Consider the following 144,179-nt stretch of genomic DNA (forward strand, 5'->3'; position numbering starts at 1 on the left):
GACTTAGTTACATGTCCTCCTATAACTGAGACACAAAGTAACACGATCAATCACTTACGTCTACAATATTCCTCGGAATATTTACAAACCCTTCGTCCCTCTCGAAATTCTGCTTGCCGGATAATAGACCCTTATTTAAAGAAAACTACATGCCAATACTGTCACCTATCCACTAACCATGTACAAATTAAAGCCCTACAGGTTAGAAACCCTATAAACAATAATAAAATATCCTCAGAACAGTTTCTATTTCTTAGTATTAATTGTCGCTCACTACCTAAGCATAGAACTGAAGTCTTTAATTTACTCTTGGATGAGGATCCCGATGCTGTTTTTTTAACTGAAACGTGGCTTCAAGACAGCTCTGGACCTGATGTAGCTATGGCACTCCCTGAAACTTATGCAATTGTCAGACTTGATCGAGAAAAACCACCAGGAGGAGGAATAGCAATTATTTTTAAAAAGCGATATAACTGCGAATTCAACAAACTCCCATGTGAGGGTTGTGAAGGCGCAATTTTTAAACTTTCACTTACACCGAACTTTACTCTCTCGGGAGTACTCATTTATAGGCCACCGGGAACTGCCTCTAAATGGATATCTCACTTTGTAGAACTTCTTGGACCCCTAATTATGAAAATGGCCAGTTTCACTATTCTAGGAGACATGAATCTCCATTTGGAGAAAGATGATTGCCCAATAGTGAACGACTTTAAAACAGATCTTGCATCCCTTAACCTGACCTTAAAGAACTCTGACCCTACACATAGAGCCGGTCATTTGTTGGATCCAATTCTCTCCAACCTTAATGACATATCTAGACCCACGGCTACTCCAGTGCCTTGGTCTGACCACTTCCTGATTAAATTTTCCCTTCTTGTAAAAAATTCAAATGGGGTGAGAACATCAACTCCTACCCAATTAATCAGGAAATGGAAAAAGCTTGATCTAGAAAAACTTAACTCCCTTCTCGAGGGTCATCTTCCTTGTACTAAATCTAGAGTACAAGAGTTTTCTACTTCAGTCCAAACTTGGCTCTTAGACGCCATTGACTCCATTTTGCCCAAAACTAAATTAAAACAAAACTCCCATCGTCCCCCTGCGCCATGGTTCACTAAGACTTTGAAACAAGAAAAAAGTATATGCAAAACTGCAGAACGTCATTGGCGGAAATCCTACTGTCCTGAGTCCAAATTGGCCTATAAAAATAAACTCTCAAACTATCAGAGGCTCTGTGCCAAAACTAAAGCTGAATATGCCTGCACGACAATTACTGAAGCCTTATGCCAGTCCAAAACACTTTTTAAAACTGTAAGAGAACTAGCTGGTTCTCTCACATTACAATCTCCCCCAGATCTAAACAAATTACAATGTGACACTCTTGCAACTTTTTTTGTAGAAAAAGTCGACAAGATCTATCAGGGTATAGAACAAACCACAAAGGAAATTGACAAGTCCAGAGTAAACCCACTTTCTATTAATATTGGCCTTGAAATTAATACTTCAATCCCCATCACTCCCATGGAAACAGAACTGTCCTCCTTTATATCCCCACAGGATGTAACACCTCCAGCCATTCTAGATAAATGGCCGTTGCTTGACTTAGACCTGGTTCGAAAACTTTTGAATTCCATCAAATCAGGCTCGCCAAATGATCCACTACCGTGTTCCATCCTGAAAAAATTAAATGATAAAGCCCTAGTGATAATTACCAACCTTCTTAACAAATCACTACAGGAAGAAATCGTACCTAAAGAGTGGAAACATGCAATGATCCACCCTTTACTGAAAAAAGCTGGAACTGATCCCAACTTGCCATCCAACTTTAGGCCTATCTCCCTGCTGCCTACCTTTGCAAAGATACTGGAAAAGCATGTGCACAGAGTCCTCACTGATTTCATTACCACCCATGATCTATTACCTCTTCATCAGTCAGGATTCCGCACAGGATTCTCTACGGAAACGACTCTGTTGGGCGTAACTGAGAATATCCGTCGACTGTTAGACCGCGGAGAAACGGTTGCTTTGCTGCTACTGGATCTCAGTGCAGCATTTGATACTGTGTCACATGCTGTACTTGAGCAAACCCTTCACGCCACCGGTATCAGGGGCGCCGCTTGCAACTGGATTAAATCTCTGCTAGAACAACGCACCTTCCAAGTTTTTTCCCAATCAGCATGCTCTGATACTATGACCCTTAAACATGGAGTTCCGCAGGGCTCTATATTGAGCCCACTGCTTTTCAATGTTTACATGAGTCCACTGGCCAAAATGATAGAAAAGTCTGGTCTACTCATGTTCTCGTATGCCGACGATTCCCAGCTTATTTTCTCTTTATCATCTTCGGATCCCAACAACACCTCGTCACTAAAAACTGGCCTCACTAACATCGCTGAGTGGATGAGAAAAAATGTTCTCAAACTTAATGGCGAGAAAACAGAGTTACTTGTTTTGGGCAAAAACAAGGAACTCTGGGGACCCCAGCACTGGCCTGATGTGATGGGTACACCCCCGATCCCAGTCAAATCAGCCCGTAATCTCGGAGTCATCATCGATGAATCACTAAGTCTTAAACAACAAGCTACGAAGACATCATCCACTTGCTTTGCAATTCTAAAGTGGTTGAAGAAAATCTGTTGGATGTTGCCTAAACATACCCAAAAATCAGTCATCAATGCATTGATAACCTCCAGGCTCGATTACGCCAATGTGCTGTATCTCGGGGCCAACAAGGCCATTACCCGACGATTACAGACGGTGCAAAATGCCGCCGCAAGATTGCTGTGGAAAATCCCCATCTCCACACCTACCACCAAGTATATCCGCGAATTGCACTGGCTAAAAATCGAGAATCGGGTAAAATTTAAATCCTTATGCCTTATGCACAGGATTTCAACCAACAAGGCACCCAAATACCTACAAAACCTTGTTCAGCCCTACCGTCCATCCCGTACCCTTCGTTCAGCTACAGCCAACCAATTTGTGATCCCTAAAATCAGGCTGGCGAGAATGGGCGGCAGATCTTTTTCATACCTTGGACCCTCCCTCTGGAACACTCTTCCATTGACTCTTAGGCATGAAACTAATCACCTGAAATTCAGGAAGGCCTTAAAAACTTGGCTGTTTAACATCTAGAAACCTGACTGTCTTAATGCACTGAATCATCAGCGCCGGGAAACCCTTTGTTGGGTAGCTGTAGCGCTTTAGAAATGAAATAAATAAATAAATAAATAAATAGTTCAGTGGCCTTGACCCTGTTGGAATAACTTGCGATGGTCATCTTTTAACAGTCACGCATCCGTGGTGATGGCTCCGAGTCGTTGCTCCATCACCTGATTCCCATATTTCCTGCAGGATTAGGTTAAGTTTGTCCAGTGGGGTGTTTCCCCAGAAGAGCACATTGGTGTCCATGGTCTTAGCTGGAGAGCTGTCCAATGGAGGCAAAAGGGAGCGAGCCAGCAAAACTGCCTTGTCTGTTTTGGTCCTAGTGTGCCCCATGATTGTCAACTACTAACCATCAGCAAGTGATAAAGTTCTATTAGGCCTACAATCTCACTGTAGCACTCTGAGCCCCCCAAACGAATCGCCATCTCATGCCCCAGCATTGTAATCTGAAGGCTTCTCGGGGGACCCGACCCACTATGTGCTTACAGTTCCACTTGGGGTCTCAAATAGAAGGCGGCCTGCCCAGTCTGATCAGGCTCCTACTCTATGGGCGCTAGAGCTACTGTGCCAGACAATCACACTCAGATAGTGACTCTAGGCCTACTTGCGTCCAGATCTGGCCCCTTTTTCATTTGTGCTTTGCCAATCGCTCTAGCGTCGCCCCTCTTCTGGGCTCGCCACCACTGTGTCCAATGGCCCCCAGTGGTGGCTGGTGAAGTTTGTAAGTGGTGAGGCATAAAACCTGGGGATGAATTTTATGTAGCATGCAAGTCCGGCCGACATAAGGGCGTTCAGCCCATGCATCATTTACCCAATCATCCCCCCCATGAATTTATTCTTGTTTCCATCATACACTGACTGCATTCATCTGTTCATGCATACATACATACATTCTTTTAGAGACTCTCCCATTCACTCACCCACCCACCCATCCATCCATGTATCCATTCATTAGAAAATCATCCATTCACTTGTCCATCATATGGGGCATTCATCCATTCATTCATGTATATATCCACTCATCCTTCTGGACACACTCTCCTGTAACTCTTCTGCCCTCCCATCCATCTATGTGTCCTTTCACCACTGGTGAATCACAAGAGCTTCTAGCCACCCCAGCAGATCTCTCATTATCCATCCATGTATTCGTACGTCTATTCATGCATCTTTCCACGCACCAATCTAGGTAGCCTCAACTCATCTACACATGCTCCCCATCAAACCATCTACTCAGCCTACTATATCGAAATGATAGATGCTTCAAATAGTCTTGCCATACATCTTCTTTTTTTTTTACGAGGTCACAAGAACTTTGCAGTTTGAAGAGCACTAATTGAAAATAACCCCTTTTATGAAGTGCAGACTGATAATGAGACCATTCATTATTGGTTCACAAATCCCCCTGCATGCACGTTATTCATATAGAATAATTCTAAAAGAGTACTTAAAATACTGCATTGGCTGTTGTAAATTAAGGGAGCGTTAAAAAAACGAAATTGTAAATAAGTGCAGCCAAATTAGACATTATGTTCCCATACCAGTTGTACATTACAAAAGCAGGCCCGTAACATACTCAGCACATTGGTTAACAAGGGGCATAATAAACTGGTTTCTCTTCTTATACCCAGAATATGTTAAACTTTTTCTGCAAAAGAAAGATCGACAGCAATTGAAGGGGGACTGCAAGACCTCGACATTTTTCTGAATATCAAGTTGAAGGGGGTTGTGGGGGGCTCAACTGCTCAACGGACCTGGAAAGAGATTTCACAGAGTCATACAGAGGGGTCTGTTTAGTTGACTGCTGTGAAATGCTGCAGCGCGGAGCGAGATATGTGGCCTTGCCCTTTGCCACACAAATGTACCAGCGCTGTTTTTTCTGCACATGCGTGGCACCACTATAATTATTTGATAGGACTAGGAGGTTGTTTTGGGGGTGGGTCAGACCCGCAACATTACTATAACAAGGACAGTAGCTGTAGTCTTCAGGGTCGGACTCAGAACTTCAAATCACACAGGAAAAGGTTCCCAAGCTGCAAAGCCATTGTAGAACCTCTTCACCCGTTATGTCTTCTTCCCTCCAGTGTATCAACTGCCAAATACACTGCGGGCCCCTCCTCCTTCAGCACGGCCTCTGAAACACAGGCATACCAATGTATGGGGTTGGGGAAGGGCTCGCATGTTTGCTGACACCTAATCAGCCCGGTCTCCTTTGTCTCAGGTGTTACGTAGATCCCGCCCATGGTCGCAGGCATTGACAACAGAATCAAGCAAATGCAATGGCATTGAAAATGCCACGTCCACCACCCTGATGACACAACACTGCTTTGTGCCTCCAGGGCGAGTATTCTCTCGCCCGGTAGCTGGTACATGCGCAGCTGTGTTCACTTATCCAGCTGGTAAAAAAAAACGATTTCAAGCTCCTTACTGCCTGAAACAAAGCACTATGAAGCCTTTCATTAGCAACTCCATGTTTTTTTGTTTATTGTTAGGGGGGCAACACTCACCTCGCCCTTAAGTCCAGCCGCCCCTGAGTCGGGCCCTTTAATGCTCTCCCCATTCAGCCACCTCAACGGTACCTGGACTGGGGAGGATTGCTAATGATAAGCCAGGGGAGGTAAAACTTTCGGGAAGAAAAACAGTGGCATGTGCACTGATTACATCCAGATTAGACTATTGTAATATTGTATATGCAGAGACCACTAAACAAACTCTTCACAAACTGCAAGTAGTACAACGCACAGCGGATACGCTAGTGTAAAAACTGCCACCTTGTTCATGAGCCTCAACAGCCCTAAAATCTCTCCATTGGCTGCCAATCCACAAGAGTCCTCTTTAACCCCTTCGCCGTGCAGAAAATTGTGCCGCGGTGCGAGGGAGGGGGGGTGGGGCTTGGTGTGGCACTCAGGTACCCAGGATGGCTCCGGGCCATCTCGAGTCACAGTAGGCGTGTACTCTTGACATCCGGGAGCCATCAGAACTCTGCCCACTGATTAATTCTCCCGCACAGGCGGGGAATATATCGTATGTGGGCGGAGCGGCAATGTTCGACGGCTCCCGGCCGTCATGAGCACACGACTACCGTGACTCATGACAGCCTAGAGCCATCCTGAGTATGGATGTGGTTAAAATCATTCTGCTTACTTTTAGAGCCTACAGAGCAGTAGGGCAAAAGTATTTCACTGCAAGATTAACTCATTATACTATCCCTCGGTCCCTGAGATCCTCCCTCATCTGAAAATCTTATTAAACCTCCTGCTTTTAGGCTCAAGACTAAAGGAGACAGATCTATTGCATTTTTAGGGAGTAATGCCTGGAGCCAGCTTGCTATGAAATTGAGACACATTGAATCAAAACTCCTCTTCCGGAAATGACTGAAGAAGTGGCTTTTACGGCTTCGGACTCCACATGTCATTCATTAATTAGCTATAACTTCTGGTTATTTTGCACCGCCTAGCACCAGGATGCTACCTTGACAGTGACAGTAACGCTTTACAAATGCCAAATTCAATTAAATTCAGAGGAGCTGACAAGCAGTAAGGGACCATCAAGGCACAGTATGAGCCACCTCCTCTGCCTGCTATTCACTCTCAAGGGCTCCCCCTCACCTCACAGGCCGCTGCAGGGACCAGGCACTGTGATTCTATGCCACTGGCATAGTATGGCCAGATGGGTGCTTATCGCCTGTACCAGGCAGCATGCCTTGTCGGGCGATATGTCAAGAGCCCTCTCCCATGTTGCGCCGACTGTCGGGCTCACCTCACCAGGGGATCAGGAGCTTACCCTGTGGGGTTCTCCCTGGGGCTGGCCACCCTTCAGGGAACTCTACCTGCAATCTTCTTTTCTCTGCGCAGCCCTCTACAGTACCTAGACCAGGGAGGAGCTCCAAGGGTTAGCCTGGTTAAGGAATGCAGGAGAGGCAGCAATCAAAAGGGGATCACCTGGGCAACGTACGAGTTACCTCCTCCACCTGTTGTCCACTTGCATGGGCTCCGCCTCACCTCTCAGGGCACCACAGGGACTGGGCACAGTGCTTCTATGCTGCCGGGGTAAGTAGCATTATGGGTGCTTACTGCCTCTAGGCACAGGCAGCGCGCCTTGTCGAGTCGTTCTGCCAGGAGTCCTCTTCCATGTCATGCTGCCATTTGAGCTCGGCTCCCCAGGGGGTCAGCAACTTGTCGTGTGTGGTTCTCCCTGGGGCTGACTGCCCGCCAGGGAACTCCGCCTGCCGTCTTGATTTTTCCACATGGTGGCCGGAACCTCAAAAACAAACCTCCTCAGTGTTCAGGCCGTCAGTCGCCCAGTCCGGCTCACCTTGTCACTCGGCTGTGGCCATACTCAGGTGATGGCCACTATGGCCTTAATGTTATTCTCCATAGTGGTTTGGCAAGAGTTTTGATGATGTTATGCACACCTGTCTCAATAAAGCAGCTCTTTACACACACTTTAATGTGCAGAGGATTTCTAGAGGGCTCTTTCTCACCTCTAGCCCCATCCATGGAAGTCCCTTGTCACTTCTTAACACTCTTTCTGTTTCCTCTGACCATCACCAATGCAGTTCATCCCACTTTATAACTTATGTGGCACACCTCTACTGCCTTGTAGCACCTCTGGCTTGCCTCTCTCATATCCTCAGCTGTTTCATGTAATCTCTGGCAGCCCTTCCTCCATTGTCCCTTCACCTCTTGCCTCTTCCCTCTGCTGTCTAATTTCACCTGTCCTGTGCCCCCTGACCATCCTTTTCCCACCGTTCAATCTTACATCCACCCAAATCCCCCTCCATACCTTTACCCTTTGGATGGCTTTCACGTTATACCTATGTCTTATTTTATTCTTTACCCAAGTAGCCCCATCTCACCTCTAGCCTCTGTTAGTTATCTTGACTCATCTCTCATCTCCCTCCCCCTGTTCCCTCTCACCCCTGGTCCCCCATTCAAAAACTGTACCTCACCTCTGGTCTTGCTCCCCACATAGCCCTGCATCTCCTCTGTCCAACGTCTATCACCCTCTACTCATTCATGGACCCGCTCAGGCCCCCCTCCCTGTTTGCCCCCTGTGTCCAGCTTCTATATGCAGCCCTGTGTCAACTCTGGTCAACCTTCCTCTGATGCTGCATTGTGTCTCTTTTAGAGTGCTCCTGCGCTGTTGTGTGTCACCTCTGGCCCCCCTGCACATACGTCTCTTCTCACCTCTGACTCCTCCACCTGCTGGCTTGCTTTCATTATTGCTACACTATCCTATTTTTGAACTGTCTTACCTCTGGCCCTCCTCTCTCCCATTTTCATCGCTTCCATTCCACCCACATCCATGTCTCACATCAGATCCCTCGCTCCCCATGAGGTCCCATTTCACCTCCAGCCTCTCCCCCCGCTGTTCCATCTCTCCTCCAGCCTCCTTTGCTGGTCCCCGGTCCCTGTAGCATTCTCAACTCTGTGCCCCTCATCCACTGACATGTATTTCCTCTGAACCCTCTCCCTATACCATCTTTTTCACCTATAGATCCTGTCCCCCACTCATTATCCTCAAATGAGTCCTTGGCTGCCCAAGTCACCTTTTGAACACTTGCCTATATCTCTCTTGCCCCTGTCTCCACCACTTTTAAACCTCTGGTGGCTGGTACTGCACCTCTATCCCCATCTCACATTGAGGCAGTCCCTGTTGACCTGCCTCACCTTGGACCCACTCTCTAGATGTCCAGTCTCACCTCTAGCCCATTGCTCGGTGTCAATTTTGGCCTTGCCTCCAACAATAGTCCTGTACTCTTCTTATCCCAATTTCTTATATTGCCAATGTCCCATCTGGACCACTTCATTCCATTACCCCGTTTACTCCTCTGCCCAACTGAGATCTTTGGTCCCTTCTCACCTATGACCCAGTAACCCCGCTGCCCTTTCACACCTTTAGCCCACAATTGTCCAATCTCACTCCTTGTCCCCTTTACCTGTTGTCCCTTCTCACAGCTGTCAGCTCACATTTGACACATACCCATCTGCTGTCCTTTCTCACTTCTGGCCTCTTCCTTCTCCCTCCTCCAGCTGCCCCAACTCAACTCGGGCTCACCTCTTCCGATTTGCCCTGGGTCTCCTCTGGCCCCTTACTCCCCATAGAACTGTCTCACCTCTAGCCTCCTACTCCTGCTGTATGTCTCATCTCTGACACCCTGCGGTGCAATGCCATTTCTTTCAGCCCTCCTCTCATTGGTCCATGACACCTTCTGCCCATACCTCTCTCTGTCATATCTCAAATCTGGCCCAGGTCAGACTCCCTCCAGATGCCCCTTTTCACCACTGACCTCCCCTGCTGTCCCATATCACCTCTGTCCAACACTTCCAGCAGCCCATATAACATCAGCCAAAAACAATAACTACAGAGGCGCAATCAACAAGAGAGAGCTCACAGTTTCAAAGAGGCCACCCAGAATATTATTTAGCCATCAATTTATTCAATCCTTATTTCAATTCATAGAATGAACAATATATATAAAGGCATATCAAGCAACATACACTATTATTTTTTTGTCAAAAATATTTTTATCGAGGTATACAATAATACACAGTGCGTTGACAATCATAGCCAGAACCAAAGGTCTCTTGAGGGGAGGAGAGCATGCGTAATGACGACAGGACAATTATGGAAGGCAACTATAGAAAGCAACCACAAGACATCACAAATGGAGGGCTCCCCATTGCAGGTCGTCAGACATCGAAGGATCTCGGCTGCTGAAACAGCGGGGGAGCCCCACCATATGGTGCATGGTTTCAGACACCAGCGGAACAGCTTCCTGGTTCGAGCATTAGTTAGAATAAATCCCCCGAATGACTGCTAATAGAGGCGCAGCAGACTGGCTTTGACTGAGTTGCCTCAACAGGAGGCAAACCTTGCACTTTAAGAGGCAAACAAATCCCCATCCCTGCCCTCCCACCCACCCCCTCCCTTCATGGTGGCAGCAGCGGCTAAAACAAATGACAGCAAATAAGGAAAAAGAGGAAATAGAACAAAACTTAGATGGATTAGCGTAGCAGCGTTGTGCACCACTCATATTTGGAAAATGTAGAGCTCTAATGGTGGGGGGACAAACCGCAGACGGGAGTCCCCGGGAAAGGAAAGCTACTAGCGAACCCCATCTGAACTCAAAGTTTTTAAAATCATCTCTGAAGAAGTCCGCCATCCGCTCTAGGCTCAGGAGTTGCCAGAGGGAGATAACTGGGGCCTCTTTCCTCTTCCAAGCTGACGCTAGGGAGACCTTGGCTGCTCCGATGCAGAGCCACACAATTATTTTGTCCGCCCGGGTCTGGTGCAGTAGAGACGGGTCGCGCAGCCCCAGCAAAATCCCCGCTATGTCAGTAGGAATATGGTATCCTAGCATTTCCTTTATGTGCGCCAGGATTTCCTCCCAATAAGGTCTAATAGAGGGGCAGTCCCACCATATATGTCAAAAATCACCCAGTTGGGCACACCCCCTCCAGCATCTATCCGAGGTGTTGGGGAACATTCGCCGGAGTTTGGAAGGGTGGAGATACCAGTCCATCATAGTTTTGAGGTGGTCCTCTCTAAGTGCAACAGAGTGATTGAAGCGGTTGGTATCCACCAACAGGTGGGTCCACTCTTTTTCGGATATGGAGCGTTGCAGGAGGTCTTCCCACATTCCCATATATCTGGGTCTTGGCGAGGTAGTGGTTTTGAGCAGCAATGCGTATATAAAGGAGATCACTCCCCTCATTGAAGAAGATTTGGCGAGAAACGTTTCAAATTTGGTCGGAGGACGTGTAGCTGCGTCCCTGAAGTGGGGGTGTAGGGCCCAGTGTATGAGCTGAGTATAATGGTAAGCTTCTGAATCTGGTAAGTAAAATTTGTCCTGGCATTCTTTGAAAGTGAGAGGTTCGCCGTCCCGGAACAGGTGGATTAGCTCTAAACAGCCGCCCTGTTTCCAGGAGTCGAAGGGCCCCTCATGGAGAGCAGGAGGGAAGGAGGACGTGTGGTGAATCGGGGTGTAGGGGGAGGGGAAGGTGGTCCACCTATCATCGCCATAGACGGTGTCCCATACCTTTAGCGTTGTGTGTGTCGGAGTGCTTAGGTAAGTGTTCGGAGGTCTATCTCTGCGGGGACGCCAGGTCAGGTCCCAAATAGTCCTGCCCGTGATGCTTCGGTCCATGTGGAGCCAAATTTTTTCAGAATCTTTCTGGGTCCACTCGACCAGCACTCGTAATTTGGCCGCTTTATAATACATCTGGATGTCCGGTAGACCTACCCCACCCACCAAAGCGGGGGCGACAAAGATGGGAAAAGGAAAAGCGCGCTTGGCCATCTTGCCAAATAAAGCGTGAAATCATGGTTTTGAGTCTCTGGAAAAAGTCAGAGTCCAAGCCGATGGGAAGAGCTTGGAAAAGGTAGAGGAGTTTGGGCACAAGTGTCATCTTGATTGCCTGGATACGGCCCAGCCAGGAAAGGAAGAGTGGTTTCCACTTCGCCAGATCTGCCTGAATGTGGGCGAGGAGGGGGGAAAAGTTGGTTCTGAAGAGCCCCTGGAGCGTCGGGGTCAAAGACACCCCTAGGTACTGGAGCGACTTAGCAGCCCAAGCGAGCGGGGTCGATGAGCAAAGTTGAGCAGCTCGTTCCAAGGGGAGGGAGAGGTTGAGAATGAAGGATTTCCCAGAGTTTACCTTGAAGCCCGCCAGTGCCTCAAAACGAGTTAACTCCGTATGAAGGCCTGGTAGGGAGCTCTCTGACTCTGTAAGGAACAAGAGGATGTCATTGGCGAATGGAGAGATTTTATGAGAGTCTCCAGCGAAAGGAATGCCTTTGATGTCTGGGTTCTGCCATACCACAATCGCCAAGGGTTCGATGCTAAGGGAGAGGAGGAGTGGAGAGAGGGGGCAACCCTGTTGGGTCACCCGGGAATGCTTGAAGGGGTCCGAGTGGGCCCCATTGACCACCACTCTCGAGACAGGGGCACGATAGTTCACCTGCACCATGGCGAGAAATGTGGGCGGAAATCCAAAGGCAGACAGCGCCCTGAAAAGGAAAGACCAGTTGACCCGGTCAAAGGCCTTTTCCGCGTCGAGGCCCACCAGGATTGCCGGGATATGGAGTTTGTTGGCTTTTTCTATGAGGTGCACAATCCGGTGAGTGTTGTCGTGCGTCTGTCTCCCTTTGATAAAACCTGACTGATCCGGGTGGATGAGAAGTGGCATGAGGTCGTTCAGTCTCTTGACGATGATTGAAGAGTAAAGTTTGGCATATAAGTTGAGCAGTGCGATCAGCCTGTAAGAGGCGCGGCACTGCGGGTCCTTTCCTGGTTTGGGTATGACTGAGATCATAGCCTCTGCCATGGTGCTGGCCGTCCTACTTTCGTCTGCCATTGCGTTGAAAAGAGAGACCAGGTGGGGAAAAAGTTCAGGGGCAAATGTTTTATAAAAGAGTGCTGTATAGCCGTCGGGACCTGGGGCTTTATTAGTTTTCAGTAAGGAGATCGCCGAAGTGACTTCAGCAAATGTTATGGGAGCTGTAAGCCGGGCATTCCATTCTGCGGAGACCTGCGGAAACGCTAAAGAGTCAAGGAACGCCTGTTGGGCGTCGCTATTCTGGGATTCCCCTGCATAGAGGTCCTCATAGAAGGAACCGAATGCAGCAGCCTTTTCTTCATCCCCGTGGGCGATCTGGCCAGACGGGTCAAGGATCCCTCCAATGTATTCTATTTCCCTTTTATCCCTTAGTTGGCGCGCTAAGTGTTTGCCTATTTTGTTGCCCTGAGTGTACGAAAGCTGCCGAAGCTTAAGGAGGTTGAGTTCCGTCCTATTGGAGTAGATAGCTTGGAGTTTGCCTCTGAGGGCAGTAAGTTGTTGTTGCTTTTGTCGTGTGGGGTCTGTCCTGTGGGAGAGCTCTACAGCTGTAAGTTCAGCCTCAAGTGTTTCGCGCTCCCGAGCGTGTTGTTTATTTAGGGCGGAATTGAGGGCGATGCATTCGCCCCGAAGCACCGCTTTCAGGGCATCCCAATTAGTAAATTCAGATGCGTATTCTGGAGGGTTGGTTTCAAAGAAACTGTAAATGGCCATGTGGAGCTTAACGCATGACTCCTTATCACGTACAGGGGAAGGTGGGAAATACCATTTAGGGGTGGTCAGTACCGGTCCTTGCTATTGCAGGCAAATCGAGCACAGGCTGTGGTCCAAAACCGAGGGGGAACATTTTTGCTTCCTGGAGGGAGCCCCGCAGAGATTGGCTGATAAAAATGTAGTCCAGGCGAGAGTACGTTCTATGGATGTGGGAAAAGAATGTAAAGCCTCGTGTTTGTGGGTAAAGTGCCCACCAAGTGTCCAGAAGTCCCAGTTCCTGAATGTGTTGTTGTGTCTTCCCTGTGAATGTCCCCGCATCTGATCTCTGTGTGTGTGTGCTGTCCAGTTCTTTTTGCCATATAAGATTGAAGTCGCCCAGGAGAAGGAGGGGGCTTTCTACAAAGTCAGTTATTTTCCCTAATAAGCCGGAAAGAAAGAGAGTTTGGCCAGTGTTGGGAGCATAAAGCGCTAAAAAAGTGCAGACCCTTTCCCCCCAGAACACCTTTTACCATAATCCATCGGCCTTCCCTTTCCTGCTGGACCCCGAGCAATTGAAACTGAAGCGCAGCGCGGAAAAGCAAGGCCACCCCTCGGTGTTTTGTGGTAGCGGAGGATCTATAAATAAGGGGGAATAATTTGTGCTTAAGGCGCAATTCGTCTGCCCTGACTAAGTGGGTTTCCAGTAGGGCTATCATATCTAGGTGATGGTCTACAATGTACTTCCATACTTTGATTCGCTTCTGCGATGAGTTTAGGCCCTTGACGTTCCAGTTGGCTATTGAAATAGGTGCCATACCCTTAATAGTGAAACGTCAGATTTATCAAGGCTGGAGGAGGCCCAACGAACCAGAGCCCGGTCAATATCCTTAAGCGAACATCGATTCAAGCAGCCATCTTCAGTGCATAAAGAAATAAAAATCCCCAAAAAGAAAAGCCGCCAACATGACTTCCCACCCACCCTCCCCCCAAGCCTCAAACAACCTGCATAACAACTCCCCCGAGACTTCCCCCTCAACCCCCTCCCTCAACCCCCCCAACAAACCAATAGAAGGAAAGTCAGTATGTGACAGAACATACATTTCCGCACCCATCCCTGATGCATGGCACCGTCCAACCTTGGGAGCGAGAAGAATGAATACTACAGTCCCACCTCCCACCAGCCCCTCCCGGCACCACCCTACAATTTTAACCTGGCCACTCATATGTATTTCATGTTACTGGCTCGCTGTAAGTCACCAGTGCCACGGAGGAGACAGCCGCTTCTCTTTCCATTAGGCCTCCCATCGGTGGTGATCTTCCCACCGTCTGCCATTCGCTGGAGCACCTGCACCACCAGCGAGGAGAACCGGCCACACTTGTTGTAGGTTCCGATTTCTCCAGACCCAACGCCTCGAATGCCGCATCTAATGAGCGTAGCCGCAGGAGCTTCCCCTTGTGCTTGAAAAGGATGCGGAATGGGTGACCCCAAGAGTAAGGGATGCCATGCTCCCTCAAATATGAGGTGATTGGCTTGAAGCAGCAGCGCTTGATGAGAGTGGAGGCCGCTAGATCTTGGAAGAGGGCGGGTTGGTGCCCACGAAATTGGATGGTGGCGAGGTCTCGTGCTTTGCACAGGATCTGTTCTTTTATCTGGAAATTGTGGACACAGACCAGGATGTCTGGTGGTGGAACCTGTGCCCCTCTCGGCAGACCAACTCTAAGAACCCTGTCCAGCTGGAGCTCAAAGTCGTCCCCTTCACTAAGAATCTGTCTGAACAGCTCTGTCACGTATTTACGGAGACTCTCACCCTCACCTTTCCAAGGCACTGCCCGGATTCGGATGTTGTTCCTCCTTGAGCGGTTTACTAGGTCCTCTATGCTGCGCCTGCAGGTCCAGATTCTGCTCCGTCAGATGGATAACATCCTGCTGGAGGTGGTGCAGCTCGTCGGCAGTGCCCACATCGTGATCCTCCAGAGTCACCACTCGCTCCCCCAATGGAGTCGACATCTCGCCTCATTTCGCGCAAGTCTGAGGAGAGCTGAGAGCGTACCTCTAGGATGTCCGCTTTGATGGCCGCAAAGAGCTCCAGCATGAAGGCCTTTGTGGCCGGTGCCTCCACATCATCCAGCTGTGTTGCCTGTGCCGCTGCCGGGCCCGGGCTCCCATTCCCAGGTTTTGGCAGCGTGTCTTTGGGGACCTTGTCTTTCTTGCCCCTATTGGAGGCCATTAAGGGGGCACCCCAAGCCATCAGCCCGACCACTGGCCGTCCCAGGGAGGGATCTCTGTCGAAGGGCAAGTGTCCAGAAATCCCTCTCTTTGCTTCTGCTCTCTCAACTCACTCCTGGCCACCCCGCGAGCCTCGCCTCTGGAGCCCTGCCACACCGCTGAGAGGCGTAACCCTCACCGCTTCACCACCAGCCACGAGGTAGTCCACTAAGATCTCGCAGTCAAGGCATTAGGCACTGCCCGCAGGATCACGAGACCACAGGCGAGACCTCTGAGGGGGTCAGCTAGGCCCTCGCAGCACCCTTGCGGTCTTCCTAACGCTTTGCCCGCCGACCCCCAGGCCGATATGGAGTGCTCCACACTCGATGCTCACACCTCCTGCGGGGGGCGTCCCTATCGCTGTCTAAGGCAAGACCTCCTCCAGGCAACGTCTGCCGGGGCCCCTGAGTCACCAGAGCCCTCGGGCCTGTTCTTGATCTGTCGCCGCCACCGGAGGGGGAGCTGGCCCGGTCTCACCAGTGGACCGCTCCTCCACGTCTCACGCCCCTCAGCTACGGCCACCTCTCAGGTCGCTAGTACGGCCTCCTCTCTGCTGGGTATGTGCGTAGTCCGAGGGTTCCTAGGCCCGACTCCCCACCCCCAGGAGACCGCTGTAGGCGTCCCTGCACTGGTATATGTGGGTCCCCCTCAGGCCGTGGGGATTCTCGGGTCCGACGTGGGCAACTCTTTGCTCTGGGCCTCAGTTGCTGGCCCCTGGTGTCTGGCCCCGGGAAGGGGGTGTCACTATGACCGTCTCGCTACCTTTTCTCCCCACCCACTGTCTCAGGAGCCTCTACGCTAGGCCCGCTTAGGGAGTCGTGGTCTGCAGGCAGTCCAGGCGCCGCAAATGCGGTTGCTAGGGGGGACCTGTGTGTCAGCAGTCAGCCCCACAGGGGGTGCGGGCCTTTCCCAGTCCACCAAACCGCGGACCGGTCCCCAGCCGTCAGGCGAGCGCCCCAAACCCCCTCACCTCCGGTCTCCGCCGTCTTCGCCCGGGCCACTCTACCGCATTTTGCAAGCGGGAGCACCGCGGCAGTTTCAGGCACCCAGCGGGAGGCCGCGGTCCGGCATGGGGGCTTGGCTCTTCCCAGGTTGCGCCGACCGCTCTGGTACAGCTCCACGGCTCCAGGCCACGTGACACCCACGGCTTCAGTGTCGCCGCTCACGCGGCCGACCCAACTTTAGGCCTCGCTGCCGGTGGAGGCGGGTTGCCGTCTCGAACCTCCAAAATGAAGGTTCCGCTGGAAGCAGGATAACACGTGCATCTCAGCGGGCACTGCAGACCGCGTGGATGGGCACAGGTAAGGGCGATTTACAAAGCTTTGTTCTAGGCGGCGCCGGAGGGACTGGGAGTCACGTCCTACTCCGCCGCCATCTTGGCCACGCCCCTACACTATTATTTTTATGGGCTTTTTCTTGGCCACAGAAAGAAGTGAAATTAAGTGCTCATGTGTAAGATGAAAAATGAAAGCAAAGATCATCAAAAATGCATTAAGAAAAATGATTCAAAACATTAAGACTAATGGGATCCGACGTAAATTCACAACAAGGCTGGTATCCCTACAGTATGGGGCCTACCCCTGTTCTCAGTGGCTATATAATATTCTGGGTCGCCTCTTTGAAACTGTGAGCTCTCGCTTGTTGAATGCGCCTTTGTAGTAATTGTTTTCGGCTGTATGAATTAACTTCATAGACACATTTCAGAGTAGTACTGAGTATGGCTAGTATGGTCTAGGACCACTGTTTCACTTACCGATCCATATCCAGGTCCTTTGACATTGTACTGCGTTACCCCATTTATAATGATGCCCCTCCTCCCTATAACATTGTTATTCCTTTAAAGAAAAAGTGTAACCATATTTCAATTATTGACCATCTCCTTTGTCCTCTTTCTTTCACCTAGCAACTCTTCCCCTGCTGCCTCCACCCTCCTCTTGCCCCTTCCCTCCGCTACCCCATCTCACTTCTGGATCCCCACCCCCAAGGTTCTATCTCACATCTCTCTAATTCTCCTCTCTAACATTTAATCTCCTATGGTCTCACTGACCTCTGCAACTTCAATTTTGCCCCAGCAGACGCCACATCTCCCTGTCTTGATTTGGCCCCACTGTCAGATCTCATGTCTAGCCACCTTCTCCCATGTGTTCTGTCTCACATCTATCCCACCCCCTGATTTCTCACCTCATCTCTGATCTCCCTCCACCACTCTTCTCTTTCACCTCTGACAACTTACCCATGATGCTCTTATCACTACCGGTCCCTGCTGCCCTGGGTCATCACACACCACCCTCACCCTGCTGTCCCATGTCTCTTCTAGCCCTCTCCTCGCTGCCATGTCTCTCTTCTAAGGTCCTCACCCATCAACCCTTCTTTTGTGGCTTCACTCCAACCACTGCACTGTCTCATCTCTGCCCCACACTCCCTTCTGTAGCACCAAGTCTCCTCTTGTCCCTATTCCCACATACCCTTCCCATAATGTACTCCCTACCTCACTATCCCATCTTACCTTTGTATTCACCTCTACCCACTGTCTCGTCTCACCTTTCCCCACCTGTACCCCTACACCACTACCCCCCTCCCTTCTTGCCCTCTACCCCTGCTATTCCGCCTCATCTTTGGTCCTCTTCTACTCACTAGCTCCTCTCCTCTAATGTGCCCTTCCCTCATAGCCTTCCCTTACCCCTGTCTCCCCTCCACCTTCCTGGTCTGTCTCTCCTTTTGCTTCTCCCTCCACTGTGGCCAAATACCACTCACTGCAATATCTCACCTCTGACCCACCATGCCTCCCACAGCCTAGGCTCACATTTGGTTCCTCCCCTTCTATTCCCTCTCACCTCAGCCATCCTTCCCCGACATTCTTGTCTCACATTTAACTATCCTGATACATCTTTCGCCTCTCCCCATGTTCCTTCTCAACTCTGGCCCACCAATCCAAGAGCCATACCTCATCTCTGGCTGTGCTGCACACATAGCCCTGTATCTCCTCTGCCCCACCTCTGTCATCCCATCTCACCTCTGGGCCTCTCAGGGTCACCCTCCCTCTTAGTCCCCTGTGGCCTACCTTTATATACAGCCCCTTCCCAACTCTGGCCTACCTCTTTTTCTTTTGCACTACGTCCCCTCTGGACTCCTCCCCCACTTTTGTGGGTTACCTCTGGCTGCTATGCACATATATCTCATCTCACCTCTGACCCCTCCTCCTGCTGCCTTCACTTCATTTTTCCTACACTATGCCGCCCCCTCTCAGCCTCATCTCACCTTTGACTTCCTTAGTCATAGCCCCATGTCTCCTTTGCTCTCAAACTTATAGACCCCATTGCACCTCTGATCCTCATACAATACAGTACTGTCTGCTCCAGCCCCCCTTCTGCATCCATGCATCCTCTCCCCATTGAGCCCCTCATGTCTACCTCACCTCTCTTCTGGCATCTCCATGTACTGTCTCAGCTCACTTGTGAACTACACTGCCCGTTGTTCCATCTCACCTCCAGCCTCCACCATCCATTGAAAGTCTGACTCAGGCCCACCTCACTACAATGTTCCTTCTCAAATCTAGACTTCCAAACCAGCCAGTCTCACTTCTGGCCCTCTTCATATTTTCATCTCTTGCCTCCCTTCCCTGTAACACCATCTCACTTCTTGGTCCCTTCCACAATAGTCCTGTGCCTCCTCTGACCATCCCTGTAACTCTGTCTCATCTTTACCTGCTCTTTCCATTGTGCTGTCACCTCTGTCCCCACTTACCAAACTTCATATATATATCATCTGGTCCTCACCGCCCACAGATGTCTCACCTTCGCCCGCCTCTCTCCCATTTTCATTAGTCCACGAGGCCCCTTCCACCCAGAGCCATTTCAAGTACAGCTTCTCTCTTCACTGTTCCATCTCTCCTCCAGCCTCCTTCACCATGTTGTCACTGGTCCCCACTTCCTGTAACCTTCTTAACTTTGTGCCCTTCTCCCCTTGAAATGTACCTACTCTGGACCATCTTCCTGTAGCAGCAGTCTCACCTCTTGTCCCCATTCCAGGTGAACATTCTCACCTTAGTCCTCAGCTATCCTAAGTCACCTTTTGCTGCACTGGCCTATGTCACCTTTTGCCCCATCCCCTAATATTCTGTTTCACCTCGCAACCTCCGGTGCCACCACTGGTGGCTGGTACTGCACTTCTAGCTGCATCTCACCTTTAGCTCGTCTCTGTTGTCCTGTCTCATCTCTGTCACCCTCACCCATTGTTCAGGGTCATCTCTGGAATCACCTCTTCCTCCTCCCATTCTCCTTTTTCGCCACTGTAACCCTTGCCCCAAATGCACATCTAATGGCTAGCCCCTTTTCCCGCTTTTCCTTCTCATGTCTGAGTTAAGCTGACACATGCCACCTCTTGCAGATCTCCTCCTGCTGTCCCATACCACCTTGTGGACTTCTTACTCTGGTGTTGCTTATCATTGTTGGCTGTCTTCTTCCTCTATCTTTGAGTCAACTCTGGCTATCTTCTTTATAGCTGTGCTTCTACTCTTTTTTCCCCTCCTCACCACTCACCTCTTCTTCTGTTGCCCTGTGCCTCATCTGGTCATCTTCCTCAATCGCCCTGTCTGACCTCTAAATCCACAATGCCCTGTCTTATCACTTGCATACTCATTCTGATGACCTGTCTCCATTGCCACCTTTTCACCTACAATCCCATCTCAACTCTAATCCCCTTTGGCCACCGCAATCTCATCTCACCTTGGGACTCCTTTCCAGCTGTCCAGTCTCACTTCAAGCCCCTTGCCCTGATCCAACTCTGTTATAAATTTGGTTCCTGGATGAATGGGATATAAGCACTGATCAAGCAGTAACCACAATCCTAGCCAGGGTAAGGAGCAAGCACAGCCTACATTAACCTGTGCTTACCCTCTGGTAGCTTGGCACAGACCAGTGAGGTTTAACTGTAGGGTCAATGGGTAAAGTAATACAACAAATGTGGTAACCAGTTAAGCGAAAACAGGGGCACAGCAATTCAGGGAAAGTAACAAACGGAATGTACATAAATGGTGCTCCAGGAAGATCCGGGGCTGGTTACCACAACCCCATATTTAGCTCCACAAGTGGAGTAACAGAAATAGAACAGAAACGTCCTTCCGAGCACTCAACAGTCAGTAATATAATATCAATGAAAAAAGTTTCTTTCTTCAGTTGTAGGTCCAGTCGGCACAGTTTCCTGGATTTATTCGTTCCAATAATCAAAGACAATTCAGTTTCAATTCAAAGAGAATTCAGTACATCAAGTTCCAATTCATAAAATATACACACAGCCAACACGTGTTTTGTCTTGCCTGTATAAGGCAAATGACTTCTTCAGGGCTGCAACCCAAATAACAACATATAATATAATAGCATCATCTAACACTATTTACACAACATTATCAATACTGTTCCAGGCTAAAGAATCATTAATTGAAAATCAGAAGTAAGTATACACCCACAAGCCAACCAATGTAAACAGAATAGAGGGAAAGAGCCAAGTTCCCCAACAAGATGTCACCTACATAGTGTGCCAAAGAATAAACTCCATTACTATACATCACTAATTCAAGAAGACACTACCACCCTTATTCCAATCTTGAAATACAAAGTTTCCTCACGTTGGTAATTCAATTAAAATCATAAAAATAATGGTATTCTTCAAATCAAAACAATGGTCACTGCAAAAACATAAGTAAAGGTACGTCTCATCATGTTATCAACATGTCTGCTTGTAAGAAAGGATTGTAAAGGTTAACAGTAATTACTGATGATCACATAGCTTATGTGCCTGCTATAGACCCAACCTACATAGTCTCAAATTCATAAACCACCGTAATAGAAATGTACAATAAGCAATATTTAAATGAAAGACTTCAGGCCTCACCAACCCCACAAAGCCACCAGCCATCTGTGTTGTTAGGCGCTGTGATCAATAACGTAAAATCACAGCTATATGTGCCAATGCTCACCTATAAACAGTCTTCGGCAGTATTCCAATAAGTAAAGTAATTCTTCCGTAATCCACAGTCGAACTTGACAAAAAAATCACCTGCAAATTACCAAAGTGATGTCACATTATAATTCCCGTTTTAATCTTTGTAACAATCAATAATCATCTGAATACCCACATCACACTCACCTCCAGTAATCCCAGCTATACCATAATTTCAAGTTTATCTTCCTCTCGATCTGCACCCAGTAATCAACCCGCAACTTCATGTGTAAGTGATCTGTATTCATCAAAAAATTCAGATAAGAACTGCAACGTATCGAAAACCAACATTTCACAAACCCCCCGTGCTGAGCGCTTACCTCAACTCCGTAGCGACATCCCGCTAATAACTCCGGCATCCCCCATAAGCACCATCTTTAAATGGCTATTTATATGCGTCCTACGAGGGCGCCATCTTGGACTAGTTCTAAAGTAAGGTGAGATGCGTAACAATACCCCAAGTGCTAAAAATTAACTCAGTCACCCCTAGTGATGCCACTGTAATGTAAAAATTCTCTAAACTCCCAAGCAATATGTAAAGGTCAGTGAATACACGTACAGTGTCTCAAACACTAAATCACGAGAAGACCCTTTTCACACAGAACCAAGTCTCGTTCTGTGGTTACCACCATATCTAGTTTAGCGTTATACAGTAACCAATAATATACACCAGACCTCTCAATAGTATCCATTCTCACAATAATATCAAGCATCAGTATATCGATGCTAATGTCAAACCAAGACCTAATTAATCAATCTATTCCATAGTACCTAGCAAGCTACCATCTGAGTCCATATGGTATATTACTAAATATATGTCAAGACATTACTTAGTCCTACACTGAAAGACTATCAATAAACACTCAGAAATATCGTCAGTCACAGATGCACTAGTACAATACCGCTACTGTCGGGACCCAAATCTTGCCCTCCCATGTTCTATACCATGAATGTGTATCATACAAGTTGAGTAAGTCATCAAGGAGGTAACTTAATTAAACTCTGCCACGACGCACAGATACCCGCTCAGTCAATAAGGCTGCGCAAATTCCAATTATGTAACTGCGTGTTAAATGTCAGTCACCGTAAGGTAGGCCTCCTAAGCCCAGGAGGCAGGGTGGAGTATATTAAAGGTGTGGACATATAAAGGCAAGGTCATATGCCCCTATAGTAGTCCTTTCCATTAAGGACTACTATCAATGATCAGCGGTCCATAGGATAACTTGGGCTGGCACAAGGGCACACTAGAGGTTGCCAGGAACATTATGATACTGATGAAGAAGGTCATCTTTGATATCAAACAATGTACCTCCTCACCCCCTGACATGATTCCAATGCTGGAGCTGATGTGGCATGCACCCAGGTGGCTACCTTGGAGGTTGCCCACCTGGCTGCCTTAACTTTTCCTGTGCGCTGGCTGGCAGCCTGCACCAACCACCACCCATACAGGAATCTGAACTCAAGCCAGTCAGTATGAACACTCTCAGGAGTCAGAAACAAAGACTTGGCCAGGAAGGAGGTGACACCTACCTCCCGACAGGATGGCTAGTGAAGTGCCACATCAAGGTGGCAAGCCTCAAGGGATGCACCACCTCTGATATGTACACAGGATGACTCCCAAAGGTGGGGGCCACCCTACCCCCGCCCCCAGGCACTTTGCAGGTGGGAAAACTAGCTAGCCAGAGAGCATACAACCCCAGAAGTCTAGACACACCACTAGGGTAGGCTACCCGGTCCGTACAGCCAAAGAAGGTGTCTGCCATTTTTAGAAGTGGCATAATAAATCATTCTGGGTAGTAAAGGAGACACACGCCGCCGGATGTGGTCACATCAGGGACAGATTAGCCTCTGGGGGTAGTCCATTGGCCACTTGCACCCACACGCATAATGCCCCTAAATCTTGGATTTATGGGATACCCTTGACACCAGAACCTCAGATCTGTGAAAACTGCAATGAAGAATAAAGAAAAGACCACCAGATTCTCTGACAATGGGAGCTGCACAAACCACAGGTGAGATAATCTGCACCCGTGACAGTGCTCCTGGAACTGCACAACTGCGACTCATCCTGGATTACAGACTGGCTCCTCCAGACAGAGGAACCCCTTTGAGAGCTAAAGGTGGCTCCTAACTCCCCTGGTCTAGTGGCACTACTCCCATGAAACCACAGGTAAAGTCAACATCCTTCAACCAAAGAATCGCTAGCCATGGAGCCCTCCGAGGGGTCACCCAAAAGTAGACTGTCCAGTGCATTGTGGGAAACGCATGCTTGACCTCCAGCAAGTTTCAGGTAACTACTGTTTTCCCTCGGACCTCTGGACGCCGAAGTATAATCTTGCTGATTTTATCGCTACCAAGGCTTGTTGGTGTGCAGTCCAGTTACCATGCCCTTTACTCAAAACTGCAACAAGAGGAAACCATGCAACACCTTCAACTGACCACAGCAGTGGCCTCGTTCTCCACCTTTTGCATCTGTTTGCTGTAATTCTGTTTTCTCCCCAGCACGGTCTAAGTGGTAAACCCAGCTCTCTCATGGTACCCACTTCAGCACTAGGGACAGCCAGAACAACTCTGCACCCAGGCCTCTCTGGCCAGGTAAAATTGAACTGACTGTTGTGGCTTGGTCCTGGGACCTGCAGCACCGTAACCCTCAATGGGTTCCACGCAACTCGACCTGCAAGTGACTGACTGTCAAAAGTACAGTCTCCCCATTGACCTCAATGGTGCAGTTTTACTGCAGTGGAGCTCCTAAAATACTTAATTTATAATTTGGTGTCAGAATTTTCTTTGAGTCATGTCAATAACTTATCGTCCATGTTAGTACTCTGGAATGCTTAATGAAAATTCCTCTAGTGACGCCCGACTGCTCTTTGACACACAACCAGGATTTAACGAAGGATGTATTATTGGGAACACAAGGACCATCTTTGTGGTATCATGGTAGCAGCACATGGTGAGGCCTAACCAGCATCACCAAATAATAATCCACTTTCCTTCACCTACATCACCTCTGCAACACACTACTCGTAGTCTAGAATTCTCCCTCCGTGCTTTAAAAATGAGAGAACATTGTCACCCCCAAAGACAGAGACAGAAGGAGTTGTTGATCATCTATTGAAATACAGAAATGTTTTTCTTTATTTAGATAAACTATAAACTTCAGTAAAGAATTACTCTCTTTAAACCTTACTTCTGAGAAATAAACATATAGTAATTGGTGATACATTCCTTTTGGTAGAGGAAATGTAATTATTTTAGTGTTATTCATTTGAATACAGACTAGTCATGTTTATTCAATAGAAGATCTCAATGTTAAAGTACAGTTCATTTATGCCCAAGAATATTCATTGTGCTTTATTAATAATTACTGCCAAAACACTTCTTCCCACAGCCTGTATCAACCCTGTCAATCTTGCTCCCTCTGCCCGTCTCCCCTCTATGCTTCCTCTCTTCTGTCACCTCTGGCCTCTCGCCCAGTAGCTCCGTCTCATCTGTACTGTACACCCCCAACGCGGTATGTCTCCTCTGGCCCCTCGGTAGCCTTTTAGCAAGACTCGCCCTCCCTCCTTACCTGCCCTGTTTTACCTCGTGCACCCTCCTAGTAAAATCTCATCTCAAATCAACCCTCCTTCCTACCTGCTATCCCCTCTCAAATATGGTTCCTTTTCCAACCCTTGGACCGTCTCGTGACTGCCCCCATGCCTCTGTGTCTACTTTGGCCCCTTCGTAGACCTGTAGCAAATCTTCTCTCCTCTTCCTCGCTGCCATGTCTCACTTCTGACACCCACCCTATACTATCTCACCTCAAATGTAAACTCCCTCTGCCTTCCACCCCAACTACCCCCTTTAACCACAGTGCTTTGTTCCATTTCATGCTCTCTGTACCTCCATTTCAATGCTGTCTCTGTCCACCCGGAGGACATATGTGATCTCTTCCCTCACTGCTTTGTCTCAACTCTGCCCCTTCTTCCCACACTGCATTATCTCACCTCTTGCCTCCCTACTTTAGTTGTCTGGTCTCACCACTGGTACCAAGATCCCTCTGTCTAATCTAACTCTTGACTCTATCCCTCATGAAGCCATGTCTCTCTACTGCTCCCAGCCTATTTAACTCGGCCCCCATCCCCATAGCTGTCTCGTCTCCAGACGACCTCCCCCACTGTCTAATGTTGTCTCAATTCCCCCTCGCCCTACTGAGTGGCCTCACCTCTGTCCTCCCTCCCCTGTGGCCATGTGTCACCTCTCTCACCTCCTGCCCCCTCTTCAATCTCACACCAGGCATACTACAATAGGACCTATTTTGCTTCTGAACACTCACACCCATTATTTTGTGATCTCTGCCATCCCTCACCCACTGTTGTATTATCTCACTTCTGGCTCCACTCTCCCATTTCACATATGGTCCTTCCTGCTTGTCACCTCTTACATCCCTACACATGCATCCACCTCACCAATCTGGCTCCCACACCCTGGCCACCTCTAACCACCTTCTGCCTACTATTGCATTTCATTCCTGCCTTATACACTTGCAGCCCTGTATCACATCTGGTCCCCTCCCCCTTGTTGCCCAGTCTTACATTGGGTCCAATTCTTCATATCAGGACACCTCTCCATTTTGTCTTCTCTTACTTTTAACTTCACTCCCTTGGACACTGCCTCCTACTGGACAACTCACACGGTGCCACCGTGTGTCAGACAATATTGGTTCCCTTCACATGTTCAGCCAGAGGGCAGCAGACATTGCACGCTGCAGGGAAGATGAGTTGGGAACCACTGCACAGAGAGGGCCTTGCAACAGTTTTGGGCTTCCGTTGCGTCACTTTTTGTGACGCAGCTCCAGCGTAAAACATGCATCCTGCTGCACCCTATTTACAAAGTGATGCATCTAAGCAGATGCTTCACTTTGTGAACCCCTTCGCTACATTATGCCTACGTCAGGTATAATGCATGCAGGGTGGACGTTCCCACGTAAGTAAGCCTCGTAGAAGTGACGCAGTGAAATCTACAAGATTTCACTGCACCACTTTTGGGGTGCAAATGCGTCAATATCTTACGCCTAAGCCCTTTCACATGGGGCTTGCCCCATATAAAAGGATACATTCCTGGAGTTGCGTCACTTTTGTGGGACTCCATCAATGCATCACTTTTGCGCCTACAGATGTGTCAGAAATACTGACGTATCTGTAACTCCTTGCCACATGATGTGTCATACAGTAAATGTGATGCATTCATCATGTCTTACCTCAAACCAGTCAGCACATCAAAAGGCGACTTACTAGGTACATTTTTAACATGTTGACGCACACCATTTGGAGCTAATGCACATTGTTTTGCATAAAAGATCTCCTCACACTACTTTTTAATAGTACCAGCCCGGGCCAGGTATTTTTTAACATCACACTTTATAAACCCCACGTTTCACTCACATAGTAAATATAAAAAACTCACTTACACCACACATAGTCTGTATTAGTGCTCCCGCGTAGGCGCTGGTACCAGCACGCCGTACCCCATAGAGGGGTACGAGGACCCCAATGATGAAGCATGACACCAAGGGGCCTGTTGGTGTGTGAGGGGTACCAAAAAACACCAGGGTGTCCCCACCATTGTAGGAAACACCTTTTTTGAAGGAGTGGATTCCTTTTGGAATGCAAGAGCAGGCATGAGGTCCAGTAGGACGTGGCAATATGGGGGAAGGTCTAGAGAATCAGCGAGACTACCCATAAAGAGCAGAGGTATAGACTAAGGAATGGAAATTGTAAATATACGAGAGATATATAGTCAAATCTTATTCCAGAATTTAGAAACTGTAGTACAGAAAAAAAAGAGGTGGATAAGATCACAATTAGAAGAGCTGCAAGTACAGCAATTACATTCAGAAGAAACAGAGAAACGTGACAAGGAAATCAGGGAAAGATAAAGTCTGTGATATTGAAAAAATAAAGATTGGGTAAGAGAAGCAGAACGTGAGATTTTTAAGGATCTGGCCTATAGTTTATTCCAAAGAGCGACAGACCAAACACATCCCAAATCCGTTTCCCTGGAGAGTTCCACTTTAGATTTAACATGATCTGGATTGGTAGATAAAAAGAATTTATAGATGAGAGAAGCTTTAGGAAGGGTGAGGAGTATTTTGAGAAGAGAATTTTGGGCATTAGATGAAGACGAGGAAGGAAGGGAGTAATAGATATTGAGAATTATTGCCATTAGAGTGGTAAATGTACGTAAAAAACATCGAGGACAATGAAATAAGAGTTGAATTTGGGGGAAGGACGTTCCATCAAAGAAATAATTGACCCACATGACTCCTCTTAACCTCCAAGTGTTCCAAAAAATGGGTCTATTGTTTAGGAGAATAAGCGAGTTATGCCAGATAGGAGCATCTAAGAAAGATTTATGAGTAATAATAGCAGGGTGAATCAAGGGTGACAAGAGGGAGGAGGTATATCTGAATAAGGGAAGTAAAGTATAGAGAGTTTTGGAGGAGAAACGTATAACTTCTTTGAAGGAGAAGGGTAACAATAATATGTGTTCGATGGAGAGCCAAAGGGGAGTGAAGGGAGAGGGTTCTGAAGTAAGCCATCTTGAAGCCTGACACAATGAGAACGATTTATGGTAGAGACGAAAATCTGGGAAATTGACTCCACCATTAGGTTTGGCCTTTCAAAGAGATGATAAAGCAATCCTAGATGTTTTTCCAAAGAAATCTTGAACGGCACAAATCAATACGTTTGAAGTGAATAGCAGGGATGTGAACAGGAAGCATGGAGAAGATATATTTTAGAATAGGGGCTATCATCATCTTGATTGAGTCCTGCCACCCCCATCCAGAAAGAAGAAGGGGGTTCCAAGTAGAGATTGTTTTTTTAATTCAAGACAGGACTGCAGGCAATTGATTTAGAGCACCATATACCTAGATATTTAATTTTCAAACTATTCCAAGCAAACCCAGTAGAGGAGAAGGAGTGAGGAAGACAGAATTTCGTAAGAGGAAGGATTTCAGTCTTATCTGAATTAATTTTGTATCCGGAAACCTGTGAAAAAGAGTTATATGTCGATAATAAAGGGAGGATAGATGTTTCTGGATCGGAAATGAATAGAAGAATATCATCTGCATATACAGAAAGCTTCAACTGATTGTCACCACAGGGGAAAACGGAAATGGAGTCATTATTACAAATAGAGGTCAAAAAGGGTTCAAGGGCCAAAACAAAAAGAAGTGGAGATAAGGGACAGCCCTGAAGAACTTCTCGTTGAAGAGGAAAGAAAGAGTAAACATGAGCATTAACTAGGACAGAAGCTTTGGGAGCAGAATACAGTAGAGAGATAAGGGATATGAAATTATGACCAAAACCATGCCAACGTAATGAAGCAAACAAAAAAGACTAATCCACTCTGTCAAAAGCTTTCTCTGCATCAACAGAGATAGCAGCCAGAGGAATAAAGAGAGCTGAAGCTTCATTCAAGACATTGAGAAAAAGACAAGAGTTATCAGAGGTAAGCCTACCTTTAACAAAACCACATTGCCTTTGCCAATAAGATGGGGCATAAGAGGATCCAGGCGTAAAGCAAGCAATTTAGCAAAAAGTTTATAATCCACATTGACTAAAGAGATTGGACAATATTTTTTACAAAATTGGAGATCACAGCCTTCTTTAGGAATGAGGCAAATGGTAGCCTCCTGAAAGGTACCATCTGCTTTAGCAGATACATAGAATGATTGGAAAAGCATTAAGAGTTTGGGAAGTAAAAGATCAGAAAAATGTAAAATTCTACTGAAAAACCATCAGGTCCAGGTGATTTTCCTTTAGTAAGGGTGTTCAATGCTTTGGACAGTTCGTCAAGTGCAAGGACTTTTTCAATATCGGAAAAATTAAGATGAAAAGTAGAGGGACCCGGAGGCCTGGCTTGGATGGCAAGGGTTGTAGCTGCCTAAGTCCGGAGCTCCGTCAGACCCCGCGACTCTAACGAAAAAACAGTGCATAGTCGACATCGTTAAGCAGACGATAAGGCGCTAAGGATATCGGAATGGAGCAGGAGTAAGAAGAAACGAGTGGAGACAACAAGGAAGGGATAAAAACACACAAAAATTCCAATCTCGCAACGGACCAAAGGAACGCACAAGAAACAAGATGGCGCCGGAAGGAGTTACCTCTGAGTAACGAACAAGGAGGCAAAAGTACAGCTGGAAAAGCCAAAAACCACACAGAAGGTCAGTGGGCATGCAGACACTTAGCAAACGCTAATGTTAACGCGCCGCCTCGCCCCTCCCAACCAAAACAAGCACGCCGAGCACCGCTGAGCAAAACCGAAAGTGGTAATACATCCTGGGCACGGCCATATTGGTAGAGGCAAAAAGGGAAGGAAAAACGTTCTAGCTGTTGTTACCAGAAGGCAGCAGTGAGGAATTTCGTTCCGAGCCCTGCATCGCAAAAAGCGATGCAGGGTGCGCTACAACATTTGTTTTATTAATTTAATTGTTTACTTACCTGCAATAATCCATATTCCGGTGTTTATCACCCCCCACCCTGCCCCTCCCTGCCCCACCAGTCTGCCCCAACAGAACTCCCTCCACGGGCCGCGGCTGGCCGCACAAACACAAGCAATAACCAGAGAGCAACATCAGCGGATACACTTAAGACCGGCAAACCAACAAGAAACAAAGCCAAAGGACAGAGAACACGAAGGCTAGCTCAAGACACCGGCTGTGACCAAACAAGACTAGAGATCACAATTGGCCACGCTAGCAAAGCAGGAAAGCAAAGCGACTTGCAAACAAGTCAACTCTACCGTGGACCAAGTCTGAACAGACAAGGGCAATGAAAAGCGAACGAGCCCACAAGCCGTAATCACATTACCAGCCCATAAACGCGAAAGGCCAAACAAAAGACCCACACAAAAAAGGACACCCACAACTCAACGACAAGAAATCTGAAACTCCGTCAGCCACTAAAGAACTAAGGAAAATGACTCGCAATGACAGCAAACAGTCGCAACTGCAAAAGAAAAACAGATCGGAGAACAGTACAGATTACCCCATCAAACAAAGAGCGGACATCAGTAGGACACTGGACAGCATCCTTAAAAAACTAGCTGAAGTCCATGATCTGGCAAAAACCACAAAGAAAACAACAGACACGATACAACTGGAACTTGCTGCCATCAGAGTGGACATCCTCGCAATCAATAACAAGCTAGAAGCAGTGGAACAAAGAGTTAGCGATATAGAGGTCAGATCACAACTTACAGGGGAGGCCATTGGGAATATTGCTAAAGCGACTACTGAACTCCGCAGACAAGTAGCAGAATTCGAAGACCGAAGCAGGAAAGGCAATATAAGAATTCTGGGAGTACCGGAAGGAGAAGAAGACAAGGCCGGCTCATGTATATCACAAATACAGAACCTCATCCCAAACATTACAAACCTCAAGTTCGAGGGGCCATTCGTGCTAGACAAGGCGTACAGAGTTCCAGCAAACAGACAAACAGGAAGAGCGGGCCCAAGACCAATAATATGCAAACCACTACGCTCACACCAGACGGACACCATATTCAGAGTAGCGAGGAAGAACCCAAACTTGATATGGAACGCTCACAAGATCATCCTTACGCAGGACTACTCAAAAGCCACAGTCGAGATCAGAAAGGGCTTCTTGGCTCAGAGGGACAGGCTGAGTAAAGAAAACTTTACATTCTCCTTTGCAGGCCCTACAAGATTCTGAATATACAACAAGGGGATCACGCTAACATTGGAAGACCCCGCTGAACTGTCACGCTAACTACAGGGTCCACCCTCACAGGAAATGGAAGCTTCCGCTCCAACAGGAAAAAGAAGTGCCTCACCGAGCTCACCAATAGACTACGGTAAAGTGTGCAGTAGTAATATACAGGCCGAACCCGTGGCCTGACAATATAAACAACTCAGCGCACGTACACAAGAGACGGCACGCAAAGAAAAAGGTACAAGACTACCCCATATAAAGACTACAATGGCGAAAGATTTTACAACAAATCTACTTCACAAAGAGGAAGGAACGAGACTACCTCATATAGAGACTACCATTGCGAAAGACTATACAACAAATCTACCCCAGAGAACGATATATCCTTTAATATGCAAGCTCTAAAAAGACGATGTGTTCCTAATAACCCGGGTTCAAGAAGGGACGGGTGGGACCTTGCTGTCGCACGCCCACAGTACGAAGTAATAGTGAGAGGGGGAGGGGGGTAGGGAAGGAGGGATGGGAGGGGAGCAAAAAAGTAAGGGTGGGGGGTCCGTTCGTCCTGTCTGTCATGTATGTCTTTTTCGTCATGTAATCTCTCTCCATGTCTTCTCCGCAGCCAACACAAATACATTAGATAGACCACCTACAACACTGAGAACACCAGATCCTAAATTCGAAGCTAGCTCACAGCACAGAACTGTCAGAGATAGGTTACCCATTGCCAAACCAGGCTTAGCCCACGGCAGTATTAAAAATGACACAGTCTAATAACAAGACACTGTCAACAGACCTTAAGATCATCTCCCTCAACGTTAAAGGTCTTAACCACTCTATCAGGAGGAAAAAGGTACTAGACTACTTAGCCAAGACTAAGGGGGACATTATCTTGCTGCAAGAAACCAAACTCTCCACGGCTGAAGCAGGCAAGCTCAGAGCCAGATGGATAGGTCAGGTCGCCTGCTCGCCGGCGGTGGGCAAAAAGAGAGGGGTCATTACCCTGACCAGTAGTAAATCAAACATAACCACGGAGAGTGTGCAGCAAGACAACAATGGCAGACTATTGATCACGCAGCTGAAAAGGGGAGAGGAGACAATACTGGTGACAAGCATCTATGCTCCAAACACCGACGACACACCATTCTGGGAGGGGGTAGCTAGGGAACTAGAGTCCAACAGTTCACACAACATGACGGTAGTGGCGGGCGACTTCAATATGGCGCTAGACCAAACCCTAGATAGGCAATCAAAAACCAAAGCACGTACCCCGACGCCCCACAAGACGCTAACAAACTTATGCAATAGATTCAACTTAGTGGACCCGTGGCGACTACAGCACCCCGATACCAGAGACTACACCTTCTATTCGAATCCACACAACTCATACAGCAGAATGGACTATATTCTCATCTCAGGAACCCACACACACCTAATAGAACACACAGACATTGCTGCCAGACAATATCGGACCGTGCCTGCATCAACCTACACCTCACAGGGAGGCACAATGAACATACAACCCGTAGATGGCGACTCAACTTCCCAACCATCGCCAAACAAGAAGATAAGAGTAGAATCCAAAAAGCCATTGCCGACTACATCAAAGACAATGACACACTGGACGTAGACCCCAAAACTCTGTGGGAGGCCCTCAAAGCAACCATCAGAGGTACAGGAGGCCAGGAGGTACAGGGAGGCAAAGGCTCAACTAACACGGCTGGAAAAAGACATCAAACTGCTAGAAACACGTCACATCGGAGACACCATAAACCAACCCATACTGACAGAACTCACAAAGAGAAAATATGATTTCAACAGAATCCTTAGCGAACAGGCAGGGTTATGGATAAAAAAATATTAAAAAATCAACCTATGCAAAGCGAACAAGGCTGGGAAAACCCTAGCTTCATGCCTCAAGCACAAGCAAAGACAACACTACATCACATCAATCACAGACACTAGCAGCAAAACACACACCCATAACAAGGACATCCTACACACCTTCATGGAATTCTACAAGGAGCTCTACAACAAAGACAATGACCTAGATACAGAGGGAACAAAAACCTACCTTGAGAACCTAAATTTACTGAAGATATCGACAGAAGAAGCCCTGGCATTAGGCCAAGACATCAAAACTCACGAAGTTAGGACAGCCATTAGGACTCTAAAAGACAACAAGGCCCCAGGAACAGACGGATACACAGCACCATTCTACAATTCCTTCCAAGACCAGCTAGCACCAGCCCTAACAAAAGTCTTCAACCACTGCGGGGCGGAAGGGGAAGTGACGGAGACGATGTCACAGGCTAACTTCATAGTCATCCCCAAGGAAGGTAAAGAATCACAATGGCTGAAAAACTACCGGCCAATATCACTCATAAACCTAGACTGCAAAATATATGCCAAAATCCTAGCAACAAGACTCAACAGTATGCTCCCACAGCTAATAGGGGAACACATCGGTAGGATACATGAAAACCTGAATGTCAAGTGACAACACAAGACTCCCTTGTCAAATCATCGAGCATTGCTCGAATTCATACAACCCGGAGGTCACAATCACGCTGGATGCAGAAAAGGCCTTCAACAGAGTCTCCTGGCACTTCCTAGAGAAATGCATGCAGGCATACAACCTGGGTGACAATTTCACTAGGAAGGTCATGGCCGTTTACAAAAATCCCAAAGCACAGACGCTATCAACAGAGCGACGTCGACCCCTTTCAACCTCCAAAGAGGTACCAGACAAGGCTGCCTACTATCCCCACTGCTGTTCCTTCTAGGACTAGAACCACTGATCAGGGACATCCTAGCAAATAAGAACATAGCAGGCATAACCATACACAAAACTACAGCTAAACTAGCTGCCTACGCGGATGGCTTGCTAATCACTACAGAAGATCCTGCCAAGTCCATACCGGCTCTCATGCACACCATTGAAACCTACGCATCCCACACAGGTTACAAACTAAACAGAGAGAGGTCAGAGTGTATGCCACTGAATATACACACAACTAAAGAGGTACTGGGAGACTCAGGGCCAGCCTGGCAAACGAGTTCGGTCAAATACCTAGGAATCAATTTCGGGACAAACTTAAGAATCACCCTCGAACAAAAAGAGAAAAATACCCTAAATAAGATAAAAGGACTGCTGGAGAATTGGTCGCCCAAGTTTATCACCTGGTGGGGAAGGAAAGAAACAGTTAAAATGAAGGTCACCCCAATAGTCAACTATCTTGTCAGCATGCTCCCCCAGCACTAACAGACGACTTCCACAAGAAAATAGACCAAACACTTAACAAATTCATCTGAAGAGACAAAAAGCCATGAATAGGCCTCCCAAAACTAAGATTGAGGAAAGAACAAGGGGGCCTCAATGTAGCAGACCTAAGAACCTTCCAGACGGCCTTTGTGGCCAGGCAGGAGATGCACTGGGTACTCCAAAATCAGCAATACACTCCGACATGGCTATCACTAGAGAGAGCCATTCTTGAAAACACTGACCCACTAACCCTCCTCACCACCAACAAGGATCACTAAACAGGCTCTTCTCAAAGTAGACCAAAAGTTAGAGATAAGCATCAAAAACTCACAGTGGGTAGCACTCTGGGCAAACCCCAAAATCAAATACAGAGGCAGACCCCTAGAAATAACAACTTGGAAACATTTAGGCATCTCACACCCAGCTCAGCTGGAAGAGGAGGGCATGCCCCTCACGTTCAACAACATGAAGGAAAAGCACGCCCTCCCAGATGTAGAACTAAACAACTTTCTGGCTATTAAATCAGCCATCACAAAAGTAAAATTACACAGGCTGACTCCCTTAATATTCCAATACATGGAAAACATAAACAAGACCGGTCACCAAGTATCTCACCTATACAAACTCCTCCGCCCTGCATCCCCAAAGCTCAACGCAAAAAGTATAAACTACTGGGAAACACAGATAGGCTCGAAACTCACAGAACAAGAATGATATACCATGTGGATGTCCCCGGCACGTAACATGATATCACCGGTACTAGCCCAAACAAAATTTTGGCTGCTGCATCAAGCCTACTGGACACCAGTTCGACTGGCGAAACTAGGTCTTAGGGAGAACAACCGCTGCTGGAACTGTGAGAGTGAAATAGGAGACCTAGCCCACCTAATCTTCTATTGCAGCAAGGTCAGCACATTTTGGGAGAAGGTGTTCGACATTACTAACAAGGTCCTAGGCTGCACCCTGAAACAAGAATTTGGCACTTTAACCACAGCACACTTCAATACAGACGTTACCTCACAACAAGACAGAAACTTTATCGACTTCCACCTAACTAGTGCAACAAAGACAGTACTAGACAAGTGGAAAGACACCACCAAGGCCACTTTCAAGTGGTGGCTGAACTGGGTAACGTACCTAAGAGGAGCAGACAGCACTGCACTAAGACACACACCCTGGAGAAAGCCCAACAGAGAGATGTGGTCATCATTAGATAGCTTCCTAGACCCGTACAAGCCACACTAGACAGCCGACGGAAAGCAAAATAGCAAAAACTATACATAGTGTTCGACAGTCAATCCACAACCAGCTACCAAATGCCTGTATGTTATATGTATAACTTATATGTTAAAACTAGGCACAGGACTGGAAGATAAGGGGTCCTTTGCAACCTAGTCATAAAGGCAGCTAGCCCACAGTGACATTCGAACAACCATTCAACAAACATCTACCAAATGCTTTTATGTAATTTATGTATGCTAAATGATACAGCGAATTGCCCTAATTGCTTGAATTGTTATATATATATCTGTATCGTGTCAAGGAAAAACAATAAAAATATATTTCAAAAAAAGAAGTAGAGGGACAAGGAAGTTTCTTAAGATCGGACTGACTGAGAGAAGAAGTGGGAGGGGATTCTGGCGTGTAAAGATTTTGGTAAAAAAGTTGAAACTGCTCAAGTATTTCCTGATCTTTATGTAGAAGAGTATTATCAGAAGAAAAGACAGAATCTATAAAAGTACTTTCTTAACGCATTTTGAGGTAATTAGCCAAAAGCTTCCCTTATTTGCTACGACCGCCATAATAACGACCACTACTGCGAAGGAGTATTGACAATGCATTATCAGTATTAGCTTTATTCAATTCAAGTTTCGCTTGTATGAGGGCCGTTGAAATGGACTTAGTTGAGGAAGTGTAAAATTCATGCTCCAAAAGTTTAATATGAGCCAAAATAGCTTTCCGTTTCTGGAGGAAGTGTTTCTTTTTCTTAGAGTTGAAATCAATAATGAACTCTCTTGCAGTTGATTTAAAGGAGTCCCAAAGAAGATAGGGGGAAGTGCCGGGATTACAATTGAGCAAAAATAATTTGTTAGCGAAGGAGCGGAAAGAGGAGGAAAAAAGAGGGTCAGTAAGAAGAGAGTTATTAAAGCGCCAACTGGAAGACTTGGGATGTGGGGGAAGTAAATCCAGGTCTGTTACAATTGGGACATGGTCCGAGATGACTATGGATTCAATAGAGGAGGAAAGTAAATTTTGAAATAAAGATTGAGAGAGAGAAATGTAGTCCAAACGAGGGAGAGATGCATGGGGAGGTGAGAAAAAGGAATAGTCAAGAGTATCCGGATGAGAAAGTCTCCAAGAGTCGATGAGATGTGATTGAGAAAAAGTATCACGGAATTGTTTGTGAGTCTTATGAGGTGTGAAGCGGACAGTTGATTTGCGATCAAGAAACAAATCTACAATCTGATTGCAATCTCTTCCTAAAATAAACATGTGATCTCGATCTTGAATACATTTTTTCGTAAGAACAATCAGGTTGTGTAGGACCATAGACATTAAAGACAGTTAAAGGCACAGAATTAATTAATACCCATCTGCCATCAGTATAAATTTCTTGTAACATCAGTTTACATTTTAATTTCTTGTGACATAAGATGGCGACACCATTTTTTTATTGGTAGACGATGAGAATAAAACTGTACCCACCCAGCTTATTTTTAACTTAAGGGATTCGGCTTCTGTAAGATGTGTCTCTTGTAAGAGAATTATGTCAGGGTTATATGAAGCTAGGTGGGAAAGGATTCTCTGTCGTTTAATTGGATTAATAAAACCTTTTACATGCAGGAAATAACTTTGAATGAAAAAACAACAAAAATTTGATAGAAACAAAGACTACAGTGAGAAACAGGGAAAAAGAAGATGTCAATAAGAAGAAGAAAGATATGATGAGAGAGAAGGGGAAGCTTAGAGAAGAAACTGAGGAAGCACGAGGAAGAAGACTTTAATACGGCACATATAGAGAAAAAGGAAATAGGTATAGACAGAGGAAATAGGAGTTTGGCCAGTAGATAAAGGTGAATGAGAAGGAATAGAGGGAAAGGAAAAGAAATACAAGAAGGGACAGTACATATCCAGAAAGGATGACTGATAGTAACATACCTGAGGGGGACATAAAAAAGGACAGTGGGGCAATGGCGACACTCAACAAGACGAGCCACCCGAAAAGGGGATTCCAAACCGCATTAGGACAAAGGGAAGTAGTAGGGAAACCATATGGGTTGAAGGGATAAACACCAACCATTCTATGTGAATAATCAAGAGAGACGGGCAACATCAGGAGAGTACATAGGGAAATGTAAAACAAGTCAACAAGCAACACAAAGAAATACAAAGTTATTGAAAACCCGTGATGTCTGAGGAAAACAGACATAAAAAGAGGAAATAAACATCAAAACGAACCATACTAAAACTATTCAAGAATCATCAAAAGGCAAAACTGCAACATAACAGATATAAATATGCATGAACAATTCAGAAATTCTGTAATGAAAAGGAAAGGTAAAAGATCAACCATTAGAAGAAGTGGAGGTATCCATGCCACTGTTAGTTTGAATATTGTTAGATCTGGGGGTCTCTAGTTGGCAATGGTTATCACCTTTGTCCAAATAGGGACCCTTACTTCTAAGTCAGGATAAGGGGATTACACTCCATAATAACCCCTGCTCACCCCCTTGGTAGCTTGGCACGAGCAGACAGGCTTATCTCAGACGCAGTGTGTTAAGCATTTGTGAATATACACAGTAATACAGTGATAACACTACAGATGGACACAATACAGGTTTTATAAAAATAAGCATTCTTTATATAGACTTAAACACAAGACCACAAATGACAAAAATCCACAATACTACACTTAAGTTTACATAAAAGATGATTAAAAGTCTCTTAGTTCAAGTTGATGGTAGATGCGACAAAGTTCTCAACAAAGTACATGGATGCGTGACGCATAGTAAACAAAAGGCTCGCAGAAGGGGAGATGCATTGGTTCCATTACCCGGGGGAATGGTTACGTCCTTTCTCAATGTTTGCGCAGAGTAGGGGACTCGTCATGAGCCTTACCGGTGCGGAGGTGATGCGTAGATTCTCGACCTGCTGCGGTGCGCAAGATGGCGCCTTGATGCGATGCGAGACGATGCGATGATCCAGTTGCGCTGCGAGAAGATGGCGCCCTTGATGCAGTGATGCGATGAGGATGCGATGACGCCCTGGAAGCCTTGCAACGACTCTGTACTTTGGAGCAGCGACAGGCCTTGCCACGCGCTTCTCCGGTGATGCGATGACGGCTCTCTCAATGCGTCACGCTTCTCCGGTGATGCGACAGCAGACAGCTTCAATGAACACACGCTTCCAGGGAGATGCAACGAAAGCTCGCTTCTTCGGCGTTGCGATGATTTCATCTGCGGCGGCGACACGCTTCTCAATGTGTCGTGCTTCCAGCTCGCCGCGGCACGCAAGTGACTGGAGTCAGAATTCCCAGCAAGGAAATTCAGGAGGGAGCTGGAGGTGAAGTCTTTTGGCTCTGAGACTTCAGCAGGAGGCAAGCACAGTTTAAGACCTTGGAGAATATTCTGTAGATGAATGAACGTCCTTAAAAGTTCCTTCTCATTTCCCTTGGTAATGAAGCAACCACTGCAGGCCAACCCAGCAAACAGAACACTGGCAGAGGGACAGTCCAAACTCCTGCAGCTTCCCTGGTTCTTCTCCTTGGCAGACGGGTTTCTTGATCCAGAAGTTATCTAAATACTGTGGGACTGGGTCCCAATATTTATACCCCAAAATCCTTTGTTCTATGAAGGCAGAGAGGCCTCTGCCTAGTTTAAACCAGTTCCTGAGCACTGTGTTTACATGACTCTTCTCTTGCTTTCACTGTGCAGGGCAGAAACATCAGATGCCCCACAGGAGGTGGAGCCAGGACAGGGGAGGGAACATGCAGCTCTGGAGCACTCTGTTTGACAGGATTCCTCTTCTCCTTTCACTGTGCAGGGCAGAGACATCAGACAAGCCACAGGGGGTGGAGCCAGCATTGTGGAGGGAAGGCCCAGCCCTATTCAGGTCCCAGGTGCACTCTCCCCCTCCCATCTGGATGTAAATCTCCCTATTCACCACTGGGCTGTCCCAGACTGTCTCCTGGAACTTCCCCAGCCCTGTCACACACAAACCCAAACAAGGAATACACAAGTCAGAAGAGGCGGGCTCAAATGGTTAGGCAAGCAAATACCTGCTTTCTAAAGGTGGTATTTGCAAACACAGAATGCTAAAATAAACTTTAGTAAAAGATGTATTTTATTATTCTGAGTTCAGCCATACTAAACTCGAATTTCTACCATGTTCCCTGAGTCAATTAGGATTGTAGGAATGTAACAAGCTTCACTGCACATTCTGGCCTATGAGAACAGGTAGCCTTCAACAGTGAAAAACGAAAATGGCTGTAGTTCACTATTAGAACATGCTACACACATCAGAGCATGCCCTACCTTATACTTACAATGCACCCTGCCCTTGGGCCTACCATAAGGGTGTCTAATATGAAGCAAAGGGAAGGTTTAGGGACTTGCAAGGGGGTGCACTTGGCCAAGTCAACATGGTAGTCACAGACTACACACAGGCCTTGCAATGACAGGCCTGAGACACACTTTACAAGCTGCTTCTGTGGGTGGCACAACCAGTGCTGCAAGCCCACCAGCAGCATTTGCTCTACAAGCCCTAGGCACACATGGTGCACTGTACTAGGGGCTGGCAGTAGCTCAAATAACCCAATCATGGAATAACCAATTAGTATCTCAATTTAATATAGGGAGCACTTGCACTGTGGCACTGATTAGCACAGGGCCCAAAACATACAACCAGCAAAAATATGTCAAAACAGAGGAGGCAATACGTCAATGATGTCAGGTCTAACAAATATGAATGACGTTCTTATGTTCTGCAGGGTCCTGAAAGGTCCATGTTTGGTTTTGGTGCGTGACTTTGAAGATACACTGATGGAACAGACCATATCTAGCACCAAGCGAACGCAAGGGGGCACGAAGATTCAGAACTTCTTTTCTTCTAGACGCAATAGCATCTTGAGAAAGAAACACCTTCTGGCCCATCCAGGAAAGTTGATGTTTAGATCTAGCTGCAGAGAGGACTGAAAGAAGATACGTGAATTTCATTAAGTGAATGATGAATCCTTGTGGTTTAGCTGAAGCAGAGGATCAAGGACAGAGCCTGTGAGCTCTCTGGATGCTGACAGAAGTAGTGGTTGGCATATCCAGTTTCGGAAGGAAGGAGGTGAAAAATGACACAGGCTCATCACCTTTTAAAGATTCCAGTAATCCGTATATGCGTAAATTGTTCCTCCTGTTTCTATTTTCTAAGTCCTTAGTATGTTGTTGAAGGGCATGAACCGATTTCTCCAAAGGAGAGATACGTTGTGAGTTAACCTGTATCTCCGACACTTGCTGCTCCACAGACGCCACTCTGTTATCCATAAAAGACCATTTCTCCTCAATAAATTACATTTTGTTATTGCTTTCCTCAACAAACGGGCGCAAGGCACGTATCTCCTCCAAGAGTAGTTCCATGGAAATAGGGGATGGTATTTTGTCTGGAGATGGAGGATCCTGTTTCAGGCACTTAGATGAGGTGGTAGGTGGAGGGGATTTGTTTGGAGTGGATAACGTCGAGGAAGAGCGATTAGAGGCAACACTCACAATTTGGCCGGAGATAGAAGATGAGTCTGATGTTGAGGAAAATGAAGACGTTGCCACAGGAGCACTTTTCAAGGGAACAAAAACAAACTTCGGCTTGCGCAATTTGCCCATAGATATTTAATCCTATATTCGTGGAGTAAGCAATGCGCCTCTATGATGAAGGTTGGCAGAGCAAATGTCCCCAGAAAATCAATCAATCAATCACAACACTTGTATAGTGCACTACTCACCCGGAAGGGTCTCAAGGAGCTTGGGGGAAGGGGTCCACTACTGTTCGAACAGCCAGGTCTTGAGTTGTCTCCTGAAGGCGAGATGGTCCTGGGTCAGCCGAAGGTGGATGGGGAGGGAGTTCCATGTCTTGGCCGCCAGGTAGGAGAAGGATCTGCCTCCGGCGGTGGCTCTTCGGATGTGTGGTACGGCGGCGAGGGCGAGGCTAGTAGACCGTAGCTGGTGGGTGGGCGTGTAGAAGGTCAGGCTGTCGTTGAGGTACTTGAGGCCCAGGTCGTGGAGCGATTTGTGTGCGTGGGTGAGGAGCCTGAACGTGATCCCCTTGTTGACGGGGAGCCAGTGCAGGTCCCTCAGGTGGCCGGAGATGTGGCTGCGTCGGGGGATGTCCAGGATGAGTCGGGCGGAGGCGTTCTGGATGCATTGGAGTCTTTTCTGCAGCTTGGCTGTGGTTCCGACGTAGAGGGTGTTTCTGTAGTCCAATCGGCTGGTGTTCGAGGGCCTGGGTGACCATCTTCCTGGTTTCAGTCGGGATCCATCGGAAGATCTTGCAAAGCATGCGTAGGGTGTGAAAGCATGATGAGGAGACGGCGTTGACTTGTCTAGTCATCGAGAGGGAGGAGTCCAGGATGAAGCCCAGGTTGCGTGCGTGGTCTGTTAGCTTGGGAGCGGTGCCCAGGGCTGGGGACCACCAGGAGTCGTCCCAGGTGGAGGGCAATGGTCCCAGGATGAGGACTTCCGTCTTGTCTGAGTTCAGTTTCAGGCGGCTGTTCTTCATCCACTCGGCGACGTCTTTCATCCCTTCGTGTAGGCTGGTTCTGGCGGTGTCGGGGTCTCTGGTGAGGGAGAGGATCAGCTGAATGTCGTCGGCGTAGGAGATGATGTTGAGGTTGTGTTGGCGTGCGATGGCGGCAAGAGGTCTCATGTAGACGTTGAAGAGGGTGGGGCTGAGTGATGATCCTTGCGGAACGCCGCAGATGACTTCGGTGGCCTCGGATCGAAACGGGGGGAGGCGGACTCTCTGTGTTCTTCCGGCAGGGAATGAGATGATCCACTCCAGTGCCTTCTCTTGGATGCCGATGTTGCTGAGGCGTTGAACTAGGGTGCGTGGCAGACAGTGTCGAACGCTGCGGAGAGGTCCAGGAGGATGAGTGCCGCTGTTTCCCCGTTGTCTAGCAGGGCTCGGATGTCGTCGGTGGCTGCGATGAGGGCGGTCTCGGTGCTGTGGTCTTAAAAATCAGATTAAATTGTTTGAAAAACAGCTCTTAATCCTGTATGAGGAGGTCGATGGGACAAGCACACCCAGAAGTAAGTGGTCTTTGGAAAAAGGCAAATTTAGAAAACTTCAGGCAGACAGATAAAGGACCTCACCACTTATAGGCTATGAAGCATGTCCAGTACAGTATATATGAATGAGAAATGCAATTGATTGTCAGGCGAGATATGGTCGAAGAATCCACAATAATAGACGAATGGTCGCACAGCAATAGTAATATTGAAGTCCATGAAGTTGTCAGAGGGACAGAAGTGTAAGAAGAAAGTGTGGCAGCACATTAGAAAACTGAGGAAACTCACATCTAAAATGGCGGTGTTCTTGAGGAGATAATTACAACAATGCAGATGTAAAGAAGCAGAAACGCCATGGAAAATTTAAAGTAGCCTCCTTATTCATATGATGTGTACTGCTAGAACAGTAGAGAGTCCAGGCATTAATACATTGTAACACTGAGGTCAGCGTGTGAAGAGTATTCTTGTAGTAGCGCTGGAGCCATGAGGAAAAGACGCACGCATCTGAAATGGTGGCGTCATGAAGGGAGAGGAGCAGCGGTGGAAAAGTCAGTGAGTGCCATTCTCTTAAATTCTTAAAAAAGGCTCACCGGAGGCTCCAGTTGTTCCGATGCATGATGGGGGCATTTATGTGTGAAATTGCTGAGGGGAAACGGACCAGCGGATCCGAAATGCGTCCCGACACTGAGGAAAATACTCCCTAGGTGGCCATCTTGTTTGGCATCTTAGCCACGCCCCCCACTGTCCCATCTCACCTTTTACTTCCACATCCCATGCCTCATCCCCCCCTCCTGCTCCCATCTCTCTGGTGTCCAGTCTCAAATTTGTTCTCCCTTCCCCAGTGTCGCTTGTCACATCTCCCCTCCATTTCTCTCTAACTCGATGTATCCCCTGGACCCCCTCAGCCCTATCCTCCCCCTCGGTGACCCATCCTGCTACTGTTACCTCTCTCCTGCAGTATTGCCTATCTTCTGTCTCTTTCTGTCTCACCTCCGGATCCCCTGCCCCAGTACCCCCTAGCCATCCTTCCCCCGTAGTATTGTGTCAGCTCTAGCTCCCCTTTCCTTGTTGTAATGTCTCATGGCTGTCGTCCCCCCACTGCTCTAGGTTAGTATTGGTTGCCATTTCTCTTCTTTTCAGTGGCCCCTCTTTCCCCCTCTCTCTAATTTATTCTCTTTTGCTCACCTCCAACATTGTCTTTTTTCACTTCTGGTCTTCACTTTCCAATGAATGAATGAATGAATGATATCATTTATTTCGCGCACAGCCCATAGGTAATCCATTTGCAGAGTACAATTTCCTTGCTGCTGCTACACAGCTTGGGGTAGAGGTGATTCAAAGCTTACACTGGCAACAAGGAAAAGTACTGATCCCCTGCCTTGACTGACCTCTACCCCACCCTCCACATTCTGCCCATCTCCCCTCTTAGCTACACTCCACTCTCCACCCACTGCCCCATCTCATGTCTAGCTCCTTGTCCCCTCAGCTCCTTAATGCCAGTGTTCAATTTCCACCTTAATCCTCTTCTCGAGTCTGTACCTCTCTATCCCCTGTCCGTGCCACCTCTGGCCCCTACACTCACTGTCCCGTGTGATCTCAGGGACCGATCCACTCAGAGAACCGTCTCACCTCTGGCCCCATCATACTTCTGTCCCATCTATTTTCTGTCTCCCTCTGTGTGTTACCTCTGGCCCCCTGCCATAGTAGCCTCACCTTGCCCCTATCTACCCCTCTGCTCACTGTCCCATGTCACCTCAGGCACCGACCCGCCCAGAGCACCGTCTCAACTCTGGCCCCATCATACTTCTGTCCCATATATCTTCTGGTCTCCCCATCCCTTGTTTTCAATAGTCCATCTCCCCCTGATCCCACCCCTATACTAGCAGCATCTCACCTCTGGCCTTCTCTCCGCCAGTGCTCTATGCCTCTTGTTCCCCTCCCCCAACTGCCCCCTAACGCCTAGACCCCTACAATGCATTGATGTCACATGTGTCTCCATCCCATCCATGGTTCAATTTCATCTGTGCCCCCACCCCTTCATGTCCTATCATAACTGTGGGATCCCTCCCCTTGTGTCACCTCTCACACACCTGCCCCAGTAGGCTCATCACACCTCTTCCCCCCGCCTCTGTAGCTCCGCCCTGCCCCTATCTACCCTCCACTCACTGTCCAATGTCTCCTCAGGCACTGAGCTACCCAGAGCTGTGTCTCACCTCAGGCCCCATCATACTTCTGTCCCATATAATGTCTAATCCCTGCATCCCTTGTTTTCTACAGCCCACTTTCCCCTGGTCCCACCCCTATACTAGCAACTTCTCACCTCTGGCCTTCTCTCTCCTGTCCCCTTCCACCACTGTCCCATCATGTCTAGAGCCATACAAATGCTTTCCTCCCACCTGAGTCTCCATCCCATCCACTGTTCAGTTTCACCTGTGGCCCCCTTCATGTCCCATCATAACTGTGGGGCCCCTCTCCTTGTGTCGCCTCTCACACACATGTCCCAGTAGGCCCATCACACCTCTGGCTCTTCTGCTCCATAGTGCCTTGTTTCCTCTGTCTTCCTTTCTTCTAGTATCTCACACTCACATCTAGAGCCCTGTTGCCCCCTCTCCCCTCTGAACCCTGCTGTCCTCTCTCACCAATGACTGCCCTCTTACCCTCTGTCCATCTCCCTTCTTGCCGGCTCCCCCACCCTCCCATCTCACCTCTGTCCCCTCCCCCACTCCCCTCTCACGCGCTGTCCGTCTCTTTTCTTGCCAGCTTCCCCCACCCTCCCATCTCACCACTGTCCCCTCCCCCACTGTCACATACCATCTCTGGTCACTTTTGCCCTATAGTCATGTCTCACCTCCGTTGCCCCCACCAAGACCTTCTGTCAGCAGCCCCACAGACCAGTCAACCCTCTAACCACCTTTACCCGGTCACCCTTCCTCACTTCCGGCTCCCCCTTTCACTATGTCCCCTTTCCTCTGTAGCCTTCATCCATCTGATGGCCCACTCATAGCTCATGTCCACCCCTGCTGCTCCTTCTCACTTCCGGACCCCTCCCTGACATCCTATGTCACGTCAGGCCCCCTCCCCTACTTTCCATCCTGTCTACCGTACACCCACTGCCCTGTCTCTCCTCCGACCCCACTATCAATGTACTCTCAGGTCTCTCTAACCCCTTCCTACTCCTGACCTTACTCCTTCAATAGCACTACATCCACTTTTGCACTCTGGCCCTAGTTGCCCAGACTCACCTCTAGCCCCTCTCCCATCACCTGACCTGTCTCACCAATTGGCCATCCCCCAACTCACCCATGTCACTTTTGGCTGCCCTGACACACTGGCTTTTATCACCTTTGATACAGTTCACCCACTGCCCCACATCACCTCTGGCCCTCCTCTGCCTCTCACCACCTTTCACTGCCCCATCACATCCAACCTCTTACTCGCCCGGAGAATGCAGTACACATGAAAAGAGCCAACAAAGAGGAGGAATTCATATTTTCTTCCTGTATTGCCATTCTAATGCCTGGTAATCCATGGTGTTAGAGTGACGCTGTTTATGGCGCTGCCTCAGGTTTGTAAGCAATTGGTGTTGCCCTGGAATGCCAACAGCAATACCCATTGCATGACCCTTTCCCACAAAGGACTGCGGCGGAAAGTGGCATATTCACAAGGTGCCATTAAGCCACGTTAAGGGGCTTAGCGTCACTTTGTAAATAAGGAAAATGGCGCTAGGCCACCGGAGCGTAAAAAAAAGTGACGCTCCGGTGACCATAGGGGCTTGTCCTGAACTAGTTTCACCTCTGCCCCCACTCACCTTGTTAGCCTTTCTCATCTTGTGCACCACTCACTCTTTGCCCCTCTGTATCCTGTAGTCTACCTCCAATACATGCCCCTTTCCAGCTCCGGTGTACCTCCCCTTGCTCACATCTTACTCCTTCCCCTCTATCCCTTGTCACCTACCCATCCCACACTTTCAGGACTCATCTCCTCCCCATATTCCCACTGCCCCATCTTAATTCTCCCCTCACAGTAGATGGTACTGGGCTATCTCCATCCTTTAATCCCACCACTGATCTGCTCTGTATATTGGATGTCGAATCACTGTACACCAAGATTCCTCAGGTACTAGCCCTTACAGTGATTAAAAAAACTCTAGACTCCAGACCCAGACCACACGCAGTCCCCACACTATTCATACTTCAATTGCTTGAGCTATGCCTCACAAGAAACTTCTTCACCTTTAATAACAAGTTCTACCAGCAAGTGAAGGGTACATCAATGGGGGCAGTTTTTGCCCCCAATCTGGCCATTCTCTTCCTGGATTCCCTAGAGACCACCATTATCCTGTCACCTCAGAACCCTTTAATTTCTGGGGTCACACTGTGGCGCCGTTATATCGATGATGTTTTCCTAATTTGCCACAACAACGTGGCTACTCTGCATCAGTTTCAGCATTGGCTTAATACCCATTGTCTTGGCTTGCAATTCACACTATCACTAGACCAAGTCTCCATTGCCTTCTTGGATTTGACTATATATCACTCATACGGAGAACTTCTCACTAGACTTTATAGAAAGCCTACTGAATGGAACACACTTTTGAGGTATGAAAGCAATCCTCCCAGGGCGCTACGAGATTCATTACCCTACTTTCAGTTCTTGCCCATCAGGTGTGACTGCTACAAAAAGGAAGATTATTTCCAAGAAGCTTCAGTTCTATCCAACAAACTCAAGTCCCGTGGATACCCGAAGCATTTGGTCTGGAATTCTCTTAAACGTGCTTGGTATTGTCCGCAAATCGATTCTTAAACATTACCCCACACTCAACGCAGGTACTTTAAACATGGAACTCCCCTCGTTTGCCTTTAAGAAAACCAGCAATCTGAAGGACCACCTGGTACGAGCAGCACTCCCCATAGTGACACCTCCCCTGGCACTGGATGGACACTGGGGGCTGACACTGTTGCTGGGGCATGCAAAGTGCAGAAACTGCAATATGTGTGCTTTCACTATGGAAGGTAAAACCTTCACATTTGACAATGTTGTAATTCACTTAAACCCTTTTTCAAACTGTAACACATGCAAAGTCATCTATTTGATCCAGTGTCCATGCTAGAAGAACTACATCAGTCAACCCACACAAAAAAATCAAGACTTGCATAGGACAACACCACAGCAGGATCCGCTGCAACACCCCCAATGCACCACTGGTTGAACACTTCAACCTTGTCGGCCACAAGAACATTGACATTAAATGTACTGTGCTTAGAACTGTGAGACTACTGGCAAGAGGCGGTGACCTGGCCCAGATCTTGAATAAAGAGGAACTGAAACTCATTATTCGCTATCAGAAAAGGTCTGAACCAAAATGAAGACTGGACTACTTTGATTTGAGACTACCCACATGTCTTTTCCAGAACACACTAATGCAAGTCATTCTGTTTGAAAAGGTTTCCCATTTTTTACAAAGACCCATTGAACTTAACGTTGTTTACTCTATGCGTCAATTATCTATGTCACAATTCACTGTGGTCACATGCCTTAAATTAATTTTCCATGTCACACAATTTTACTTTATTTAAATTCTTTTCTTTCACTCTTTCTCACTTTTATGCTGGGTTCCAACTTGTTATGCTCCCATCTTCTTTACCCTGGGCTTATTTCTACCATTGCATTGTGTGCTCCTGTACGAGCTTCACTCACCCAACATGGCCGCCGTAATCACAGAGCTTGCTATGCTACCACACCTCACGATGCGCATGATCACGTGAGCGGCCTTGCTTCATTTTTCAACCTCACGTCCACTTTCCTCGCTCACCGCCGATTCTTGGCAGCAGCACTCCCGCTCCTCACATCACGGTAAGCAAGCTCTGTGGCTCCTTTTTTATCCTTCCCAGCCGCCAGTCCCACATGCCCTTGATGCATCCTTTTCCATTTTAGGTTCTCCTTGCGGCTGCCCCGGAGCATCTAATTACGTGCCCTGTTGTTCTGCCGACACGGATGCATACTTTGCAGCGGAAGATATCTTTACTTTAAGTCCCTAATCTTTAGGTATGGGTTCCGACCGAACCCTAATTAATTAGGTACGCGTGCGCTGCCTGGTTGGTTATTTATTCTTTCCCCACATCCGTATCCACATGTTGCCTGTAACGTTCCCCTCATCTTCCTCCCCAGCACACCCGTACTACTCCCTTAACCCGGGTAGCTTCTGCCCTCGCACTTGCCAACCAAGTGAGTTTCCGTCTCTCATTCCTTTGACCGTCCGCGGCTAAATATACACACACCCACTCCTATTTTTTTAATGCATGAAACGGGTTACAACCCTGCAACCCCAATATTGGGCTTAGAACTATACTAGCAGAATGACCTCAGGAAACTGTTTTCACTTGTACCAATGCCGGTTGTTTAACATCTCATCTTGACACAATTTCCACCTAGTGTTATCGGCCGCACACAAGCACCTTGATCGTATGCGAGTGTCTCACTTCCCACCTAGGCAACAAGGTTTTTCACTCTCTTTCCTATTCTCTTGATTTCAAATAGCACCTGAAAATGGCCAGTGCACTCAATTGTGACAGTGTTTTCACTACTATGTACCATCAGATTTTGTTTTCAGCCATGAACTGTGTGCAACAAATTTGTCTTTCTCACTGCCTCATTATGATTCTATTGTGTACTCTTGACAGTTCACCCGATTAGATTGCTTCTTCTAATCAGTTAAATGTACTGCCCATCGTAATATTTTCAGCTATGGAGGTCTCAAGTATCAATATTTTCACTTCTACCCTTGAATAATTCTAATGCTTGGCATTTTGCTTCATGCCTCCCTCCCGGTTCTTCTAGTTTACAGGCAGTGTATTTTTCAGGCGTGCTTAATTTTCCCGTCTTGATGATGATCTATGTACCTCGTATAGATCGAAACGTCGTCAACTCTTTTAGACAGTCTGCATGTTAAACACATTTATTAAAACTTGTGCATCACTGTCTACTTCTCTAAAATGCTTGCCCTCATGATCCATGTATTGGCGATAAGCTCTTTTTTGTGCCTGAAAATGTTTTGTTTAACTGTTATTGTCTTTATGTTGTGAACCTTGAAGAATACAGGATTATGTCCAACTCTATGGCGTTCTGTCTTGAACTTTAGTACTTACCTTTTGTACTTATTAAATCAAACAATGTCTGGCTGGACATAATGAATCTATATAGTACTGATTCTGGTCTATATTTATTGTTTTTTGGCATAATATATCGAAGGACCCATTGTTCCCAATAATTATATCCATCCTGGGGCATCCATGTTAGAATCACAAAGGCCCAACAGCTGGATACCATCAGCCCAACTGAAGCAGTGTTCATGGACAGACAAAAGGGTGGGCTTCACCTGTAGGCTTCCCCACTTTCAAAATCTGCAGTCCCATCTCTCACCACTACATCCACAAAATGTTGGGGCTTAGGAAGACTAATCAGCAGCTCTTCACAAATAAATATGCCTTCTGGAGTTTTCATAAGCAGCTTTCTCCAGTCCTCCCACTTGAGTGTGTGGGTCTCCCTCCTCCAGGTACTGGCATGCAGGGAATATAGTTTGACTCCCTGGCAGCACAGCACTCATCCTTCATCTTGTGCCAGACCAGGCCAGGGGTTTACAAAATGGATTCTACTTGACTCCATTACTATTGCTCACACAAACACCATGTCATGTGCTACTCATGCTGAAAACTTGCACATTCTTGGAAGACACACCCAAGGTGTCAACTCAAGGGACGGAGCACACAAGTAGAAGAGAAACTTTTAACAGGTGGGCCATTAGTTTTCAACCAGAGTGACAAACATAAAATAGTCTTGTCAAATTAATGATTTCTCTTAACTTTGCCACCGCTGCATCATACAAGCAACAGTGGCAATAGTGCACTGCCAGCAAAGAAGGTGCACCAGTTCTTTTCATATTCAGGGACAGGCTTAGGCCTCTGCGTATACTTTCTCGCACTGGTGTGGTGCCAGGGCCAAAGTAAGTCAGGATTCCAGATTTACACCATGCTCGGGATATTCACATCCCAACAGTCCCCATTCCAACTTGAAACTTCAGCACCCCCTTCACCAGTACCCCTATATCAAATGGCTTCCTATCCCACTGACCCTGTTTCTTCTCTAATCCCATACCCCGTAGTCCCATCTCACCTCCTACCTCTTGTACTGTGCTGTTTATCCTCTGCCTCCTCCGCTTGCACATTCTAGCTCGGGCCCCCCTCTCCTCCACATTCCAGCTCTGGTGCCCTCTCCTTCCCTCGCACATTCTAACTCATGCCCCCTCTCCTCCACTTGGGCATTCTAGCCCAGGCCCCCCTCACCTCCTTCCACATTCTAACTCAGTCCCCCTCTTCTCCACTTGGGCATTCTAGCTTAGGCCCCCTCTCCTCCCCTCCACATTCCAGCTCAGGCCCCCCTCCTACACATTCTAGCTCTAGCCCCTTCTCCTCCCCTAGCACATTCTAACTCAGGCCCCCTCTCCTCCACTAGGACATTCTAGCTCAGGCCCCCCTCCTACACATTCTAGCTTTGGCCCCGTCTCCTCCCCTTGCACATTCTAACTCAGGCCCCCTCTCCTCCCCTTGCACATTCTAACTCAGGCCCCCTCTCCTCCACTTGGACATTCTAGCTCTGGCCACCCTCTCCTACATATTCTAGCTCAGGCCCCTCTCATCCACCTGGAAATACTATCTCAGGCCCCCCTCTCCTCCTCATTCTAGCTCAGGCTACCTCTCCTCCACTTAGACATTTTAGCTGAGGCCCCCCCTCTCTTCCACTGGCACATATGAGCTTAGGCCCCCCTCTCCTCCACTTGCACATTTTAGCTTAGGCCCCCCTCTCCTACACTTGCACATTCTATATCAGGTCCCATTCTGCATGAAGCCCAATCACCCCTTTGACTTCCCTCTAACGCTGTGCATCTTGGTTCTCTCCCTCTCTCACGTAGACATGTCTCACATATTTCAAATGTTCCAACTAGCTAGTGCCACTTTTGATCCCACTTTGCCCACTGTCATGTCTCACCTAGGGTCCTCACTCCACCTAGTTCCCCAGCTCAACTCTTTCCCTACTGTCACACCACACCTTTGTCCGTCTCGACCCACTGTCCCATCTCACCTCTGGCCCCCATCCCCACTATGTCCTGTGTCGTCTGTCCCTGCCCCCTGCAGTCCCGCCTCACCTCTGCCCACCTTTCCTCTGTAACTGCTTTGCACCACCATCCCAGCTGCCCTATCTCCCCTCATCTCCTCCCCTCAGTATTTTCTATCCCGCTCATTACCACAGCTCACAGAAAGACACCCTCTACCTTACAGGTGTGCATTGTAAGCTGCCCACTGTCCCTGACTCTCCTACGGCTGCCTTCCACCACCGTCCCCTCTCACCTCTAATCCCACTCCCCCCACCCTCTTGCTCCTGTGAACCACATCACCCCAATCCTCTCGCATCTTCTGGCAAAACCCACCTGAAGACCAGTGACACATCTGGCCCCCATTCCTTGCTGTCACAATTCATGTAAGTCTCCCTTCATCACACTGTCCTGCCTGTCCAAGGGCCCCACCCTCCAAATCACCTCTTCCCCCCTTTGCCAAAAATAGCCCCATCTCACCTCTGACCCCTTCCTCACAGAGTGTGTCTCCTCTGACTCCTTTTACAAGGTAGTTCATCTCACCTCAAGCCCACTACTCCCACTGCCCCATCCTACCTTACACTCACTACTCCCACTGCCCCATTTCACCTTTTGATCTGGTCACCTTCCCTGCAGTCCTGTTTTACCTCTGTCCCTCATGTGCCCTGTCTCACCTCTCACCCCACAGCCTCCTGTCGTCCACCTCCATCTGCTGTCCCATCTCACCTCTGGCCTCCTTCCGCCGCTTTCCTCTATCACCTCTGGCCCTTCATTCCACTGTCCTTAGTTATCTCTGCCTCCTCTCCATCACTTCGGACCCCCTTCTCCCCACTGCCCTGCCTGCACTTTTGCAACCCTACCTGTCCTCTCTCACCTATGACTCCTTGCCCATAACCTGTCCTCATCTAACCTCTGACCCTCCTCCCCACTTGTCTTTGTCTCCTCTGACCACCCTAGTAACATTGTGCCCCCTCTTTCTGGTGCCCTGTCCCACCCTGCCCTCCCCCACCTCCTGCTGTGTCCACCAGACCACCCCCACCTGCTGTCCGTCTCTTCTCTGGCATAACCTTGCTCTGTTTCATCTCTGCTCCTCTACTCCACCTGGCGCTGTGCCTCCTCTGCCACGTCACTGCTTAGCACTGTCTCACTATCTGTGCCCTACCCTAATGCCTCCTCTAACTTCAAGCCCAAGCATCCACTTCCCCATTAATATCTGGACCAACTCCTACTGCTGTCCTTAACTCACATCTGGCCCAACCCCTTCTCTCGTATCACACCTTTGTCCATCATCTCTCCTGCAGCCCCATCTCACCTTTGACCCCTTCTCATTTTAATCCTTATTAATGATCCCCTCCACAGTCTCAACTGTGGCCTCCACCCACACTATCCTCTGTCACATCTGGTCCTCATCACCCAACTGTTCGGTCTCACCTCTGGCTTCTCTCGCACCTCTGGTCACTGTCTCCCTTGCTGTCTCATCTCCGACTGTCTGCCTACTGGCCTCTGTCTCTTCTGGCACTCATCTATCTGTCCTGTCCTGCCCCTAGCCTCAGGTGCCCTGTCTGCCCTCTTTCCCCTCTCTTCCCACTGTCCCATCTCACCTCTGACCACTCCTCCTTGGCTGTCTCCTCTCACTTCTGACCCCACCCACATCTTCTTGTCCCACCTCTTGTTCTCTCTCCCCTCATAGCCCTGTGTCTCTTCTGTTCATCATACTGTAGACCCCTCTTACAATTGAATCCACCTTCCAGTGTGTGTCTCATCTCTCTGTCCCCCAGCCCCGATCCTGTGCACCACCTCACATTGCTGCCCTCTGGGATCACTGTCCCCTCCCCTGCTGTCCAGTCTCACCTCTTCCCCTCCTCTCTCTCCCGTGTCATCTCTGGTGCCCTGCCCTGGCCCGTTGTCCACCGTCCACCCACTGCCCGCTCTCCTCGTGCTGTCAATATTCATCTCAGGCAGGGCCGGAGTCTATGGCATGGGCGACGTGGGCAGCTGCCCAGGGCCTCGCACTCAGCCCACCAGCATAGGGCCCGAACCGATTGTGTGACCTGTTGTTTCACTGTCTTCTTGCAATTAGGGTCTATGGGAGGGGTCCCCTCCCTGGGCCTCTCAGGGATGGTGTCTGGAGGCCTAGGGGAGGGAGACGTTTCCCCTTGTCCCAATTGCAAGGAGACCCATTCAGAGGCACTGCGGGAGACCCATTGTACAGGGTTTTAGTGCCCCCACAGTGTTAACTCATAGCCCACAAGCAAATCTTACACCTATCAGGCTGGAGGTGTGAGAATTGCTTGTGGACTGAAAGTTAAAACTGTGGCGGGCGCTAAAATCGTGTACAATGGGCCTCCTGCAGTGTCTCTGAATAGGGTCACTTAAGTAAATTAGAGGGGCCTCGCACATTCCTTAAGTAAATTAGAGGGGCCTCGCGCATTCACTTTTGGCCCAGGGGCTCGCAAATCATAGAACCGGCCCTGATCTCAGGCCTCCCTTGCTCTTGTCGCCTCGGCCTCTCTTCCCCTATAGAGCAGTCTTATGTATGCGTCACATCCCTCGGCCCCTGGCCTAATTTTGCCCCCTCCCTCGCTGTCCCTGCTCAGACCAGCCCTCCCACTCCCACTGTCCCCACTCAACTCTGTCTCCATGTCCCTGCGGCCTCTCACACCTGCACAAAGGTGTAAGATTTACTACATTTGGGCGAGGACAGAAGGCCTTGGGTAGGGCCGAGCTAAGGCCGGACTTGGCTCCAAGAGCCGAGCGGAGACGGGGAACAACCATTACAACAAAGGTTTTACAATGCGGTACTGTTACCACTCAACTTTTACAATGCAAGTCGTTACAACGACTTGCGCTGGGGGGCGCTCCAGGATATTAAATAGTTTAATTTACTATCCAACTCCTTCCCTACTATCCACGGGGACTGGAGTTGGAATTGTAAATTAAAATATTTACTATCCAGCACCCCCCAACGCAAGTCGTTGTAACGACTTGCGTTGTAAAAGTTGCTTTGTAACGGCACGCATTGTAAAAGTACGCGTTGTAACGTCGTACATCCAGCGGAGACATCAAAAGATGTAAATCAGGCAACAAATGTCATGAAACATATGACAGGCTCTTTACATTTGAAAAAATAGATTTTCAACATTTCTCAGTTAAGTACATACAATTATATTACTTCATTGATTGACATCTATGAAAATATATACATAAATATATATATATATTTTTTAAAGATGAAACATTCAGTACCCACATGCCCTGACATGCAATGACTCACCAAAAATTTGATAGTTTACCCTGTTATCTTTTTATGTGCTCCATATTTTTATTAATTGTGAAGCAGAATTCTTTTATACTAACCATATACAAGTGAAGTATTTTTAGAGCACAAATCCTCCACTGAATTACTGCAATGTGTCCCAAACTGAGGGCCTTATTTACAAAGGACTGCTTCACATTTAAGCCTTGGTTGCGTCACTTTTTGTGATCGTGCGGCGGCGTAAATAATGCGCCATGTTGCGCCATATATATAAAGTGAAGCATCTAGAGAGATGCATCACTTCGTAACCCCCTGCGCTACATTATACCTGCGAAAGGTATAATGTATGCAGGGTGGGCGTTCCACCGCAAGAAAACCTCGTAGAAGTGGCGCATTCAAATCTATAAGATTTCACTGCACCATTTCTAGGAAGCCAATACTTCAAAACCTTACGCCTGCCTCATGACAGGCGTAAGGGCGACGCAGGCCCTTTCACATGGGGCTTGCCCCATGTGAAAGGACATATTGCTGGAGTTGCGTCTGTTTTCAGACACACCCCAACAATGTGCCAATTTTGTGCTGACAGATATGTCAGTAATACTGACGTGTCTGTCTTTCCTTGCAACATGATGCGTCATACAGTAAATATGATGCATCATCATGTCGCAAGGAGGGTGCACTGAGAAGTGTTGCATCTCTGCATTCACGCAGCGATGCAACACTTCTCATAAACGAGGCCCTGATTGTGTAAGGAACAAAAGAAGGGGGTTCCCCGATGGGTTTTTTAAAGATATAGGCAGGCCATAGGGGGGAGACAACTGTGAATAGAACAAGAGAAAGCACCCTGCCTAGGGATATAATGGCCCTAGCTAGAGGATCCACACAATATATAAGGGGTGATTAGCCTAGGGGCTGACACTGCACACAACAAACACAAGGTCAATCCAAGTAAACTCAAGAGAACATAATAGAAATATATATATTTTTATTTCTTTTAAATATATTTTTAGAGTTGAGGTAACAAAAATATACAGAGGTAAATTGTATTTTAGATTCACGTGATACTTTTAGAGCATAAAAAAGACATACACTGATGGGGGGAGAGAAAAGGAAGGGAAAATGTATACTATATTAAGACCTACCCAGTAACAACCATACTTCACACATACTCTCATACTCACTTATTTAAATTTTTACTCTACCTAATATTCTAACATTCAACTTTCATTCTTCCATTCATTCTTCTAGTCCTGGTGTGTGCAACACATAGATGGTCAGTATGTTGCATAAATCAGGATGTTATTCCAGGCAGATGACATTAATACGGGTCCTGATGTAAATAGGACAAAGTGCCGTATTCCTGGAAACACAAGCCGACGCGCGTTTCGGTGACAGGCCAATAGGGCCACACCTTCGTCAGGGCTGGGGGTAGTATACTGGGAGGGAAACAAGTGTAAAATCTGAAAATAAAAAGCAAAGTCTTAATTTTATGTTCTATATATATATACAATACCAATCAAGAATATTCAACATACACTTTCCATTGTTCTGGTTCATTTTAACATTTTAAATACACATTGTATATTGATGCGATACACATATAGTTGACCTTTTGTAACTGTGCAGTGTCAAACTACCTAGAGACACTCCCTGGAACCGATTCCCTGTTAAGTGGAATCTGTGAAAGGCATAGCGATAACCTAGGCTAAATGAACCATAGAGTACATTTCATAACAAAATTCATGTATACATGTTTTCCTACGTATATACACACACTCATTCTCGCACACATGTGACCCAGTTATTACAGTTAGGCCCAGATTCCTACAAGGCAAGTTGTCATAATTATTTTCATTAATCGGGGTAAGCCCGACCTCCAAATAGGGCAGGGCATTTTTTATTATATATAGAGGAATAGGGGACACTTATTGGCATAATTTATCAGGAGTATACAATGGTGTTTACCTATATTTTTTGGCCAAGAGGAACCAAAGACGTATAGTTGGATGTGCTATACCGGGAAGCTAGTACTTTCTACTTCCGTTGACTGGACTCCAAAGGTAGTGATCCTATGGTAGGAGTAGATTAGGAACTTATTGCATATGTTATTGATTATGGTACAGATAAAGTTAAACGTATAATAAGGCAGTTTCGGGGTATAACACGTTTTAAAATCAACATTGTGAAGTATGGTTGTTACTGGGTAGGTCTTAATATAGTATAAATTTTCCCTTCCTTTTCTCTCCCACCATCAGTGTATGTCTTTTTTATGCTCTAAAAGTATCACGTGAATCTAAAATACAATTTACCTCTGTATATTTTTGTTACCTCAACTCTAAAAATATATTTAAAAGAAATAAAAATATATATATTTCTAATATGTTCTCTTGAGTTTACTTGGATTGACCTTGTGTTTGTTGTGTGCAGTGTCAGCCCCTAGGCTAATCACCCCTTATATATTGTGTGGATCCTCTAGCTAGGGCCATTATATCCCTAGGCAGGGTGCTTTCTCTTGTTCTATTCACACCTGACTGTGTAAGGAAAATGATGCTCAGTGGAAGTGAAATAAAGGGAAGGACTGATCATCACTCAATTTGGTGCAGTGAGGGAGTTGGGATGTGATCACAGGTTTCCTGGTTACACATTGTGCAATTGAGACATTCATTGTAGGATTACATCCTTGTCTCAGAGGTCAGTGCTTTGTGTTCAGTTACTTAACTGCCACTAACCACACATACATATGTGAGTGGCCATGAGAGAACTAGGGCCTACCTTAGGGGTGATGTGTATAAAAGGGGAGTTTAAGGCTTGGCAAGTGGTTTTAAATCCCAATTCAAAATGGCAGTAGACCGCACGCACTGGCCCTGCAATGGCAGGCCTGAGACAGGTTTGAAAGGCTGCTTACTAGTGTGGGTGGCACAGTCAGTGCTGCAGGCGCACTAGTAGCACTTAGGTTACAAGCCCTGGGTATATGATATACCACTTTACCAGGGACTTACAAGTAAACTAAACATACCAATTGGGTATATACCAATGTTACCATGATTTGGGGAGAATAACATGCCCTTTAGCACCGGTCAGAAGTGGCAATGTTCTCAGAGTCCTAAGTCCAACAAAAATGATCAGCAAAAGGAGGAGGAGGAAGGCAAAACGTCTGGGGTGACCCTTCAGAGAGGGCCCTTTTCCTACACAAGGTGATGTATGGAGCAAGTGATTATGCACACAATGCATTCACTGGTGAGTGGAGTAAACCCTATCTGGGGTTCTGGGTTCAGGGGTCATCATTATGTGTGATGAAAGGCAAGTTACAAATCAGTGTAAGGTCAGGCAGAGACGTTAAAACAATACTGACTGCAGACTGAAGCACATAAAGACGCTGAGGTATATGTTTGTTATATTGTGTGTGGATCAATCTCGGTTCTTTCAGAGCCCCCCCCCCCTCCCCTCCACCCCGCCCTCCTGAGGCCTACAGCGAGTCTGGACTGGTGGAGGCTTCTCAGAGCCCTGTTCAGCTCTGACCTAGGCACACGAGCTCTCCTAGTGTGAGCACAAGAACTCCTGAGGTCAGAGTGCAGCCTTGCACGGGTGACAATAGTGCAAGCACTTTCACGAGGCTTCAGACAAGAGGAAGCAGGTCTATAAAAGGCCTTTCTCATGCATATTAAATGTCGAAACACATCCATCAATTTGTCAAATTAGTTCATATTTTAAGAACGCAAACATATTGCACGTTATAATCAGAATTAAGAAGTGTATATAAAATAATTTTTCACATTTTCCGGTTTGTCTGCACAACGTATATCTGTTTGTTTAATAAAGCCCCCCCCCCCACACACACCCCAGCACTCACCAGCTTCTAGTAAACCCTCCACTCATATGCTCTGTCTCGCCTGCTCCTCTTCTGTACTCAGCTGTGGGCCCCACTTCTGGGACACCCCTCTTCCCTCCGCCTCTCCCTTCCTCTCACTATCTGCCGATTTGTCTCACTTTTGCGCTGTTTTGACTGTTGTTTTTCAGAGATTTCGAGCCGGAAGAGATGGAGTGAAGGCGAAACAATAAGTGCGTTTATGATTCCACTCAAAACTCATTGAAAAGAAAAGCCACGAGTCCATAAAACGTACCTCAAACAGAAGTAACCAGCCCCCAGAGTCACAAGAAAAGCCAAGAAACAACAGCGGTTGCTATGGGCTTTCATAGAGTGCAGAGATTATGATGCCACCTGTGACGTCAGCTCCAGGGGATGCTTCAATGTGTGCAGGAAGCTGGTGACCTCACAACAGAATGTGTTTTGAGGGTAATGCCATGGTTTGTGACGTAGCCGTGAGCATTCCATCCAAGTGGCACATTCCACTGACACTGGGAGGGACATTGCTTTGACCTTGAAAGCAAAGAAACTCAAATATGTTCACACATTCTGTTAATGTTAAAAATCATGATTTATTTTCAGACACATTTTATTAAAGTTGACGATATAAAATAACAGACCTGCTAACCTCTAAAGACTTTCAACCACGTGAGAGTATGGGGTCCTTTTGTCGTCGGTTGTGCCCTGGTAACAGCGCAGGCTCGGTTTTGCAGGTAAGCTGGTGTTTCCTACGGGCTGTTGCCAAAAATGTGAACAACCTGCAACACGTCCAACCCTTCTCTCACTGGGCCATGCAGGTATCCTGAGTCACCAGGCTGAGGCCTCTGATGTGTTGAACGTTCCACTATTTGGCATTAACCAAGACCTTTTTATTTTTACTAAAATTATATGTATAATATACTTACTACAAGGGGCTTTCAGCCACCTCTCTTCAGCCAGCTCTCACCACAGCCTATGTAATGGGGCAGTGGGTCAACCTATTAAAGCCACTGTTAGCCTCACTTTGAGTGACTGTATTTTGTTCTCTATCCCTATGAGCACATCCACAGACAAGGTAGTTCCCTTCAGTGCCAGTATTTTTGTATTTTTACTTTATAATTATTCTAGAGCTGCCATTGTATTTACAGCCTGATGTGATATCAGGATGCTTTCTAGCAGATGAAAGAACAAGGCACATTTAAACTTTATCAGTTCTTGTTTCCTGCCAATGAATAACAAATGGCGTCCACTTGAAAATGTACCATAATAATGTATCCTCTTTTTACTAAGTATACAGTGCACAAACCAAAAGCTTCAATATTATACAATGTGAATTCATAAACATACAATTCTTCAGAATACGTTTAATCTGCACTCAATTTCACCAGAAAACTGGCCTTCATGTGTGTAATTTGCAGCACTTGTAACACTCTTTCTTTCTTTCTTTCTGTTTTCTTTCTTTCTTTCTGTTTTCATTCTTTCTTTCGTTGGTCCTTCTTTATTTCTATGGTCTTTCTTTCTTTCTTCTTGCATTCTTTCTTTCTTTCTTTTTCTTTCTTTCTCAAAGGCAAGAGGCTGGCAAAGCGATTGGCTTTTTTTGGTATGTGTTAGCCAAGACATTTTGATTTGAATAAAGTTATGTATATAACATCGTTACTTATAGGGGGTTTCAGCCACATGTGATCCATTTGTCTGTGGTTGACTCATTCACATTTTTCTTCCACCCACTCAAGGGGTCAGTGTGTCCCACTTCAGCTGCTGGCTGACTTTACTATGAATTATGGCATACCACCCACTTACAAGGAGGACATTCCCACACAAAGTGAAGTAGTGTGGCTCACTGGTTAGAGGCGGCAGACCCGAGAGCAGAGGACGGCCCGGGACCAGGGTTCGATTCCCGGCGCGGCAGGTTTCTGGACCAGGGTCAGCGGACTCGATAATTCTCTCGCCTCGGTGCCCACTCTGATCAGCGATCACACTCGGCAACTCTGGGCATTAGCTTGCCTCATCTTCACTAACGGCCCCACCAGACCGCTGGGGGTGCCTGGTCTCACCCTGGAGATACCCATTAAGGGACCATCTCTCAGGGAAGCCAGGAAGGGTTTCGCAGCGGTCGAAGCGCCTTGGGACCCTACGGGTAAGTAGTGCGCTATATAAATGCCAATACATTTACACACAAAGAAGTCCCTTCAGTGCCAGGGACTACTATCGGACTGTGTGTTTTTATTTTTTAGACCAAAAAACACTTTGTCTTTAGCCATTTTTTTTAGATTGATGAAGGCTGTGCAGCTTCAGGAACAATAAAAGTTTGCAAAAACTATTTTAAAAAATAACATAGTTGCCAAAAGGCTAGCAACCAATGCCAGACCTATTGGCTTTACCAATGCTTGTTGTTGTCTGCCTTCACTTGTGTCTGCAGGGACTGTCAATAGGCTCAGAAATAGCTTAAGAGCAGCACTTTTACATTGAATGATGACCCCAGGGCCGGCTCTAGGCTCATGGTGGCCCTGGGCAGGGAGCGTAGGTAGGGGGCCTGGATGAGGGGGTCCGGGCGGGGCGGAGCGCGCAGGCCAGTAAAGAGGGGAGGGGGTCAGGGGGTTTGGAAGTGGAACAGAGACGGAGGCTGCCAAATCCCTGCCAGGGGCCACCACGCAAATATGTATCCATCCTCAGAGGATTAATATATTAAGGATATATATTGGCGTGGTGGCCCCTGGGGTTTGGTGGCCCTGTGCAGGTGCACAGCTTGCACATGCCTAGAGCCGGCCTTGATGACCCCCTATCTTTTTGGCAGCTCCTCTAATAATGGCTATTACTAACGCATGTCGCTCCCCAGCAGCACAAGGTGCTGTAACTGGTGACTCCTGCCCCTAGGACAGAACCCGCAACAGTGGCTGATGACTTTTGAAACTAATTGCCTGTTACCCAGTGGCGGTTCTTTTATATGGGCGGAGGGGCTACGCCCTCGTCCTTTTTCTGCCCCCTAGTTGTGCTTTTTACTCTACAATTAAGTAAATATATTCCTGCAAGTAACCTGCTTCAGCGCTGTGAGCTCCACAGACGGCAAATCTAGGATTGGTGGCGCATGCTCAAAGTGCATGATTTGTGCCTGCCATAAACCTGGCAGGCACAAATCATGCACTCTGAGCATGCGCCACCAATCCTAGATTTGCCGGCTGAGGAGCTCACAGCCCTGAGACGTGTGACGTCAGCACCTCGGCAAAGACATTGAAGTCCTTGCTGAAGGTCCTCCCCCGCCGATAGAGTTAGCCCTGGGCGCTGTCTGCTTCAGCTCTGCAGAGGCCAGGGCTACATGTCAATCATAGTTCTTGAAGCCTCCCGGTAATGGTAACCCCTCCCTTCCCTGCCCTGTGACCAATGAGACAAGAATGGGTTAAAGTGGAAAGAAAGAAGCTGCGTCATGATTCCTTGCACCTCCGGTGAGTGGAAATTAAAATGTACATATTTATAAAGTGTTCGATATGAGCGAGCTTTAAAAGTTATTAGTAGTGCTGAACTGTGTTCGTGCCCTCTTGTCAGGTATTTAAGAGGCCGTAAACTGTAGCTAGCATTTACTTGCCAAATTAAAAGCACGTGTGAAATCCTTTTTGAAAGGCGCATGTTAGTAATTAATAAATTGTCATCCGAGGCCAACATTGGGTGCTGACGGCTGTGGTTCAGGGCAGAGTCAACAGATCTCATGATGATAGAGAGCTGGGAAAGGCAGGAGGCGGACTGGAGACTTTGTTGGGGTGGGTGAACTCTGTAGGCTGGGTAATTTTGGAAATGTAAAAATTCTCAGAATTTCTTTTTTGATAGTTGCAACAACAGCCTTCAACAGATTTCATTTTATAAACATTTTCCAGAAAATGTGTTAACAACTGTCACCACAAATATAATGTACTCTTTGAACTAAGGTTATAAACGGTAGAGGCGGAATAGCATGATATATGCATTTATTATTGCATGCATGTTGGTGTATGTTTGTATGTAAATTTGTATAGTACATACCTAGGGCTTACAGGATGGCAAATACATGGGCGGTAGAAGGTTTCCAGCATAAAAAGGTAGAGGTGATGTAATATGTAAACTGGCACATCCTTCAACATAGATCCTAAAGGCTTGTTAGAGTCCATAATTTATTTTTATATGGTCATAAAAATACATGAATGATGGATGGATGCAGGGTGGGTGCATTAATGATTGTTCGGTGGATGGGTGGATGGGTGCATGGATGGATGCATGCATGATGGGTGGATGGATGGATGCATGAATGAATGATGGATGCAGGATGGATGGGTGGGTGGATGGGTGGATGCATGAATGAATGATGTATGGATGCAGGATGGGTGGATGGATGGGTGGATGCATGGTGGATGGATGGGTGGATGGATGGATGCATGAATGATGTATGGATGGATGCATGGATGCATGCATGATGGGTGGATGCATGATGGATGGATGGGTAGATGGATGGATGGATGGGTGGGTGCATGAATGAATGATGTATGGATGTATGGATGCAGGATGGGTGGATGGGTGGATGGATGGATGGGTGGATGGATGGATGGGTGGGTGCATGAATGATTGATGGATGGATGGGTGGATGGATGGATGGATGCATGAATGATGTATGGATGGATGCTTGCATCATGGGTGGATGCATGATGGATGGGTGGATGGATGGGTGGGTGCATGAATGATGTATGGATGCAGGATGGGTGGGTGGATGGATGGGTGGATGCATGAATGATGTATGGATGGATGCATGCATGATGGGTGGATGCATGATGGATGGATGAGTGGATGGATGGATGGGTGGGTGCATGAATGAATGATGTATGGATGCAGGATGGTTGGGTGGATGGATGGGTGGATGCATGAATGATATATGGATGAATGCATGCATGATGGGCGGATGCATGATGGATGGATGGGTGGATGCATGAATGAATGATGTATGCAGGGTGGGTGGATGGATGGGTGGATGCATGCATGATGGGTGGATGCATGATTGGTGGATGGGTGGAATGATGGGTGCATGAATGAATGATGTATGGATGCAGGATGTGTGGGTGGATGTATGGGTGGATGTATGAATGATGTATGGATGTATGCATGCATGATGGGTAGATGCATGATGGATGGATGGGTGGATGCATGAATGAATGATGTATGGATGCAGGGTGGGTGGATAGATGGGTGGATGCATGAATGATGTATGTATGGATGCAAGGTGGTTCGGGCTCGCTCGCTGCGCTCGATCGCTGCGGTGCAATATGCAAATTAGTTTACGCCTCACCACTTTCAAATGTCACCAGCCGCCCCTGCTGTTACCCTACACAAGACTGATACTAATTGTCAACTCTTACTGCTCTGCAGGTACTGCCTAATCCTCAAGTCAATCAGGAGAACAGAGAACGCCATATTCATGCCCAGCGCTGTGCTTGTGCCCGCCACAGAAACCACCTGTCGCCATGGCGAGTTACGATGAGCGGACCATGGCGGAAGCTGAGACCATAGTAAGTACAGTGATTACAGCCCCTCAACAGTCGCTCAACAATTACTATTAAGTGATTATGCTCCAAAAATCAGTGGAGCCTTGCTGTAACGGATGCCAAACTCAGAGTTACAGACAAGGAAGGAGGTGCTGTCAAGCATATAAAGGTCACAACAGGTACACTAAGCCATTTTCTGAGGGTGCTTGGGAGGCCGGCCGCAACTCTGCTGGCCTGTTCCTGGGAGCCCGGTGTAGAAACGAAAGGAAGCATGTGGAGTAGTTGCAAAACGTACGTTTATTACAACAAGTCCTTTACACGTCTGGTATATATGCCGACTTTAAAGCAACTCATAACATTCTGCAGGTGATGGACACAATGGAATGTGGGAGTATGGGGTGACAGGGAGTATCAATGAGAAGGGAATAATGTACTTCCATCATAAAGGATGTCTTGTGCCAAAAAGTGGCTTGTGCCATCCTCCGTCATTACAACACATCTTCCTCTCACAATATAAAGAAAAGAAAATGAAACAAAGGCGGAAGAAAGATATTACTAGTCACATGTGACTTACTCATTTAACTTCTTAGGTTTGGTAATATCTCTGGCAAATGTTCCAGTGGCACCTTGGCTAACCACAATGCCTTCAGATTCAGAGGGTGATATGAGCTCACCACCGTGATCAGGCATGTGACTGCTAGAAGGCTCAGCAGAAGATGGGACATCATCAACAGCAATACTTCTATCATTGTTTGCCATCTCATTATTTAGGTTCGTACATTTAGACATGCATTCTGTATCATCACAATCAAACCACAAATCACTGTTGCAAATTCTAACGCCCTGGGTTTCATGGTAGTCCGGTCTTATAACAGATGTGCGTTTGGCCAGCCTGCTCATGTGCCAGACTTTGCCGTTGCTGAGTTTTGCAGCATTGCGGTATAACTTACAAATGCCTAGAGGAAGAGTGAACCTACTCTCACCCTTCCTGGTTTTTTTTTCCACACCTACTTCAACCATCTCTCCGCATTTAAATGGAAAACATTTCACTCCATGTTTTTAGGTTGAGCTACAGCGCGCATGCACTGTCTGCAAGACCTGTTGCATTCAATACAAATAACTTTTTTCCCGCCCCTGTCTGCCATAGGTTAACTTTAATGTCCCTCTTCTTGGCTGCCTCCTTACTGGTTTGCTCAACCAATATCTCACTTCTGTTTAAGCGGGAGGAGCACTGGCCAAGCACAGTTTTCTTAAGCTCACATTCCTGTCGCACATTCACCCCGTCTGCACTCTGCCCGTGCGCACGGCACAGCGAGCAAAGTTATTAATTAGTGAAACTGGGGAGGAGGCTCTTTAAACGTGTGCACAACACTGTTCTCATTTTATTAAATAAAAAATAAACGTCTTCATTGCATTTTTACTCTTTCGGAAACCAACTCAGGGCACCTACCAATTTATTTTATTTTTTTATGTGTTTACATTTATATGGCGCACAGCTACCCAACAAAGGGTTTCCCGGCGCAGCAGATCCCAATGTCTATGCGGTTACAGAAACTAGATGTTAAACAGCCATGTTTTTAAGGCTTTTCTGAATTTGATGTAGCTCGGCTCAGACCGCAGTGTATGTGGCATTGAATTCCAAAGTGTAGGTCCTAGGAGTGAAAAGGACTTGCCACCCATGCGTGACAACTTGATCTTTGGGATTTCAAAATGATTTGCCGTGGAAGACCGAAGAGATCTGGAGGGACGATAGGGGCGCACCAGGTTTTGCAGGTATTTTGGAGCGGTTTTGGTGGAAATCCTGTGCATGAAGCATAGGGATTTAAATTTGACTCGATTTTCAATTTTTAGCCAGTGTAACTTTCTGATGTATTTGGTAGTTGGAGTAGAGATGGGAATTTTCCAGAATAGTCTGGCTGCTGCATTTTGTATTGACTGTAACCTGCGGACAGTAGTTTTATTTGCCCCAGGTACAGAACGTTGCCATAATCTAATCTGTATGTGATTAGGGCGTTGACAACTGTTTTCTTGGTGTTTTCAGGCAACATCCAACAGATCTTTTTTAGCCATTTCAGTATGGCGAAGCAGGTGGAAGAGGTCTTTACTGCTTGCTGGTGTAGACTGAGTGAGTCGTCAATAATGACTCCCAGGTTGCGAGCATGAGTGACAGGGGTGGGGGGGGGTGCCCATTTCAGTTGGCCAGTGTTGGGGTCCCCAAAGTTCTTTATTTTTGCCCAACACGATTAACTCGGTTTTCTCGCCGTTTAGTTTTAGGAAGTTTTTTTGCATCCATTCAGCGATTTTACTAAGTCCAATATGGCAGAGATCCTATATGCCAACCCTCCTGAATCGGGTGGAAGGTTCAGGGCGTTTGCCTTTATTTCTTCCAACTTTGTCGTTTTACCCCTTCTGTACTGAAAGAGGCACCACTGCTCCGGGTGAGGTTATTTAGCAACACATGAATCATACATAAACAAGACCATCCCATGCCTCCAATACAAAACAACAAAAACGTCTCTCCTGCTGCATCGGAAGACACAACAGTGCTCTGGATAATAATGCCAATATCGGCCACACTCACCAGCCTCATGCAGCAACATACAGGTAACATAAATAAGCAGACAAGACAACTTTTTGGGGGAGAAAATTGCTGCAGGTTTATTAGCATACCAAATATGCCAACAAGTTGGGTTCTCTTACAGGCGAAACAAAGGCAAGCCGCCCCTCACGGCCAACCACTTGATGGGCCAACTTGCATAGTGGCCTTAGCCAATCGGTGCTTAGCGGTTGTCATGAGGGGATAGCCCCTCCCACTTCAGGTGAACCGTCGGTCCACCCCCTTACTCGCGCACCCCCTACGAGGGGCGGAGCGTTCAAGCGACCCCTGGTTGTACAGGTTTCCAACCGCCTGTAGGACAGACGGGGCGTTGTCCCACCTCGGGGTCCACCGCAAAGACTTCCTGGGGATATTAGGCCTTGAGGAAGGTACCCCTGAGTACCTTTCCACCTCTGGATCGCCCTGTAACTCCACCTGCAACACAAATAAAAAGATTAGAAAATCCTTCCCTCCCACTCTGATTACGCCAGCTAAGCAGTAGGGAGGGAAACAGCGTCAGGGTGAGGGACGAAAATGCCGCCAGGTGGGTGGGGGAGGAACTTATACCTCTCCCCTCCCCCCACCTTGGCCGGAAGTGACAAGCGGGACCCTAACAGGGTCTTCGGACAGTAGGCTGCTCAGTGTGCCATCCTGTGGCACTAAAGCGGCCGCCTCTTATGAGGGTCCCCTGCGGGGACGTCGTCAGTCAGCCCACATTTTTCCCAGCGGTACTGAACATAAGCTGGCTGAGCCAAGTAGGTGCCTTGCTATTAATTATCCTTATAGCAGAAGCAAAATAGGTTATTCCTGGCCTCATTACACCAGCCATCAATCAATGTGGCCCCCAAAAATGCATTTCATGCATTCAATGTGCTTTCTAAACACTACACGTTCACCCGACGGGGGTATTTTTAAAATAAACGTATTGCTGTTTTGCATTTCTTTTTTTACCACTATGAAATGAATTCCTCCTTCCTATTAGTTTATTCACAAAAATAAACTCTCATCAATTGAATGTGTTCAGTTCAAATGCAGCTTTAACAACATTAGGTATTTATGGAATCTGGAAACTGTCATCTAATAATAGATTAATGCCCCAAGAAACCATAGCACATATCATGTGTACAACAATTACCATATTAAAACTGCCAGAGTATTGTACAATAAACTACAAGTTAAACCATACAAGAGTGAGCCAACTGGGGGGTGGCGGTATGTTAAGATACGTTGGGGTACATAATGGATAATTGTCAACGTCTGTCTTAATGCAAGCTCATGCATAACTACATAAGTACATAGTTGGTAATAAAATATGAAAATCATGATTGTAGCAGGTAGACTGTAATGAAAATGCACTCCCACGTGGACTCCAGTTAAAGAGATACGGTCATACTATCAAAAGACTAATGCCTACTGTCAAATTTACGAATTGCATAACTGTTTGTATTGACTATAGTAATAAAACCAATAAAAACTGTGTTTTAAAAAAACAACATTAGGTATAAAGTGCCCGCCCTATTTCTGGCCTCCTTATACCGCTCATCACTCACAGTGAGCTCCTGCAAATGCATTCCATGCGCTTTCTAAACACAATGTGCTCACCCGATGGAAGTATTTTAACAAGTATTTGGAATTCAATAGGTTGCGCTGCAAATGCTTAAAATAGATCTGCTGTTCACACTGCTGGCTATGTCACCAGACATTTACAGTAGTGCACCAAGGAGGAGAAAACTAAAAAAAAATCTTACACAGACACACCTGTGTCTAAGATCCTACTCTACTAAACTGCAATACTTTATTACACTTGATTGACCATGTTCTTGTTTAAGTCATGCAATGTTTAATGGCTTCAACTAATGTCCCATTGCCCTCTTGTACCCCCCTCATGGCCGTCATTATCAACTTTATTTCTAGTTCTACTTCAAAATCAAGTGCATGGGAACTCACAGGGGGCTTCCAAACTGCATATGAGCCTAAGCAGATCTTCTCCTCTTTCTCCTAGCTCAACCCTAACAACTGCCGCCATGCTACTTATGACCAAGTGTGCCATTGAATAGTCTATGTTGCTGTGGGTAATTTTCCAAACTTTTTTTGCCATAGCATTCTGCAGCTCTTTTATTCCACTGATGGTGAAACAAAGACTTTTAGATGGCTTATGGGACCATCATACAGAGCCCACTCCTAGTATCACCAGGGGGGGGGGGGGGGGGGTGTAGATTGACAAGCTAACAGTGGGCATTCCAGTTCGGGAGTAGTTGCATGTAAAGCCTGGCCCAACATTGCCAACAGGGGTTCATTCAGCTGGAGATGGCTCACTGCATATCGGTGGCATCCATGGTGGTGTTGCAGTTGAGGTTCCTTCCCACCTTTACTGTCCCATTTCCTCTGAAACCAAGAGAAAATTGCATTAATGCCATTGCTATTCTAGGATGTGTTTTAGTTCCTGTCAATGTGTATCTCGGCACATTCGCATCCCATAATTGTTGACACCGTCCTATTATCTTACTAAATCTTAAAGGACTGTCTGGTGCAAAGACATGCCTTAATGATACTGCTCTACATGTGAACTTAGCTCCACTATGCCCTTTGTCATGGGCAAATACTGGTTTTACATACATTTCTAGCACTAACTGAAAGGAGGTTGAAAGCACAAAAAATAGAAAAATAGGCAATGTCCACTTAAAATGTCAAAACTGCATTCCTCAATTCCCTTGACTGTACGTTTCGGTCTCCAAGCTTCCCGTTGTATGCGATGTATTGTGTTGCTCTCGCCCCCCTCTCCAAGATCTCTCCTCCTTCATAACAGTACTCATTAATCATTTGTCTCCCCCTGTCGTATGAGACAGTCATCACATTGCATGGTAACGCCTCGACTCTTTTTTGTGTTTCGATTTTTGTTATTTATAAAATATAAAATGTGAAATCTTTTATTTATCCTCTTATTGCCACAAGTTCTCCATTATATTGTGCCTTTTCGCTGCTGGGCCCTTGGGTTGTCTGCTGATGAACTGTGTATTATTGTGCTACTGGTATTGCATACAACTGACCAGCCTCCGTGGTTGTAGGTCTGTAACTGTATTCCCTTTTTACAAAATAAAGGTTTTAAAAAAAAAAAATGTCAAAACTGTGTAGAAAATTGTGTTTTTTAACAAAAGTCTGCCTTTTCCTTAAAACTGGGAAGATGGGGATTTTATCACTGCAAATACTTTGTTGATACCATGTGTAGGTAAAAACCAGATGCTTTCCTCTTGAGCACTTGTTTCCAATTATTCACCAATACCCCAAAATGTAGCTGCATTTTGGCTAATTCCTGGGCCCCTTCCAGGGGAATCCACAAACCCTGGGTACCTTTAGCACCCTCACGATGTTGGAAGAAAGGATGCAAATTTGACATGGATACCTTATGTGGACAAAATGTTACATGGGCCTAAGCACAAACTACCCCAGATAGCCAAAAAATGGCCTCAGCACTGGGGGGATGGGGGGAGACCCAGCAGTTAAGGGGTTAAAATATTAATATTTGTGTGTATTTCTGGAAGATATTAGGGCCAACTAATTTTGTTTCCAATATCTTTGTACTACCCATTATATGCATAGGAGCACAATATAGTGGTAAACAATATTTTGACACAATAGTTTTGTCAATAATATTGTTTGCCATGATATTGTGTCAGTGATCTCCAATTTTACCATGTTTTAGGAAGCAAGCTCAAGCACTTTAACACTGTTTTGAGCCCTACAGCCAAGAAAAACAAATTCAGAAAAATAGGATTTATAAAGAGAAAAGGTTTGGGGGAGTACCACATCAAGGATGTCAGGTTTAGCATGTGTCCCCCCACCTGAAAGGAGGAAGAACTACCCAGGCACATTTGAGTTTGCCTTACTAAAGTGGGAAAAAACTGCAATGGCCATAAGCATTGGTGTGGTCAGTCCTATGGTGATGTTCCACGATAAAGTCCAAACCCTATAGGGAGATTGACTAGCTCAACAGGTTGGGATTCTCACCCCTCATCTGTATTAACCATCTAAGGGGTCTGTGGTTTATCTGAACCCAAATGTGAGTCCAAAAAAATAAGGTTAATGCTTCTTCAGTGCCCAACCACTGCAAATATCTCCCCTTTCTAAGGGACTCCACCTATGTTCCCTTTGAAGTAACCTCCTACTGATAAAGCCCTCAAGTTGTTCCAAGCTTATTATTCATCTGTGTAGAACAGACCCAATGCCAAGCTCAGATGCGTCAAATTGGAAAATGAATTTCTTGGAGATGTTGAGTGCCTTGAGTAGTGGTGCTGTGCACATTGCCTCCTTCAAGGTGTCAAAAGTGTTCTTCCACACCTCAATCTAAATCACCTTCTTGGGCTGCTTCTTTGCAACAGAATCATGTCCTTTCTGGCCATGATAGTCAGACCTGTCTTCTGAAAAGCCTGAAGCACTATCCGGAGATGATGCAGCTATTCATCCCAAATGGAACTTAAGGCTGCACTGTCAACCCAATAAGGGGCACTGAAGTGTTCCTGTCCATATAGGACCGCATTGCCCTGTACCTGGAAAATGGCTGGGGCATTCTTTAAAGAACCTCTCCTTAGCTGCCTCAGTTGAGGTAATATGCCACTTCCCTTATATCTAGTCAAATGTGCTCAGGAACATGACAGCTCTCAACTCATCAATGTGATTACCAGCTGGGGGATGTGGTGAACATCAGACTTGGCTGAATTGAGTACTCTGTAATCTACACAGAGCCAAAGATCTGGACTGGTACCCTGTGGGGTGGCCTTGGTTACCAGAACCCTTGGATTGGGTCCAGGGCAGTTGGAGTGCTCAATCACCGGTAGCTCCATGATGGTGAACACTTCTTTCTTGATGTTGCCTCTCACCACATCAGACAACCTGTAAAATGTATATTTCATTTGCATGTTATCCCCAGTGTCACTATTGTTGATACCCCAAATGGTAGACATGGGAGTAAGTGAGAATAAAGAGGTGAACTGTCCCAGAAAATTGCCACAGTCCAGCTATTGGTCTGTGTATAAGATAGGGAAGAGGACAACTCCCTCGACTGACCCATCTTGCTCCTTGGCAGATAGGAGTATGGGAGATGTTTACTTTCATCTTCCACCACATTATCCATCATCAGGTGTATGGTTTCCATGAACCTCTGAAAGTGGGACTTGAGGAGGTTGACCTAGAGGTCTTGCGAGCATGTAAGTGAACTCAACTTTGTGCTACTTTGCAGCTTTCTTCCAAAAGCGCTTCACTGATTCCTGAGAGCCAACATGTATCTGACTACATCTTGGTGTGGTTTCCTGGGATCTTGCTCCTACCTGTCCTTCACAAGGCTAAAAAGGCCTGAGAGAGTGACCATACTGTTATATTCCATATGGTTACCCTGCTATAGACTCAGCTAACAACATAACCATTCATCTATATTCTTCTCTACATTACACTTATAACGGTTTACAGGGGCTGACCTTTTACCTAGATAGGACACTGCATTCAGAACACAGGTTTTCCCTACTTCAAAATCTCATCCATTTGTATGAGGATTCTTGGAAGCACAGCAGGACTACCATCTCCTGTATAATATATATGTATAAAGTTCATCCTGATGTCATCCTTAGGCCGACATAGTAATACAGCAAGGAAGGACCCTTGGGGAGACCAATGGGTATATATACCTCACATCATGCTGGGAAAGACAGAGGCAGACCAAGACATTTCGGCCGACATACTGACCAGAGACGCTGAGGTTCCTGCATGCAGACGCACCAGCTCACAGTGGTCTAACATCCCTCACGTGGTGTCCAACTCAAGACTAGGACAGGGTTCCACAGTCTCTCACTTCAGGTAATGGGGTTGACTTTAATCCTAGAGGGATTCGTGGCATAAACACCTACACACATGCTAGGTACACTTAGGTACATCTAGTTAGGGAGGCATCGTAGGACTACGCATCTTTTTATTATCGTGTAATTTATATACTTGTATATATGCATGATTACTGCAAAATGGTAGTGCTATACCATCCGTTTACTTTCATATTGCTTCTAATCATTTATATCTTTTACTGCCTAACGGTTGTTACAGCTCATCTATTCTACACCAGAATACCAACTGTTCAATAAATTCTTTGTTGAAAATGCCCAGCCTATTTATTCCGTGTATCTCTCTGAGACAGTCTAAGTAAGCACGAGTGACTGTGCAAAAAGTAGTACATTGTTTCCACGGTCCTGAGGGATCAGGGTTATCATGTTCGATGGTTGCCAAAAACTATTCTTTCCTTGGTAAGAGGAGAATATAGTGGCAGTGTAAGTTAGCAGATACAGAAGGTCAACATACCCGCTGGGGGTGCTCAGAGCCACTCTGTCACCAATCCTACAGTGTATGCTGTCCAAACATGCAGATCCTGTATAGTTTGCATATCAACTACACGACAATACAGAGGTTCAAAGGAACCTAACCCTAACACTTTCCGTAGTACCTCCTTGTAAGCAAACTATAGGCATGGCAAAAGGACATCACACTTCTGCCACAAAGGCTCTGACTGTCCAATAATCATGCGTTTGAGGGTCTGGTTGGGCCTTTCAATAGGTCTATTTGTCTGGGGATGATAGGGAGTGGAGAACTTGTAGTTCACCCCACACCCAGCACACTTTAACTTGCAGTGTAGGCCAATTCTCCCTGGATTGGCCCCTCTTCCTCTTGCTAGCTAAACAGTTCAGGTAGTCCCACAGGGCAGTAATGTCCTCCCCTATATGTTCCTGGGTGTCAGGATCAGCTTCCTTTTGGACCACAGGAAACTTAGAGGCATATTTCCCACACACCTTACATGTCTTCTTTTTGGCAGATACCTGTGCCATTTTCCAGGCTCTAGGTTCTTTTAACTTCCCTCTTGGGCTGCCAAGGCAAACCTACTCAGGTGACCCCCTACATTCCAGGTGAGACCAGAGCTCTACCTCCTTTCAGATGGTGTACTATAAGTCACTACAAAATAGACCATCCACAGGCATGGCTGGACTGACAGCTACCCTTAATATCAATCCATGACTTCCCCATTTAAAAGAGACCAGAGTCATGTAGATGTGACTCTTGTGGTTGTTGGCTGTTACAAACTGGTGGACCACATTTTGGACTACCTGCTCTGGGGCACCAGATGACACCTAAGAGTAGTCGTACTGACTCCTGTGTTTCTCAGAGCCTCCACCAACAGCAAATTGATTGTGGCCCATTGCCTATAGTTCCTAGTGTTTTCAGGCATGTAAATCTTTGGTACAATCTCTTTGTCACCCACAGACACTAGGGTGACCTTTGCACTAGCCCATACTAACAAGGGCAACCTCTTACCCAAGAACTACTCTTGTTATCCACGGGACCTTAAAAAACAAAGGGTACCTGCTACCTCTTCAGAAATTTGGAGTCACCCTATTAGTGCTTGTACCTGTGGCACTCAATGCATTGCAGGTAACATTTCTTGAAGATTTCTTCCCGTGGAACCCTCCCTTCTTCTAATCAGAAATGGGCTGGGAATCTTTACAAATTGATACTATTTTCGGGGCCTTATGAGAATTTAGGTGTTTTGTCCATGACTCCCCCACTTTCTTCTGAGTGGGACCTGTCCACTTTCTGGTCCCCCAGGCACATTCTTGGATACTCTGGTGCTGACCCAAAGATCTGCCTCCTTTGCAAGCTCTCTGTGTAACGTGGACCTGCTACCAATCAAGTATTGGTGCAACTCTTTAAAGTAATTACTCAACGTGTGCTTCCTGAAAATCACATCATAACTCAAATTAAAATCGCTCACTGTACTGCCCTTCACAGAATCACTGAGTGCCTTACTGGAGTAATCAATGAAATCCACACAAGACTGATTAGACAGGTTATGACTACCCCTGAACCTTAGCCTCTACTTTTCTTGGGTAAGAACAAATTTAGAGACAAGAATAGCTTGCATGGGGGCATACCTCATCTGGTCATCTGTTTCTAAAGTCAGCAGGGTATCCCTCCCACCCCAGGCATTTGTGTCAAGAGTATAACTCCCCAATCCTCCTCTGGGACCCAGGGTCACCTCATACAGTTGAATCAAACAATCAGGGGTTTATAAAGTATGCTACTCACCGTTGAGGGTCTCAAAGTGCTGGGGAGGGGGGGGGGCACGGCTCCAGGTCAGTTGAAAAGCCAGGTCTTGAGGTTCTTCCTGAACATGTGCAGAGTCGGGGAGCATTTGATGGTCACACGGAGCTCGTTCCAGGCCTTCACTGTGATGTAGGAGAAAGCCTTCAAATCATTTCTGCTTCTGCGGATGTGGGGGACCACTTCCAGGGTGAGATCGGTGTAGCAGAGGTTCCTCTGGGGTACGTGACAGAATGGTCTTTTGTTGAGGTATTTGGGTCCAATGTTGTTGAGGGACTTGTAGGGGTGGTGGAGGAGTTTGAAGGTTACCCATTTTTCGACAGGGAGCCAGTGGAGGCCTCGGAGGTGTTGGGTCATGTGCCCGTAGCGTGTTGTCCCGAAGACGAGTCTGGCTGTGCCGTTCTGGATAGTTTGGAGTTTGACCAGAAGAGTTTTGTTGATTCCGGCATAGAGGGCGTTGCCGTAGTCAAGTCTGCTGGGAATGAGTGTGTGGGTGATGGTCTTTCTGCAGTCAGGGGGGATTCATTTGAAGGTCTTGCAGAGGATGCGGAGGCAGTTGAAGCTGGTGGAAGCAACGGCATTGATCTGGCGGTTCATGGAGAGGGTGGAGTCCTGGATGATGCAGAGGTTCCGCACGTTGTCTGTAGTGGTTGGTGGGCTACTGAGGGTGGAGGGTCACCAGGTGTTGTCCCAGGCGGTGGTGCAGGGTCCGAGGATGAGGACCTTAGTTTTCTCTCAGTTAAGCTTCAGGCAGCTGTCCTTCATCCAGGCTGCCACGTTTTTCCTTCCTTCCTGGAAGAATAGTCTGGCATCTTTGGGATTGTTCGTGAGCGAGAGGATGAGCTGAGTGTCATCGGCGTAGGAAACGATGCTGAGCTTATACTGTCTGAAGATGGCGGTGAGGCATCCATATATACGTTGAAGAGCGTGGGTCTGAGTGATGATCCCTGGGGTACTCCGCAGCTGATTTCCACTGGTTTTGAGAGGAAGGTAGGGAGTCAGATCCTCTGGGTTCTGTTGAAGAGTAAGGATTGGTTCCAGTCAAGGGTGGCTCCTTGAAATCCTGCGTTGTAAATTCTGGCTGTGAGCGTGTGGTGTGAGATGGTGTTAAACGCTACAAAGAGGTCAAGAAGGACGAGGGCCGCGGTGTGTCCTTAATCCAGTAGCTTGTGGATGTCATCTGTGGTGACGAAGAGGGCGGTTTCGGTGCTGTAGAATCCGGATTGGGAGGCATCCAGGATGGAGTAATTTTCTATAAAGGCTGTCAGCTGGGTGTTTATGATTCGCTCTGTGACTTTGGCCTCAAAGTGGAGGAGAGAGATGGTCTGGTAGTTTTGCAGGTCTGTAGGGTCGGCCGTAGGTTTCTTGAGGAGGGGTTTTACCTCAGCCCATTTCCAGTTCATTTTAATGCACTCCCCTACCACATAGTTCGGCATCACGTCTTGAAGAAATATGGATCCTCTGTTCTCCACTGAATTACATGCTTTTGCTGCCACCAATGCCATTACTAGTGAACTCCGTTAGCAGTTTTGCCTTTAAGTTCTGTTCCTTTTGACTGACCTCATGAGAAAACAGAATTTTCTTTTCTCCCAGTGTCATTTTCCTCTCCTCTAAGGTCCTCTCGACAGCTGTCTCCTCCTTGGCAGCTTCCGCCCTTCTTTACTCTAAGGCTCTTTTTGTGCCCACCTCTTTGGCTGTCTCCAATTTAATTTTGGCCAGGTACAGTCTAACCTCCCTATCTGCTCTCCTGTCCTCCAGTTCCTCAAGGGACAGGTTGCAGGAGTACCCACTGCCGCCTGCTTTGGATCCAGTGAGGGCCTTATCTCCTGTGGGCCCTCCTCTCCCTCTGGGGCCATACTCAGGTGGATTTCTACCTCCTCCCCAATTTAATCCTCTTTCAACTCCACAAAATCTTTGCCCTCTTCCCTCTCCTGTGCTGTAGCTAGCAGCTGGTGGGCCTTGCCCCAGGCGCTGTGGGCATTCAGGAGCTCTGACTTCTTTGACCTCCTCGATACTTGTACTGATATTGCTACAACTTGCAAAATCCTTTCAGCTCTGCCATAGTGTTGCTTTCCAGGTTGCCAAAATTCATCTCTGTGCTTGCAATTATGTATCACAGGAGCACAAGTTAGGCAGGAATCAAATTTGGAGAGAAAATAAAAAATAGCCAGCGAAGAACATAGCGGGAAGGCAGGTATAGTGGAGAAGACATCCTAATCAAGTGTGGTGAGCTGGCTCGGGCCACCTCTATCCTGATTAAATTCTCCTTCACCCAACTCCTCTTATCCTGCCACTTTTTTAATATCACCCACCTTCCAGACATCTTCCCTCAATGCATTCACCCCATCACACAAATGCTGTTGTAAGGCAGCCTTCTGTGGTACACTAAGACAATATGGCAGCAGTTCTTGTAGTGTTTGTAGTTAGACACTACAAATAAGATGATCATCTCTGTCTCCTCCTATAAATAATTTCTCTTCCTCCTAAGCCCTGGCCACATTGTGGAGGTACGATAGCCGGAGAGTAGCTAGGTAGCGGTCTGGGAAAGATGAGGTATGAAGGAACAGAGGCTTGATTGTGGCCAGCTTTTGTGCGTTTTGAATGTAATGATTTTCAGGTGGAATTATTTGATTTCAGGTGTATGTATTTGCTATTTGGTTTGCCATTAGTAGTTCGCTCCTTCTCTGCCATGTTGAGTCCACTGCCCCGAGATCAGACTCTCCCCTCTGACTGCAGAGTTTCTGCCCTGAGGGTGGTCTTTCTGCCATGAATGTGGAGAATCTGCCATGAGTGTGGAGTCTCAGCATTAGTAAAGATACTATTTGTAAAATTGCAAATGTAGTAGATGTACACAGAAGTGTCGGTTTACCTCCTTAAATCACACCCTCAGTTTCTACTTGTATTGTGGACAAAGGGGTTTTACTACCTTAAGTGTTCAGATATGGGTTTATACATGTTTACTCCCTTGTGCATTGCTACTGAAGGTCTCTACTGGAGGTGGCCTTCTGACCCACTATTTGCAGATATCTGGGATACGTAATCGAGTATTCTTGTATTACTCTCTTACATACTCTTACATGATTTGTTGACTGACAAGAAAATATCTAAAATGTGAATATTCAGTAAATATTCATTTACAGATAGTAAAAGTAGAAAGGAATAAGCCCTGTCTGCACTTTTAAAAATTCGATGTGGTAATTTTCAGGGCAAATTCACAAACGTATGTAACAGCTTGTAAAGGAATATTATCGTAGCACCACTTCTCTTATTCATAAATGCTTCTGTAAATCAGCACATCTGTGTAGAATAACAGCATTCATTTGTTTAGATATTGCATATTGAATTCTATTATAGTTGGTAGTTAAACACATTTGGTGTTAATGATATGAAAAACAATGTCACTTAAAGAAAACAGCTGACTTGACTGGCTAAATATATTATTTTCTTTTGTGTCACACATCATTCGTGTTTATTTAAACTAGAGGTTGTGCGAGGTTGCAAAGTTTTTGTCTTGTGAAATACTTACAATTTTCCCAGTTTGCATTGCTTTCTGGATATATTGGCTTGTCAGTTATTGCTCATCCAATGCATTTAAACTATTGTTTCCTTGTAAGACTCTTACTATAATATTAGACAATTTGAGGGAGTAATGGACTCCCTGTGTCTTTATCTGCTATTTGTTCTTTACTGTTGGTGCGGTCAATAATGTTCTCCATTTTCCACTGTATCCTCTTGGTTGTCATTCAAATAATGGTGATGAGATGGTCTTGAGATACAGGTAGAACATAAAAGCAAATTTATTCAGAAGACCGGAATTACATCTGTGTTGGAGTACAGATGTTAGCCACTTTTTTTCTGATAGTGTTGAAACGATGGCCCATTTCTCGTATCAGTAAAAACATTTAGTCACAGAGAGAGCTAAACTTAGCTTAGTCCCTCCAACTAGAAATAATGAGGAGGAACGTCAAAAGACATCTATGGTGGCTAATCAAGCTTTGTTGCCTTATCCTGTGTATAGAAATGGGAAAAAACTATATGAGGGCATGTGCTAAAGCATATGAGGGTCAGTATATATATATGGTTAATTTCAAAATTTACCAAATATAGGGGCATATTATCAAAGGGGTTTATCTCCACTTTTTTGGCTTTAAAAGCCAAGAAAGCGGAGATAAAATTATCTCCCTATTACCTAGCTGTCGCTAACACCAGTTAGCGCCAGCTAGTAGGAGATAGAGACCATCTTGGGCCACACTTTGCATGTCAGTGATATTTATCACTAATGACGTGCAAAGTGGGCTTGCCAAGATGTTAGCGACTGGAAACAGTCGCTAACATCGCTGTCTCCTATTACCAACTTTTGGAGATATTCGCGCTAGGCGCGAATATCTCCAAAAGCTAACACCTGCCCTGAGCAGTTCTTAGCCATGTTATCCAATGGGAGGTGGATAACATGGCTAAGAGCATTAGCTCGCTAATGCATGAATATCGCGGACTTTTAAGCGATATTCATGCGTTGCGGCCGATTTTTATCGCATTTGCGATAAACCTTGGTAATACCAAGGTTTATCTGCGATAACAATCGCCGCAGCTAAGCGGTACATTTTTGTCTCTAACCAAGCAATAGCCATAATTATCGCTATTGCTTGGTAATATTCCCCCTAAACTCTTATGCTATGTACATTCCATGTTGTCCTTTAATGAATTAAGTGTGTTGTTACTTTTGTGGGCTTTGTTGCAGCTGGGTGACACATGTATCGCAGGGCTTCATGGGAAGAGGGTAAGAAGTTTGCTTTCTTATTCCCTAGATTAGGACCTCTAGCTCTGAGGCTGTACATGGCCCTCATTTCAATCAGGAAGTTTGGTACAGCGTGAAAAGTGAGGTCAAATCCATAATATCCACTGTGTCCTACACTTTTATTTTGCAACACTGCATGTGAAGAAGAAATTTAATTGGTTTAAGCTCCATATTTTTACAAAATGTTAAAAAACTCTATTCAATACACAATTACCTTAATATAAGATCAGGCAACAAACCCACATTGTCAGATGAACTCCCCCTTAGTGTGCAACTTAAAAACAAATAAGAGTCAGAATGTTAGGAAGATATTTTGAAACATGTTGTGCACAGTTGCAGCCCTCCTAAAGGAGATGGAATAGAAGGCATTTCAGCAAACTAGTGATTTCTAGCTCCCTCCATAAGGAAGTTGTTTGTAGATAGTTAGGCCAGATAACCATGAATTTCCATACTTTAATGGGGGAGGTGAAATCTAAAGAGGATGTGTTGGATGAAGTGGATTGAGGATGAAGGGATTAATAAAGAGAGAGTGAGAGCAGACTTCTGGATAGCAGCTGCTTGCTTTAGCGCACAGTTAAATTCAAGATGGGGAAGAAATTAAAGATATTGAGTGGGGATCGAAACAGAAAAGACTATAGCAGGATGAAAGCTGTGGTCGGTGTAAAAGATGGGAGAGTTATGCCCAGAGTACTCACAGTTCACATAATGATTAAGTTCTCTTTAGTTAGAGTCTGCTTTCTTTCTCAGCCCAGTGAGTCCTGCAGCTGGGATGTATGATGGAACAACACAGGGAAATACTTTGCATGACTTTACAAAACATTTTTTTTTCTTCATTTTTTTTATTATGCACATGTTTTTACCATGCATGCCATTACCAAGCATGTTTAAATATGTATGTATATATATTCAGTGAAAAAACATAGGTTTCTGGGACGTTATACTTAGTTGGACATTTCACTCGCACAAAACCATGGAAATTACACCGTTATAGTTAGTTCAGCTAACTATAACTCGCGCCCCAGCAGAGCACTGCTGATAACATCACATTTTACATCATTCATGACATGGTCAGTGACATCACTGATGACATTACTGATGACATTCCAAATGACTTCACTGATGACATCATCCAGTAAATGTGTGTTTCTATAATGTTTAAATATGTTTTATATATATATGCCAAATTGTATTGAAGAATGAGTGGGTGTATAATTGTCTGGATAGAGGATTTAGTAGGTGCGTGACTGACTGTATAAGTGAGTAATTAAACGTGTCTTACTAAATGCATGGATTAGTGACTAAACTGTCTGAATATCTGTATCAGTCTGGTAGTTGGTGTGTAAGCAACTGCATGGGTTGTTTAGTAGCTACATGAGTGCCTATATGTCTCATTGATTGGTTGCCTGAGTATTTGTATGGGTGCCTAAATGTGTGTGTGTGGGTGAGTGGGTGGGAGGTGTGTAACTCTGTGCATAGATGTGTGAGTGGTTGATTCACTGGGTGTATGGTTCAAGAGTTCATGTGGAAACAGCTGTATGGGTGGGTGAGTGTGTGCATGGGTGTGTTGTTGAGTGAATCGATGCCTCAGTGGTACATGTGCGAGTAACTATATATGTAAAAGGCAGTATATGTGGGTAATGGTGTACATAAATAACCATATGTATATGTGAGTCATTGTGGGAGTGGCTGTATGCATGAGTGTGTACTTGTATCCATGATTGTATAAGAGAGTAAGTATGTATTAGTATCTGTATAAATAAGTGAGGTGGTGTGTGTATAACTGTATAGATGAGTAAATGGAAGTGTGATTGAATCTTTGCACGACTGCCTAGGTGTGTGAGTAACTCTGGATGAGTGGCAGTTTGTGAATGTCTGCATAGGTGTATGAGTGCATATGATAGTGTTGTAATGAAGAGTGACTGCATGTATGAGTGACTGTATGGGTGAATGAGTAGATGTGTGTGTAGACCTAGGAATCAGTGAGTGTGTATGTAGTAACTGGTATTCGTGTGTCTATGGTTTCGAAAATGGTAGTCTGTTCTTTAGAGTGGCTGTATGAAAGGTTATATTAGAGTATGAGGAGGAGCATCAGATTATCACGTGGATGATGTCATCAGTGATGTTATTTGAGATGTCATCAGTGATGTCATTAGTGATGTCGCTGACCATGTCATGAAGGATGTATAATGTGACATCATCAGCAGTGCATTGCGGGGGCGTGGGTTATAGTTAGCTGAACTAGCTATACCAGTGGAATTTCCATGGTTTTGTTTGAGTGAATGTCCAACGAAGTATAACGTCCCTGAAACGTATGTTTATTTTAGTGAATGTCAATTATTTTTTAAATGCTCATTTCTAACTATAACGTACCTGAAACCTATTTCTTTGTGTGAATTTTAATGTTTTTTTAAATGCTAATTTCTAACTATGACATCCCTATTTTGTCCCCTTGAATCCTGAAGGTCCCTGGTGGCCAAGTAGCCAACCATGTACATTCAGTAAGCTCCACAGACCTGCGTGTCAGAGAAGTGTTCTGCAGCTATGCCCCTTTTTACACCACGCTGCATATGCTGCTTCTGGCACACTGCTGCTCAGTGGATGAAGTCCGCTTGTGTCTTGTGATCCTCAGGACACAAGAGGACCTCAACACACCACCAGCAGCGCACCAGAAGCCGCATTTGCAGAGTGGTGTAAAAGGGGGCGTAGCCGCGGAGCACCTCTCAGCAAAGCACCCCTGTGGCATTCACAAGAGGTGCCCGGTAGACTAGTTGGCCCCCAGGGACCCTCAAGATTGAAGGGGAATTAATCCCCCAGCTCAGGGCAAGTTTGAACTGTGGTGCAGGGAGGGGTGTGGGGCCTAATGTGACAAGTGTTCAAATGCACCCTCTGGCGTGTTTTGAGTTGGGTGATTAAGTCTCTTTGAACCTTGAGGGTACCTGAGGGTCAACTAGCCCACCAGCTACCTCCATTGAGCACCACAGAGCTGTGTTGCAGAGTGGTGTAAATAGGGTGTGTGACTTTAGACCACCACTCTGCAACCCAGCTCCCTGGCGCTTACTGGAGGTACCTGGTGGGCTAGTTGGCCCCCAAGGACCTTAGGATTTAAGGGGACCTAATCCTCTAATGTAAAACGGTCCACAGAGCACCTTTGCATTCTTGTCAAATAAGGCCATTCTCCCTCCCAGCACCACAGTGCAAACACCCCCCCAGGTGCATTGTTAATTGAGGGATTGAATCCTCTTCAGTCTTGAGGGACCGTGGGGTCCAACTAGCCCACCAGGTACCTCCAGTTAGCGCCACAGAGCTGCATTGTAGAGAGGTGTAAAAAGGGGCATGGCCTAGGACCATCTCTTAGCAAGGCAGCCCCGCGGTGCATACTGGAGGTACCTTGTGGGCTATTTGGCCACCAGGGACCCCCAGTATTGAAGGTGAATTAATTCTCCAACTTAAAACGTGTTGCAGGGAGGGATCAGGGCCTCCTGCACCATGTCAGTCTTTTTTTAATTACTTTTTTTTAGAAGGGGACTGTGTGGGGGACCCCATCTCCCAGGGCCTGACCTCTTTAAAAAAAAAAACTGAACGGAAAGGGGGCCGCGTGGGCCCCTCTTCCGTGGCCAATTCCGGCCCTGGGTTCCCCAACTGCCGGGGCATGTTCACATTTATAAAAAAAAATATGGTGAGGCTTCGTGGCTCCCTCCTGAGGTCTCTATTGGCCCTCGGGACCCCGTTCCCCGAGCCGGTCTTTATTTTGTATTGAAAAAATATTTATGTTTTGGGACAGGGGGTGCGTGGCCCCTTACCCGGGCCACTTCTGGCCCTGAGGACCCCATTCCCCGGGGGCCCAGCCATCCTTTTTTAATTTTGTTAGGGGAGAGGGGCTGCCGGGCCCCCTCCCGGACCACTTCTCGCCCCGCGGACCCCATCCCCTGGGGCCAGGCCTATCTGATGGGGACTGTGGGGGGACATCAATTCCCCCATGATCTCGCAGGCTACCCGCATCCTGCGGGTGCCAGCATTGCTTTACCGCAAGGGGAGCTGCTAACATGCAGCTCTCCTGGTGGAAAAGCAATGAGGTTTGAACTTTGTAAGCGAGAGCAGCAAACCTGCTCTCACTCACAAAATCCAAACCAGTGTTTGCTATGAAAGAGAGTGTCCTGGACACTGCAGGAGTTGGCCCTGGGCTGTTCCAGAAGGGGGGACGCACGGCCCCCCTCCCACCTAGTGAACAGCCCCTGGGAGGTGGTGGTCCCCAGGTTATGTGGGTGGGCATGACCCCCACAGAGGTTCATTTATTTAATTTGAAAAGCTCCAGTGTGGGGGTCACTGGGGCAGCGGGGGGCCATGTGCCACCATGAATAATTACTAAAAGCCCAGGGGGTGGCCAACTAACTATAACAAAGGAATTTCAATGGTTTTGTATAAGTGAAATGTCCAGCTAACTATAACACCCCTGAAACCTATAGTTTTTTCAGCGAATTTCTAAGGTTTTTTAAATGCTAATTCCTAGCTATAACCTGCCTGAAACCTATGGTTTTTACAGTGAATTTCAAAGGTTTATTAAATGAATTTTTTTTAACTTTAACATCCCTCACAACCTACGTTTTTTTCAGTGAATTTCAAAGGTTTTTTCAATGATAATTTTTAAATGTATTAATTGTTATATTTACCACTAACAAATTAATATCAACATTAAACTAGTGTCAGGACGTTGACTATGTACTTTGTGAATTACATCCAACTCACACCCATCTCTAAAGGCAAATATGTAATAGAGGTACTAATTATGCACTTCCGACACACAACAAAATCAAAATACCTAGCACCACCACCACTACAACCACCCCTCCTGACCCCTCCTCCTCTACTACCTCACAGGCAGCACAAAACAGGACAACGGGCCTTCCCAAAATAATATATCCCCTCAACAGAACACTAGCTCAATGTTCAGAGATGTGATAATCAACTATGTATAAGGAAAGGAACTCACACATTAACAATAATGTACACAATGCTAACACTACCGAAGATGTTCTATACACAACTCACTATACAAACCAAAAACGTTTCCGTGCACAGATATACTATTGATACGTGTAGTGTACTGCATATTGACGCAGCCATATTATCTCAGACTCTGGGGAATATCTCAGTCATGTAGCTGTGTTGTCTCCCTCCCACCACTTGAAGCAGAAGTGGAATGGGCTGGCCCATTGTACGCAACTCCAGCGTAAGAGTATAAATAATTAGCCTACGCCTTGGGCGTGGTTCACTTCTGCAAAGAGAAAAGACTCTGCCACAGCGAAGGTCCTCACCCTGCCACATGGCTGCCACCATGACCACGTCCCTCCTCGATACAGGCCCATTGCGAACTCAGCGCCACAGCACAGCAGACTTATGTCTGTATCGACTACTGCCTTCAATCTACACTGCTGACAGCAGGGTTCACAACTTGAATTCAGCTTTGGATCTACACTGTGGACAGTATTGAAGTTAGCCTTGATTTATGTAAGGCAGAGACAATTATACTCTATGTCCTCAGACTTTGTTAAAATAAGTGACAAAAATTCTTCGTCAATATCTGTGCTGACTACTGCCTTCGATCTACAGTGCGGTCAGTAGAGTTTACAACTTGATACAAGTTTCACATCAGCACTACAGACAACATTGAATTCAGTCTCGATTTATTTAAGGCAGAGAACATTGTACTCAGTCCTCAGCTTTTATTAAAGGATGCAATAAAAACATTCCTCATTGTCTGTACTGACTACTGCCTTCGATATACAGTGCGGTCAGTAGAGTTTACAACTTGATACCAGTTTCGCATCAGCACTACAGACAATATTGAATTCAGTCTCAATTTATTTAAGGCAGGGACAATTGTACTCAGTCCTCAGATTTTGTTAAAGTATGTGACAAAAAGAATTACTCGATGTTTGTGTCGACTACTGCCTTAGATCTACACTGGGGACAACAGGGTTCACAACTTTAATTCAGCTTTGCATCTACACTATGGACAGTAGTGAATTCAGCCTTGATTTATTTAATGCAGAGACAATTGTACTGTATGTGTTAAAATTTTGTTAAAATAAGTGATAAAAATCATTCGTCAATATCTGTGCTGACTACTGCCTTCGATCTACAGTGCGGACAGCAGGGTTAACAACATAAATTGAGCTTTGGATCTATACTACGGACAGCATGACATTTAGCCTTAATTTTTTTAAGGGATTATTGTACTTTATGTCCTCAGATTTTGTTAAAGGATACGACAAAAAAAATTCTTGATGTATGTGCTGACTACTGCCTTCGATCTACATTGTGAGAGCTCATGATTCTGGTGGAGTGGTGATTGCACATGACGCATTCCAGTAGGCAAGAGACATTGTACCAGTGCGACCCGCCCAAAACACGAATCATCACATGAGTTCTTCAGGTACCACTAACTCACTGCACCACACGTCATCTCCCCATAGCCTTATTAAGGGAGAATTCACCTGGCAAAAAACATTGCTCCCAGTGCGGCCTGCTCGGCCCACGCATCATCGCAGATTACGTACTCGCTCAATACCAAAGATACTGCTAACTCGGTGCACCATAATTCATCGCCACGTGGCCGTATTCAGGCAGAGTTCAACAGACAAAACACATTGGTCAGAATGCGGCCCCCAATGGACCACACATTATCGCAGAGTACGTACAAGCTCAGCGCCAAAGATACTACTAACTCAGTGCACCATAAATCATCCCAAAGAAGAGTGAACAGTTTTATGTCAGCAATGAGGCATACTATCACTTTTAAATAGAATTCATGCAGAATTCAATCGACAAAAATATTACTCCAATTGCTGTGCCCCCCAACCACGCATCATCGCAGGGTTTGTACACGCTAAGCACCAAAGGTACTAGTAACTCAGTGCACCAAAAATCATCGCCACGTGGCCTTACTAAGACAGAATTCACAAGACAAAAAAAATTACTATCAGTACGGCCTGCCCGGACCACGTATCATCGCAGGCTCCACAGAACCTTGTTGTTTCAGGTGCTACTAACTCAGTGCAAACCAAACTAAGTATAACACCTATCAAACCTACACAATATCCCTTTAGAATGCTTCCTTGAAAAACTTCTTTTATATCACTTATAGATTTAGTTGAATATTAACATTCACGCTGCAAGTGTAAAGGCACACTTTTTGATAGTCTACACCGCGGTCAGCACAGGTCACAATCTGAACTATAATGTCCCTGAAACATACAAATTTCGACAATATATTCCATACATATTTCATCTGTTATTTCAATCGTGATTACACATGATGCAGTCCAGCCTAATATCTACACTGTGGACAACAGGATTAACAACTTGAATTCAGCTTTACATCTACACTACAGACAGTAGGGAATTCAACCTTGATTTACCTAATGCAGAGACAATTATACTGTATGTATTCATATTTTGTTAAAATAAGTGAAAAAAGCATTTTTCTATAACTGTGCTAACTACTGCTTTCCATGTACACTGTGGACAGTAGAGTTCACAACTTGAATCCAGCTTTGGCTCCATACTACAGACAGCATTGACTTCAGCCTGGATTTATTTAAGGCAGAGACAACAAAATACTCCTGTGGCACTGCTAGTATGTGCAAGCACCTTCAATCCCTATTCCCTGCATCCTGTAAACTATGCTCACAAAGAATGTAGACTACTGCGCTAAAATGTACCTCCACCACCAGCAACACCAAGTACCTCAGGGGCATCACCTTCAACATCGCCACCAGACATAGGTCTCCATTTTGAGAAAGTTAGAATGGCCTGCGTGAAGTGCAATCACTTAATTGTTTATAGGGAGCAATTAGTAGACCTAGGGCCAGATGTAGGTAAGTAACATTTACCGATTCTTAATTACCGAAAATTACCGATTTTTACCAATTCGGTAATTAAGAATCGGTAAATGTGAGGCGTGGGTATGTAGGGAATCCAGATGTTCCCTTTTACCGAATCGGTAAAAGTCGGTATTTACCGATTCGGTAAATACCGAATCGGTAAAGCCTATTGATTCCTATGGGCTTCAAAGCCCATAGGAATCAATAGGCTTTACCGATTCAGTATTTATCAAATCGGTAAATACCGAATTTCACAAGGGTGCAGGGGGTGTCACTTTGACACCCCCTGGCACCTCCTACACAGGATTGGGTGCCATGTGGCAGGCATACAAGCCCTAGGGGCAGGTCTGGCTGCGACATGGCATAGGTGTGCATGCACACATGTGCATGCACACCGGAATCGGTATTTTACCATGAAGTTGGATTTCATGGTAAAATACCGATTCGTTAAGGCCTTTGGGACTCAGAAGAGTCCCACCTACATATTGAATTTACAGAATCGGTAAAATTACCGATTAGCTATTTTACCGAATCGGTAATTTTACCGATTCTGTAAATGTAGATTTACCTACATGTGGCCTTGGATTTAGGCCCCTACATACCGATTGGCCATTTACCGGTCAGAAACGGCCGAAATCGGCCGTTACCGGTCGGTAAATGGCCTGAAACGGCCACCTACATCTGGCCCCTAGTTTGCAGAGAAATTGATAACCATCTATGGTAGTTTTTTTCCCTCAAAGTTCATGCAGTCCAATATGCAACAGTCAATGCTTTGAGTGCAGCCCGTTCAGACCACGCATCATCGCAGGGTGAGCACACTCTAAACACCAGACGTACAACTAACTCTGTACACCATAAATAATTGCTACGTGGCCTTATTAAGGCAATCAACAGTAGTCAAAAGACAATCTTACCAGTGCGGTCTGCCTGAACCATACATCATCGCAGGCTCCACACAAACGGGCCCTACCTCAGTGCACCACAACTCATGAACCCTTTATGATAGAATCTTCTGTGTATTATTTCACATATAGTGCTCCTACCTTTTTACATCAGAAATCATAAACCGTTTGCGATTGAATATCTGTGTATGATTATATGATTACTATTCTACTTGTTACCAACAGCAACATAATAAAATGGAGTCGAGCACACATGCCCGTACCCACTTCAACTACCTATCTCTGTCTGTGTATTTATTATGTTAGTAAACGGCTGCTCCTGTGCCCTACCACATTATATTGTGCTGTAAATAGCGCATGCAACCATCTTACCTCTGCCGGTAACAAAAACTTTGATTGTATAACTTTCTTTCACTCATTCTACAAATACGAATGTACAAACTGGATCATTACAATACTGTAAACAAAGTATATAGTACATTATAAGTGTGTGCTATTGCTTGATTTTTTTTATTAGCATATTTATATTGCATGAACTTGACCCAAAACTAGATCTGCAATTTACATGAGCATCGTATTTACAGTACATTTTCAGGGACGCATGGATTACGTAATTTCTCTACAATAACAGGATGTGGATGCAACTCCGAGCCTCGAACACTGATTTCAAGCACCAAGTTCCACAGTATACCCGAATGACCACATATGTGTATATATTAGCTGCCCTTCATGTGCCAAAAACTGCAACCTAAAGCTTTCATAGCCCTGTATTTCTACAGCTACAACACTCCACTGAATGTACAACAAGCATTCATATTCGCAGAAATGCGTCATGTCTACCATTTTTTATGTGTGCAACTATGGATGAATGTAGGATTAGTGATTCCGAGTACCTTCCACGTTGGCCATGTTGTGGTACTTTACAGACATAATGACACATTTACGTTTAAGACCCGGGTGACATCAGCGCTACAACACAGACACCCAAATCAGTTGATTTCTCATATAGCTCACGATGGAACCACGTCCATAGCTCTGGAGTCATCGTTCACAGCCTCGAGCAGCACTGCCATGTCAGTAGAGCCTACTCCACTTACGCTTCCAGGAAAACACAACAAAGCTATATGGCCCAGATTTCCATTGTAGTGATTTCTTAGTTCCAGCTCTAGTTGTCAGAACGTCACACACACTCCCTCATGACTGGTATACACCCACACCACACCCATCCAGCACAATGCTTCACAACACACGTGACCCTACCAATAAAAAAGACGGGCGCATGTGCTCTACGCCATTTTAGAGTTTCCCCGATCGCAAGCGTTGTGATGGCCCGTCCTGGTGGTTCGGACGCCGCATGTAGGGCCGAACTACTAAACCGGGGGCCCACCACCACGTGCGTGCCCTCTTTGGTCACCTAGTTAGTGGTACCTCAAGGACTGAGCGGGTGAGGAACCTGCGATGAAGATAGGTGCACGAGTATGTCCTTTGCCATAGAGATATCAAGACTCAGTACCAAATGTGAGACTTCTTGGTGGCAGAGCAGGAAATCAAGATGTACAACGTACCCTGTCCGCGAAAAGGTGAGCAGTAAGGCCTGGGTGCACAGCAGGGGGATTAAATGGGATGTAGCAGACTGGATACAAAAAGGCGGCGCAGCGATTTAGAGGTACGCAGTCCTATATACCGTATCTTATTGCATTTGTATTTTTTTTTTCCTATAGCAGGAAAGTTTTTATTATCGGTCAAAAGTCCATCACTCGTGATGATTGAAACCACGTGGATCATTGCGCACCACTAGTTTTCTAAAACCAGATGGAAAACATTACTACTCTACTAATTCTGCATAAATCGAAGCTCATTAAACAAGTTGGAACCGTACAAATAGTTGTATTTTTAATGTGGGAGGGAAGGTGTGTGAAAGGGCAATGTTATTCTACTCCACATTAAGATAGTAACAATTACCAATCATAACATCTTTTTTTTACCATCTTTTAGATGTAGAGCTTCAAGGTGCACTATGTCCTGGCTTGTGGTGGAAGACACACCGGTGACAGAAAGGTGAGCTACGAATATTCTTTTCAGTCACTCTCTCACTTCCTCTCTACTTTGATGAAGAAATGACGCACAATCTTATCTTTCTTTTTATCTAACAGGTTGTGTTTCACAAATTGGCGTTCCCCCAACACCTCCAAAGCTCAACGTTTGAGGGTTCTGCGATAATGTGTGGCCATCGTAACATCGGATAAGAAGGCTGCTTCGACACGTGGTGGGCCCTCTTTGAATCACGCAAATGGCACAAGGTGAGCAAAGAAGCTTGTTTCCGAAGCAACGAGAAGTAACCTGTGGGCGGAGAGACTAGATAGTGTAAAGCAAGTTGACTGTGTACGAATTTACAATTGCCTCCGGGCAGTGGGAATATATAGACGCGCGCGCGGGCGAAGCCCGGGACAATGGTGGGCCCGTCTGCTCCCGTTACAGCCCGGAGGAGGCTGGGCTGGGCCACCACCCTTTTATCTTTACATCGGGACCCACTCAATTATTGGTTAGTGACTGTAAACTGTTGAAATATCTGTTTGTGGCTACGATTTGGGCTATAGGGGTGGAGTTTTTGTTGTCATCATGATTAAGTCCATGCAAAAGGGGGTAGTAGGTACGTTGGACGCATTTTTATTGAGGGCTGAGTCTGTACTTATCAAGGAGATAGAGCTCACTCAAAAAAGGCTATCTATCGGCCCACGTAGAGTATCAGCTGGGGTTGTTGTAAATACCGCACAAGAAGGAGCGGGTTTGGTAGTAGATCTAGCACCATGTCCATCCCCTGGCCCTCCTTCCCTGTTGGTAATCCCTCCCTATACTCCATCCCTTGTGAGTGATCAAAATTCCCCCAGCTCATCCCCCTGCTCATCCCCAGATAAGATACTAAATCGACAACAGCGCCAATCACAGGCCAAAAAACGTGATGGTCACACTGCTGTTGTTCCTTCTAAAAAGAGGAGGGTAGGTGGGCTTCCCACTACCGTGCAACAGACCACCAAAGCAGCTAAAACTAAAGGGCCACCCAGTGGGAGGAAAGGGAGCGTTCAAGAGGCTTGTAGTTCTAAAAATCCCACATTGACACCTAGCAACATCCCAACCTGCTCTAGCCAGTTGTCTAGTGACTTGAAAGCAAGGCTCATAGCCAAGTTTGAAGAACTATTAGTGGCAAAGTTCGATCCCCTTGCTTCTAAATTGCTAGATATTAGCCAAAGGTTAACTAAGATTGAGCATCACCTACTGGCTAGCTCTTTTAACTTTTCAACAGTCTCTCGCAATGCATCAGCTCCACCCTTAAGCGCTCCAATTGTCCCTGTTGTCCCACCAAGCAATGCCAACGTACTGTTAAGTTCAAATGTGGTCGAATCCCCCTACCATCAAGTGGGTAATGTTATGGGCCAAGAATCCTCTTTATTATCTGCTAGAGGTACCACTATAGGAGGCCCGATTCACTCCAGAGCACAGCAGGGTGGTTTGAATAGTCAACAGTGTATTGAAATCTTGAATCTACCCTCAGAGTCAACACCGTATACCATTGTTCTCACCAATGTTCCTCACCTCCAATCTGGTATTGAGGAGAATTGGGTGTCATTGAGGAACAAAGCTCTCCACTATATTGACTCCAAAACCATGTTGGGAGGTCAGTTATTTAGGGGGCATAAAATGGCACGCAGGGTAGCCAACTCCAAAAAAATGAGTAGAGGTGATTGTGTGGTTGTCAACTTTGGCTCCCCCGATTGAGTTAAGTTAATACTTAATAAGGCTTGTTCTTGGCAAATGAATGAGGGAAGCATAAACATCTTACCCCTGGGGTACTTCTACCATGCCAATCGGCAGATTCCAACGTTATTGGCCACCAGTAGTCAGGTACCGTCCTCACAGGGGCCCTATGAGATTACAGTTCCAACACTCAATAGGTTTGATCCCTTTACCAACCTTGAGGACATCGACTGACTGTGTCCAGAGACACAGCCATTAAGTGTTCCCTCGTGTCGGGTCAGGGATCAAATGGGAGTGGTGCGCATTACCCCAGTGGTAGGGACCCCTTTGTATCTCACTGTAGCAGCCTGGGTATTCAGGTTACACCTAGACCCTGCATTATTGATCTGGGTAGTAGCAGCATTCCTAGTGCATATGCCAATCCCACACTCACTTCTAGCAATGACGCAGGACCAGTGCAATGTTTACTTACAGAGTGCCCCGGAGTTCTCAAAATAGCTTCTTGGAACATTGCAGGGCTTACATGTAAACTTGCTTCTTTGGAGTGGACCACTTTCATAGAAAAGCAGGACATCATATTGTTCCTAGAATCATGGGCAGTCAACAAGGTGTTTCTTGAGGGTTACATTAATTATTCCAAACCAGCGACCCAGGGTGTTAGGGGTAGACCCAAGAGTGGGCTGACAATTTGGATTATAAACAAACAATGGTCCTAGACCTATAGATTATAATATTTGATCAAATCAGAAAATGAATAAATGTTCAAAACAAAAGCAACAATGATCAGTCTGCTATCTATAACTCAAAGACTATATATTTGAAAAGAACCTTACACCACGGTTAGAAAAAATATATTCTTGTTTAATTTTTCTGTATTCATTTTTTACATTATTTTTGTCGATAAAAACATAGGTTGCCCCAAGGCGGGAACGTGCAAAAGAAACCTAGGACCATTGTTTTTCCAACATTGTAGACAGTGCAAGATTGAGGACATTTATACGTGTGTACTACAATGTTGTTGATCACAATTTAAATGAATTAGGATTGTCGGCCAGGTGTTCAATACGGTGAATTTTGTGTCCAGTATTGATTGTTAAAATTATAAAAAACTATCTCATAATCACTACTGTGTAATTCCTTTTCTCCTCCTCACTTGTTTTCACCCCCCCTGAATCACATCCTTTCTTTTGCACGTTCCCGCCTTGGGGCAACCTATGTTTTTATCGACAAAAATAATGTAAAAAATGAATACAGAAAAATGAAACAAGAATATATTTTTTCTAACCGTGGTGTAAGGTTCTTTTCAAAGATATAGTCTTTGAGTTATAGATAGCAGACTGATCATTGTTGCTTTTGTTTTGAACATTTATTCATTTTCTGATTTGATCAAATATTATAATCTATAGGTCTAGGACCATTGTTTGTTTATAATTCCATTTACCCAGGTCCATACCTTATGGGCCACCCCATTCTCGTAATGGTTGACAATTTGGATTAGACAGTCCCTTTCATATAACTTTGAGGAGATTGAAATTGATTCATTGGACATCCTTATCCTCAAGTTATCCCACGGCACTACCCAGGTCTTTGTTCTTATTAATCTTTATTCTAGGGGTTTGCCAGGTGGGAGGACATCACATTTAGTAGATGTGAGAAGTTGGCCTGATATGCAGTGCTCACTATTCTAGTGATCACTATGCATCAGTCCAAACGACCCTTATGGTGATTGGTTGTAAGTCAACCTTAGACCAGCTATTCTAGTAGCGTGGATACGAGCAGTCTTTGGGCTAAACTCTAGAGGGCGTGTTAAGCCAGCTGTTATACCATCACATATACCCCTTGAACACCAAGTGAAAGGACACCACACAAGTGTATTTATTAGAATCACAACAGCCCTGTACTCTTTATGAGGACAGGGTACTAAGCACACAACAAAACTCTTAGGAAAATACTTCAAGTGCACAACCTACACAAATGCCCGAGGGCACGGAAAGTTTAGTGTTCTCGGGCGAACCCGATAAGGTAAGTCGGAAGCGACAGTGACTCTGGACCCTTAGATAATGAGGCTATGTGGGCACCAAAATGCCGAAGTTACCTAGCCCAGGGGCTGCGGCTGCACAAGTCTTTACAGACGTCGGGAGTCCTCGCTGACGAACCAGGAGCCGGAAGGAAGGAGTTGCTGGCCGGCGACCAGTGGAGATAGTTCGTAGAGATCCAAGCCTGGATCAGAGATGGATGACACCTGAAAGCAGAGGGGACCAAGTTCGTAACTACTAGCCAGTAGTCAGAGGGTACCAGGAGGGCACCGGATGATCGTCACCTCGACTAGGTGAGTGGGCGACGCTAGGCTCTGCAGTCTCACGGACCAGGAGGCGTTGTCAGCGACCAGGATGGAGGTGCGAGCTGTCCCACGAAGGTTGATGCTGTCGGCGTCGCTGGGCCCAGGATTGGGGCAACAAGCCTTGGCGAATTCAGGGCCACGTGGTGGACCTAAAATGGCGTCTTGAGTGGACCAGGAGGGTCCGGGGTGCTCCTCTTCAGAGGAGAGCAAAGGCCAGTCTGGAGCAACGAGACCAGCAGCGTTGGTTGTCGGGCGTCGTCGAGAAGGCCACAAGCCAGCGGCTAGTAACCAGACAACGTGATGAGCGGCAAAGAGCAGAAGGGCCCCACGCAGATCGTGGAGATGCTGGGAGGCTACACTTCGGTGCTGGAGCTGCTCAGGGTCGGGGCTTCTCGGACCCCAGAACACTCACCAGAGGATCCCTCGGTGGTCGTGCTGGTTTAGAAATCGTGCAGGTTCTGAAGATGGCCGGTCCCTCGAGGTCTCGTCGCACCCACGGATCTCAGCTGAGGTGACGATGTGGGTAGAGGTCAGAGGTGCCAGGGAAGCCGGTTCTCGTTCAGCTGGGCAGTCGGATTCCTGAGGAAGGACGTGCAGCAAACCGCAGAGTTCTTAGATGGTGCCTGTGGATGCAGGGTGACTACTCCTTAGCCACAAGGGAGAAATCTTGAGAAGAGTCTTGAGTTTCCTTTCGTAGAAAGTAGTTCTTGATTCAAAGATGATCTTATTTGGAAGGGTCCCCGCTCCTGCCTTTATCCTAGAGAAAGGGGTGGGTACGCGACTAGGTCCTGCCCTAGGGGTGGGACCAGGAAGGGGGGTGGTTACACCCCTCTCCCATGCCGGACTTTCCCCAGGTCAGGGGCTGGGGTGCCCCTGGAACTGGTTCTAGCCGGCAGATGCGTAGTGAGCACCGGGGTGCCACTCCGCAGTCACCTTCCTGTAAAGCCCTGCCTACCCAGAATACACAAAACCCTGTCTGGGATGGTGCGAGCACCGCCCCGGACAGGAAACCCTTTGTCCAAGCTCTCCTCGCTGGAAGGACTCCCAGCAGCAGGAGGTCAGACTCGTGTCTGTGGTGGCAGCATCCATTTTGTGGAGCTGAGGCTTCAGTTAACTTTAACCGGGGTTCACAGTTACGTCCATGTCGTGTCCCTCTAGCAGGGTGGAATGCTAACCCCGTCGCCAGCATTGGTGAGGGGTCAGTATCCCGATTCGTATGACACCTTACTCGACATGTCATGATAACGCGATACCGAAGTTAGCGATATGGTACGCGTTATCATGGAACAGCCATTGGGTCTTGGTTCCGCAAGCTGCAACCGGGCTCGGCTCGTGCCAGAGCCCAATTCACACGATTCCACGCACTCTGCCTTCAGGATTGTCAAGGCCTGCCATAGGAGTGACTGATAGGAATTCGGGTGTCCACTTTAGGGTTAGATATAGGTATACTATATCTAAAGCAAATGGCGAGTACACCACCTTGCCCCAGCTGTCGTGCAGCCAGTTGTGTCAGATTTAGATGGCCATCCAGGGGTGGCATAATACATGCTTCAGCCCCTGGTAGGCCCTGGGTACACCGATGCCCTGAGTTACAGGGTCTGACAAGGTGGCCCAGTTCCAATTGGGTAATGCACCTAAGGTACACATGTCAATTTTAGCGAGAGAGCAGCTAGGCTGTGGGTCTGAATGGCAGGCCCACAGCCAGAGAAAGTCGTAAACCAGTGAAACAAAAGCAAAAAATCTGGGTCATCATAGGATTGCAGACCCTACTCTCCTACAGTAGACGCCTTAGACGTCTTTTTAACTAATCACAGACGGAGCAGCAATATTATTATCGCAGGGGATTTTAATTGCACGTTCGAACCCCTTGATTGTGAGGAACACTATTTTAGCACAGAGGAGGATGACCAATGGCTAATTCCCCCTTTGGACATCCCTCCCATTAAAAAGTGGACAAGAGCAGCTCTCCAGTTAAAAGCTTTGTGTCTAGAGCATGGGTTAAGAGCTGCCAACGGCCGCTCGAAGTCTGATAAACAGGGGGCCGCAACATTCAGCAATGGGTACCGTCATAGTTGCATAGACTACCTTTTGGTTAATATCGAACTATGGTCCGCTTTGCTCGACATGACGGTTGTTGTTAGGCCAGAATGCGATCACAACCCATTGGTTGCCTCTATGCGGGACGTTGTCTTTAGTAAATCTAATGTGCTGCATACTAGATTAGACTACGTAGAGGGTCATTTGACAAATGACACCAGACGCCTCAAATGGTGTAAGATAGTGCATGACCTGGCGAAGCTGTTAGCTATGAGTTGCTTGGTAGCAAATTCTATAGATTCCCTGCAGGCTGAGGCAGTTTCAGGGTTCACTAGGTATGGAGCTGCACATACTCACGAGCACCTTTTTAATAAACTCAAGGTTTTTTTTATCACATACAAACCTAAAGGCACTGCACCTTCTGGGTGCAAAATAGTACTGTGGTACAACTCCAATTGCCGTGCTGCTTACAAACTATTTGCAGCCGCAATTAGGAGTAAAAATCAGGATTCTATCAGAGAAAAGTGGCAGGGTTACAAGTTGTCTAAAAGCAAGGCCACACGGGAGAGGGATGAGGCACATTGGGTAGAACGCCTCCAAGCCTGCTCTAGAAGGGACATGCTACGTTTTTGGCACTTAGTGAAATGGGGAAGTGGGGACCATAATATAGTCCTCACCAACCATATAGAGCTGGATTTGTGGGTTTCTCACTTTAAAGGCCAATTTGCAACCCATCCTGGCTCACAGGACATTTTTGTAGTCTGATTAACGCCCCCCCCCCTAAGTATCACTCTTAAGAGAGTAGAATCAGCACTTACCAAAGCCCCATCTTTAAAAAAGGGATCGGTCGCTTCCTGGAAACTATAGACCTATCAGCCTTATCAACTGCATTCAGAAGGTTGTGGCACGAGTGATACTTGGGAGAATCCAGGCATGGCTGGTTGACTGTCATATCTTATCTGACCCCCAAGCTGGATTTAGACAATGTGTCAGTACAGTGGACCAGCTTCTAAGGTTCATACTTATTTACTGGCGCACTGTTACTTTGGGGAAAGGGGCTATTTATGCAGAATTCATGGATTTGAGATCCGCCTTCGATCTGGTTCCCCGCACAAAACTGTGGTACACCCTGCAAAGGTTGGGCATGCCCTGGGAGATTTTGTCCTTTGCAATCAAATTGCATACAGACACTCTGCCCAGGTCAGGTGGGATTCGGTTGGTCATACCACCAATAAAATTCCGGTTGAGAAGGGGGTTAGGCAGGGGTGCGTCCTTGCGCCAACCCTATTCTCCATATATCAATAGGAGTTTTGAAATATTTCGAAGATTGCCTGACTGATGCTCCGAGTTTAGGTGGACAAAAGATCCCACTCCTAATGTTTGCAGATGACACCCTTGTCATTTCCAAAACAAGACAGGGTTTACAACGTGCTCTGATTAGATTCGAGGAGTTCTGTGAGGACATTGACCTTGTTGTCAATGTTGACAAGACCAAGTTTATGGTCCTCCAAAACTCAATGAGGAATATTGGTGAAGTTAGGATGCGGGAAGGTGTGTTGGAACAAACGGAGACCTTTTCCTACCTTGGGGTTACCCTCGACAAAAAGATGAGCTGGAAGCCCCAAATTGACTGCCTCCTGGTTAAACATGACCAACTCGCTGGTGTGTTGCTCAGGGAATTCAGCCGCTCTTACACCAAACCCATGGTCCCAGTACTACAGATTTTTAATTCCAAAGTTAGTGCTGCCATTTTGTATGGATTTGAGTTGTGGGTGTATGCGAATCTGAAAGCACTGGTGGTACTGCAAAACAAATTCCTAAGATTGGTAACGGGTTTGCCACAATCATCCCCCTTTATTCCTCTTTACATGGATCTGGGGTGCCACTCCCTCAGAGATGTTGCTTGACTAAGATTAGTCCTATACTGGAGAAGACTTTGGGTTACCCCTGAACTAACCAACTATGCGTTTGCGGCCCGGAAAATCCTGGACCTGGATTTGAACAAAACAATAGGGTGGTTTAGGGGTCTCAAACTCATCCTCACCGAGTTGGGACTGTCTCGGTTGTGGTCCTCCCCAGAGGTAGTGTCTTTCCCTCAAAAAAACAGAGATCTCAAAACAGCTTACTGGGATTGGATATACACACGCCATCATGCATCACCAATTAGGCCCACATTGTCTAGCATTTTTCTCCATACTAAATCCCAACCCCAATATGAACAGTACTGGGACCTAATCACCTCAACCTGCAACCTCAAATTATTCCACCAACTTAGAGTAGGTACCTGTGGTGTTTTGCGTGGGTACTCAAATAGACTCACGGACAACGGTAGTATGGCAGGGGGGTTTCGGTGTCCTCCGTCGTGGTCCTCGTTGCTCCAAGCCGCCGTTCCCGATGTCTTCTGGGAGTTGTAGGCTGCGCTTGTGCCGTTTTCCGAGGTGTTTCAAATGCCGACAGGAAAGAAAGAAACCAGTGTTAACCTGGCACTGAAAAAGGCGTTTGATAGGGGAAGGGAGTGGGGACACACACGTGCAGAAACCGTACTCCGGTACAAGTGACAGTAAGGTGAGGCGGGGGGGATAAGTGCAAGGTGTGCTGAGTGATTCTTCAGGGTGGTTTGACCCACCTACGTCCCACCCAATCTGTGAAGCGTGACCGTACCTGCTCTAGCCACACTTCTCGGGAAGTGTGGCTGGGCGATGCGCCTTCCCGTTGGCCTCCTGGCTTGTCATTGTAGTCACGGTCTCCTCCTCCTGTTTCCTCCGATCTCAGCTCTTCCTCTCTCGACTCCTCCGTCCTCCAATCTTCCTCTCTCGCCTCCTCCGTCCTCTGCTCCTCCTTGCTTGCCTCCTCCGTCCTCCGCTCTTCCTTGCTCGCCTCCTCCGTCCTCTGCTCGTCCTTGCTCGCCTCCTCCGTCCTCGAACTCCACTCTGCTCCGTCCTCTCGCCACCACTCTCCTTCTCCACCTCCGGGGGATTCACACATCTGTGTAGTGTTCGGGCTGGGTTTTACCAGTGACTGGTGGGCGGGGTCAGGGTCCAGCTCCGCCGAATTAAAGTAACACGGGTCCTTGGTGTACATCACGGGGTTGTATGCCGCGTCCGTTGTCATCCAGGAGTCTGTATGCTGTTCGGAAAGAGGGGAACAGTAACAGGTAAGCCCGGAGGGCCCGAATCCGGGTCCCCCTCGTCACACCCCTCCCCTCTAGGATTCTCCCGATCGGGGGGAGGTTTCCCTAGATAGATAGTTTGCGTTGGCGTTGTCCTTCCCCTTTCTGTGTTGAACCTGGAACCTGAACGGTTAGAGGGCCAAGAACCACCTCATGACCCTTGGGTTATTCGAAATGTTGCGGCTCATCCACAAGAGTGGTGCGTGGTCAGTATATAGGATAAAGTGGTGCCCCTCCAAGTAATAGCGCAGCTTATCGACAGCCCATTGAATGGCGAGACATTCCTTTTCGATCCTGGGGTACCTCACCTCCCTAGGAAACAGCTTGCGGCTAATATAGAGTATGGGTTGTTCCACACCAGCCCCTGTCTCTTGTGACAGCACCGCTCCGATGCCGAAGTCGGATGCATCCGTGTGTAGCACAAAGGGTTTTGAGAAGTCAGGGGAGGTAAGGGCGGGGCTTGTTGTGATAGCTCTCTTTAGGGACTGGAAGGCTTTCCACATTGCTGGAGTGGGAGTCTGTAAGTCGGGGTTCTTGGGCAGTTTTTTTAAGGTGTCGGTCAACGGGGCTGCTACGTCAGAAAAAGAGGGGATGAATCTCCGGTAATATCCTACTAGCCCCAAGAAGGCCCTCATTTCTTTCTGGTTTTTGGGAAAAGGAGTGTCGGCTATGGCTCTGACTTTTTCGTGTTGGGGCTCTATGACTCCGTGTCCTAAGACATATCCAAGATATTTGATCTTTTGGAACCCAATTCTTGACTTCCTTGAGTTGATGTGTAATCCGGCTCTGCGGAGTTGTTGTAGGATGATCTGTAGGTGTTGTAGGTGCTCCTCCCAGGACGGACTGAATATAATGATATCGTCTAGGTAGGCCGAACTGTATCCTTGGTGGTCTCTTAGCACCTCGTTCATTAACCTTTGGAAGGTGGCAGGGGCCCCATGAAGGCCGAAGGGGAGTACGTTGAACTCATAGAGTCCATCGGGAGTGGCGAAGGCTGTTGTCTTTCTATCATCTTCTCGCAATGGGACTTGCCAGTACCCTTTGGTCAGGTCGAGGGTACTGCTGTATTTCGCATCCCCGAGTTTCTCTATGAGCTCGTCGATCCTGGGAATGGGGTATGCATTGAACGACGATACTGCATTTAGTGCTCTGAAGTCCATGCAGAATCTGCTGCTTCCGTCCGGTTTGGGCACCATCACTATGGGCGATGACCATTCACTTCTGGAGGGTTGAATCACTCCTAGTTTTATCATTTCCTTCACTTCTTTGCTTATTGCTTCCCTCTTTGCTGCAGGGATCCTGTAGGGTCTTTGCTTCACTGTGACCCCCTCAGGGGTCTCAATTCAGTGTCTGTCAATCTGGTCATCCCTGGAAGGTTGGAGAATATGGGCTCAAAGGGCCGTATGATCTTTTGTAGCTCCTCGTGCTCCTTCTGGAGTAGTTCATCGTTGATCACGAGGTCTTTCACCGTTGTTTCCGAGTCGTTGTCTGCGTGGGTTGCGAGGTTGGAAGACACTGGTGGGGAACCTAACCATTTTTTTAGAAGGTTTATGTGGGAGATCTGTGTTTTCTTCTCGCTTAGTTGCAGCCGATAGGTTGTCTTCCCTATCATCTCTATGACTTTGTAAGGTCCTTGCCATTCGTTCTGGAACTTTTTTGTGGGGGAGGGTAGTAACACTAGGGCCCAGTCGCCAATGAAGAGACGTCTCCATTTCTTACCCTTGTCGTAGTGTCTTTGTTGCTGCTTCTGCTTGTTCTCTAGTTGTGTAAAGGCCAATTCGCGTATTTTCCCCAGTTTGTTCTTTAGGTTTTGGCTGTATTCCAATAGGGTTCTTGTTTCTCCCGAGGACTCTGCTTCCCATACCTCCTTGGTCATTTCCAGAAGGTTCCTGGGCTGTCTCCCATAAAGCATCTCAAAAGAAGAGCAGCCTAAACTGCTCTGTTTCTGGCCTCGGATGACATATAAGGCCAAAGGTAGCAGTAGGTCCCAGTCGTTTCCGTTCACCGCAAGCATTTTCTTCAGCACGGACTTCAGGGTCCCATTGTAGCGTTCTACCAGTCCGTCCGTCTGGGGATGATAAACAGACGTCCGGATCTGGTGGAGGCCTAAGAGATTGCATACCTCCTTCATGACTCGTGACATGAACGGGGTCCCCTGATCCGTAAGGACTTCTTTAGGAAATCCGACTCTGGAGAACAGCTCTAGGAATTTCTCCGCGATATTCCTCGAGTTGGAGTCTTTCAGAGGAAATGCTTCCGGGAAGCGGGTGGCGTAGTCCACTATTGCTAGGGCATATTGGTGCCCTCTCCGAGTTTTTGGTAGTGGGCTTATGAGATCCATGCCGACTCTCTCGGAGGGCGTTCCGATGATAGGAAGAGGTTGTAGGGGTACAGCAGGTGGTCTCTGTTTGTTTTTGCGTTGGCAAACATCGTACGTCTGACAATGGGTCTTAATATCCTGGTACACTCATGGCCAGTAGAAGCTTCTCAGCACATTCTGGGTGGTCTTCTCGCTCCCTGTGTGGCCTGCCAACAAGTGTGTGTGGGCGTAGAACATGATTTGTTCCCTGAAACAAGTCGGGACTAAGAGTTGGAGCGGGTCTTCCTGTTTCGCCTGTCTGTATAGAAGGTCCTCTTTTATCAGGAAGCGGGGATAATGTGGTTGGGGGTTGTTCTGACCGGCATGTGCCTGTTCCCAGGCATTGAAAAGGTTGGTATCATTGGCTTGGGCAAAACGAAAGCTTCTGCCTCCCTCCCAGGGGTCTCGGGAAATCAGGGCAGGTAGCGAAGGGGATTTGGGGGACCGGCCTTTTAATACCTGGCCCTTAAACATGTCTAGGAAGTGGGGGTTGTCGGTCCCTAATATGAGCTTCTCGGGAAGGGCGTCCAACACACCTACCTTTACTACTAGTGTACTCCTGCCTTCCAGGTCTATGGGGATATATGCCACCGGATACCCTTTTACATCACCGTGAACACATTTTATATACACTGTCGCATCTGGCATTACCTGGAGGGGTCTCACAAAACAACCCTGTATCACAGACTGTTTGCATCCCGAATCTAGGAGTGCACTGACCACAGTTCCATTGACTTTGACACTCACGTGATACGATCCTCCGAGTTCAGCGGTATACATGACGGCCTTCGGTATGTACCCAACCTCCATGGGTTCTTCCTGGTTGCGTTTTTGTGGGCACAGGCGTGCGATATGACCCCAATCCCCACTGTCAAAGCATTGCGGGCCCCGGAATGAATTAACCTCCGGGGGCGCAAAGCGAGGAGCCGGTAGACCAGGGGGGGCTCGAGGCCGACGGTCCGGCCGGAGGGGTGGCCTGCTTGTTCTCTTAGGCTCAGTGGTATGCAGGCGGGGTTGTGCCCTAACAAACGTGGTTGCCATCTCCATCGCTTGTTTGGTTGACAGGTTTGAGTGTTGCCTCAGCCATCTCTGTGTCCCATAAGGCAAGGCCTCTAGGAATTGCTCGAGGTATATCCTATCCATGATTTCCTCTTTTGTGCTGGTCATGGGGGTGAGCCATTTATCTGACGCTGTTTTCAGCCGGTAGAATAAAGTCTTTGGATTGTCTCCGGTGAGCCCTCTTTCTTTACGAAAGCGTACCCGGTAGGCCTCGGCATCCAATCCTAGGTGGTCTAGGATAATCTCCTTAATCTGTCCGTATGGTGTCTGTCCATTACTGTTGGCGACCTGGTAAGCCGCCTGCGCCTCTCCTGTTAGCAGGGGTGCAAAGAAGAACGGCCATTTTTCCAATGGCCACCCACATGCCAATGCCACCCTCACGAAGTTGGTCAGAAATGCGTTGGGGTCTTCGCCTGCAATGTACTTTTTGCAGGGAAATTCCTGAGGGGGTGTGCTGTGGACGGATGTCTCTGGCCTGGGTGATGACAGGAGCGCCTGTCTGTTGGATCCCCTCGAGTCTTGTCACCATGGTATTTCTGATGGTGGCTCTATCTAGTTGTGCGGAGGCGAGCTGTTTCTACACAGCCCAGCCCAATTGTTCCTGGCCTTTGACGAGTGCCTGTAGCATTTCTTTCATCTTTGTGTCCTGGATGGCTAGTTCGGTGCCCGCATTCTCCACCACTTGTGGGGTTTCGCGTGGGGACTCAAATAGACTCACGGACAACGGAGTTCTTTGTAAAGCCGGTTTTATTATTTTATACAGTCGCCTCTTAAGGACCGGTACTCAGTAGTATGGGAGGGGGGTTTCGGTGTCCTCCGTCGTGGTCCTCATTGCTCCAAGCCGCCGTTCCCGATGTCTTCTGGGAGTTGTAGGCCGCTCTTCCGCCGTTTTCTGAGGTGTTTCAAATGCCGACAGGAAAGAAAGAAACCAGTGTTAACCTGGCACTGAAAAAGGCGTTAGATAGGGGAAGGGAGTGGGGACACACACGTGCAGAAACCGTACCCCAGTACAAGTGACCGTAAGGTGAGGGGGGGGGATAAGTGCAAGGTGTGCCGAGTGATTCTTCAGGGTGGTTTCACCCACCTATGTCCCGCCCAACCCGTGAAGCATGACCGTACCTGCTCTAGCCACACTTCTCGGGAAGTGTGGCTGGGCGATGCGCCTTCCCGTTGGCCTCCTGGCTTGTCGTTGTAGTCACGGTCTCCTCCTCCTTTTTCCACCGATCTCCGTTCTTCCTCTCTCGACTCCTCTGTCCTCCAATCTTCCTCTCTCGCCTCCTCCGTCCTCTGCTCCTCCTTGCTCGCCTCCTCTGTCCTCCGCTCTTTCTTGCTCGCCTCCTCCGTCCTCTGCTTTTCCTTGCTCGCCTTCTCCGTCCTCGAACTCCACTCTGCTCCGTCCTCTCGCCACCACTCTCCTTCTCCGCCTCTGGGGGATTCACACACCTGTGTAGTGTTCGGGCTGGGTTTTACCAGTGACTGGTGGGCGGGGTCAGGGTCCAGCTCCGCTGAATTAAAGTAACACGGGTCCTTGGTGTACATTACGGGGTTGTATGCCGCGTCCGTTGTCATCCAGGAGTCTGTATGCTGTTCGGAAAGAGGGGAGACAGTAACAGGTAAGCCCGGAGGGCCCGAATCCGGGTCCCCCTCGTCACACTCCTCCCCTCTAGGATTCTCCCGACCGGGGAGAGGTTTCCCTAGATAGATAGTTTGCGTTGGCGTTGTCCTTCCCCTTTCTGTGTTGAACCTGGAACTTGAACGGTTGGAGGGCCAAGAACCACCTCATGACCCTTGGGTTATTCGAAATGTTGCGGCTCATCCACAAGAGTGGTGCGTGGTCAGTATATAGGATAAAGTGGTGCCCCTCCAAGTAATAGCGCAGCTTATCGACAGCCCATTGAATGGCGAGACATTCCTTTTCGATCCTGGGGTACCTCACCTCCCTAGGAAACAGCTTGCGGCTAATATAGAGTATGGGTTGTTCCACACCAGCCCCTGTCTCTTGTGACAGCACCGCTCCGATGCCGAAGTCGGATGCATCCGTGTGTAGCACAAAGGGTTTTGAGAAGTGTGGGGAGGTAAGGGCGGGGCTTGTCGTGATAGCTCTCTTTAGGGACTGGAAGGCTTTCCACATTGCTGGAGTGGGAGTCTGTAAGTCGGGGTTCCTGGGCAGTTTTTTTAAGGTGTCGGTCAACGGGGCTGCTACGTCAGAAAAAGAGGGGATGAATCTCCGGTAATATCCTACTAGCCCCAAGAAGGCCCTCATTTCTTTCTGGTTTTTGGGAAAAGGAGTGTCGGCTATGGCTCTGACTTTTTCGTGTTGGGGCTCTATGACTCCGTGTCCTAAGACATATCCAAGATATTTGACCTTTTGAAACCCAATTCTTGACTTCCTTGAGTTGATGTGTAATCCGGCTCTGCGGAGTTGTTGTAGGATGATCTGTAGGTGTTGTAGGTGCTCCTCCCAGGACGGACTGAATATAATGATATCGTCTAGGTAGGCCGAACTGTATCCTTGGTGGTCTCTTAGCACCTCGTTCATTAACCTTTGGAAGGTGGCAGGGGCCCCATGAAGGCCGAAGGGGAGTACGTTGAACTCATAGAGTCCATCGGGAGTGGCGAAGGCTGTTGTCTTTCTATCATCTTCTCGCAATGGGACTTGCCAGTACCCTTTGGTCAGGTCGAGGGTACTGCTGTATTTCGCATCCCCGAGTTTCTCTATGAGCTCGTCGATCCTGGGAATGGGGTATGCATTGAACGACGATACTGCATTTAGTGCTCTGAAGTCCATGCAGAATCTGCTGCTTCCGTCCGGTTTGGGCACCATCACTATGGGCGATGACCATTCGCTTCTGGAGGGTTGAATCACTCCTAGTTTTATCATTTCCTTCACTTCTTTGCTTATTGCTTCCCTCTTTGCTGCAGGGATCCTGTAGGGTCTTTGCTTCACTGTGACCCCCTCAGGGGTCTCAATTCAGTGTCTGTCAATCTGGTCATCCCTGGAAGGTTGGAGAATATGGGCTCAAAGGGCCGTATGATCTTTTGTAGCTCCTCGTGCTCCTTCTGGAGTAGTTCATCGTTGATCACGAGGTCTTTCACCGTTGTTTCCGAGTCGTTGTCTGCGTGGGTTGCGAGGTTGGAAGACACTGGTGGGGAACCTAACCATTTTTTTAGAAGGTTTATGTGGGAGATCTGTGTTTTCTTCTCGCTTAGTTGCAGCCGATAGGTTGTCTTCCCTATCATCTCTATGACTTTGTAAGGTCCTTGCCATTCGTTCTGGAACTTTTTTGTGGGGGAGGGTAGTAACACTAGGGCCCAGTCGCCAATGAAGAGACGTCTCCATTTCTTACCCTTGTCGTAGTGTCTTTGTTGCTGCTTCTGCTTGTTCTCTAGTTGTGTAAAGGCCAATTCGCGTATTTTCCCCAGTTTGTTCTTTAGGTTTTGGCTGTATTCCAATAGGGTTCTTGTTTCTCCCGAGGACTCTGCTTCCCATACCTCCTTGGTCATTTCCAGAAGGTTCCTGGGCTGTCTCCCATAAAGCATCTCAAAAGAAGAGCAGCCTAAACTGCTCTGTTTCTGGCCTCGGATGACATATAAGGCCAAAGGTAGCAGTAGGTCCCAGTCGTTTCCGTTCACCGCAAGCATTTTCTTCAGCACGGACTTCAGGGTCCCATTGTAGCGTTCTACCAGTCCGTCCATCTGGGGATGATAAACAGACGTCCGGATCTGGTGGAGGCCTAAGAGATTGCATACCTCCTTCATGACTCGTGACATGAACGGGGTCCCCTGATCCGTAAGGACTTCTTTAGGAAATCCGACTCTAGAGAACAGCTCTAGGAATTTCTCCGCGATATTCCTCGAGTTGGAGTCTTTCAGAGGAAATGCTTCCGGGAAGCGGGTGGCGTAGTCCACTATTGCTAGGGCATATTGGTGCCCTCTCCGAGTTTTTGGTAGTGGGCTTATGAGATCCATGCCGACTCTCTCGGAGGGCGTTCCGATGATAGGAAGAGGTTGTAGGGGTACAGCAGGTGGTCTCTGTTTGTTTTTGCGTTGGCAAACATCGTACGTCTGACAATGGGTCTTAATATCCTGGTACACTCATGGCCAGTAGAAGCTTCTCAGCACATTCTGGGTGGTCTTCTCGCTCCCTGTGTGGCCTGCCAACAAGTGTGTGTGGGCGTAGAACATGATTTGTTCCCTGAAACAAGTCGGGACTAAGAGTTGGAGCGGGTCTTCCTGTTTCGCCTGTCTGTATAGAAGGTCCTCTTTTATCAGGAAGCGGGGATAATGTGGTTGGGGGTTGTTCTGACCGGCATGTGCCTGTTCCCAGGCATTGAAAAGGTTGGTATCATTGGCTTGGGCAAAACGAAAGCTTCTGCCTCCCTCCCAGGGGTCTCGGGAAATCAGGGCAGGTAGCGAAGGGGATTTGGGGGACCGGCCTTTTAATACCTGGCCCTTAAACATGTCTAGGAAGTGGGAGTTGTCGGTCCCTAATATGAGCTTCTCGGGAAGGGCGTCCAACACACCTACCTTTACTACTAGTGTACTCCTGCCTTCCAGGTCTATGGGGATATATGCCACCGGATACCCTTTTACATCACCGTGAACACATTTTATATACACTGTCGCATCTGGCATTACCTGGAGGGGTCTCACAAAACAACCCTGTATCACAGACTGTTTGCATCCCGAATCTAGGAGTGCACTGACCACAGTTCCATTGACTTTGACACTCACGTGATACGATCCTCCGAGTTCAGCGGTATACATGACGGCCTTCGGTATGTACCCAACCTCCATGGGTTCTTCCTGGTTGCGTTTTTGTGGGCACAGGCGTGCGATATGACCCCAATCCCCACTGTCAAAGCATTGCGGGCCCCGGAATGAATTAACCTCCGGGGGCGCAAAGCGAGGAGCCGGTAGACCAGGGGGGGCTCGAGGCCGACGGTCCGGCCGGAGGGGTGGCCTGCTTGTTCTCTTAGGCTCAGTGGTATGCAGGCGGGGTTGTGCCCTAACAAACGTGGTTGCCATCTCCATCGCTTGTTTGGTTGACAGGTTTGAGTGTTGCCTCAGCCATCTCTGTGTCCCATAAGGCAAGGCCTCTAGGAATTGCTCGAGGTATATCCTATCCATGATTTCCTCTTTTGTGCTGGTCATGGGGGTGAGCCATTTATCTGACGCTGTTTTCAGCCGGTAGAATAAAGTCTTTGGATTGTCTCCGGTGAGCCCTCTTTCTTTACGAAAGCGTACCCGGTAGGCCTCGGCATCCAATCCTAGGTGGTCTAGGATAATCTCCTTAATCTGTCTGTATGGTGTCTGTCCATTACTGTTGGCGACCTGGTAAGCCGCCTGCGCCTCTCCTGTTAGCAGGGGTGCAAAGAAGAACGGCCATTTTTCCAATGGCCACCCACATGCCAATGCCACCCTCACGAAGTTGGTCAGAAATGCGTCGGGGTCTTCGCCTGCAATGTACTTTTTGCAGGGAAATTCCTGAGGGGGTGTGCTGTGGACGGATGTCTCTGGCCTGGGTGATGACAGGAGCGCCTGTCTGTTGGATCCCCTCGAGTCTTGTCACCATGGTATTTCTGATGGTGGCTCTATCTAGTTGTGCGGAGGCGAGCTGTTTCTCCACAGCCCAGCCCAATTGTTCCTGGACTTTGACGAGTGCCTGTAGCATTTCTTTCATCTTTGTGTCCTGGATGGCTAGTTCGGTGCCCGCATTCTCCACCACTTGTGGGGTTTCGCGTGGGGACTCAAATAGACTCACGGACAACGGAGTTCTTTGTAAAGCCGGTTTTATTATTTTATACAGTCGCCTCTTAAGGACCGGTACTCAGTAGTATGGGAGGGGGGTTTCGGTGTCCTCCGTCGTGGTCCTCATTGCTCCAAGCCGCCGTTCCCGATGTCTTCTGGGAGTTGTAGGCCGCTCTTCCGCCGTTTTCTGAGGTGTTTCAAATGCCGACAGGAAAGAAAGAAACCAGTGTTAACCTGGCACTGAAAAAGGCGTTAGATAGGGGAAGGGAGTGGGGACACACACGTGCAGAAACCGTACCCCAGTACAAGTGACCGTAAGGTGAGGGAGGGGGATAAGTGCAAGGTGTGCCGAGTGATTCTTCAGGGTGGTTTCACCCACCTATGTCCCGCCCAACCCGTGAAGCATGACCGTACCTGCTCTAGCCACACTTCTCGGGAAGTGTGGCTGGGCGATGCGCCTTCCCGTTGGCCTCCTGGCTTGTCGTTGTAGTCACGGTCTCCTCCTCCTGTTTCCACCGATCTCCGCTCTTCCTCTCTCGACTCCTCTGTCCTCCAATCTTCCTCTCTCGCCTCCTCCGTCCTCTGCTCCTCCTTGCTCGCCTCCTCTGTCCTCCGCTCTTTCTTGCTCGCCTCCTCCGTCCTCTGCTTTTCCTTGCTCGCCTTCTCCGTCCTCGAACTCCACTCTGCTCCGTCCTCTCGCCACCACTCTCCTTCTCCGCCTCTGGGGGATTCACACACCTGTGTAGTGTTCGGGCTGGGTTTTACCAGTGACTGGTGGGCGGGGTCAGGGTCCAGCTCCGCTGAATTAAAGTAACACGGGTCCTTGGTGTACATTACGGGGTTGTATGCCGCGTCCGTTGTCATCCAGGAGTCTGTATGCTGTTCGGAAAGAGGGGAGACAGTAACAGGTAAGCCCGGAGGGCCCGAATCCGGGTCCCCCTCGTCACACTCCTCCCCTCTAGGATTCTCCCGACCGGGGAGAGGTTTCCCTAGATAGATAGTTTGCGTTGGCGTTGTCCTTCCCCTTTCTGTGTTGAACCTGGAACTTGAACGGTTGGAGGGCCAAGAACCACCTCATGACCCTTGGGTTATTCGAAATGTTGCGGCTCATCCACAAGAGTGGTGCGTGGTCAGTATATAGGATAAAGTGGTGCCCCTCCAAGTAATAGCGCAGCTTATCGACAGCCCATTGAATGGCGAGACATTCCTTTTCGATCCTGGGGTACCTCACCTCCCTAGGAAACAGCTTGCGGCTAATATAGAGTATGGGTTGTTCCACACCAGCCCCTGTCTCTTGTGACAGCACCGCTCCGATGCCGAAGTCGGATGCATCCGTGTGTAGCACAAAGGGTTTTGAGAAGTGTGGGGAGGTAAGGGCGGGGCTTGTCGTGATAGCTCTCTTTAGGGACTGGAAGGCTTTCCACATTGCTGGAGTGGGAGTCTGTAAGTCGGGGTTCCTGGGCAGTTTTTTTAAGGTGTCGGTCAACGGGGCTGCTACGTCAGAAAAAGAGGGGATGAATCTCCGGTAATATCCTACTAGCCCCAAGAAGGCCCTCATTTCTTTCTGGTTTTTGGGAAAAGGAGTGTCGGCTATGGCTCTGACTTTTTCGTGTTGGGGCTCTATGACTCCGTGTCCTAAGACATATCCAAGATATTTGACCTTTTGAAACCCAATTCTTGACTTCCTTGAGTTGATGTGTAATCCGGCTCTGCGGAGTTGTTGTAGGATGATCTGTAGGTGTTGTAGGTGCTCCTCCCAGGACGGACTGAATATAATGATATCGTCTAGGTAGGCCGAACTGTATCCTTGGTGGTCTCTTAGCACCTCGTTCATTAACCTTTGGAAGGTGGCAGGGGCCCCATGAAGGCCGAAGAGGAGTACGTTGAACTCATAGAGTCCATCGGGAGTGGCGAAGGCTGTTTTCTTTCTATCATCTTCTCGCAATGGGACTTGCCAGTACCCTTTGGTCAGGTCGAGGGTACTGCTGTATTTCGCATCCCCGAGTTTCTCTATGAGCTCGTCGATCCTGGGAATGGGGTATGCATTGAACGACGATACTGCATTTAGTGCTCTGAAGTCCATGCAGAATCTGCTGCTTCCGTCCGGTTTGGGCACCATCACTATGGGCGATGACCATTCGCTTCTGGAGGGTTGAATCACTCCTAGTTTTATCATTTCCTTCACTTCTTTGCTTATTGCTTCCCTCTTTGCTGCAGGGATCCTGTAGGGTCTTTGCTTCACTGTGACCCCCTCAGGGGTCTCAATTCGGTGTTCCGTCAATCTGGTCATCCCTGGAAGGTTGGAGAATATGGGCTCAAAGGGCCGTATGATCTTTTGTAGCTCCTCGTGCTCCTTCTGGAGTAGTTCATCGTTGATCACGAGGTCTTTCACCGTTGTTTCCGAGTCGTTGTCTGCGTGGGTTGCGAGGTTGGAAGACACTGGTGGGGAACCTAACCATTTTTTTAGAAGTTTATGTGGGAGATCTGTGTTTTCTTCTCGCTTAGTTGCAGCCGATAGGTTGTCTTCCCTATCATCTCTATGACTCTGTAAGGTCCTTGCCATTTGTTCTGGAACTTTTTTGTGGGGAAGGGTAGTAACACTAGGGCCCAGTCACCAATGAAGAGACGTCTCCATTTCTTACCCTTGTCGTAGTGTCTTTGTTGCTGCTTCTGCTTGTTCTCTAGTTGTGTAAAGGCCAATTCGCGTATTTTCCCCAGTTTGTTCTTTAGGTTTTGGCTGTATTCCAATAGGGTTCTTGTTTCTCCCTAGGACTCTGCTTCCCATACCTCCTTGGTCATTTCCAGAAGGTTCCTGGGCTGTCTCCCATACAGCATCTCAAAAGAAGAGCAGCCTAAACTGCTCTGTTTCTGGCCTCGGATGACATATAAGGCCAAAGGTAGCAGTAGGTCCCAGTCGTTTCCGTTCACCGCAAGCATTTTCTTCAGCACGGACTTCAGGGTCCCATTGTAGCGTTCTACCAGTCCGTCCATCTGGGGATGATAAACAGACGTCCGGATCTGATGGAGGCCTAGGAGATTGCATACCTCCTTCATGACTCGTGACATGAACGGGGTCCCCTGATCCGTAAGGACTTCTTTAGGAAATCCGACTCTAGAGAACAGCTCTAGGAATTTCTCCGCGATATTCCTCGAGTTGGAGTCTTTCAGAGGAAATGCTTCCGGGAAGCGGGTGGCGTAGTCCACTATTGCTAGGGCATATTGGTGCCCTCTCCGAGTTTTTGGTAGTGGGCCTATGAGATCCATGCCGACTCTCTCGGAGGGCGTTCCGATGATAGGAAGAGGTTGTAGGGGTACAGCAGGTGGTCTCTGTGTGTTTTTGCGTTGGCAAACATCGCACGTCTGACAATGGGTCTTAATATCCTGGTACACTCATGGCCAGTAGAAGCTTCTCAGCACGTTCTGGGTGGTCTTCTCGCTCCCTGTGTGGCCTGCCAACAAGTGTGTGTGGGCGTAGAACATGATTTGTTCCCTGAAACAAGTCGGGACTAAGAGTTGGAGCGGGTCTTCCTGTTTCGCCTGTCTGCATAGAAGGTCCTCTTTTATCAGGAAGCGGGGGATAATGTGGTTGGGGGTTGTTCTGACCGCCATGTGCCTGTTCCCAGGCATTGAAAAGGTTGGTATCATTGGCTTGGGCAAAACGAAAGCTCCTGCCTCCCTCCCAGGGGTCAGGGGAAATCAGGGCAGGTAGCGAAGGGGATTTGGGGGACCGGCCTTTTAATACCTGGCCCTTAAACATGTCTAAGAAGTGGGGGTTGTCGGTCCCTAATATGAGCTTCTCGGGAAGGGCGTCCAACACACCTACCTTTACTACTAGTGTACTCCTGCCTTCCAGGTCTATGGGGATATATGCCACCGGGTACCCTTTTACATCACCGTGTACACATTTTATATACACTGTCGCATCTGGCATTACCTGGAGGGGTCTCACAAAACAACCCTGTATCACAGACTGTTTGCATCCCGAATCTAGGAGTGCACTGACCACAGTTCCATTGACTTTGACACTCACGTGATACAATCCTCCGAGTTCAGCGGTATACATGACGGCCTTCGGTATGTACCCAACCTCCATGGGTTCTTCCTGGTTGCATTTTTGTGGGCACAGGCGTGCGATATGACCCCTATCCCCACTGTCAAAGCATTGCGGGCCCCGGAATGAATGAACCTCCGGGGGCGCAAAGCGAGGAGCCGGTAGACCAGGGGGGGCTCGAGGCCGACGGTCCGGCCGGAGGGGTGGCCTGCTTGTTCTCTTAGGCTCAGTGGTATGCAGGCGGGGTTGTGCCTAACAAACGTGGTTGCCATCTCCATCGCTTGTTTGGTTGACAGGTTTGAGTGTTGCCTCAGCCATCTCTGTGTCCCGTAAGGCAAGGCCTCTAGGAATTGCTCGAGGTATATCCTATCCATGATTTCCTCTTTTGTGCTGGTCATGGGGGTGAGCCATTTATCGGACGCTGTTTTCAGCCGGTAGAATAAAGTCTTTGGATTGTCTCCGGTGAGCCCTCTTTCTTTACGAAAGCGTACCCGGTAGGCCTCGGCATCCAATCCTAGGTGGTCTTGGATAATCTCCTTAATCTGTCCGTACGGTGTCTGTCCATTACTGTTGGCGACCTGGTAAGCCACCTGCGCCTCTCCTGTTAGCAGGGGTGCGAAGAAGAACGGCCATTTTTCCAATGGCCACCCACATGCCAATGCCACCCTCTCGAAATTGGTCAGAAATGCGTCGGGGTCTTCGCCTGCAATATACTTTTTGCAGGGAAATTCCTGAGGGGGTGTGCTGTGGACGGATGTCTCTGGCCTGGGTGATGACAGGAGCGCCTGTCTGTTGGATCCCCTCGAGTCTTGTCACCATGGTGTTTCTGATGGTGGCTCTATCTAGTTGTGCGGAGGCGAGCTGTTGCTCCACAGCCCAGCCCAATTGTTCCTGGCCTTTGACGAGTGCCTGTAGCATTTCTTCCATCTTTGTGTCCTGGATGGCTAGTTCGGTGCCCGCATTCTCCACCACTTGTGGGGTTTCGCGTGGGGACTCAAATAGACTCACGGACAACGGAGTTCTTTGTAAAGCCGGTTTTATTATTTTATACAGTCGCCTCTTAAGGACCGGTACTCGGTAGTATGGGAGGGGGGTTTCGGTGTCCTCCATCGTGGTCCTCATTGCTCCAAGCCACCGTTCCCAATGTCTTCTGGGAGTTGTAGGCCGCTCTTCCGCCGTTTTCCGAGGTGTTTCAAATGCCGACAGGAAAGAAAGAAACCAGTGTTAACCTGGCACTGAAAAAGGCGTTAGATTGGGGAAGGGAGTGGGGACACACATGTGCAGAAACCGTACCCCAGTACAAGTGACGGTAAGGTGAGGGGGGGGATAAGTGCAAGGTGTGCCGAGTGATTCTTCAGGGTGGTTTCACCCACCTATGTCCCGCCCAACCCGTGAAGCATGACCGTACCTGCTCTAGCCACACTTCTCGGGAAGTGTGGCTGGGCGATGCGCCTTCCCGTTGGCCTCCTGGCTTGTCGTTGTAGTCACGGTCTCCTCCTCCTGTTTCCTCCGATCTTCGCTCTTCCTCTCTCGACTCCTCCATCCTCCAATCTTCCTCTCTCGCCTCCTCCGTCCTCTGCTCCTCCTTGCTCGCCTCCTCCGTCCTCCGCTCTTTCTTGCTCACCTCCTGCGTCCTCTGCTTTTCCTTGCTCGCCTCCTCCGTCCTCGAACTCCACTCTGCTCTGTCCTCTCGCCACCACTCGCCTTCTTCGCCTCCGGGTGATTCACACACCTGTGTAGTGTTCGGGCTGGGTTTTACCAGTGACTGGTGGGCGGGGTCAGGGTCCAGCTCTGCCCAATTAAAGTAACACGGGTCCTTGGTGTACATCACGGGGTTGTATGCTGCGTCCGTTGTCTTCCAGGAGTCTGTATGCTGTTCGGAAAGAGGGGAGACATTAACAGGTAAGCCTGGAGGGCCCGAATGCGGGTCCCCCTCAACACAGTATCCTACCGACCAAGGTCTTTATCTCTAGGTGGTCTGGTTTACATGTAAGCAGTAGTAAATGCCCATTTTGCCCAAATAAGGAAGAATCGGTGGGCCACATTTTATATGCACGTCCTGCTTACTCTAATCCAAGGAGATACTGGCTTAAACCCATATTCATCTTGATGGGGACTAGGGATTACCATGAGGAGTTCAGTCTTTTCAAAACAGCTATTGACGGTCCCTTAGTGAATGATTTAGCCAAGATCCTGGGACGAGTGTGGGTCACACGCTGGTCCGAAGGGAGGTGATGGTAACATTCTTCTACTGCTGCTATGTGTGTATTTTGTGATATGTTTTATTGCTCTAGATGTATCTTTTCTTTTCCTTTTATCTTCTTAACTAATGAACTGTTTCTGGCTCGCCATACATGTAAGTTTTAATTAGTTTTTATCTATTTATAGTTTTAATACAGTATAATTGGCTTGTCCCACTCTTACCGGTATTAGAATAAGTGTAATGAACTGTTGATGAGGCATGTAGACCCTGTGATTTTATAATGTGCAGCCTTTTGTGATTTTCTTAAATCGAAATAAAGTTTACAAATCGATAGATTGGAACAGTTTGGGGGCGCAAGAAAGGGCACTCACCTCCGTATACTGGGAGTCAAGGGGTGAAACAGTCTGGCTACGCAGTAATGAAAACTCTCCACTATGCAGTGGGAGTGCATGGGTATATTACTGTGGGAGAAAAAGAGTGCACACACCTCCTTGCAGTGGAAGCTGATGTAATACAGTACCCTGAGTGTCCAAAGGCATAACACAGAAATATACGTGTGCAGTTGTATGTACTCTGCTATTACTAACGCTATACTATCTTTCAGATCACTAAACTTGAGGGTGCACGATGAACCGGCACATGTTTGGACACACACTGGAGGCAAAAAGGTGAGCTATAAAGATCTTCTCCAGTATCAACACTACCTCTCCTGCTCCATCTATTCTTTTTCTCTCTCACACTTTCAATGTTGTTTTTTCTCTCTTTCTCTCTCTCCCTCTCTCTCACATTGTTTCTCATTCTCTTTTCAAGTTATGGACGCTGCTGTCCACTCTGCACATAAATAATTCAAGGCTGAATGTAATACAGTCTGCAATATAGAACCAAAGCAGACTTCAAGTTGTGAACTCTGCTGAAAACAGTGTTTTCAAAAGGTAAGCAGAGCGGCCTAGATACACAATGCCTCCAATAAAACGAATTGCAAATAAACAATATTGTCCTGCATAATGACGTGATCTCTCACTTAACCATGTCTCATCTCTGCATCATTATCAAGACCTGCTGGACCATACTGTAGATCTGACCCAGCAGGCGCTTCCCTACCAACACTTCTTCAATGCGGGCCTATGAGAGGGGTGGGATGTATCAGGCACACAGCACATGTGCGAATAAGCAATATTGCCAAGTGTTATGTTAATTTGTGATCTTTGACCTCATTCAGTCACATCGATCTAATTTTAAAGACTTACTTTCATTTTTGTTTTGCAGGTTACCTACCCTCCTACCATTGGAGTCCATCTCACATTTTGTTTATTATATTGTTATGTTAAAGTTACGTTTCTATTTATTTATTGTTGTTTTAATAAAAGTTAATTTAAAAAAATATTTTATACATCTTTTTCTGACAACATTTCACTATTATTTAGTGTGATAATCATATGCTTAGAGAAGACTAAACAATTAAAAGTACAAATGATGTTTATACCTAGAAGTATAATACTGAGGCTAACTCTTTACCAGCTCTTTACCAGAGTCTGTAGCTGCGATGAACGGTTCCTTTGGAAAAATTTAAAAAGTCCAGCACACTTGCTGTTTGGATTAGCAATATTGTGTGTTGAACTTGTGACCTGTTTGCTCAGTTAAGTGTTCCACGAAATGTTACTATGGTAACAGGCAGTAAGCAGTTTGGGGGTAGGGTTGAAAGGTACTGGCTGTACAGAAACCCTTATATTTACCTAGGATCCTCTACATGACAGAGGGGAAAGCAAATTGAGACAACAGAACAGCGTGGGTAAGATTTACAAGCCCCTTGCTCCTTTTTCGCATCACTTTTCCCATTTTAAAAGTGACGCAATAGTGGCGCAAGGCACTTGTAAATCTGCCCCTATGTACATTACGAGCAAAAGAAGTACACAACTCTTCGAATTAACTTCAAGAGAGGGCTCGAGGAATAGCCTCTGACGTTACAAAACCCCATGTACAATGTGTCTACTCTGTACTCAACAATGGGCAATTCTTGATCGATCACAATCAGACACTATTGCTTCACGATTCACAGTGTGCACTTCACTAAATACTTTGTGCCTATTTAAATGGGACACAGGATTGTCGAAATTCTAAAACCTAGGGGCATATTTACAAGTTGGGCATTAAAATATCACCGCTTTAACAGCAGCAAACTACAGCTAAAACAATGATAATAGACTTCAAAATCCTTTGTTGCCTTACCGGAAGATTTTTTTCAACACTGCTGTTTGCATTTTGAAAGAGAGAACACGAATACCTCTCTTTTAAAATGAAAAGCAGATTGCTTTTCCTCACGGTGAGCTGCATATTAGAAGGTGCCTGTGTGCAAAAGTAATGGCGGCTTCTGAAGGATGCACGGAGCTAGCTGGCACTGTAGGGACATTGGGACTCCACCCACACTACCCAACGTTGTATATAGGCCCATGGGATGGGATCCTGAGGAAGAATAAAAATTAGTAATAGGTGATTTTTTTTCACGGTAAAATTTGAAGTCTGTAATGGGCATATCTACAAGGACAGCGTTAAAATGTTCTGGTGTAAACCTGGGCTTCTTTTGGAATTCTCACGAATTCTCAAAAGCCTATTATTAAGCCCATTATGGCCGCTTTAACTGCACTTTCCTAACACTAAAGCGACGAAAATTTTAACACTGTTCTTGTGAAAATGTCCACAATATCGGGAGAAATACAGCAATAATTCATGTTCGCAAGTGAAAAGCTTGTTACTATAAGACTGTGGACTTAACATATCAATCCACCTCACATATTAAACATGCTTAAGTCTACTTCAGAACAGATCTTAGGATCTGACATAAACCACAATTACTAAGAGTTTTGCTATCGATCCTCAAATCCAGGGGCGCCTTGTAAATACAACGCTGTAGTCATACCTCCCTCTTCCATGTTATATTGTCATAGGAACACCTACCTTCTCACTGGGAACGCCTACCTTGCAACTCATTGGACATACAAGGTGAGCCGTTAACATGCGTTAATGCATCTTAGCGTCGCCTAGTAAAAGCAGCGATATAATTTTCACCGCATTTTTGGCTTTTTTTTTACTGCGGTGAAATGGCACTTGTTAATATGCCTCATGTTTGCTATAACAGAGTGGGAACCTCGACTATTGCAAGACCAAGCAGGAGCCGCTCCTAAGGGGTGGTGTTCCCAAAGGCTTTCAACTGCTCCAGAATGAAGACCACGGGGCCCCCCTCTCAAAAAAATAAGCCTCAGAGGGTGGTAATCCCTGGCTCCCTCGCCCATTTATATTGTAGCACCGAGGAATGGCAGTCCCCGGGCTTCAGGACCCCTCTTAACCCCCATCAAATGTAATATTTTAGTCCCCGTGATTTGGCCCTCCCAGGTAGCTAATTTTTAGTATTAAATCTTTTTATTGAAAAAAGAAAGGCTCTTTCACAAAGCAGAAAAGTTTTGTTGTACAAAGCATATAAAAAACTGCTAACTTCCATAGTGATACCAACAATACATAGCTTTAGGGTACACCCACACAGTCCAATAATCCCCGGAAATTGCGGGACCATCAGTCGGAGCAGGCCCATCGTCCACAGAGCCACAACAGGGAACAACCCCACCCTCATCCCTCCCCACCCAGAACTACCCCGGACCTACCCACCCCCCACCCTCGTTCCGGATCCAAAGTCCTGCACCAAGCATACAGCCATACATACCGACGCAATTCAATCATCCGTGTGTGATAATCGGAGATACCGGGGGCAGGTCACCTCTCTAAATTCAGTGGCCAACAGGGATAGGAAGGGTTGCCACAGTTCCGCATATTTACCCCCTCCCCCGCCTTCACCAGGGATAGTTTTTCCATACCCAGGACAGACCAGAGCCGACCCAGCCAACTTTGGAAAGTAGGGACATGTGCGGTGCGCCACAGAGCCAAAAGAGTCTGAACAGCAGAACCCAGTGCTATCGCAATCAGTCGGTGCCTGCGCGCTCTCAAAGGGAAGGTAATGGCGTTGGGAAGCCCTAAAAAGACATAGGCTGGGAATCGAGGGATCTCCGTATCAAAGTGTGTGTCCACCTCGTCAAGGATCGCTTTCCAGTAGCCCTGGATATGCTTACAATCCCACAAGAGGTGTGTCAACGTGCCCCTCTCCCCGCAACCCCGCCAGCAGGAAGCATCCCTAGTACTAGCCATTTCATGCAGCCGTTCAGGTGTATAGTACCAGTAGGTTACCAGCTTAGTAAAGGTGTCTGTCAACCCCATGTGGTAAGCTGAGTGTCGGACGCAATAGCAAATGTCTTCACATTCCTTATTACTCAGGTCCCGCCCCAGTTCTCTCTCCCACCTCACCCGTCCTGCGTTATAAGCGTGTGAATACCTGTCTAAGAGTAGCCGATAGATGTCAAAATGAGCCGTTTGTCTGCCGTGCGTGTGATAAACCAATATTCGTATTGACTAAGCTTGCGGTCCGCCTCCCCACTGACCAGGGAATGGAGCGCCCAGTGTCGCACCTGAAGATAATGAAGGCGCTTTGATTCCGGCAAGCCATAGACCCTCCGTAGATCCTCGAAGGGTGTCACCCCCTCACCCGAATAGATGTGAAAAAGACATCTAGAGCCTGCCGGGCGCCAGAGTGTGAAAGCTCGAACATCTCTACCTAGACCGAAATCAGGGTTCTCCAACATGGGCGTCAGGGGGGAAGCAAACGTCGTCAGGCCGTGTCGCACACAAGTTTGATCCCACACCTCAAGCGGAACCCGCATGATGAAAGAAGCGTACAGGTTGGGGGGTCCATGGTGTCGACGGAGGAAGGGTACCTCCTGCAACGGACGCCCCGCCACCGCCTGGTCCTGATAAAGCCAGTGCCGTTCCGATTCCCATTTGCTCCATTCCACACGGGTTCGGAGTTGAGTTGCCTGATAATAGAGCTGTAAGTCCGGCAGTCCCAAGCCACCCCTCTCCGGGGGAAGCATTTCCAACCTCAGCTTTATTCTGGGTCGTTTCCCATTCCAGACAAACTGCGCCAGCCCCGACTGCGTTCAACGGATCCAGCCCTCAGGGGGGTGGAGCGGGATAGCCCGAAAGATGTACAGGATCTGTGGGAGGACCGTCATATTTACCGCCGCCACCCGCCCCATCCGGGAAAGCGGGAGATGTCGCCATCCTCCCAATTCCGTGCGAATGGTGCGACTGAGGGTAGCGTAATTGATACGCACCGTGTCCTGCAATGTGACCGCCAGCTGTATCCCTAGGTAGGAGACTGTGCCGTCCGCCCAGCGGAAGGAAAACTGCGCCTCCAATGAGGCACGTGTCTGTGTCTCCAAGGAAAGATCAATGGCCAATGATTTTGCCATATTAACTTTAAAGCTGGAAGATTTCGCAAACGCCTCCAGGACTGCCGCGCTAGCTGGCAACGATGTTGCAGGGGAGGCTGGGGAAAGAAGGACATCATCGGCCTATAAGCTGATCATGTGGACATATGCCCAAACTTAATTCCTCGCACCTTCGAGTCCATTCGCATAGCCTGTGCCAGAGGTTCCATGTACAGTGCGAAGAGTAAGGGGGAAAGCGGACGATGGGAAAAGTGGGCGACGAACAGCCGTTAACTCGCACTGATGCTGTGGGGAAGGTGTAGCAATTCAGGACCCACGTGAAAAATTTACCTCCCAGCCCTGCTCTAATAAGCACTTGCTCCAGGTATGGCCAGTGAACACGATCAAACGCCTTCTCTGCGTCTATTGCCATCATCATGTATTCACCTGTCAGCCTCGTGGCCCGCTCGATCAGGTGAAGTGCCCTCTTCGTGCTGTCGACGGTCTGGCACTCCGTGATAAAGCCAGCTTGATCTGGGTCAACCAATACCTGCATGAATGGACCTAGCCGCGCCGCCAGAATACCAGTATAGAGTTTGAGATCTATATTAATGAGTGATATGGGCCAATAGGCTCCACATTGAGTTCGGTCCTTCCCAGGTTTAGGGATGACCGATATCGTGGCACCCATCAGATCCCTTGGAATAGCGCCGGAGTCGGAAAAGGAGTTAAAAAGGGCGGTCAATAACGGGGCTATCTGGAAGACAGAAAGTCTTGTAAAAGATGGCGGTGAAACCGTCCGGGCCCAGCGCCTTAGCTAGTTTGAGGCGTGAAATTGCGGCTATAACCTCTTCAGGATGGATCGCCCTCTCTAACTGCTCTGCCTGGTCTGGCAGAAAGGCCGCGCTGTCCGTGGGATTAAGCCGAGCCCCAGCATAAAACAAGGTGTAAAAGTCACTAAAGGCTTTTGCTATGGCTCCATCGTCGGTCACTCTATCCCCTCCCTGTGTGTGAACCTCCTGCACCGTGTGTCGCTGCTGTAGCCCACAGAGGGCTCTTCCTAACAGACGCCCGCACCTGTCACCCCTGTGTAATACATGTGCCGCACTCCCAGCGCCGCATATTCTGCTCGGTCCTGATCCAGAGCTGCCAGCTGTTGACGCCCAGTCGCAGCTGTCTCCAGACCCACGGCGCCCCCGACCGTTGATGTATCTGTTCCACTTCCCTCGTGCGGGATGTAAGCTCCTCCCTCTTGCGTGCCCGCTCCACGTTCTTCGCCGCCGAGAGCGCTATGAACTCGCCCCGTAGGACCGTCTTGAGAGCCGCCCAGTGTGTCGCTAGGGAAGTGTCCGACGGCCGATTGGGTGTTAAGTAGTCGGTTATAGCTCCCTTAATCTTGGCCACAACGTCCTTCCTATGTAAGAGTGTGTTGCGCAGCCTCCAGCAACGCGCACCGCGCTTGAGGGGGGGGAAAGGAGAACACTGCAGAGAGTGGTGCATGGTCAGAGAGCGCCGCAGCCCCTATTTCTACACTTGACGCTAGCGCCTGAAGCGAGGGAGATGCAAGAAAATAATCTAAGCGCCCATAGGTCTTGTGAGCGTTGGAATAGTATGTATAGTCCCGGACTCCCAGGTGACAGCTTTGCCATAGGTCAACTATCCCCAGTTCTTCCAATCTTCTCCGCCCCCCCCTCTGAGAGAGTGCCTGCCTGCGTTGAACGCTGAGCTGATCTGTCCAGGAGGTTGTCGAATACTAGATTAAGGTCCCCCCCCACTAAGATGTGTCTGTCAGGTGCAGAGGCTGACTCGCTGAGCACTTGGTGGAAAAACTTCTCTTGCCCCTCGTTCGATGCATATACTGAAATAACAGTGAAGGTGTCTGTTCCTTGTGAGAATCTGCATGACAACAATCTCACTTTAAGCTCGGTTCCCTTGTGGATCACTCTCCCCTTAAACTGTTGGGACACCAGGATTGCCACTCCTGCCGTCTTCGTGTGTGCGGAAGAAAAGAATTGCATTGGGGAATGACGGGATATAAGCCTGTGACAATCCATGGGCAGGAAATGTGTCTCTTGGAGAAGACAGATATCCACTTTGGAGTTCTCCAGAAGAGATAGTACTGCCCGGCGCTTCACGGGGTTGTTGAGCCCGCGTACATTCAGAGTGAGGAGGCGCAACTCAGTCGCAGGCATAGGTAATCATCTCCCCCTTCGCTCTGACAGATAGTCTGCCAGCCTAACCGTGGGCTGCATCATTCTCAGCCATCGTTCAGACCACCAGCAACCTCTCCTCCTCGACCCTTCCCCAACATCTCAGACCCCGACACACTCACACCTCCCCAGCCGCTCTCGGATCCGGAGCCCCCCTTCCCATCAGAACTACCCACCCAACCATGAAAGAAAACAGTTGCAACTATCCCCCACCCCAAGAACCCACAGTCAATGTCCCTCATCCTAGGATAAATGGTAAAGTGTCACCTCAGGGAAGATCGATTGCAGCACACTCACGATTCCCCGGTATCCCGCCGACAGCGGGGGCCATCGCCACTGAACCCACCCCAGCAATGCAGGGCACGGTCCAGCTCTCAGCTGGGTTGGGCCACCTCCGGGCTGGAGACCACCCGCCGCCACCGCGGCACACTGTCCCTCCTCAATCACCGCAGCTGGGGGCCTATTGAACCGGCGTCTTCTGCGTTGCTGCTGCCATCGGGGCCTCCCATCGTCGCGGTCTGCTGCGGGATCCGCTGCTCCGTCCGACTCCTCAGGTGGGTCAATTCCCAGCAATTGGCAGGCCTCTGTCAGGGATCTCAGCTGAAACAACTTATTGCCCTTCTTGAACATCAAGCAAAAGGGATGACCCCAGCTATAGGGGATTTTGTGCTGTTGCAGGAAGGCCTTGACCGGCCTGAAGGGTCGCAGTTTCTGCAGTGCAATGGCGGACAAGTCTTGATACAGGACTGGGGCTTGTCCCTTGTAGGAAAGAGGGTGCAGATGCCGGGCCTTTAGCAGGATCTCCTCCTTTGGTGCGAAAGTCCTGTACACACGCCAGTATATCAGGCGGGGGAGCCGAGGGAGAGCGTGGTGGGCCCACTCTATGCACTCGGTCAATGCGTATCTCTTCCTCCGGCGAGCGCCCCAAAATGTGATTGAAGAGACCATTAGTAAAGCTCAGGCGATCTTTGGTGTCGTCTGCCATGGTCACACCCCGAATTCTCCAGGTCTTCCACGTGGGCCTGCAAATCCACATGCTGGTCATGAAGGCGGACCACCTCTTGGCGCAGTCCCTCTATCTCCCAGTCCCTGGAGTCGCTCTTAGTTTCGAGGTCCGCAACCCTCTCCCCAATTCCGTCCATGTCTCTACAAACCTCCTTAATCTCGTCCGTGAACTCCTTCTTCAGGGATTGGATGTCCTCACGTAAGGCGGAGAAGAGGGATTCTAGGAAGGCCTTCGTTATCAAGTCTTTGCCTTCCGTTGTCTCCACCGCGGATTGTGGGGACTTGGTCGCCATATCCTTGGCCTGTTGCCTCACCTGGGTGGACACGAAAAGGTCTTAGACCGTCTTCTCCTTCGGGCCTCTACCCGTGGACATCATGGGCCGCAAATGTTCCCTCGATGTGTCCACTATGGACTAGGCTCCCCCCGGCTCTCCAGACACTCCAGGGACCACCTATGTGACTCTCCAACGCCTATGGCCGCCGTCTCTTCACCCAAGGAGAAGAGCCTCTCTGGCACTGGCAGTCACGACTGCAACTCCCTGCTGGCCGTCGAGCTCCATTCGCCCCTCCAATATCCTGTTGAGCGGTCGCTCTCCACTGGACAATCCGCGTGTCTGTGATGTGCTTCAGGGTACTACTGTCAGGCCAGGCCCCCAACGTCCCGGGGCAGAGCCAGATGTCGGCACCACACACCGCCGCTGCTCTCCTGATCAAACCGGGGCCCCCACCACCGTCACCGGGCCGGGCTCCTGTCTCGTTGCGCTCTGGGCTCACCCGAGCTGGGCCTAAATGGTGCCGCAAGTCTCAATCTCTGCGCCAGCCACCGTGTGCACCAGGGTGCAGGGCCGGCTCACTCTGTCCTCTGCCGGGGGCGCTCCTCCGTGTTCGCGGTGCAGGACGATCTCTCCTGCAGTCTCACCCGCGGACTCAGCTTGCGCCCCCTGCAATATACCCCTAAAGGGAGTCGCTGCTACTAAGGCCCGCAGGCCTGTCCACAAAACGACAGTATCCTTCACCGCCCTCGCTAGTCGGCCGGGGCCTCTCCTCAATCTACTGCTGGCCCTAGCTGTCCAGTCCTCTGCCGCTCCCCCCGTGGCCCCTCCGCTCCTGTTGACAGGACGCTCTCCACTCTGCACTGGTAAGGGCCCCGGTAGGCTGCCGCCGATGATCCTCTGCAAAATTGCGGGCCGCCAGGTCACTGTCTCCGCCTCCACACTCTCGGTGCAGAACACCGCTCATCACTCTGCCAAGCACTCCCTTATGGCCATACACCACCTTCGTTGCCTCCGAGGGGATGCCGCTTCAACCATGATGGACAGTGCGGCCCCTCCGGTGCAGCCGCCTCACCGCTCAACACCTCCCGGAGGCTGCTGCTCCCGCCCGGCGGCTGTCTCGCAGTCGCAGTCCGCTGTCAGGAAGGCCAATTTGATGGCCGGATACTCCCGAGGCTCTCAGTGGTCAAGGCCACCACCGCCGGACACCGACAGTCGCTATGTCGGCCGTGGGCCCGCGCTGAAGTTTGCTGTCGGCTGGAGCTCCGGGAAAGCGCGTCTGATCACGCCGCCATCTTGGCCACGCCCCCCCGGTAGCTAATTTTTAAACCAGGAAAGGAGCCCGCGCTTCTTTTAATTTTTTTTACAGCTGATCCATGCACCCAGCGCACATTTATCAGTTTTTCCACTTGTGGGACCCCCTAAGCAGGTCTAGATAGTCAAAATAATTCTTACCTGCCCCTTTATACATTTTGATCACTTGTTCCACTAATTTCTAGAACCTCGCTTCTACGGAGGCACAAAATGGATGCCAACACTTCCTGGTTTCGAATGTTGACAACTACTTGACAGCCAATTAGCATTCAGTGCATGATCGGGACAGTGCGCGCAAGATGCGCGGATCCACTCAGGCCATGTCAGACGAAGTCTTCCTCGGAATCTGATGCGATGATATAAGGGCCCACCTCTCGATACCTCCAATTCTGATTGTAATTATTACACAGAATATTGAAGTGATCAAGCGGGGGGAAAAGGGGAGTTGGGAAGGGAACAGCTGGGAGGGAGATCTGAAAAGGAAAAAGTTAGACACACACTAATACCTATTTACTTATATTTCAGTAAGTTTTCCTTAATGCAAGCAGCAATCTAAGCATGGAGTTTTCACGTAAAACTAGATTCACTTCACAAAATTCTGTGGAATCATATCGCAATTAAACCTCTTGCAATTTGACCTTTTATACTAATTATTCTCCAAATGCTTGATATTTCTTTGCACATAAAACATCTGTACTTTTCTGATAAAACTCTCTCAGAAAAAATAGCACGATTTACATTATCTTCTGTAAATTGTTCACTGTTAGATAGTATCAAAACCTTTAAACTTGTTCACATAGCACGAAACTGTGTATTGCAAAACACTCTAATGTTGTCTTGTTATAGCTTCATAATCAAGTTACATGTAGAAAACATAAGCAAGAGATTTATCTTGTTTCTGTGCTAAAACAATACATTTCTATTCGAAATATTATGTTGGGTTTACTTCATACCAAAAGCATTGAAGATTTCTAATTCCTTAAATAACATGATATAAAAAACTGAAACAGCGTTTAAATCTTTCTTGCTCTTTAGATTCTGTAAATACAAAAAATAAAAACCTTTTTGTGCATTAAATCACCTTCATACCTAAAGAGTACGACCTACTCTTAATTATAGGTTCATCTGCAAACTCTGGACCCCAAAGGAAGAAATTCCTCGAAGAAATCCGGTCCAAAACCACCTTCTCAAAGACTGCCGGAGAAGTTACCAACTCAAGAAGCTCCTCCGGAAAGGTCTGCTCCAGCGCGGCACACACGAATCTGCATCAAAGGGTTAAACAGCATACCAAAACACAGAGCCTGCCTGGAATCAACCTCCTTCTCAGAAATCTCCAGAATAGTGAGCACAGATCCTTGGGTGTGGTCACGTACATCAACGTAACCACACCAGCGTAATTTCCCCTGCTTGCGGCGTTGATATGCGACAGCATGACAAATTGCACGCATCTCGCGGTACGCGGTTGCCAAAGTGCACGCATCTCGCGTACCCTGCCAAATCTCACTCATCTCGCGTACCCTGCCAAACCTCACTCATCTCGCGGACCATAGGGAATCAATGGAATTTTTAGGGCAAAATACATTTCCAAAGTTTAGCCTGCCCTAGCCCTATAACAAAGCAACCACCAATGTCCAGCAGGGGAAGACCCATGAGTCTTTCCACATAAACGTTTGGGACATGGCCGGAGGCCAAATGGGGCGGGCCCTAGACCGCAAGCGCCCCTGGGCCTGACAGGCCATAAATATATATGTACTTTTAATTGTAATTTTCTCCTCAGGAACTACTTAATGGATTTACAACATTTAAGCACAAGGCACGAGTCTGAACCAAGGACTACCTATTTGCCAAATTTGGTATAATTCTGTTCAATATTTACGGTAAAATTAGGAGTCGCGCACCCAGTGCGGAGCTCAGCGCGGCCCCCTGGTGTGAACGTGTTGGGTGGCGACTCCTAGCGCGGCCATCTGGTGTGAAAGCGTTGGGTGCGCGACTCCAAACCGCTCTGGGAGTTTGACTCCAAGCAAAAAAAAAGCTTATGTGTTTAGATCTTAGGTGGCTCTAAAAAGAGCCCTTGTGTTTATTGAGAGATTTTGGTACCTATAAGTAAGTACCTATGCAGAGTCTAAAGTTGATGAGGAAGACTCTGTTACCCTCATCTGTAAAAGGTGCACCATCTCTCCTATAGATGCCATCCATATTAAAATGCAGATTGTTGTGGTAAATGCACCCTATCCTATAATCTCGGAGATAAGCTGAAACAGCTTTATTGACATATTTCCTAGCTTTCTCAAGCTGTGGACAAAATCGATTGGACCAGACAGTTACTTTTTTGTGTTTGGCATATGTTAGAATAGACAAAGGCAGTTTAGGGGAAAGGTCACATCAATTCTCCAAAGGTGTCCTTCATAAGCATTTCCTGACCTACCCCAGTCAAAGGACCTAGGTCATTGCCACCACAGTGCACAATTATGAGGTCAGGGTGTTGGAGATGCAAAAAGGATTTAACCAATGGCATCAATTGGTGCCACGTTAATCCTCTCTGCCCAATCCATTTAATATCTACATTTGTCAAAGGTAGGTCTTTGTCAATACCCCTGTTTTCTGTATACCTTTGGCTCCATAAAATATAGCTGTGTCCCACAATCCACGCTCTAAGCATCTTGAAGGGAGGTCTGAAAGCACTCAGAAGGTGTCTGTGCGTGAAAAGGGCAGTTTGAAAATTAAGTTTTTTCTACAATGGTGGAAAAGATGCCGTTTTTAAGAAAGAAAAACATGATTGGCTGTTTGAGAACATTATAGACTGAAAAGTAGGGTGCATGTTTCTGTGTTTTAAAAGCATGTTTCTTATTGGTTAATAAAAACTATTTGAAAGGAACATTACATGGGATAAGCTGATATTTTGAAAAGTCAAGCACACTTGCTGTTTCGATTTGCAACATTGTGTGCTGAACTTGTGACCGGTGAGTTCAGGAGAGTGTTTCATAAACTGTTACTATGGTAACTGGCATTAACCCCTTTCCTGCGGCCGCAATTTTGCGGTAGTGCAGCATTTCCACGAAATGGGCGGGGCCACGTCGGCCGTTGGCCGACAGCAGCACTAGCGAGGTCGTATTACCGTCGGCTGATGGCCGACAGAAGCAAACAAAGGGGTTAAGCAGATTGGGAGTAGGGTTGAAAGTTATGTCAATTAGAAAGGGTTGAAATGTGTAACCAATAGAAATGTGTGTTAGCTTTTGAATTAATGTGGGAAGCAATGTGATTTGATATTTGCATGTATATATGTGCAAAATGAAAGGGACATTTCGCCATGTTTTGGTTTTGCTAAGGGCAGTGCATTACAGAAATTATGAATACAAAAATCTGGTGTGTGATTGAAACTCTTCTTAATCTACAAATCAATTTGAAAGGTGAGTTATTAATTTGTGAGGTGTTGTTTGTGGCGCCATTGGTTTTAATAAGACTACTGTGTTTCTCCTGCTAGAGTCCAGGGTATAGTCTTGCTTATCTAGAATCACACTGTGAATCTGCGTGCATTTGGGAAACCATTGTGAAAGCATTTGGTTATTTCATGTTTTTGCTGACACATAACTGCTTAAAACGTATGCTGTTGGCAAGTTTTAGTAGTATTAGAGGCCAGTCATGGCTTATGGATTCGCAGAATGAGTCAGGCATTCATACAATACTACAGTAGTGAAATATGTAGAATGTGTGCAGTCACCTGACCCCTTCCAGACTAGTGAGTCTGTTTTGCTAAAGTCCATGGAATAGTGTTGTATGTCTAGAATCACACTGTGAGTCTGTGTGCATTTGGGTAACCATTGTGAGAGAAGCATTTGGTTACTTCATGTCTTGGCTGACACGTAACTGCCTAAAAACCTATCCTGTTGTCAAGTTTAAGTAGTATTAGAAGTCAGTCATAGCTTATGCATTTGCAGAATGAGTAAGGCATTCACACTAGACTTTAGAAGTGAAATATGTACAAAGTGTGCAGTCACCTTATCCCTTCCAGATTAGTTAGTCGGTTTTGCTAAAGCCCAATGAATAGTGTTGCTTGTCTAGAATCACAATGTGAGTCTGGGTTGCATATGGGAAATCAGTGTGAGAGAAGACTTTGGTTACTTGTAGTCTTTGCTGACACATAACTGCTTAAAAACCTATCCTGTTGTCAAGTTTTAGTAGTATTAGAAGTCAGTCATTGCTTATGCATTTGCAGAATGAGTCAGGCATTCACACTAGAGTGCAATAGTAAAATATTTAGAATGTGTACAGTCACCTTACTCCTTCCGGACTAATGAGTCTGTTTTGCTAAAGTCCAAGGAATAGTGTTGCTGGTCTAGAATCACACTGTGAGTCTGTGTGCATCTGGGCAACCATTGTGAGAGAAGCATTTGGTTTCATCATGTGTTTGCCGGCACATAACTGTTTAAAAATCAATCATGTTGTCAAGTTTTAGTAGTATTAGAAGCCAGTCATTGCTTATGCATTCGCAGAATGAGTCAGGCATTCACACTATAGTGCAGTAGTTAAATATTTAGAATGTTTGTAGTCACTTTACCCCTTCCAGACTAGTGAGTCTGTTTTGCTAAAGTCCAAGGAATAGTGTTGCTTGTCTAGAGTCTAACTGTGAGTCTTTGTGCATTTGGGTTAACCTTGCGAGCGAAGCATTTGGTTACTTCAAGTCTTTGCTGACACAACTGCTTAAACACCTATCCTGCTGTCAAATATTAGTAGTATTAGAAGCCAGTCATTGCTTATGCATTCACTGAATGAGTCAGGCATTCACACTAGAATGCAGTAGTGAAATATTTAGAATGTGTGCAGTCACCTTACACCTTCCAGACCAGTGAGTTTGTTTTGCTAAAGTCCAAGGAATAGTGTTGATTGTCTAGAAACAAACTTTGAGTCTGTGTGCATTTGGGCAACCATTGTGAGAAAAGCATTTGGTTACTTCAAGTCTTTGCTGACTCATACCTGCTTAAAGCCGATCCTGTTGTTAACTTTTAGTAGTATTAGAAGCCAGCCATTGCTTATTCAATTCGCAGAATGAGTCAGGCATTCACACTAGAGTGCAGTAGTGAAATATTTAGAATGTTTGTAGTCACCTTACCCCTTCCAGACTGGTGAGTCTGTTTTGCTAAAGTCCAAGTAATAGTGTTGCTGGTCTAGAGTCTTACTGTGAGTCTTTGTGCATTTGGGTAAACAGTGTGATTGAAGCATTTGGTTACTTCAAGCCTTTGCTGACACATAACTGCTTAAAAACCTATCCTGTTGTCAAATATTAGTAGTATTAGAAGCCAGTCATTGCTTATGCATTCACAGAATGAGTCAGGCATTCACACTAGAATGCAGTAGTGAAATATTTAGAATGTGTGCAGTCACCTTACACCTTACAGACGAGTGAGTTTGTTTTGGTAAAATCCAAGGAATAGTGTTGATTGTCTAGAATCACACTGTGAGTCTGTGTGCATTTGGGCAACCTTTGTGAGAGAAGCATTTGGTTACTTTATGTCTTTGCTGACACATAACAATTTTAAAAACCTATCCTGTTGTCAAGTTTTAATAGTATTAGAAGCCAGTCATTGCTTATGCATTTGCAGAATGAGTCAGGCATTCACACTAGAGTGCAGTAGTGAAATATGTGGAATGTGTTCAGTCAACTTACCCCATCCAGACTAGTGAGTCTGTTTTGCTAAAGTCCATGGAATAGTGTTGTATGTCTAGAATCACACTGTGAGTCTGTGCGCATTTGGGTAACCATTGTGAGAGAAGCATTTGGTTACTTCATGTCTTGGCTGCCACGTAACTGCTTAAAAACCTATCCTGTTGTCAAGTTTAAGTAGTATTAGAAGTCAGTCATTGCTTATGCATTTGCAGAATGAGTCAGGCATTCACACTAGAGTGCAATAGTGAAATATTTCGAATGTGTGCAGTCACCTTACACCTTCTGTAACTAATGAGTCTGTTTTGCTAAAGTCCAAGGAATAGTGTTGCCTGTCTAAAATCACATCGAGAGTCTGTGTGCATTTGGGCAACCATTGTGAGAGAAGCATTTGGTTACTTTATGTCTTTGCTGACACTTAACTGTTTTAAAACCTATCCTGTTGTCAAGTTTTATTAGTATTAGAAGCCAGTAATTGCTTATGCATTTGCAGAATGAGTCAGGCTTTCACACTAGAGTGTAGCAGTGAAGTATGTAGAATGTGTGCAGTCGCCTTGCCCCTTCCAGACTAATGAGTCTGTTTTGGTAAAAGTCCAAGGAATAGTGTTGCTGGTCTAGAATCACACTGTGAGACTGTGTGCATTTGGGCAACCATTGTGAGAGAAGCATTTGGTTTCTTCATGTGTTTGCCGGCACATAACTGTTTAAAAATCAATCATGTTGTCAAGTTTTAGTAGTATTAGAAACCAGTCATTGCTTATGCATTCGCAGAATGAGTCAAGCATTCACACTAGAGTGCAGTAGTTAAATATTTAGAATGTTTGTAGTCACTTTACCCCTTCCAGACTAGTGAGTCTGTTTTGCTAAAGTCCAAGGAATAGTGTTGCTTGTCTAGAGTCTTACTGTGAGTCTTTGTGCATTTGGGTTAACCTTGTGAGTGAAGCATTTGGTTACTTCAAGTCTTTGCTGACACATAACTGCTGTCAAATATTAGTAGTATTAGAAGCCAGTCATTGCTTATGCATTCACAGAATGAGTCAGGCATTCACACTACAATGCAGTAGTGAAATATTTAGAATGTGTGCAGTCACCTTACACCTTCCAGACGAGTGAGTTTGTTTTGCTAAAATCCAAGGAATAGTGTTGATTGTCTAGAATCACACTGTGAGTCTGTGTGCATTTGGGCAACCTTTGTGAGAGAAGCATTTGGTTACTTTATGTCTTTGCTGACACATAACAGTTTTAAAAACCTATCCTGTTGTCAAGTTTTAATAGTATTAGAAGCCAGTCATTGCTTATGCATTTGCAGAATGAGTCAGGCATTCACACTAGAGTGCAGTAGTGAAATATGTGGAATGTGTGCAGTCAACTTACCCCGTCCAGACTAGTGAGTCTGTTTTGCTAAAGTCCATGGAATAGTGTTGTATGTCTAGAATCACACTGTGAGTCTGTGTGCATTTGGGTAACCATTGTGAGAGAAGCATTTGGTTACTTCATGTCTTGGCTGCCACGTAACTGCTTAAAAACCTATCCTGTTGTCAAGTTTAAGTAGTGTTAGAAGTCAGTCATAGCTTATGCATTTGCAGAATGAGTAAGGCATTCACACTAGACTTTAGAAGTGAAATATGTACAATGTGTGCAGTCACCTTATCCCTTCCAGATTAGTTAGTCGGTTTTGCTAAAGTCCAATGAATAGTGTTGCTTGTCTAGAATCACAATGTGAGTCTGGGTTGCATATGGGAAATCAGTGTGAGAGAAGACTTTGGTTACTTGAAGTCTTTGCTGACACATAACTGCTTAAAAACCTATCCTGTTGTCAGGTTTTAGTAGTATTAGAAGTCAGTCATTGCTTATGCATTTGCAGAATGAGTCAGGCATTCACACTAGAGTGCAATAGTGAAATATTTCGAATGTGTGCAGTCACCTTACACCTTCTGTAACTAATGAGTCTGTTTTGCTAAAGTCCAAGGAATAGTGTTGCCTGTCTAAAATCACATCGAGAGTCTGTGTGCATTTGGGCAACCATTGTGAGAGAAGCATTTGGTTACTTTGTCTTTGCTGACACTTAACTGTTTTAAAACCTATCCTGTTGTCAAGTTTTATTAGTATTAGAAGCCAGTCATTGCTTACGCATTTGCAGAATGAGTCAGGCTTTCACACTAGAGTGTAGTAGTGAAGTATGTAGAATGTGTGCAGTCGCCTTGCCCCTTCCAGACTAATGAGTCTGTTTTGGTAAAAGTCCAAGGAATAGTGTTGCTGGTCTAGAATCACACTGTGAGACTGTGTGCATTTGGGCAACCATTGTGAGAGAAGCATTTGGTTTCATCATGTGTTTGCCGGCACATAACTGTTTAAAAATCAATCATATTGTCAAGTTTTAGTAGTATTAGAAGCCAGTCATTGCTTATGCATTCGCAGAATGAGTCAGGCATTCACACTAGAGTGCAGTAGTTAAATATTTAGAATGTTTGTAGTCACTTTACCCCTTCCAGACTAGTGAGTCTGTTTTGCTAAAGTCCAAGGAATAGTGTTGCTTGTCTAGAGTCTTACTGTGAGTCTTTGTGCATTTGGGTTAACCTTGAGAGCGAAGCATTTGGTTACTTCAAGTCTTTGCTGACACATAACTGCTTAAAAACCTATCCTGTTGTCAAATATTAGTAGTATTAGAAGCCAGTCATTGCTTATGCATTCACAGAATGAGTCAGGCATTCACACTAGAATGCAGTAGTGAAATATTTAGAATGTGTGCAGTCACCTTACACCTTCCAGACCAGTGAGTTTGTTTTGCTAAAATCCAAGGAATAGTGTTGATTGTCTAGAATCACACTGTGAGTCTGTGTGCATTTTGGCAGCCATTGTGAGAGAAGCATTTGGTTACTTTATGTCTTTGCTGACACATAACAGTTTTAAAAACCTATCCTGTTGTCAAGTTCTAATAGTATTAGAAGACAGTCATTGCTTATGCATTTGCAGAATGAGTCAGGCATTCACACTAGAGTGCAGTAGTGAAATATGTGGAATGTGTGCAGTCAACTTACCCCGTCCAGACTAGTGAGTCTGTTTTGCTAAAGTCCATGGAATAGTGTTGTATGTCTAGAATCACACTGTGAGTCTGTGTGCATTTGGGTAACCATTGTGAGAGAAGCATTTGGTTACTTCATGTCTTGGCTGCCACGTAACTGCTTAAAAACCTATCCTGTTGTCAAGTTTAAGTAGTGTTAGAAGTCAGTCATTGCTTATGCATTTGCAGAATGAGTAAGGCATTCACACTAGACTTTAGAAGTGAAATATGTACAATGTGTTCAGTCACCTTATCCCTTCCAGATTAGTTAGTCGGTTTTGCTAAAGTCCAATGAATAGTGTTGCTTGTCTATAATCACAATGTTAGTCTGGGTTGCATATGGGAAATCAGTGTGAGAGAAGACTTTGGTTACTTGAAGTCTTTGCTGACACATAACTGCTTAAAAACCTATACTGTTGTCTGGTTTTAGTAGTATTAGAAGTCAGTCATTGCTTATGCATTTGCAGAATGAGTCAGGCATTCACACTAGAGTGCAATAGTGAAATATTTCGAATGTGTGCAGTCACCTTACACCTTCTGTAACTAATGAGTCTGTTTTGCTAAAGTCCAAGGAATAGTGTTGACTGTCTAAAATCACATTGAGAGTCTGTGTGCATTTGGGCAACCATTGTGAGAGAAGCATTTGGTTACTTTATGTCTTTGCTGACACTTAACTGTTTTAAAACCTATCCTGTTGTCAAGTTTTATTAGTATTAGAAGCCAGTAATTGCTTATGCATTTGCAGAATGAGTCAGGCTTTCACACTAGAGTGTAGCAGTGAAGTATGTAGAATGTGTGCAGTCGCCTTGCCCCTTCCAGACTAATGAGTCTGTTTTGGTAAAAGTCCAAGGAATAGTGTTGCTGGTCCAGAATCACACTGTGAGACTGTGTGCATTTGGGCAACCATTGTGAGAGAAGCATTTGGTTTCTTCATGTGTTTGCCGGCACATAACTGTTTAAAAATCAATCATGTTGTCAAGTTTTAGTAGTATTAGAAACCAGTCATTGCTTATGCATTCGCAGAATGAGTCAGGCATTCACACTAGAGTGCAGTAGTTAAATATTTAGAATGTTTGTAGTCACTTTACCCCTTCCAGACTAGTGAGTCTGTTTTGCTAAAGTCCAAGGAATAGTGTTGCTTGTCTAGAGTCTTACTGTGAGTCTTTGTGCATTTGGGTTAACCTTGTGAGCAAAGCATTTGGTTACTTCAAGTCTTTGCTGACACAACTGCTTAAAAACCTATCCTGCTGTCAAATATTAGTAGTATTAGAAGCCAGTCATTGCTTATGCATTCACTGAATGAGTCAGGCATTCACACTAGAATGCAGTAGTGAAATATTTAGAATGTGTGCAGTCACCTTACACCTTCCCGATCAGTGAGTTTGTTTTGCTAAAGTCCAAGGAATAGTGTTGATTGTCTAGAAACAAACTGTGTGTCTGTGTGCATTTGGGCAACTATTGTGAGAAAAGCATTTGGTTACTTCACGTCTTTGCTGACTCATACCTGCTTAAACCCGATCTGTTGTTAACTTTTAGTAGTATTAGAAGCCAGTCATTGCTTATGCATTCGCAGAATGAGTCAGGCATTCACACTAGAGTGCAGTAGTGAAATATTTAGAATGTTTGTAGTCACCTTACCCCTTCCAGACTTGTGAGTCTGTTTTGCTAAAGTCCAAGGAATAGTGTTGCTTGTCTAAAGTCTTACTGTGAGTCATTGTGCATTTGGGTTAACCTTGTGAGCGAAGCATTTGTTTACTTCAAGTCTTTGCTGACACAACTGCTTAAAAACCTATCCTGCTGTCAAATATTAGTAGTATTAGAAGCCAGTCATTGCTTATGCATTCAATGAATGAGTCAGGCATTCACACTAGAATGCAGTAGTGAAATATTTAGAATGTGTGCAGTCACCTTACACCTTACAGGCCAGTGAGTCTATTTGATAAAGTCCAAGGAATAGTGTTGATTGTCTAGAAACAAACTGTGAGTCTGTGTGCATTTGGGCAACCATTGTGAGAAAAGCATTTGGTTACTTCATGTCTTGGCTGCCACGTAACTGCTTAAAAACCTATCCTGTTGTCAAGTTTAAGTAGTGTTAGAAGTCAGTCATTGCTTATGCATTTGCAGAATGAGTAAGGCATTCACACTAGACTTTAGAAGTGAAATATGTACAATGTGTGCAGTCACCTTATCCCTTCCAGATTAGTTAGTCGGTTTTGCTAAAGTCCAATGAATAGTGTTGCTTGTCTATAATCACAATGTTAGTCTGGGTTGCATATGGGAAATCAGTGTGAGAGAAGACTTTGGTTACTTGAAGTCTTTGCTGACACATAACTGCTTAAAAACCTATCCTGTTGTCTGGTTTTAGTAGTATTAGAAGTCAGTCATTGCTTATGCATTTGCAGAATGAGTCAGGCATTCACACTAGAGTGCAATAGTGAAATATTTCGAATGTGTGCAGTCACCTTACACCTTCTGTAACTAATGAGTCTGTTTTGCTAAAGTCCAAGGAATAGTGTTGCCTGTCTAAAATCACATTGAGAGTCTGTGTGCATTTGGGCAACCATTGTGAGAGAAGCATTTGGTTACTTTATGTCTTTGCTGACACTTAACTGTTTTAAAACCTATCCTGTTGTCAAGTTTTATTAGTATTAGAAGCCAGTAATTGCTTATGCATTTGCAGAATGAGTCAGGCTTTCACACTAGAGTGTAGCAGTGAAGTATGTAGAATGTGTGCAGTCGCCTTGCCCCTTCCAGACTAATGAGTCTGTTTTGGTAAAAGTCCAAGGAATAGTGTTGCTGGTCCAGAATCACACTGTGAGACTGTGTGCATTTGGGCAACCATTGTGAGAGAAGCATTTGGTTTCTTCATGTGTTTGCCGGCACATAACTGTTTAAAAATCAATCATGTTGTCAAGTTTTAGTAGTATTAGAAACCAGTCATTGCTTATGCATTCGCAGAATGAGTCAGGCATTCACACTAGAGTGCAGTAGTTAAATATTTAGAATGTTTGTAGTCACTTTACCCCTTCCAGACTAGTGAGTCTGTTTTGCTAAAGTCCGAGGAATAGTGTTGCTTGTCTAGAGTCTTACTGTGAGTCTTTGTGCATTTGGGTTAACCTTGTGAGCAAAGCATTTGGTTACTTCAAGTCTTTGCTGACACAACTGCTTAAAAACCTATCCTGCTGTCAAATATTAGTAGTATTAGAAGCCAGTCATTGCTTATGCATTCACTGAATGAGTCAGGCATTCACACTAGAATGCAGTAGTGAAATATTTAGAATGTGTGCAGTCACCTTACACCTTCCCGATCAGTGAGTTTGTTTTGCTAAAGTCCAAGGAATAGTGTTGATTGTCTAGAAACAAACTGTGTGTCTGTGTGCATTTGGGCAACTATTGTGAGAAAAGCATTTGGTTACTTCACGTCTTTGCTGACTCATACCTGCTTAAACCAGATCTGTTGTTAACTTTTAGTAGTATTAGAAGCCAGTCATTGCTTATGCATTCGCAGAATGAGTCAGGCATTCACACTAGAGTGCAGTAGTAAAATATTTAGAATGTTTGTAGTCACCTTACCCCTTCCAGACTTGTGAGTCTGTTTTGCTAAAGTCCAAGGAATAGTGTTGCTTGTCTAAAGTCTTACTGTGAGTCTTTGTGCATTTGGGTTAACCTTGTGAGCGAAGCATTTGTTTACTTCAAGTCTTTGCTGACACAACTGCTTAAAAACCTATCCTGCTGTCAAATATTAGTAGTATTAGAAGCCAGTCATTGCTTATGCATTCAATGAATGAGTCAGGCATTCACACTAGAATGCAGTAGTGAAATATTTAGAATGTGTGCAGTCACCTTACACCTTACAGGCCAGTGAGTCTATTTGATAAAGTCCAAGGAATAGTGTTGATTGTCTAGAAACAAACTGTGAGTCTGTGTGCATTTGGGCAACCATTGTGAGAAAAGCATTTGGTTACTTCAAGTCTTTGCTGACTCATACCTGCTTAAACCCGATCCTGTTGTTAACCTTTAGTAGTATTAGAAGCCAGCCATTGCTTATCAATTCGCAGAAAGAGTCAGGCATTCACACTAGAGTGCAGTAGTGAAATATTTAGAATGTGTGCAGTCACCTTATCCCTTCCAGACTAGTGAGTCTGTTTTGCTAAAGTCCAGGGAATAGTCTTGCTTATCTAGAATCACACCGTGAGTCTGTGTGCATTTGGGCAACCATTGTGAGAGAAGCATTTGGTTACTGTATGTCTTTGCTGACACATAACAGTTTTAAAAACCTATCCTGTTGTCAAGTTTTAATAGTATTAGAAGCCAGTCATTGCTTATGCATTTGCAGAATGAGTCAGGCTTTCACACTAGAGTGCAGTAGTGCAATATTTAGAATGTGTGCTGTTACCTTACCTCTTCCAGACTAGTGAGTCGGTTTTGCTAAAGTCCAAGGAATAGTTTTGCTTGTCTAGAATCACACTATGAGTCTATGTTCATTTGGGCAACCATTGTGAGAGAAGCATTTGGTTACTTCATGTCTTTGCTGATACATAACTGTTTATAAATATATCATGTTGTCAAGTTTTAGTAGTATTAGAAGCCAGTCAATGCCTATGCATTCGCAGAATGATTCAGCCTTTCACACTAAAGTGCAGTAGTGAAATGTGTAGAAAGTGTGCAGTTACCTTACTCCTTCCAGACAAGTGAGTCTGTTTTGCTAAAGTCCAAGGAAAAGTGCTGTTTGTCTAGAATCACACTGTGAGTCTGTGTGCATTTGGGCAACCATTGTGATAGAAGCATTTGGTTACTTCATGTATTTGCTGACACATAACTGCCTAAAAACCTATCCTGTTGTCAAGTTTTAGAAGTATTAGAAGCCAGCCATTGTTGATGCATTTGCATAATTAGTCAGGCTTTCACACTAGAGTGTAGTAGTGAAATATGCAGAATGTGTGCAGTCGCCTTACCCCTTCCAGACTAGTGAGTCTGTTTTGCTAAAGTCCAAGGTATAATGTTGTATGTCTAGAATAACACTGTGAGTCTGTGTGCATTTGGGCAACCATTGTGAGTGAAACATTCAGTTACTTTATGTCTTTGCTGACACATAACTGTTTAAAAATCTATTATACCCTAGTATTTCTCTAGTGACCAATTTAGCACCATATACTAATCCAGTCTCTGTGCCAAAACCCAACCGCTTATAAATTCACCCAGTCTTTCTATTTGCAGTACTCTAGCATTCAGTCAGTACCCAAGTTCTCATGCAGTGACTCAGAGCCTTAGCACATAGACTGCTTCAAACCCTTATCCACTATACATGTAGTCCTCTAACCACCTACACACTTGTGTTTCAGGCCTTCAATTCCCCAGTCAGTATCCATACACTGCTGACACATAACTGTTTAAAAATCAATCATGCTGTCAAGTTTTAGTAGTATTAGAAGCCCATCATTGCTTATGCAATCGCAGAATGAGTCAGGCATTCACACTAGCGTGCAGTAGTGAAGTATGTAGAATGTGTGCCGTCACCTTACCCCTTCCAGACTAGCGAGTCTGTTTTGCTAAAGTCCAAGGAATAGTGTTGCTTTTCTAGAATCACACTGTGAGTCTGTGTGCATTTGGGCAACCATTGTGAGAGAAGCATTTGGCTACTTCATGTCTTTGCTGACACATAACTGCCTAAAAACCTACACTGTTGTCAAGTTTTAGAAGTATTAGAAGCCAGCCATTGCTGATGCATTTGCAAAATTAGTCAGGCTTTCACACTAGAGTGTAGTATTGAAATATGCAGAACGTGTGCAGTCGCCTTACCCCTTCCAGACTAGTGAGTCTGTTTTGCTAAAGTCCAAGGAATAGTGTTGGTTGTCTAGAACCACACTGTGAGTCTTTGTGCATTTGGGCAACCATTGTGATCGAAGCATTTGGTTACTTCAAGACTTTGCTGACACATAACTGATTCAACCCTATCCTGTTCTTAACTTTTAGTAGTATTAGAAGCCAGCCATTGCTTGTTCAATTCGCAGAATGAGTCAGGCATTCATACTAGAGTTCAGTAGTCAAATATGTAGAATGTGTGCAGTCACCTTACCCCTTCCAGGTGAATGAGTTCTCTTTGGTAAAGTCCAAGGAACAGTGTTGCTTGTCTAGAATCACACTGTGAGTCTGGGTGCATTTGGGCAGCCATTGTGATAGAAGCATTTGGTTACTTTATGTCTTTGCTGACACATAACTGTTTTAAAAACCTATCCCGTTGTCAAGTTTAATAGTATTAGAAGCCAGTCATTGCTTATCTATTTTCAGAATGAGTCAGGCATTCACACTAGAGTGGAGTAGTGAAATATTTAGAATGTGTACTTTCACCTTACCCCTTGCAGACTAGTGAGTCTGTTTTACTAAAGTCCAAGGAATAGTGTTGCTTGTCTAAAATCACACTGTGAGTCTGTTTGCATTTGGGCAACCATTGTGAGAGAAGCATTTGGTTACTTCATGTCTTTGCTGATACATAACTGTTTAAAAATCTATCATGTTGTCAAGTTTTAGTAGTATTAGAAGACAGTCAATGCCTATGCATTCGTAGTAAAATTCAGCCTTTCACAGTAAAGTGCAGTAGTGAAACATGTAGAATGTGTGGAGTTACCTTACACCTTCCAGACATGTGAGTTTGTTTTGCTAAAGTCCAAGGAATAGTGTTGCATGTCTAGAATCACACTGTGAGTCTGTGTTCATTTGGGCAACCATTGTGAGAGAAGCATTTGGTTAATTTCTGTCTTTGCTGAGACGTAACTGTTTAAAAACCTATTCTGTTGTCAAGTTTTAGTAGTATTAGAAGCCAGTAATTGCTTATGCATTCGCAGAGTGAGTCAGGCATTCACACTAGAGTGCAGTACTGAAATATTTAGAATGTGTTCAGTCACCTTACCCCTTCCAGACTAGTGAGTCTGTTTTGGTAAAGTCCAAGGAATAGTGTTGCTTGTATAGAACCACACTATGAGTATTTGTGCATTTGGGTAACCATTGTGAGTGAAGCATTTGGTTAGTCTTTGCTGACACATAACTGCTTAAAAACCTATCCTGTTGTCAAGTTTTAGTAGTATTAGAAGCCAGCCATTGTTTATTCCATTCGCAGAATGAGTCTAATTAGTCTTTTAATGCACTCGCACTTTATCAACAGTCTGTTTAATAACCCTGTCTGATTTTAACCTTAACATGTTTCTCTTTTTATGAATATTTTGTATTGTGGTATACTCTTTCCGCCGTCCTATTTTTATAAATTGTTTGTTGTAATGTACTTTTTATGGTATCTAAAAAATTATGGAAACCGAATAAAAGATATATGACTGACTGACTGAGTCTGGCATTCACACTAGAGTGCTGTAGTGAAGTATGTAGAATGTGTGCAGTCACCTTACCCCTTCTAGACTAGCGAGTCTGTTTTGCTAAAGTCCAAGGAATAGTGTTGCTTTTCTAGAATCACACTGTGAGTCTGTGTGCGTTTGGGCAACCATTGAGAGAGAAGCATTTGGCTACTTCATGATTTGTTGACACATAAATGTTTAATAATCTATCATATTTTCAAGTTTTAGTAGTATTAGAAGTAAGTCATTGCCTATGCATTCGTAGAATGAGTCAGCCTTTCACACTAGAGTGCAGTAGTGAAATATGTAGAATGTGTGCAGTTACCTTACTCCTTCCGGACTAGTGAGTCTGTTTTGCTAAAGCCCAAGGAATAGTGTTGCTTGTCTAGAATCACACTGTGAATCTGTGTGCATTTGGACAACAATTGTGAGAGAAGCATTTGGTTACTTCATGTATTTGCTGACACATAACTGCTTAACATCCTATTCTGTTGTCAAGCTTTAGTAGTATTAGAAGCCAGTCTTGGCGTATGCATTTGCAGAATGAGTCAGGCTGTCACACTAGAGTGTAGTAGTGAAATATGTAGAATATGTGCAGTCACCTTTCCCCCTCCAGACTAGTAAGTGTGTTTTGCTTAAGTCCAAGGAATATTGTTGCTTGTCTAGAAGCACACTGTGACTCTGTGTGCATTTGAGCAACCATTGTGAGTGAAACATTTAGTTACTTTATGTCTTTGCTGACACATACCTGTTTAAAAATCTATTATACCCTTGGATTTCTCTAGTGACCAATTCAGCACCATATACTAATCCATTCACTCACCCACAACCCAACCACTTATAAATTCATGCAGTGACTCAGAGCCTTAGCACATAGACTGCTTCAAACCCTTATCCACTATACATGTAGTCCTCTAACCACCTACACACTTGTGTTTCAGGCCTTCACTGCCCCAGTCAGAATCCATACATTCCTGCAAACACCCTGTTACTCCCCTTGCACTGCTTTAGTGACACATTCAGCACTATGTACTAATCCATTCACTGCGCCAAAACCCAACCACTTATAAATTCACCCAGTGTAGTACTCTTAATCATTCAGTTAGTACCGAAGTATTCATGCAGTAAAACAGGCCTTACAACATTGAGTGCTACAAACCTCTATCCACTATGATTGCAGTCCTTTAACCATTTACACACTTATCTTTCACACCTTCATTTCCCCAGGCATTATCCATACACTCCAGCAAACACACTGTCACTCCACTTGCACATCTCTAGTGACTCATTCAGCACCATGTACTAATCCATTCACTGTGCCAAAACTGAACCACTTATAAATTCACCCAGGCATCTCCTTGCTGTACTCTAATCATTCAGTTAATACCCAAGTATTCATGCAGTAATCTAGGCCTTACAAAATGGAGTGCTACAAACCTCTGTTCAATATGCATGCAGTTCTCTAAGCACATACACTCTTATTTTTCACACCTTCCTTTCCCCAGTCAGTATCCATACACTCCAGCAAACAGCTTGTCATTCGCCTTGCACTCCTCTAGTGACACATTCAGCACTATGTACTAATCCTTTTACAGTGCCAAAACCCAACCGCTTATACAGGCACTCTCCTTGTAGCACTTGAATCATTGGTTTGGTACCCAACTACTCATACAGTAAGCTAGGCCTTAACACATACACTTGTACAAACTCCTGCCTACTACGCATGTAGTCATCTAACCACCTACCCACTTGTGTTTCACATCTTCAATTACTCAGGCAGTACCAATACACTCCAGCAAACACCCTGTCACTCCCTATGCATTCCTCCAGTCAGCCATCCAGCATCATGTACTAATCTAAACACTGTACCAAAAAACCAAACACTTATACATTCACCCAGGCATTCTCTTTGCAGGACTCTAATCATTCAGTCAGTGCCTAAGTACTCATACAATTTCCCAGGACTGAACGCAAACACTGGTACAAACTCTTGTCCATTACACATGCAGACCTCTAATCACCTACACACTTATCTTTACACCTGCAATTATAATTTTAATGAGTGATTTCAAAAGAAAGTTGTTAAATGGTTTTCATACAATGTGTTTGTATAGTAATAGAAAAGTATAATTTATAAATTTATTAAAATACATTTATTTATATTTCTTTTTTAAAGACATTGTTTATCATCTTTAAAATAAACGTATCATGCCTGAAAAACTTAAGAAAGAGAAAAGGACAGAAAAAGGACAATTATTTGAAGAAAATTCCACAACAAGTTTTTGGATGACCAACATCATGTGGGGAAAAACAATAAGTGTGCCGGTAAGAGGACCAAAAAATTTATCAAAAAACTTTCAAAGCCAACAAACAATGAGCACATTGATGAAAGTTCAAAGAATGCTTCAACAACTGAAAAGTATAATAAGTAAGTAATCTTTATTGCTCAGTTAATTAAAACCATTGCAAATATTAATACACGGGAAATATAAAACTATAAAAAGTATAAAATCACTATAGGTTCATGATG

The sequence above is a fragment of the Lissotriton vulgaris genome, chromosome 7, assembly GCF_964263255.1.
Source record: "Lissotriton vulgaris chromosome 7, aLisVul1.2, whole genome shotgun sequence".
In the NCBI taxonomy this organism is placed as follows: domain Eukaryota; kingdom Metazoa; phylum Chordata; class Amphibia; order Caudata; family Salamandridae; genus Lissotriton; species Lissotriton vulgaris.